This window comes from Lepidochelys kempii, chromosome 3 (genome assembly GCF_965140285.1).
Source record: "Lepidochelys kempii isolate rLepKem1 chromosome 3, rLepKem1.hap1, whole genome shotgun sequence".
NCBI lineage: Eukaryota > Metazoa > Chordata > Testudines > Cheloniidae > Lepidochelys > Lepidochelys kempii.
In genome coordinates, this window is record NC_136382.1 from 90,616,727 (window position 1) to 90,760,449 (window position 143,723).

Below are 143,723 nucleotides of genomic sequence, written 5' to 3' on the forward strand. Positions count from 1 at the left end.
TAACGAGTGGCCCTGGTCATAGAATATCAGGGTTGGAAGGGACCTCAGGAGGTCATCTAGTCCAACCCCCTGCTCAAAGCAGGACCAATCCCCAATTAAATCATCCCATCCAGGGCTTTGTCAAGCCTGACCTTAAAAACCTCTAAGGAAGGAGATTCTACCACCTCTCTAGGTAACGCATTCCAGTGTTTCACCACCCTCCTAGTGAAAAATTTTTTCCTAATATCCAACATAAACTTCCCCCACTGCAACTTGAGACCATTACTCCTTGTCCTGTCCTCTTCCACCACTGAGAATAGTCTAGAACCATCCTCTCTGGAACTACCTCTCAGGTAGTTGAAAGCAGCTATCAAATCCCCCCTCATTCTTCTCTTCTGCAGACTAAACAATCCCAGTTCCCTCAGCCTCTCCTCATAAGTCATGTGTTCCAGACCCCTAATCATTTTTGTTGCCCTTCGCTGGACTCTCTCCAATTTATCCACATCCTTCTTGTAGTGTGGGGCCCAAAACTGGACACAGTACTCCAGATGAGGCCTCACCAATGTCGAACAGAGGGGGACGATCACGTCCCTCGATCTGCTCGCTGTGCCCCTACATATACATCCCAAAATGCTATTGGCCTTCTTGGCAACAAGGGCACACTGCTGACTCATATTCAGCTTCTCGTCCACTGTCACCCCTAAGTCCTTTTCTGCAGAACTGCTGCCTAGCCATTCGGTCCCTAGTCTGTAGCGGTGCATTGGGTTCTTCCGTCCTAAGTGCAGGACCCTGCACTTATCCTTATTGAACCTCATCAGATTCCTTTTGGCCCAATCCTCCAATTTGTCTAGGTCCCTCTGTATCCTATCCCTGCCCTCCAGCATATCTACCACTCCTCCTAGTTTAGTATCATCCGCAAATTTGCTGAGGGTGCAATCCACACCATCCTCCAGATCATTTATGAAGATATTGAACAAAACCGTGGTGGTGATACTGGGAAACTGGAGTGTCTTAGGGAATTGTTTTTGTGACTTTTGGTTAGCCAGTGGGGTAAAAGCAAAGTCTTCTCTGTTTGGTTTGGTTTTCCTTGGTGTGCAAAGGAACCCCAGCTTGGGCTGTAACTGCCCTGCTTTAAGCAGTTTGTCCTAAATTGACACTCTCAGTTGGGTCCCACCAAACCCAGGGTCATTACAACTTTGTGATGGGGTGTGCACCCCACACCAGCCCTGATAGAATTGATGAGGGCTTGAGAAGTCAATTAGGTTACCTGGTGTCATCTGTGAGAGGGAGGGCCAGGATTAATTAAGAGTAAAGCCCAACTGGGGGAAAGGCTGGGACAGCCCTGGGAGTGGGGTTACTCAGGAAGACCAGGGCTTTAAAAAGCCCTCTCCTAAGTGACCAGAGGAGCTAGCAACCAGGGGAGTTTTGCAAGGGAGTTGTGAAGGGGAGCTGTTGGGGGGAGGGGGGGCTACATACATGTACCATTTCTTAAACTTCTTTAAAGGTAAGGCAAAACACACACACACACCCCAGTTAAAAGCAAAACAACGACAAAGGAACAAGCTGCAGGAGTAAAAAGACAGAGAAGTACATAGATGAGACTTTCCGGGACACAGAAGAATGGCTCCACCCCTGGTCCGACAGCCTCTGTGCTATTGAGGAGGATGAAACTCTCAGGGAAGGAGACCCCTCCCTCAGACCTCAACGCCCACCCCTCTGCCCCCTCCTGCACCCAAACTCCCTCCCTCTTCGTGAACCAGAATGTTTGACTTTCCGGCACCCCCCACTCCCCCAACACTCCAGATCACAAAGCTGTTACTGTATCTCTTTAAACTCAGCCCAAAGCTGTCAAGCTGAGAAAGCAAAAGTTGAGCAGCAAGAAGATCTGGGGAGCGACCAGCTTCATCTACTTATGCAAGAACCAGTCTTGGGGAGTTTATCGTTTTGCTTCCCAAGTGCACACTAGGGGCAGAGCCATACCAATGCGTAGTGTCCAGAGAATCCTCTCTCGGGGACCCCATAAAATGTTGAATTTGATACTTTGGTTTGGTTTTCCCAATAAATCTGCTAATCTCCATGTTCAGTAATGGAGCTTTTAAATCATATTGAGGAATAATATTTTTTTTTACAGGTAGATGTGTCTATGGAAGAGCACCATGTGATAAAATAGTTGAGTCCTAAGATAAACCTCATTCTGCGACATAAATTAGAAATGTTCTTAAATAATGATATGCTCTCACCCAGCAGGGCTGCAGTCACCTTGAAAATTCTCCCCCTTCCTGCTTTCTGAATGCAATCAGCCCCCCTGCTAATTTTATTACTTGCATTCTTTTTTTCAATTTTTAAAAAAATTCAACTTCCTTTTACCCTTCAGGCTGCACTACAGAAGTTTTCAGCCTGATGGACCCTGCAAAAGGGCTGGTCTAGGGTGGTCACTCGTATGCAGGAGTACAGGAGTTATAACTTTTCTACAAATCTCATATTCCAGCACTGATGTGTAGAATGGCATCAGGCCAGCCAGGTGCAACAGTTGTACGCCTACACAAACCTGTTTCTCCCTTAACTTTTCCACCCACCTCTGCTGACACAGCAGGAACTATCTATTGCCAGTTGAAAGCTCCATCTTCATGCACATACTGTAAAACAAACGATGGCTTAGATTACATTTACTTTCGCCAGTCAACTCTTTAACACACACTGGTGTTGTGACTTCGTTGTTGGATAACCACACCAAAAAAAGCATTTGAGGATCAGATGCCCATGCCACTCAGCTTATTGCCAAAGAACAGCGTTGGAAAAGTTCACCGCTGAAGCTCATAAGATATTTAATTCATTCACAGATTTACTGATGGAGATGTTTTAGTAATATATAATAAAATAATATTTACCTTCTCTGCTCTGTTTCTGCTACTCCAAGACACAAGCCCACACTCCTGCCTTCCACTTGAATAAACAAGAGTGACACTCACTCCTAGAAACAGGAGAATACTTTCTTTACAGCTGGTGTGCAACCTGATTGTAGTTCTATGGGGGTGGGTTTTTTTCCCCTCGATGTAAGCAGCGTCAGAATGAGCTCTACCCTGACAAATGATGGTGAGCTGTGGAAAAGGACTTCAGGGGCTGATCTTATTTGCATGGGCACGCCCACCCTGCCTAGCATGATGGGACTGCTTGCCCAAATGGTCACTTTGACTGCTGTTGGATCCCCAGCCTCTTTGTTATTGGAGCAGGAGTAATAAAGTGTTGTTATCCTGGTTCTGTGAATCAAGGACAGTAGAACTGTACTTGGCATTTTATGACAGAGGGACTTGCCCTCAGACGCAAGGGTAAGCCTAATACAGTAGGAAACTAAATGCAGGTAAATCTCACCCTCAGAGATGTTCCAATAAGCTTCTTTCACAGACTAGACTCCTGTCTACTCTGGGTCCAGCAATCGCTCACACCCCCATAGTTACTGTCCTTTTTTCCAGTTTCTTTCAGGCATCTCTTCAGGGTGGAGCCAGCTGAAGACAAAATGGAGGAATTTCCAGGGCCTTTTCTATTTTCTCTCTTGTGGGTGGAAACCCCTTTGTTCTCCTTGCTACAAAATCACAGCAACACGATGGGTCTGCAACCACCTGGGCAATTCACATGTCTATGAACGATTCAGCTTTTTGCAGTCCGACGCTATTGTTTACATGTTAGTTTGAAGGGGTCCAGGAAAGCTCAGGTGTGGACTGGCATCTCCCAAAGTCCATTGTCAGTGAAGTGTTTCTTGATTGGGCACTTACTGAGAATAGTCCTTTCTCAAGAAGCTGACCAAATGCTTCATTGAGGCTACTTAGAATCAAACAAATACATAGCCAATATTCATAACTTCAAATACAAAAATGATACAGACAGACAGCATAATCGTAACCAGCAAACTACAACCTTTCCATCGACACGCCACTTGGCCTCCTCTGTACAAGAACTGGTGCAACCATAGGACCCTGGTTGCAACAGTTATCTCTACGGTCACAGTTTATGTCACGTCACACCTCTTATTCAGGATTTGTACAACAATAGCTTACGTGGCACCCATTGTTGTGAGATCTTAAAAGAATGAATATGAGACCTTCAAAATCCCAATAATAGACACTAAACAACATGCTGCTCTGTTGTCAGCCTGCCTATGACTATCATGGCCACATCTGGGCTGTTGCAGGCAATTTTCATTTAAAAATTTCAGTACGGCATCAGTGACTACGTCTTCTACAGCATCAAAATCAACATTATAGTGCTTCGAAGCTTTCACTTTCTCACTCATTTCTCAAACTATCTCCTGTCAGAAATTTTAAGCCAAAAGGAATTTGCAAATGCTGGGAAAGGGGTAACAAATAGAATGGAATATTTCATGCAACCTTCTCTGTGGTATTGCTACTGTGATTCCATGGATTTCCTTTTATTTTTTCTGAATTTATTGGCCATTAATGTTACCAACTGACCTCTTCTTACCACGTCATGGGACAGGGCATATAGGAAGTTCTGAGCAGTTCTCTGTCTACTCTTCTCGAGTTTGGATACCTTAGTTAAGTTCCTTAACTTATTTCACACAGAATAATCCTTATTTCTTTCTTTATATATAAATATTTTATTGCCAAGAAAACAAGGGACTTAATTTCCAGCAGTCACCAGGGGCCTGATTTTCAGACTCTGGGTAATGACAAGGACAAGCAGTTATTGTTCAAATTGTTGTATCCGTGTCAACAGTGCTAACATGTTTTTTCCTCAGTTCTGGAATTCCATTCCCATGGACTCTTTCCCAGTCTTGGATTGAGCTTGAGATGGTGAGATGCTTTCAAATGATTCCTACACGGCATATGACTCGTGGGTGTGTGGGTTCTGGCAGGGAGCTGATCTTACCACATAATGGAAAGGAGAGAATAAATCAAAGGTGCAACACTAGCAGGCTGCTGGTGGACTAAAGGCGTCTACAAGGATGTGGGTGCAGCAGAGTCAGCCTAGTTATTCACTTCATTTCCACAGCTTGCAGGTCAAAAAAGGGGGTGCATAGTAAAGGGGAGTGAGGAGCAAAGCCAGACTAATAACTGATGTTTGCTTCTGCAGTCTGTGTTTGCTTTGGACAATGTTAGAGTCGTGTGTGTGCACAAAAGGTGCAAAAGTCTCAGAGCCTGGGTAAACAGAATTGGGCTCATGGGTTTGGGCTGTGAGGCTAAAAATAGCAGTGTAGACATTCCTGCTCAGGCTGGAGCCTGGTTTCTGAGACTGTCTCCACAGGGTTTCAGAGCCCAAACAGGAACGTCTACACTGCTATTGACCTGGGCTCTGAGATTTGGTGTCATGGGTTTTTCTTTGCAGTGTAGATATATGCTAGACGTTTCTGTGTGCTGTACAGAGTTCTAGATAGGGTGTAGTCCCTGATAAACAACAGGGAAAACTGGAACTAAACCTTTGTGGAAACCTGTTGTTTGTCTGTAGTTGTAGAAGTTTCCTTTAATATCTCTTGTTTAAGAAGAACTGTGATTGTTCCTATCACGCCTTAGTGTCAGACATAAACCTGAGAGAGAACAAGGCTTTATCTACACTTGCTAGCGTAGCTATACCTGAGTTTGTTGCCCCAGCGTTTTTCAACTTTAAGAGGCCACAGAATGGCAAAATGGATACAACAGTCTGCCATCAAATTCAAAGAGGTGGAAGGTGCCACCCTGGTGAGCCCTCATTTATGCCACAGAAGATGAACACATTTTCAAAGCTTGTGTGTTTGAGAAGTGAGCACAAAATGAATGACTTTGAGATAGTCCTTAAGAAGTTTAATGATTACTTTGTGCCTGAACAAAGTATTATCCATGGTGGAGCTTGTTTTCACCCACACAGTCAAAAGCTTAGAGAATAAGCCAAAGCATTTGTTAGAAATGTGCTCCTTCTAATGGAACAGAGACTTTGCATCCAGTAAAAACAAGCACATTTGGAACAGAAAATTAACCGACATTTTTTAAAAGGATTTTAGAGAAGAAGCAGCCATCAAAATTTGATCTGGCCTTCCAGAATGCATTTGAGATGGCATGCTCTTAAAAAAGATTAAAAGCCCAGTAGCTAGTCAAGAGTCTACTAAAAAGGCTTATTGATATTCTTAACTTAGGAAGGAGAACAGACAAAATAAACTTACACAACCCCTTTGTGCAGACGGCACTCAGAAGCAGCACCATGAACATGGAACTATTGTGACTCACACATACAGGAATGACTATCCAGCATTGAATGCACAGGGCAGAAAATGCCACAATGTCAGTCATTTTTCAGAAGAGTGCAGAACAAAATGGGTAACAGAGGTAAAACCTGTGTATGCTCATTAGGAACTGCCAGAAAGCAACAATTCCATCTTACAAAAAGTGTCAAGGTTTTGAAAGGTTGTTTCCATTCCAATGAGGAAAGGAAATGAATATTCAATATTTTTCATTAAAAGTGTCTGAGAGAGAGAGAGAGAGACCCCAGCATAACCAATAGCCCACCTGGTACTTTGGGCATACACATGGGATGTGGAAAACACAGGCCTGCAAACCTGAGTTTCCCATTTGCTAAGTGATTGCCCTAACCACCAGAGCAAAAAAAATTTCAACTGGCTCTAATGACAATACAGAGCCTTTCTTCCTAGGGTAAGTCAGTTGTTAGGACACTGAAGTATGGTTATCAAATTTGTTAATTATGACACACTAGTTGGGTGGGAAGGAATTAATGGGTGGAGGGCATCCAGGTTCACAAGCTAATAAAATTTGGCCAAATTCACTGGCTTAATTTAGAGTTTTGCTTGGACTTTTCAGACTGTATCTGAGAATTGTGTGAAGAAAAGGAGGGACACAGGTCAACCCAAGCTGGCCCAAATCTTCCGAAAGGTTCACTTTCATAGTGAAACCTAAGAGCAGGTGTGTCCTGTTTACAGGTTTAATTATGAAAGCTTTGCCTAGCTTTAATTAATTTATTTTATATCACATGAGACTTGTTAATATTGTGAAAGACCAGGCTCCTTTCCATTGATGCCAGCACTTCACATCTCAATGTAATTCTATGGTGTGACTAGATATGATCTGCTTGGACACGTTTATGGTTCCATACATTAGCTGTAGGGATATTGACAAGTCTCACCTTAATCATTTCTTCATAGGAAAGGAAGAGAATATTGAAGTCATCCCAGTGTGTGTACTGCCCTCTGACTTAGTCAAACCATAGGCTTCCCATAACTCTTTGCCCTGGTCTACACTAGGACTTTAGGTCGAATTTAGCAACGTTAAATCGATTTAAACCTGCACCCGTCCACACAGTGAAGCCCTTTATTTCGACTTAAAGGGCTCTTAAAATCGATTTCCTTACTCCACCCCTGACAAGTGGATTAGCGCTTAAATCGACGTTCCCAGCTCGAATTTGAGGTACTGTGGACACAATTCGATGGTATTGGCCTCCGGGAGCTATCCCAGAGTGCTCCATTCTGACCGCTCTGGACAGCACTCTCAACTCAGATGCACTGGCCAGGTAGACAGGAAAAGAACCGCAAACTTTTGAATCTCATTTCCTGTTTGGCCAGCGTGGCAAGCTGCAGGTGACCATGCAGAGCTCATCAGCACAGGTGACCATGATGGAGTCCCAGAATCGCAAAAGAGCTCCAGCATGGACCGAACGGGAGGTACGGGATCTGATCGCTGTTTGGGGAGAGGAATCCGTGCTATCAGAACTCCGTTCCAGTTTTCGAAATGCCAAAACCTTTGTGAAAATCTCCCAGGGCATGAAGGACAGAGGCCATAACAGGGACCCGAAGCAGTGCCGCGTGAAACTGAAGGAGCTGAGGCAAGCCTACCAGAAAACCAGAGAGGCGAACAGCCGCTCTGGGTCAGAGCCCCAAACATGCCGCTTCTATGATGAGCTGCATGCCATTTTAGGGGGTTCAGCCACCACTACCCCAGCCGTGTTGTTTGACTCCTTCAATGGAGATGGAGGCAATACGGAAGCAGGTTTTGGGGACGAAGAAGATGATGAGGAGGAGGAGGTTGTAGATAGCTCACAGCAAGCAAGCGGAGAAACCGGTTTTCCCGACAGCCAGGAACTGTTTCTCACCCTAGACCTGGAGCCAGTACCCCCCGAACCCACCCAAGGCTGCCTCCTGGACCCAGCAGGCGGAGAAGGGACCTCTGGTGAGTGTACCTTTTAAAATGCTATACATGGTTTAAAAGCAAGCATGTGAAAGGATTACTTTGCCCTGGCATTTGCGGTTCTCCTAGATGTAGTCCTAAAGCCTTTGCAAAAGGTTTCTGGGGAGGGCAGCCTTATTTCGTCCTTCATGGTAGGACACTTTACCACTCCAGGCCAGTAACACGTACTCGGGAATCACTGTAGAACAAAGCATTGCAGTGTATGTTTGCTGGCATTCAACCAAAATCCGTTCTTTATCTCTCTGTGTTATCCTCAGGAGAGTGAGATATAATTCATGGTCACCTGGTTGAAATAGGGTGCTTTTCTTCAGGGACACTCAGAGGAGCCCATTCCTGCTGTGCTGTTTGCCTGTGGCTGAACAGAAATGTTCGCCGCTGTTAGCCACAGGGAGGGGGGAAGGTTGAGGGGGTAGTCACGCGGTGGGAGGAGGCAAAATGCGACCTTGTAACGAAAGCACATGTGCTATGTATGTAATGTTAACAGCAAGGTTTACCCTGAAAGAGTGTAGCGACTGTTTTATAAAATGTGTCTTTTTAAATACCGCTGTCCCTTTTTTTTTCTCCACCAGCTGCATGTGTTTCAATGATCACAGGATCTTCTCCTTCCCAGAGGCTAGTGAAGCTTAGAAAGAAAAAAAAACGCACTCGCGATGAAATGTTCTCCGAGCTCATGCTGTCCTCCCACACTGACAGAGCACAGACGAATGCGTGGAGGCAAATAATGTCAGAGTGCAGGAAAGCACAAAATGACCGGGAGGAGAGGTGGAGGGCTGAAGAGAGTAAGTGGCGGGCTGAAGAGAGTAAGTGGCGGGCTGAAGACAGGGCTGAAGCTCAAATGTGGCGGCAGCGTGATGAGAGGAGGCAGGATTCAATGCTGAGGCTGCTGCAGGACCAAACCAGAATGCTCCAGTGTATGGTTGAGCTGCAGCAAAGGCAGCTGGAGCACAGACTGCCACTGCTGCCCCTCTGTAACCAACCGCCCTCCTCCCCAAGTTCCATAGCCTCCACACCCAGACGCCCAAGAACGCGGTGGGGGGGCCTCCGGCCAACCAGCCACTCCACCACAGAGGATTGCCCAAAAAAAAGAAGGCTGTCATTCAATAAATTTTAAAGTTGTAAACTTTTAAAGTGCTGTGCTTAAAGTGCTGTGTGGCATTTTCCTTCCCTCCTCCACCACCCCTCCTGGGATACCTTGGTAGTCATCTCCCTATTTGTGTGATGAATGAATAACGAATGCATGACTGTGAAGCAGCAATGACTTTATTGCCTCTGCAAGCGGTGATTAAAGGGAGGAGGGGAGGGTGGTTAGCTTACAGGGAAGTAGAGTGAACCAAGGGGCGGGGGGTTTCATCAAGGAGAAACAAACAGAACTTTCACAGCGTAGCCTGGCCAGTCATGAAACTGGTTTTCAAAGCTTCTCTGATGCGTACCGCGCCCTCCTGTGCTCTTCTAACCGCCCTGGTGTCTGGCTGCGCGTAACCAGCAGCTAGGCGATTTGCCTCAGCCTCCCACCCCGCCATAAACGTCTCCCCCTTACTCTCACAGATATTGTGGAGCACACAGCAAGCAGTAATAACAGTGGGAATATTGGTTTCGCTGAGGTCTAAGCGAGTCAGTAAACTGCGCCAGCGCGCCTTTAAACGTCCAAATGCACATTCTACCACCATTCTGCACTTGCTCAGCCTGTAGTTGAACAGCTCCTGACTACTGTCCAGGCTGCCTGTGTACGGCTTCATGAGCCATGGCATTAAGGGGTAGGCTGGGTCCCCAAGGATACATATAGGCATTTCAACACCCCCAACAGTTATTTTCTGGTCTGGGAATAAAGTCCCTTCCTGCAGCTTTTGAAACAGACCAGAGTTCCTGAAGATGCGAGCGTCATGCACCTTTCCCGGCCATCCCACGTTGATGTTGGTGAAACGTCCCTTGTGATCCACCAGAGCTTGCAGCACTATCGAAAAGTACCCCTTGCGGTTTATGTACTCGCCGGCTTGGTGCTCTGGTGCCAAGATAGGGATATGGGTTCCGTCTATAGCCCCACCACAGTTAGGGAATCCCATTGCAGCAAAGCCATCCACTATAACCTGCACATTTCCCAGGGTCACTACCCTTGATATCAGCAGATCTTTGATTGCGTGAGCTACTTGCATAACAGCAGCCCCCACAGTAGATTTGCCCACTCCAAATTGATTCCCAACTGACCGGTAGCTGTCTGGCGTTGCAAGCTTCCACAGGGCTATCGCCACTCGCTTCTCAACTGTGAGGGCTGCTCTCATCCTGGTATTCATGCGCTTCAGGGCAGGGGAAAGCAAGTCACAAAGTTCCATGAAAGTGCCCTTACGCATGCGAAAGTTTCGCAGCCACTGGGAATCGTCCCAGACCTGCAACACTATGCGGTCCCACCAGTCTGTGCTTGTTTCCCGAGCCCAGAATTGGTGTTCCACAGCATGAACCTGCCCCATTAGCACCATGATGCATGCATTGGCAGGGCCCATGCTTTCAGAGAAATCTGTGTCCATGTCCTGATCACTCACGGGACCGCGCTGACGTCGCCTCCTCGCCCGGTATCGCGTTGCCATGTTCTGGTGCTGCATATACTGCTGGATAATGCGTGTGGTGGTTGATGTGCTCCTAATTGCCAAAATGAGCTCAGCGGCCTCCATGCTTGCCTTGGTATGGCGTCCGCACAGAAAAAAGGCGCGGAACGATTGTCTGCCGTTGCTCTGACGGAGGGAGGGGCGACTGACGACACGGCTTACAGGGTTGGCTTCAGGGAGCTAAAATCAACAAAGGGTGTGCCTGTACATCAAGGAGTATTTCAGGCAGGACTGCACGGAGGGTTCCAATAAGAAACGGTGCACCAAAGTTATCGTTGTTATTGGAACAAGGAGGTTAGCCTGGCCTCTGATTGATACATGGCTAGATTAACCTCGCTGCGCCTTCTCTGTGACTGACTGCAGTGTGATCTAGACAGGGGAGGAGGAAAATGAATACAAAACAAATCTGGTCTATTTCTTGTTCTGACCCACTCCATCTATCCTTTACATCTTTGGCTGGCAGCAGACGGTGCAGAAGGACTGCATGCCATCCACATCTCATGGCTGCTGGGCAGAAGATGGTACAATACGACTGCTAGCAATCCTCATCTCTTGCCTGCCTGGCAGAAGATGGTACAGTACGACTGCTAGCAGTCCGTATCGCCTGCCCGCTCACCATAAGACGGTTCAATAGGACTGCAGGACTAAAGAGAATGACCTGGTCAAGTCACTCCAAATTTAGTCCCTGCGCCCATGTCTGCCCAGGCGCTCCCAGCCGACGTGGCCAGGAGCACCTCGGACACGACGAGGACGACTACCAATCGTATTGCACCGTCTGCTGCCAGAAGGCAATGGGTTGCTGCTACTGTGCAGCAAAGCCGTACCGCGTCTGCCAGCACCCAGGAGACATAGGGTGACGGTTACCTGAGCTGGCTCCATGCTTGCCGTGGTATGGTGTCTGCACAGGTAACTCATGAAAAAAGGCGCGAAACGATTGTCTGCCCTTGCTTTCACGGAGGGAGGGAGGGAACGGGGGCCTGACGACACGTACCCAGAACCACCCGCGACAATGTTTTAGCCCCATCAGGCATTGGGATATCAACCCAGAATTCCAATGGGCAGCAGAGACTGCGGGAACTGTGGGATAGCTACCCACAGTGCAACGCTCCGGAAGTCGACGCTTGCCTCGGTACTGTGGAAGCGCTCCGCCGAGTTAATGCACTTAATGCACTTAGAGCATTTTCTGTGGGGACACACACACTCGAATATATAAAACCGATTTCAAAAAAAACCGACTTCTATAAATTCGACCTAATTTCGTAGTGTAGACATACCCTTAGAGAAACAAACCCAGAAACAGATGTTAATAAATAATCTGACCACTGCCTATTCCATGCGCTATTAGTGAGATGTTTGGGTTTATAAACTGGATTGGCTGGAAGTTGTGAACTAATTGGCTGATTTCAGCTAATGTAATTACCTTTCCAAATTTAATTGCACTCATGCTGGGATTATAAAACCTTTCCCCCAATCAAATCACAAAATGCTACATCCATGCCTGCTGTAAATATTCATGGAAAAATGAAAATATAAAATATGTTGTATGTATTCAAAAATGCTTTGCCATTCATCTTTCACACCCTCCTTCTCTCCTACCTTGTCTCTTCCCCCATTCTGTTTTTCCATCCTCACTTTCTTTTCCCTCTTTTCCCCTTTCTGAAGCAGGATTTCAAACAATATCTCCACTTCACCCCACTTCACTCCACTTCAGCCATGGCCACCAAGGAAAATTAACCAGGTCCATAAAAGGGAAGCTAGTGCTACTGCTTCTGACTATGCTCCTCTCAGGGCTACAAAGAATAACTGACTCACTCAAACATTGCTTGTTCCTTGAAGATGCGTCCTGACCAACACCGGAGGGAAGCAGGGCTGGTGGCAGAGGCTATCATTTCACAGCCCTGATCACAGGCACCAGTGATGATCTGTTCAGAGGTTGGAGATAGGCAGCATGGTGATTGTTTGAAGATGAGGGTGGGGGAAAGAAGTCGAGGGGAGAGGAGGGTATTCTAAAGATGGGCAAGGAGAGAAAAAGGAGGAGGAATTGGAAAATTTAAGATTACAAAAGGATTTCAAATGTATTCTGATATTTTGTTGGTTTTTATATATCTTTTTCGAATTTCTCTGAGATATATGCCAAGTATATTTTCGATGGGTTGTTTTTTAACCATTTAATAAATGAAATAACACACTCCAGTCTACACCCAATGTGCACCAGTTGGCTACACTGGGCCACACAAGGCACATCAAAAGTGTAAGTATGTAAACTGCTGAATGTGCACCCTGGAAAACTTTAAGGCTTCTTTAAACAAGCATTTAATTCCATTTTCTGTGTTATTGGTTTATAAAATTACATGAGCTTTTTTTAAAAAGGTTCCTCATCCCCAGTCTAAAAATCCCTCATCCCCAGTGTAATTCTCTCTCTGCTTGGTTAAGCAGAAATGAAACCTTACTCTTCCCAGATAAAAACCTCTCCATGAAATGCTCCCGGTCTGATGATTTCTCAAGTCTGATTATCATTTTGGAGAAATGGAAAATGCAGCTATAAGGTGGGTGTATAACTGGTTGGAAAATAGTTCCCAGAGAGTATTTACCAGTGGTTTGCAGTCATGCAGGAAGGGCACAATGAGTGGGGTGCCGCAGGGATTGTTTCTGGGTCTATTTCTGTTCAATATCTTCATCAATGATTTAGGTAATGGCATAGAAAGTACACTTTTAAAGTTTGCAGATGATACCAAGCTGGGAGGGGTTGCGAGTGCTTTGGAGGATAGGATTAAAATTCAAAATGATCTGGACAAACTGGAGAAATGGTCTGAAGTAAATAGGATGAAATTCAATAAGAACAAATGCAAAAGTACTCCAATTAAGAAGAAACAATCAGTTGCACACATACAAAATGGGAAATGACTTTCCAAGGAAGGAGTGACTGTGGAAAGGGATCTGGGGGTCATAGTGGACCACAAGCTAAATATGAGTCAACAGTGTAACGCTGTTGCAGGAAAAGTAAACATCATTCTGGGATGTATTAGCAGGAGTATTGTAAGCAAGACACGAGAAATAATTCTTCTGCTCTACTCTGTGCTGATTAGGCCTCAGCTGGAGTGTCGTGTCCAGTTCTGGGCACCACATTTCAGGAAAGATGTGGACAAGTTGGAGAAAGTCCAGAGAAGAGCAACAAAAATTATTAAAGGGCCAGAAACCATGACCTATGAGGGAAGATTGAAAAAATGGGGTTTGTTTAGTCTGGAGAAGAAAAGACTGAGGGGGGACATGATAACAGATTCCAAGTACATAAAAGGCTGTTACAAGGAGGAGGGAGAAAAATTGTTCTTCTTAACCTCTGAGGATAGGACAAGAAGCAATGGGCTTAAATTGCAGCAAGGGCGATTTAGGTTGGACATTAGGAAAAACTTCCTAACTTTCAGAGTGGTTAAGCACTGGAATAAGTTGCCTAAGGAGGTGGTGGAATCTCCATCACTGGGGGTTTTAAGAGCAGGTTGGACAAACACCTGTCAGGGATGGTCTAGATCAGTGGTTCTCAAAGCTGGTCCGCCGCTTGTTCAGGGAAAGCCCCTGGCGGGCTGGAGTGGTTTGTTTACCTGCCACGTCTGCAGGTTCGGCTGATCGCAGCTCCCACTGCCACGGTTCACCGCTCCAGGCCAATGGGGGCTGCGGAAAGTGGCACGGGCCAAGGGACGTGAGCTGGACCAACAACAAGAGCTTGACCAGCCGCAGCTCCAGCTCCCGAAGCGCCAACCCCAACAACCTCTGGTGGAGGAGGCGGAGGAAGGGCTCAATCACCAGAGCAAACAGCTGGCCCGAGAGGGGGCACCCCTGCCGTACTCCCCGCCCGAAGCTGACCGGCTCGTTCCGGTGCTGTACGCCAATGCGAAGTGACTGGTCAGGCTCAACTGGACCCTGGAGAAAGCCCACAAACTGGGGCCTGAAGCCGAACGCCCGCAGAGTGCCCAGGAGATACCCGTGGTCCACCCTGTCGAACACCTTCTCCTGGTCCAGGGACAGAAGGGCGAACGACAGACCGTCCCTACGCCCCAGCTTCAAGAGGTCTTGGACCAAATACAAGTTGTCAAAAATGGTCCGGCCCAGGACGGTGTAGGTCTGGTTGGGATGGACCACGTCTGCAAGCACGGACCCCAGCCGCAGTGAGATGGCCTTTGCTACGACCTTGTAGTCCGTGCTGAGGAGCGAGATGGGACACCAATTCCGTAAGTCGCAGAGGTCCCCCTTCTTCGGCAATGAGGCGAGCACAGCTCACCTGCATGAGAGAGGGAGGACCCCGCTTTGCAAGGACTCAGCCCAGACGATGACAAGGTCCGGGCCAAGGACGTCCCAGAACACGCTGTAGAACTCCACGGTCAGCCCGTCCATGCCTGGAGATTTATTAGTGGGCATGCGACGGAGGGCTTCCGAGCGCTCGGCCAGAGAGAGAGGTAGCTCCAGTCGGTCTCGGTCGCCCATGCTGACCGTCGGGAGTTTGGTCCAGAGCACCCTGCTGGCATTGGCATCGGTCAGATCCGGGGAGAAAAGGTTAGAGTAATGGTGATCACCAAGTGGTGATCCGAGAACAGGGCTGGACGGATGCCGGAGGCATAGGCTCGTGCCAGATGGAAACCTGAGATATAAATACAGTCCAACCAGGAGTGGCGCGACCGATCCCCCTCCACCCGGACATATGTAAAGGTAACATCATCATCCGGGTGGTGGTCACACCAGATGTCCACCAGGGAGTGATGATCCACGATCTCCCTGAGGACACCCGCAGCTGCCTGGGATGTCTCGACTCCTGAGCAGTCCCGCTCCTCGAGGGTGGTGTTGAAGTCCCCGCCCAGGACCCGGCACTCGTGAGGATCCAGGGTGCCAAGGAAGACTGATGCCTGCCGATAGAAATGCACTTGTTCTGGGCCCGCATTTGGGGCATAGACGTTGACCAGGTTTAATCTCAGCCCCTCTATGCAGGCCCGGACGTGCAACAGGCGACCCAGCACGACCTCGGCTACCCCCAGCACCTCGGGCCGTAGCTTGGGGGAGAACAGGGTGGCCACCCCAGCCGAACGGGCAGCGAGGTGGCTAAAGTAAACCTCGTCCCCCCCACTCCAGCCACCAGCTCTCCCCTCCCCTAAAAGGGCCCTTCATGGCCCGGAGGACGCGATGGAAGTCCCCCCAGCGCTGGAGGGCGAGCTGCACCTTGCCCTTTGAACCATGAGTGTCCAGCAGGAAATGGTGCAGCTCTTCCCTCAGCGCAGAGGGGGACACGGCAGCCAACCCACCGCCGCCCTCCGGTAAGGCCCCTAAAAGATCTTTGCGGCCTGCAGAGACGGGCAAACATGGAGCGGAACCCCGGCGCAATTGCGCCTGACAGCCCATCCCCATTCTCGGCACAGGAGGGGGCGGCGGAGGGAATAGTGCAGCCCCCATGATGTTAGGGAGAGGGAACATGAAAACCGCCCCCTGAGAATCATCCGTAGACAGAGGAAACGAGACAACCTTGGGGTCGGCAATAACATGGGCGATGGCGGGGAAGGGGGCGAGCGACTCATTGGGGACGGAAATAGGATCAGGAGGCGGGGCGGGGACTGGGCCAGGGGCGAGGACAGAAGAAGGGGCAGGAGCAGAGATAAGGGCCAACATCGGGACCGGGGCAGAAAGGGGGCTGGGAGCAGGGGTAGGAACAGGAGCAGGGACACTGATGGATTCATGGTCCCCGGCAACCGGGCTATCAGGGTGTGGCTCTTCTTGGCCAGGAGCAGGGGACAATGGGATTGGGGTCAGAGAGGGGCCTGCGCTGACGTCGGGCACGGGAGCTGTGAGAAACACGTCACCCGCAACCACGGCGTCAGGCACTACGGAAACTTCCATGAGGCCCCCCTCCGGAGGGCCGGCCAACCACTCCATCTGGGCGCTGGAGGGCACGCCCACAGGCTCAGGGCCCGACCACTTGGCATCGGCCGTCACCTCTAGGGGCTCAGTGGCCTCAGATGAGGTGCCATCTGTGGCTGGACAAATAGGGAGAGCCAGGGCGCCCCCAGGACCAGAGCGGGGGCTACAGTTGGGAGTGAGGGGTGGGGAGAAGGAGGAGGGGGTGGTGGAACTGAGCCACCACCCAGATCGAGGCCTGCTGACCGGGGGTTGTCCTCCCCCTGGGTGACTGGAGTCAGACCCAGGGCCTCAATCTTGAATATGGAGGTAAAGCTAGTCCCCACAGCCCCAGAGTCCTCCCCATCAGGAACCAGGGCAGTAATCGCTCCAGTATCAACAATAGCAGGGGACGCAGATGGCAAAGGGGCTGGGGGAACTCCTACAGAGGCCTCCTCGAGAGGGGACTCAACAAGAGGGGCGGTGACACCTCTGTCTGCGGCCATGGCTGCCATAGCCGGCATCCCCTGCTGAGCTCCATTCAGAGGCGTGGCAGAAGATGTAACAACATCAGCCCCCCGCAGTATTTTTCGGGGGGCCTCTTCTCCCTCCTCTTTGGAGGGGAGGGATCGAGCCCGCGATTTACGGGTGCCGCACTTCCCCCGGACGAGCACCCAGCCCTCTGAAGTGGAAGTGGAGGGCCGGTCAGCGGGGTGGGGCCAGGGGTCAAGGGCGATTGTTTTGGGGCTCGGGGCGGCAAGGGCGGGACAACAGAAGGAAGGGAAACCTCCCCCTGGGGCGAGCCCTCTCCCTCCCAACAGAGGTCTTGCCCCCACGGGAGGAGGGGCAGCGGCAGCCGGGCTGCCAGGGTCGCCGGTGGTGACAGGGCCGATGCCCTCCCGGGTCTCAGGGGTCCTGGATGCTCCTCCAGGCCGGGCCGGGGGCAGTCCCTCCAGACGTGCCCCGTCGCCCGGCAGAGGAAGCACTGGGCCTCCCCTGTCAAATAGTGGACCTGGTAATGGGCCCCCTGATAGGACACCAAGAAGGACCCCTCAAGCACCACCCCGCCACTCGTTGCTGGCGGCACTTGAATCCGCACCTGCTGGCTGAAGGACAGAACGTGGTGGAGGGCGGGGTCCTTGCAGCCCAGTGGGAGAGGGTTGATGATGGAGATGGGCTCCCCAGGGTGGAGAGGGCAGGCAACAGGGCAACATTGGGCAGGAAGGGAGGGACGGAGGTCAATACCACCCGTACACCCAAGTCCTCCAGGGCTTCTAGGGCAATGAACACGCCCCCCCACCGCCATGCCCTTCTCTACCACCTCCTGAGCGGCAGCCTCCGACGCAAGGAAGGACACAACCTTACCATACATCTTGGAGGCCACCACGATGACCGTGGGCCCTACCACCCTCACCAACGCCCGCACGTACGTTTCAACCAGGAGGCAGCGGACGCAATGCCTCCTGGTCAGCGAGGGGAAGGGGCCCCGGCCACCAGAAATGGTAACGGTGGCAGCAGTCAGAGCAGATGGCGTGGCGGCATGCGGGGGGGCAGCGGCCACCTGGGCGTACTCTCTGGGGGCAAGAGATGGAGCGCCCCCAGAGCTGGTGGAGGGAACAGCTGGGGAGGAAGGGGCCGCAGCAGATGTCGGGGCTGCGGCAGGGAGGGCAGCCCCGCCAACGGGAGGTTTTGTTTTCCAGGCGGGGCTTTTGTCCTTTTTATTCCCCTGGCCCTTTTTGCCAATGGAAGGGGCAGCCATGGCAGCAGCGGAGTCTAGGCTAGTAGTGTCTGAGAGGGTAGCTGCTGGGGTGGGCAAGGGTGGTGGCAGGGGATGAACAATGGGAGCAGTGGGGGCAGGAGCAGGGGCGGGGTGGGGCCAGGGACAGAGGCAGGGTCCTCCTCCATGGTGGAAAAAAGCAGGAGGAGGCCCTCAATTAAGGGTGGGACAATGGACAACTACTCCTCCCCACTAGATAGCAGGCAGGGGAGGAGGGTCCAACAGACAGGGTATTGGGAGTAGGAAAGGTGGGACAGGGCCAACCACTCCCCCCTGCTAGACTGTATGCAGGAGGGAGAGTACCAGTGTGGGCAGGGGGGGAACTGTAGCGGGAGGAGGCACCGGGGGAAGGGAGGAAGCAACCACTCCTCCCCGCTAGACTGCAGGCAGGGGAGGAGGGCACTAACCACAGGAGGACACGGGGACAACAAAGGAGAGGGGGACAATCACGGTTCCTCCGCCTGCACTCGGAAGGGGAAGGTAAGACACCAGCTTGCAGAGGGTGCTCTGAAAGCTGGAAAGAGCTAATTCCCGAGATGACCAGCAGAAGGCGCTGCGCCAGTGAGTCGTCACTTCACCACAGGTCCTTTAGAATATGTGCTAACTATTTACACTAAACAATCTACTCCACTGTGTATTTATTTAGCTGTGACCTTCTGAGTACCTTTCCCAGACCTGAAGAGCTCCAAATAGTTTGAAAGCTTTTTTGTCTCTTTCACCAACACAAGTTGGTCCAATAACAGATATTACCTCACCTGACTCAGCTGTATTACATGAAATTCAAACATCTTTAAACCTATAAGAGAAATTTGTTTCTGGTACATTTTTGTAATACTTATTTTCTTTTAATTTAAAAATTCTTCAGTCAAAAATTCATTTCCAGATTTACCTCTTAAGATGCAAGAAGAATTATCTGAGAGAAACACTGATCATATGCTATCAATACTGTTGAACTGCTGTTAAATTCTGGCTGCTTGTAGAGAAGAACATTTGGATGACAGATAGTGACATCTGAAACCTATGTCCCTATTTGTTGCTGTTTTGGAGTTATGGACTTGAGTAACATTAGCTCTTTGCTTGTGATTAGGGCTCAAATTGAATGGTATGCTGCTGTACAACGCACTAGTTTCTCTCTCATGCTATCTTGTTCTTCAGAGACTCCGCTTTCATTTTTAAGAGTAAATCTCTAGTTACAATTGCAAAAATATGAACAGAGTGTAACCAATGCAGGGATGTCTGTGTGAATCTGCTGAGAGCCCTGAACATTAGTTCCAAGATGTATGAGCTGCCCCATTCATCTCAGTGAGGTGTTAATTCAGATTCCCAAGTAGTGATCATTTAAATGTCAGTATTCACTATTTCATTATTCATATAAGAAAGAAAAGGGAGGCTCACAGATCTTCACAATATACTATGACAACTCATTTGGTGTCACACATTATGTACATGGCATTTATGAGATACCACCACTTATTTTACCTTCCAATGAAAAAGCCCAAAGCAGGGGGACTTGCAGAGCCTATGGAGCTATTCAACCTTCACCAAGGGGGCGCAAAGTGCAAGGATCCTAGTGTAGCTCAGAGTATGATTGTTTCAAATCAGGCTGACCTGGTATGCCAAGGAGACTCCTATTTCCAACCAAAATTCTCCAGTCTCCCAATTTAATGTTATCTCCCATATAAAAACTGCATTACCCAGAATCATATGCACCAGGCATGCCTGCACATCAGTCTCGCCCGCTCTCTCTCCCTCTGAGTCAGAGAGACTGATGCACACATGTGGCTGATGTACAAGATTCTTATTTTGGCTAATGTAGTTGACCTCTGCTCTGCTTCTGCTTCACTCAGTAGGACTACAGGAGGGGAAGGGTTGGCCAGGCTGAGCGGCCTATGGCAGGGGACTAGGGGCGTTAGATTTGAAGTGCAGGGCTGCCATGGGCAGGGGAGGTGGGGAGGGTAGCGCAGATCTCAGCAGTGTGAATGGGAGCCGACACTGGGGGTGGGTCAGTATGTCAAGGAGGGGGTTATGCCTCATTGTCCCTCAAGCCTTGGCTGCAGAAGGAGCCAGAACCCCAGAACTTGGTGCAGAAGGAGCAGTTTGGGGATTGGGCTGGGGAGCTTATGCCCCATTCTCCCTGGGTGTAGCTGGAGAGGGATTGGGGAGGGGATAACATCCTGTCCTTTCCCAGGATTCGGCACAGGAGGAAGCGGGCAGGCCCACCAGGTTCTGTTTTGCTGCAAATGCCCTGCTGAGCCCGTACATCTCATCTCTGCTTTCCTGGGTGTAACTGTGGCTCTGCCTCCCTGAACACTGCCTACACAGAGCTTATTATAGCCCTACGGGTGGGCACCCACACTGGGGGGGGGGAGGGAGCAGGGGCTGCAACTCTGCTTGCCTCAGTATATATTCTATGAAATAAAAGCACCGGTGGGGGGGGAGGGAAGGGGGCAAGGCTGAATGGAAGTATTAGTGGGCTAGTAATGAGGCAGTGTGATTAGCAGTGAGGGTGTTGGGGGTGGGGCGCAGGATGGCTCTGAGGTTAATTTGAAATTGTTGGTCAGTATGTTTTGAACATCTGCACAAAGTTCTGAGCGTAGCATCTGATTTTGATGAGTCATATGGGTGGAGCTTGGAAGAGCGCCACTAATTTTTTCTCCAAATTCAACCTCTGCTTATGACACTACTAAAAAAACAATGGGAGAGAAGGGGTGAAAAGGGACATTGAGAGGTGTTTGTCAACCACTGAAACTGACCAAGGAGATCTGTTCCACCAGATAGGTTCCAGTCGCCCAGTGATGTTAAGCATAGCTTCTTAAGTCCCTGCCCACATGGAGAACCTTGCAGAATTGAGGTCTGCCTTTGTAAAAGTCTTAAACCTTGCAAGTGTTTTTGGAGTATGCATATCCTGTGGCATGTGTAAGAGCCAAACAAATCAATAATAATTTGAGAATCAATTGTACATATTTGAAAAGGGAATCCACCTCCAGGACATTCTTCTAATTAGAAACCAGTCTAAACAAATTGGAAATAGATAGGACAAACACGATCTGAGACAGTATCCAGCATTTCCTCAGAGAAACCGACTCAATGGAGAGGCCTATGGTCTGGAAAGAAATAAGCATGACACTCTATGTTAGGAAGTTCTGAATTTTGATCTTGGCACTTCCACAGACTTGCACTGATGCCTTGGGCAAGACATTTCACCTCACTGCATGTCGGTTGGAGATGAGAAAAACTAGTCCTCCAAATGGGTGAAAGCTTGTTTGAGAAACCACATGACCAGTAACCAGTTAAGGGACTTGGCTGTCATGCCTATTGGAAAAAAAACTTGTCCAAGTCTCTTGATCTGAAGAGAGTTGTGGACAGACTTGCTGCAACCACAGGCATGTCCAGCTTCAATTAGGTAAATAAATTGCTACAGTCATTATTTATCCCCATTCTATAAAATATGGTAGGAAAATCCTTGCTCCCCCAGTAATGGTCTTCACCACCCCTTTGCTCCCCCGAAACAAATTGTTCTAGCATCGCCCCTGAGATGCACATTCACTGCTTCTCTCCAGCGAGTACCCCTTGCAAACAGGCAAGAGTGATAATAGTGTGCACCACAAACAGGTAAACATCGGGTTTTTGCTCCTGATTATAAACTATGCTGTACAATAGGAGTTTACTACCAGCAGCACGTTGACCTTTGAGCTGGATGCTGTACAGGCAGAGAGAGGTTCAAGTCATTCTTGGAAATCTGTTTTGAAACAGTTATCAGTTTGATCTAGATTATCTGTGTATATACAATTGAAACAGCTCCTAGTACTCCCTCCCTCTGAACTACCATCCAGCTCAAACCTTGCAGTTTCTTTTCCAAGTATAAAGGTGCAATTTTTTTGACCTTGCCTGAAAAAAAATAGAACGTACAGCACTTTGTAAAAAAATTAAAGTGAGAAATATTGAGTTTGCCCTACAGGAGATAGTGGTTCCGCAGTGTCGGGCATGTGGGAGAGGAGTGGATTTATCCTTTCCAAAACAAACTTAAAGCTGTACAGAACCATCTCTCAAACTGCACAGCAGAACATTCTGAAGCCCTGTGGGAGAAAAGAGAGAGAGTCAGCAAAGATAAAATTGGAAATAAGGCACAACATTTTACCAATAAAGATAATCAACCACTAGAACAGATTAGTAAAGTATATGGTAAATTCTTCATCTCTTGCAGTCTTTAAATCCAGCTTGGATGCATTTCTAAAAGATATGCTTCTAGTTCAACCAAGAAATTACTAGTCAAGGTGCAAGAAACCCAGAATGAAATTTCTGGCCCATTTTGTGCAGGTGATCACACTAGAATATTATATTGGTCCCTTCTGCCCTGAAAATCTGTGAAAACAATTAAAAGGATGTTGGTTCTCATTTTCAATCCTACCAGTTATCTGTTGTATTAATTTGGACTGCATGAGCTCAAAGAGTCAAAGGTGTCAGCGTGACCCAGTCACTGTCCAATTGCTTGAAGAAAGTTTGGGGTTTGGTATACAGAGACCTCAGCCTGCTTAGTACCATGGCAAATACATAAGAAAAAATCTTTTTAACCTTTTATTAAAGATATAGAAAAAGAAGGAAAAGCAGTTAAAGCCTTTGAAATTAGAAGTATTAATAAGGCTTTCATTCTAACAACATGTTTTGTTCCATTTCCCTTTAGATAGTCTTTAGAAGGGGGAAAAATGCCTTGTTTGACAGTCTTTTAGATGGTAATAACTGTCCAGCTGGGAGGAAAAGAGAAAAACTTAGTTGAGCTGGGCTGGAGCTGTAATTGTTGCTGTTAAAGTCTGATCCTGTTTCCCAGAAAAAAACACAAAGACAAGCCCACACAAAAGGGGAGAGAAAAGAACAGCAAAGATAGAAAAAAGACAGATTGAGACAGAGGAAGAGTGGGATGGGGGACTGACACAGTTTCACATCCCAGGGAGCGTTTGCGACTTAGACAGAGCAGGTAGAGGTGGAGATAGCGATGTCATCTGGATTCCGCTCTCTCTCTGGCCCCGTCTGGTCAGGACGTCTCTCAGGGTTAGGGTGATGAAGTCCCAATAGTGATGCTGTGGATCCTGGGTTTGAGGAGATGGTGGGGGTGGTATCTAGCATGATTAGGCTCACTTTTTTTCCTGTTCACCCATCTCCCAGACAGCAGTTTTTATCAGACAGCTTCTTCTGCTAATTTTCCCCTCAAAGTCTTTTCTTTGTAAGAAAGGGAGTGGTGAGTAGAATAGCCCATCTCATTATTTTGTTCACCAGTTCGGCCTAATTTCCAATACTGTAATTTTGGTCCACTGATTTCCAGTCCCACACTCTTCTGTACCAGGCATGATCTTAATGCAGTCCTTGAGTTATTATCAGTAGGCCTTTTGGTTTGGACTAATTCAGTCTGTCTCCCTTTTGCATCTTTTCCCATCAACATTTGTTGTTATAACTTATTGTGACCTTTGATAAACTTTCACTCACTGTTTACAGTTGAGCTCATAATTTGGGTAAATAGTAGGTCCAATTATCTCAACATATCCAAAGAGAGCAATAAAAGAAATAAACAGAGGTGTTTTTGTCCTTGTTAACCCGATCCTTGGTAATTAAAGACTCAATCCTGAACAATGAACCAGAAGAAGGTTAGAGGGAGAGTCAAATGAATTTGGAAAGAGGGAATATTGGGCTCTAAGGCAAAACCAGAAAAAGCAGAGAGAGAAAATAAGGTTAAATCACAGGGGGGGGAAAGTCATAGAATGTTAAAGTTACAAATGAGATCCATTGGTTGAAAGCTTAAGCTACACAAATTCAGACTAGAAATAATATGCATATTTTTAATAGTAAGGTTGATTAATCACAGGAACAATTCACTTAGGGATGTGGGCGTTCTCCATCACTTGCAGTCTCTAAATCAGTACTGGATCTCTTTCTAGAACAACAGTACCACAAAACAAAGCAATTCCCCTAAGCAAAGCAGGCTGTTGGCCCCCAAAGCCTTTCCCCTTTTCTCTGTAAGCCCTGGCAAGAGAACACCCCTTTCTTCAAACCTCTGCTGTAATAGATAGGCAGCCCTTAACCCTTTCCTGGCTATTTCACCATAAGATACACCCTCCTATCAAAAGTGGGGCCCAGAACATTATCTCTGTCCATCCAATAAGCCTTCCCCTTTCCAAGAGAAGAAATCTGCATGCACACAAGTCACCGTGGGTGTGTAGCATACCATGAAATCATAGGGCTACAGAGCCAGATACCTGCACATCACCTTGGGGTTCATCTCTTCCAAAGAGCCCAAATAAAAGAGCTTGAAACTAGTTCAATCCAAAGGAAGTAGGAAATGTATTTTATTACCCAGCAATCTGGGGACAAGATATCAGTAAACACCCCTTGGTGATATCTAGGGTGGTTATATATGTAGCCTTTCCTCGTCTGTCCAATAATTTGTCTATCTAACCCCATTAGCAGTAAAACACTCCTTTTATCCTTTTATCTTGATTAGTAATAGACAATAATAGAATCATACAAATGCAGGGATGGAAGGGACTGTGAGAGGTCACCTAGTCCAGTTCCCTGCACTGAGGCAGGACCAAGTATACCTAGACCATCCCTGACAGGTGTTTGTCTAAAAACCTCCAGTGATGGGAATTCCACAACCTCTAGTGCTTAACTATCCTTATAGTGAGAAAGTTTTTCCTAATATCTAACCTAAATCCCCCTAATTGTAACAGGGTCCCCGGGGTACAACAGGGACTGTGGGATTGCTGAGCCATCTGCCCCACCAATCTAAACTTCCTCTCACACGGTAAGCTGTTGGCAAGCTACAAATCTCTCCAGGCACTGCGCTTACACAGACATCCATTGGCAGGGGCACATCCAATGAATGCTTCTCCCAGCCACTCATGAACCAGCAAAAGAGAGGCTCCAGGCAGTTCACCCCAGCTCCCCAGCCTTGCACCCCAGAATTGTACCATCTTGCCCTGGTCAGAAGTGTAAGTTCATTACCCAGTCTGCCCCTCCCTCAATGTGGAGAGGAAACACACTAGCTTTTGTAAACTGAGATGAGATTTCCCAAGCACTCAAGCAAAACCCTTTGTTTAGGTAAATATAAAACAAAATCTATCTTTTTGTAGTTAATAAATCTAAGTGATTATAAGTAGTAAGCATAGAGATCAAATTCGGTTACCTAAGAAATTAAATAAATTCGCAATCTGAGTTCTATAAACTAAATCTGAATCAAGCAGTGTCTCAGCCTGGTAGATGATAGAAACAAGTCACAGATCTTCAATACACAGGCTGGAATTCTCTGCCAGCCCAGGGCTACCCTCCCCAGTTCAATGTTTTTGTCCTCTAGATCAGGGATTGGCAACCTTTGGCACGTGGCCAGCCAGGTTAAGCCCCCTGGCGGGCCAGACTGGTTTGTTTACCTGCCGCATCTGCAGATTTGGCTGATCGCGGCTCCCACTGGCCGCAGTTTGCTGCTCCAGGCCAATTGGATCTGCGGGAAGTGGCAGCCAGCACATCCCTCGCCCCGTGCCGCTTCCTGCAGCCCCCATTGGCCAATGGGAGCCGTGATCGGCCAAACCTATGGACACAATAGGTAAACAAACTGGCCCAGCCCACCAGGGGGCTTAACTTGGCATGCAACGTGCCAAAAGTTGCCAATCCCTGCTCTAGATGTTTCTTCCAGGTGTTGAGTTGTGGAGGGAGTGAAGCCAAGTGATGATGTCACTTCCCCTCTTTATAGTTTCAGCTTTCTGTAAAGATCTTTTGTTATGATGTGGGTCAAGCAGTCTCCATTGTCTACATGCCCTCTCTGAGAAGCATCCATTGTATACAGTTCCTGGGACAGTGGATTCTCTTTAATTGGCCATCAGCATGTCCGGCTAATCCATTGTTGTACCTGAAAGGCTGGTTGTGGGTGTTCCCAACCACACAACATATTTCAGTAATGCACACATAGCAAAACATCATAACTCCCCACACATTGATAACACACACAATCCAACAGGATATTAATGTTAAATAGATCAAGGCTTTTAAAATGTTATCTCCCAAGGCATACTTTGTACAAAACATATCATAATTATATGACACTGGTGAATATGGGAGTTCCAGGATACTGCTTTGAGGTACAGAGTGCCATCCCCTAGTTGCAGATTGTTCCTCTTACTTCTTGTCCTACCTTCAGTGGACATGAAGAACAACTGGCCACTGTCCTCTTTATAACAGCCATTAACATAGTTGAAGACGTATCAGTTCCCCCATAGTTTTCTTTTCTCAAGACTAAATATGCCTGGGTCTTTTTTAAACTTTTCCTCATTTGTCTGGTTTTCTACACCTTTTATCATTTTTGTAGCTTTCCGTTGGATCCTTTCCAATTTGTTCACATCTTTCTTAAAATGTGGCACCCAGAACTGGACACAGTACTTTATACAAGTCCTCATCAGTGATGTGTAGAGCAGGACAATTACCTCCCATGTCTTACATACATCCCAGAATGTTAGCCTTTTTCACAACTGCATCACATTGTTATTCAATTTGTGATCCACTATAATCACCAGATCCTTTTTAGCAGTATTACCACCTCACCAGTTGTTTCCCATTTTATAGTTGTGCATTTGATTTTTTCTTCCTAAGTGAAGTACTTTGCACTTACCTTTATTGAGTATCATCTTGTTCATTTCAGACCAACTCTCTAATTTGTCAAGGTCATTTTGAATTCTAACCCTGTACTCTAAAGTGCTTGCAAACCTTCCCAGCTTGGTGTCATCTTCAAATTTTATAAGCATACTCTCCACCCCATTATTCAAGTCATTAATGAAAATATTGACTAATATTGGATACAGGATAGACCCTTGCAGGACTCCATTAGATTCTTCCCTTCCAGACTGACAGCAAACCCTTTATAACTACTATTTGGGTATGGTCTTCAACCAGTTGTGCACCCACCTTATAGTAATTTCATCTAGATCACATTTCTGTAGTTTGCTTAAGAGAATGTCATGTGGGATTGTGTCAAAAGCCTTACTAAAATCAAGATATATCACAACTACTGCTTCCCCCTATTCACTAGGCCAGTAATCCTGTCAAAGAAGAAAATTAGTTTGGTTTGGCATTATTTGTTCTTGGCAAATCCATGTTGGCTCTTACTTATTACCCTATTTTCCTCTAGGTGCTTACAAGTTGGTTAATAATTTGCTCCAGTATCTTCCCAGGTATCAAAGTTAGGCTGACTGCTCTATAATTCGCTGGGTCCAGTTCGTTCCCCTTTTTAAACACAGGTACTATGTTTGCCATTCTCCAGCCTTCTGGGCAGGGCTGGATTTCCAATTAGGCACAGTAGGCACATGCCTATGGGTGCCAGCATTCTAGGGGTGCCTAAAAGTTAAAAGTGGGTTAAAAGTTTAATTTTTTACGAAAAACATGAAGGTCAGCTGTAGGTGGGGAAGGGGTGTGTGCTGAAGATGCTGAGCCTAAGAGCACATAAGGTGTAAATCTGGCCCCACTTCTGGGACCTCGCCCATCCTCCAAGAGTTCTTGAAGATAATTGCTAACAGTTCCAAGATTCCTTTAGCTAGTTCCTAAAGTACCCTAAGTGAATTTCATCAGGCCCTGATTACTTGAATACATCTAACTGTTCTTTAACCTGTTCTTTCCCTATTTTGGCTTGTGTTCTTCAGAATCCAAACCGCCCCAGCTCGTCTCTGAACAATGCAAACACACATGCCAAGTCTGGGACTCCGGTGTATTTGGCACCCACTGCCACGGTTCCAGTGCTGACCCAGACTTCTCTGCTGTGTCTTGGCTGTCCCTAGCATCTGGTCCTCTGATCAACCCCTCAGCTGTGGGATCACAGACTCCAAGGCCAGAAAGGACCATTGTGGTCATCAAGTCTGACCTCCGGTATAACCCAGTCCATAGAACTTTCCCCAAAATATTTCTGTTTGAACTACAGTATAGCTCTTTAAAAAAAATATAATATTGATTTTAAAATTGTCAGGGATAGAGAATCCACCATAATCCTTGGTAAATCATTCCAATGGTTAATTACCATCACTGTTAAAAAAAATCTGAATGCGTCTAGCTTCACTTCCAGACACTAGATCTTGTTATACTTTTGTCTGCTAGACTGAAGGGCCCATTATCAAATTTGTTCCCATGTAGGTACTTACAGACTGTGATCAAGTCACCCCTTAACCTTCTTTTTGTTAAACTAAAAATAGATTGAGTCCCTTGAGTCTGTCCCTATAGAGCAGTGGTGGGCATGGTCCCTATGGAGCTGTGGTTTTCTAGTTCTTTAATCATTCTCGTCTCTGAACCCTCTCAACATCCTTATTGAACTGTTGACACCCGAACTAGACAGCATTCCAGCAGCGGTTGCACCAGGTCCACATACAGCGGTAAAATAACCTCTCTACTCCTACTCAAGGTTTTCCTGTTACATCCAATGATTACAAGTTTGTGACAATTCTGCTTTTTGCTCTCCCTCTACAGCTGCAATTACGGAGCTGTGCCACCCAACCACACAGGACACATCTACCCCACCCCTCTCAGTCATCAATCTGGGTTCTTCTTCCTTTTGTGGCTCCTGATTCTCAAGTACAGGATGGTGCAGGCTCAACGCAGCCACATGCTCAGGCCCAGCCCAGAGCTGACTCTTGTCCCGCTGTATCCCTGCAGCAGCAGCAGTGGCAACCAACTGGTGTTCACACCCCTGCATCCTTCTCCCTCTTCTGCTCTGGAGACCTTGCCACAGGAAGTTGGGTAAGAATTTTCTGATATCTCTTTGCCCAATTCCTGTTTGCTTGTCCCCCTACCAATCAGAGCTTCAGAGGATGAACTAGTTTTGGTGAAGGGGAATTCACAGCCCCTTAATTTAATTTCACACTTCTATGACTGGTAAGAAGACACTCCTTCCTTCAAACTCCTGCTTAATTATGTGACAGATAGATAGCCCTTAATCTTTTCTTGGCTGTTTCAGCCTGGCAGTGTCTACAAAAACTAAATACAAATTAGTGAAGGAAAAAAAACCTGAGTGGTCAGCCAGCTGACCGGCAGGAGGGAGGCCTGGAGGAGCGGGTGAAGAGGCACGAGCGGCAGGCACAGGGGGCCAAGTGGGACTGGGGTGGAGCATGGGCAGGGCTTCTGGGGGAAGAGAATGAACAGCGGTGGGCCTCGAGGCAGAGTCATGGTCAGGGCATGCACAGCCTCCCCAAATGGAGGAGTCACGCGCTGACCATGGAGGCTAGTGTGGACACTGACAGCTGATTTAATTGCTCTGGTGGCTGTAGGTCAACCTAACTAAAGTTGACCTAATTTTATAGTGTAGATAAATCCTCAGTGCTTGGAAGTAGTGAAGTAATGTTTCTTAGACACGCCCAGGGCTGGTGGTAAATTTCCCCAGATTACTGGATGGCAGCTGAAGTCCGTTCTCCTTTTATTGTTAAGAGGAACTCCTAGATAATGAACCCACCCCTTCTTGTTGCCAACTCTACCTGACAGAAGGATTACATGTGCATCATCAACAGAATTGTTATCAAAGTTCCAGTCAGTCACATTTGTGCAATCCCACTGATAACAGGAGATTACACAGGGGTGTGGGAGATCATAATTTGTTTTGAAGAAACTTCATTCCAGCTGAAAGCTAATAAATACAGTTTTGTGCTTAATTCTCAGGCTGAGTTTATAGTGGTAGCAGTTATTAAAACATAAAGCAGAACTTTATTTGTAAACTGAGTATATGAATAAAAATAATTGAGACAAATAAACTCCCACAATGCTATTTTTTAGTCACTTTTCTGAGTAAAACTGCAATCTCAAACTCAGACATCAGCTCGTAGCATCATCAGAATAAATTTACAGTAAAGAGCTTCTCCCAGAAATTCTCTTGACTGATTTTACAATTTTTGTAAATGATATTTCCTTTCATCATAACAGCCTATACCTGGAAGATGCATCAGGACCTAAAGTAGGGGCTCTGGGGCAGTAAGAAAGTAAATCAGCCAATTATACTGAAACCAGGACATTATCCCAGTTTTATTATATACAGAAAGAACTCCTCTTCTAAACCAAGATGTCATGGAACCACATGGGTTACAGCTGATAAATTTGTTCCAAAATCTATGGGTATCCAAAGCATTCTAATGAGAAACTCTTATACAGCAAAGGATTAAATCTGAATTTAAAAATCTTCCAGGAAATGGATGAGCAGTTGTACACTTAATAAAAGTTCTAAAGTCTTCACATTATGGGGAACTAGGATGAATAGCTGCTCTTTGGCTATGAGGAACAAACAAAGGCAGCAATTATTGCAAAACTTTGAAGATGACTTCAAAGGCTCACTGAAACACTCAGCCAAACCCTTCTTCCCCAAGGGAAAAATTAATATGTAAATCAGGGAGCATCCCTCACCAAAAAGGAATAAGTTCTAGGGAAAGGCAGCTTTGAAGATTTCTGAAGACTTGCTGGGCATCAAAGGGGAAGTTTCAACCCCCAAGACACATTTTCAGAAAGGAATGAAGAAACAGAAAATTCAAAAACATCACGGGCACATTTTTTATTATTAATTCATCAAACATTTTTTCCAGGTTTGGGGGCTGGTTGCAGGGGCGGGTAGACACTGAATTTGCTGGAGTAAAGTGCGAGAGCCCATTTGGGTATGCTGACGCACTCTGGGATGAGGCGGAAGAGGCAGGCCAGCCTTGGCATCAGCATCACGAGCACATTGCGCACCGATATGTAGTTGTAGATGGGTCTCCCGTCCACATCACGGATGCGGTAGCGGCGGGCGAGGTCTGGGGTGAGCAGCACCTTGCCGCTGTGGCACATGACGGCGGGATCGGATGCCAGGCCCACCACGCACTTGCCGCTCACTTCGGGGCTCTCTGAATTACCAATCACCTTCTGCAGCAGCACACCCCACGGTCCCGAGCCCACGGCCTCCTTAAGCACAGCCTCGGTGCGGACGACGCCGGGCCACAGCGTCACGCAGGCCACTCCGTAGGGGCGCAGCTCGACAGCGCAGTCGGCGGCCAGACGGTCGCAGGCGGCCTTGCCCACGCCATAGGGCACATTGAAGATGTAGCGCAGGCCGCCAGGCGAGGAGATGATGACGATGAGGCCGCGCCCGGCCGGCACCATGAGACGGGCGGCGTAGCGGGCGCAGAGGTAGTGGCCGCGCAGGCCCGTGTCGTTGATCTGGTCCCAGAGGGCGGCTGGGCTCTCCCAGAAGGGCAGCCCCTGCTGGGCAGCGATGGCGCCCACCCCGGAGAAGGCGTTGTTCACCAGCACGTCCAGCCGCCCGCCCTCCGCCTGCTGCAGCCGCTCGAACAGCGCCGCCACCTCCTCCTCCCGCGACGAGTCGCACACCACCGGCACGCAGCGCCCGCCCCGGGCCGACACCTCCGCCGCCGCCCGGGCCAGCGGCTCCCGCTGCCGGCCCGTGATGTACACGGTGGCGCCCGCCTCCGACAGCTGCAGCGCGATACCCTTCCCTATGCCCCGCGAGGCGCCGGTCACCAGGCACACGCGGCCCGCCAGCCGCCCGTCGCCGGACATGCCGCTGCCGGCGTGGGAGGGCACTGCCCAGCGTCGGCCGAGAGGCGGTGCGGCTGCCCTACGAGCCGGGGAGAGCCGCGGGGCTGCAGCCCGGCAAAATCCCGGCCCCGCCTCTTCCTCTCCCGCGATGCAGCCAGGGGGACACGCTGGAAGTTTCCTGCCGGGACGAACCTCCCCCACCTCCTGCAGCTAGACGCCGCCCAGCTCCGCTTGCACAAGGGGAGCGGCCCCTGCGCTGGAGACAACTGCTTGGCTCAGGCTAGGCCCGTTCCCCCAGGCGCCCGAGCGGCGGGGGATGCTGGGATCACGCCTCTCCACCAGCACGGTCCGCCCTCTGCGACCTCCCCTTGTCTCTGCACGGGGACGTGACAATATGGACCCAAGTCAGAGTCCAGCCACCCAGAGCACTTTGCAGGAGCACTGCCCCTCCCGTCGGCACGCCGCCAGCTGCGCCCTCACACCAAGAATGACTACACTAGACCCTGAAATACTTGCATTTTCGCTCGATAGCCAGGACTGGAACCCCTCCAACACGTGTTGTGAAGGGAGTGACAGTTTTGAGTTACAGCTGTACTACAATTTTACTACAGCTTCTTTGAAAAGTTTTTCTGCAACATTGATTCATGTGATCACGCTGTAGAGGAAACAGAAGCAGCAGTTCCACCAAGGTCAACTGTCTGAAATGGGTCATTTTGATTATCACTTTAAAAGTTTTTCCCCCTGCTGATAATAGCTCCTCTTAATTAATTAGCCTCTTACAGTTAGTATGGCAACTTCCACCTTTTCATGTTATCTGTAATATATAAAATCTTCTTACTATATGTTCCATTCTGTGCATCCGATGAAGTGGGCTGTAGCCCACGAACGCTTATGCTCAAATAAATTTGTTAGTCTCTAAGGTGCCACAAGTACTCCTGTTCTTTTTGCGGATACAGACTAACATAGCTGCTACTGTGAAACCTGTCATTATACATTTAGTGCATGACCATCACCACTTGGCACAACTCCTCACCTCTAAGACAACATTATGGATATAGGAGAACAAGAACTTTGCAACTGTTAAGGCAGTTATCAATAAAACAGCTACACTAGCCTAGGCGTCAGCAACCTTTCAGAAGTGGTGTGCCGAGTCTTCATTCATTCACTCTAATTTAAGGTTTTGCGTGCCAGGAATACATTTTAACGTTTTTAGAAGGTCTCTTTCTATAAGTCTATAAGATATAACTAAACTATTGTTGTATGTAAAGTAAATAAGGTTTTTAAAATATTTAAGAAGCTTCATTTAAAATTAAATTAAAATGCAGAGCCCCCCAGCCTAGTGGCCACGACCCAGGCAGTGTGAGGGCCACTGAAAATCAGGTCACCTGCCGCCTTTGGCACACGTGCCATAGGTTGTCTACCCCTGCACTAACCCCATAGGGTTTCTCCTATACAGAAAAGGTGGTATACTAGAATAGATACTAATAAAAACTGGTGGAAGAGTAAATAAGAGCCTTGGTGATCTATACAGCAGTGGCACATTACAGTTACAACCTTGTGGTACTGTTGCCACTCAGAAGCAAGTAAACATAATCTTCCATACGCCAGTAAACTGACCGATTCCCCCCTTTATTATGCTACATGGCTAACATAATGCCTAACCTTATATTCCTACAGAGTATAGAGTACACAACCATGAAGCCCATAAATATTTATTAAAAAATTAGCATGACAAACATTTTTTGGCAAGGTATAATTAAAAATTCTGAAAATATTAACGCATTATAAATACAGTGATTGAAAAGCTGCCTAAATGCATTTAAAGTTTCACATCCACTGAGTTCCAGAGAAAAGTAGCAAATAGGCAATCTGTTAAGGAATCCGTTCTGCTGTGAACACTTGAGAAGCCTGACAGCGAGCCTTAAAAAGAAAATTAGATGCGTTCAGAGAACAAAAATATCACTCAGAATATACCTTATGTAATTGTGAGCATTAAGTAATTTCAAAATAGTATTATAAATTAGTTATAATTTTTTTTAAAAAGTATTAAATAACTTTAACCTAGAGTTATAGTTACCTATTTCCTTCCATTATAAACCTTGTTTGCAGTTGCTTATAACGTTACCAAACTTTAGACATTCATGCTGAAGTTTTTCCATGCTGGGTGTCTACCTTAAACTAAGGTTTAAATTTCAGCTGAAAAAATGAGATTAGTGAAGTAGTTATTTTGCCCATATTACAAAATTCATATAACCATTTTGTTGAGAAGCTCTAGCACCTCCATGTGGAGGGGGGTACCTGGTACACCAACAATGTGTCTTTTGTTAGGGATCAAAAAGTTCACTCCAAATTTAGCCAAATTATAAACCTCTGAAAAATTTGTTTGCAAGTGCTCAGCAGAGACCTATTAGAGTTCTAAATATATGGAGCACTGCATCATTAATGGTCTGGATGATGGGATGGATTGCACCCTCAGCAAGTTTGCGGATGACACTAAGCTGGGAGGAGAGGTGGATATGTTGGAGGGTATAGATAGGGTCCAGAGGGACCTACACAAATTGGAGGATTGGCCCAAAAGAAACCTGATGAGGTTCAACAAGGACAGGTGCAGAGTCCTTCATTTAGGATGGAAGAATCCCAGACACTGCTGCAGGCTGGGGACTGACTGCTAAGCAGCAGTTCTGCAGAAAAGGACCTGGGGATTACAGTGGATGAGAAGCTGGATATGAGTCAACAGTGTGCTCTCGTTGCCAAGAAGGATAACGGCATATTGGACTGCATTAGTAAGAGCCTTGTCAGCAGATCTAGGGAAGTGATAATTCCCCTCTATTTGGCACTGGTGAGGCCACATATGGAGTACTGCATCCAGTTTTGGGCCCCCCACTAGAGAAAGGATGTGGACAAATTGGAGAGAGTCCAGCAGAGGGCAACAAAAATGATTAGGGGGCTGGGGCACATGATTTATGAGGAGAGGCTGAGGGAACTGGGCTTATTTAGTTTGCAGAAGAGAAGCGTGAGGGGGAATTTGATAGCAACCTTCAACTACCTGAAAGGGGGTTCCAAACAGGATGGAGTTAGGCTGTTTTCAGTGGTGGCAGATGACAGAAGAAGGAGCAATGGTCTCAAGTTGCAGTGGGAGAGGTCTAGGTTGGATATTAGGAAAAACTATTTCACTAGGAGAATGGTGAAGCATTGGAATGGGTTACCTAGGGAGGTGGTGGAATCTCCAACCTTAGAGATTTTTAAGGCCTGGCTTGACAAAGCCCTCGCTGGGATGATTTAGTTGGTGTTGGTCCTGCTTTGAGCAGGGAGTTGGACTAGATGATCTCCTGAGGTCTCTTCCAACCCTGATATTCTATGATTCTATGATCTGTACTGATCATGCTTCAGCCCACGTCTGCATGGATCGAACAGAACTTTCCCTGTAATTGCTCCTTCAACACTTCTGAGAACTGCTGTGGCTGGCAACAGAACTGAGCAGAGAGACAGTCTCTCCTAAGCTATCAATATTGCCACTGTTGGGCAGGATGGATGAGAAAGCAATCTGACTGGAATACAGAGGGGCAGGGGAATGGTAGGACCTAAAGAGTGAAGAACAGCAGAGGGGGAGGGGGAAAGGGACAGACAGAGATACAGGGGAAAAACAGTCTACTCCAGGGATCGGCAACCTTTAGCATGCGGCCCATCAGGGAAATTTGCTGGTGGGCTGAGCTGGTTATCTGCAGTGTCTGCAGGTTCGGCCGATCGCAGCTCCCACTGGCCGCCATTCACCACTCCAGGCCAATGGGGGTTGCAGGAAATGGCGACCAGCACATCCCTCAACCCACGCCGCTTCCCGCAGCCCCCATTGGCCTGGAACGGCGAACAGCAGCCAGTGGGAGCTGCGATCAGCCAAACCTGCGGATGCTGCAGGTAAGCAAACCGGCCAGGCCCGCCAATGGATTTCCCTGATGGGCCGCATGTCGAAGACTGCCGATCCCTGGTCTATTCTAACCACTGAGTACACTCCCCTCAAGAACCAGGAAGTGAACCTAGGAGTCATGAGACTTTCTCTGCTGTCAGCCAATACCAGTGTGAATCATGCTGGTGAGGTGTGTGTCATCCCCCACTGGTTTACACATAAAACAATAACCTATTGCTACAGCCTTAATCTTAGTGCAGATAAAATCTAATTAAATTCTCTTAACAGTTTAAATTGGGTATGCTAGTCTTTGTTTCTGAGAAGCACTCAGTATTCTTTTGGAGAAAATGCTGTACACATGTAAAGTATTATGTATATAAACATAAAGCTGCAAGCTTCACAAAACTGAGTTAGGAAACTGTTTTTAAGAATGGTAGAATTAGTATATATATTTTGGTCTTGAATATTCCTTTAATTAGAATTACAAGAACTTGAACCACATGAGTACAAGAATGTGTACTAAAGTGTTTTAAAGATCTTACTTTTATTAGTGAAGAATAAACAGAGGAGAGTTTTGTTTTGTGGTGTTTTTGCTGGAGTGTGGGGCGTGGAAACGAAAAAAGATCACAACACACCCAGATATCCAGAGTGCTTATGCACAATTGATAAAGACAAACGGGTAATTCTATTACGTTTCTGTGTACAGAGTTAAGAGTTGGTATGGCAACCCCCATTTTTTCATATTCTCTGTATATATTCTCTGTGTAGTGTGTGTGTATACATATATACATGCGCGCATGCGATATAGATAGATATCTTGTATCTTATATCTATCTGTCTCTCTCTTCCTACTGTATTTTCCACTGCATGCATCTGATGAAGTGGGCTTTAGCCTATGAAATCTTATGCTCAAATAAATTTGTTAGTCTCTAAGGTGCCACAAGTACTCCTCGTTCTTTCTGCTGATACAGACTAACAGGGCTACCACTCAGAAACTTTTCTGGAATACTTACAACTTTCTCCTCTGGTGAGAGCTCGCCATCTATAGCCACTATTTGGTACTGCTTATCTTTTAAGCTACCCACAAATTTCCGAAGTAGTTTGAGACTGGTATCATCACTGCTTTGTTTTAGCAGTTTCTGCATTTCATGCGATGGACATCCTGGGTCAAATATTAGTAAACATAATGTTCTATTCTTCCTCTCTTCTATTCCAACAATAGTACGGCTATGCCCTAATTTCAAAACAAAATAATGACAGTAAAATCTCGCATCAGGGACTAGGACTTACTTTATCACTTTATTGCTACAAGTCCTTTGGCCAAGTAAAGAATGAGAATATTTTATTTAACAAGCTATTTGCCAATGAAAAGTAGATATCAACCAGTTCAAACCCCAAATCTGGCCTTCAGTGGACTGTAACAATTTTAATCTGATGGGAATCTTATTTTATATATTTCTCTTTTCTTATAACAAATAAGATTAACAGGAAATAAATTGGAAAACTTCCTGCATATAGGGATGAAGGAGGCAGAGAATATGAAATGTCATTTGAAATAATACCATGTTATACAAATGTAATAAAATTCAGTACAAGAGATCAAGAAACTAGTACAGATTATGCTGACCTTGGTGCTGCATGTAGATAGGTGGTTTGGGGGTACACACAACCTTTGTACTACCTTCTCTGTTTGAAGAATAATAGCTCAAAACCCATTCAAATAAACGAGGGTGGGTACCCAAGGGGCCAGTTGACTTGTGAAAGTCAATGATTTGACACCTACAGGAGATGGAAGATGAAAAGTCAGAGTATTATAGTAAGTCCAGGTTTTTTGTCCGTTTGAAAATAATGGTTTGTAGTGCCTTGTCTTTATTTTGTAATGTCAGATACACTTATCACTGCCTTTACAAAAATAGCACTAGCAGTAGTTTCATAATTGTGTGGAACCAGAAAGAGACAGACCCTGCTCGTCTGGAATGGCCTGATGACAGTACAGCCAGATACCATCATATTATGGTTAAAAAAAAAAATTAAAACTAGAGCAAAAGCTATACTTAAGAAGCAATGTGATTTATATTGCCCAAAACCAGAAAAAAAAAATTATCCCTTTGGTTACAAGTGTTCCATTCTTGGTCTCAGCTGAAAGATAATTTGGGGAGTTTATGAAAATCCTTTCACCTTCACCCTGAGTTATACAAAGTGGCAGGACTACATCACACTTTAAGTTTGAGCAGTGAGAGACATGCAAATCAATAGCTGCACTTCGAACTTTTTTCGTAAGACTAGACCTCAATTAGGAAGTATGGCTGTGAAATTTTTATTGAATGTGAAGCTTTAATTAAAGTGACTTTTATGCATAGGCAGTACGGAATTTTACTAAGGCCTTGTCTACCCTGCCACTTAAATCAACATAAGTTATGCTGCTCAGGGGTATAAAAAACATACACCCCTGAGCGACGTAACTCACACAGACTTAATGCAGCGTCTACACTGTGCTATGTCGGCAGAAGAAGCTCTCATGTCAACATAGCTTCCATCTCTCATTGAGGTGGATTAACTGCATTGATGGGAGAGTGCTCTCCCATCGACTTATTGTATCTTCACCAGACCGCTAAATCGACACAGCTGCATTGACAGTGGTGCCGATTTAGTGCCGTAGTGAAGACATGCCCTAAGTTTTAAACTGAATAACTGCCTGCAGATCTATGCAGATTCACAAATTGTGTGGTGCTTTAACTAAGAGCTTGTTTACACTACAAAATTAGGTCAACTTAACTAAGGTCACCCTACAGGCACCTCAGTAATTCAATCATCCGTTGGTGTCCATACTACCCTCCTTCTGCTGGTGAAGCACATCCTCATCAGGAGCACTTGCACCAACTGAATTGGGGCACTGATAGCCAAGTGAGGGGCACTGACAGCCTCAAGGGGCTCACACCTTGAGCGCCCATACACCTCAGGCTGACAGCCCCAGCTATGAGCTTAGTACTGGGCTCAATTTCACAGCCATAAAATTGACACTCTCACCAATTTCACGCTGTTATTGTCTCTGCTCTACAGGGCTCTCAGCTTGGACAGCCTGGTTTCCAGCTGGGAGCTGTGCAAGGAGCTTGGGCTCTCAGTGCAGGTAAGCTGGGCTCACAGCTGTAGCTGTGAAACTGACAAATGTAAGCCCTCCACTGGGCTCAATTTCACAGCATGGAGCCTACCAACCATGAAATTGACATTCTTGGCAATTTCACAGCTACAGCTGTGAACCCCAACAGCCACTGTAAGTAACACAGTGTCTACAGGGACACTGTGTAGTCCTAACTACACCAACAGAAGGGCTACGCCTCTCGTGGAGGTGGGGTTATTATGTCGGTGTAGTAGGGCACTTACATCGGCAGGAGCAAGGCTGTAGTGTGTACGCTGACATAATTAGGTCAACTTAAGCTGCTTTATGTCACCCTTACTCTGTAGTGTAGACCAAGCTTCAGTCTTATGTGTGTTTAAAGATCAGTCAAGTTTAAAGCCATGAAGTTGCATAAGTTATACAGTTCCAAAAGCAGAGTGCCTGGTTCTCATTCTCACGAAAAGGAATTTAAAATAAGAAACCAACAGTCTAAATTGGTTTGGGTGTGCTGATATACAAAACATAGCATATTAAGAATTTTGGCGCCTCGAACACCTTCAAAGTTGATGTGAAGAGAAGAGACATAACTATGGTCAATTATTAGCGCTATAATTATAAAATTAGACAAACAGTATAGTGTACTATCATGTGTTACTGCTCAATATGTTTAGTTTGGAACCTAAAACATCCCTTATTCTTAAGAGATTATTGAAAATCTTCACGTACTTTAATCTGAGACTGGTTAACAGAGAATAAATTTCACATGCTCCTATCCATGCCTTGGTACCATGTAATCTATTGCAGAAGTGAGATGCTCCCTGAGGATCAAAACCTTCTTTCCAAGCATCTTCAATCATGGACTGAATTTTTGGAATACAAGGAATTAAAGTAATATCTGAAATAAAAAAGCAACTTTTATGTTGCTGATACCATCAACTGAAGCAGTCTCTTACTGCTGAAAGTGTAACTAAGTCTTAATCAGTGTTTCATTTATAAAAACAGGAATGTCAGACAAAAGCTTTAATGTATTACAAAAATATAGTTCTATTTCTAGCTCTCAACTCTAAAATATTAATTTCAGTTGTGTCTCCTTCAGTATCCAGTCATCTCGTCTCAAATTTGTTCCTGAAAATTTGTAGAATACCTGCTAACAATAAAGTATTTCATAGATATCACTAACCCATTAAGTATCACAAAGTTTACACTCCCTGATTTCTAATTAATCAGAATGTTGTATACAGAAGTTAACATTCAAAATGGTAACTCACTGTACATACCTCTCAAACAGTCATTATACATGCCATTCTGCAATAACGAAGAAAGCAGCATTTGAAAGTTCCTGTAGCCACAACCCCAACCTCTGTCTCCCAAAGATGAGTGGAAGTGATCCACTCCTGTAGAAAGCCATACACGCCTTACATCTTTGATTTCATTTTGATAGTACCTGCACAGTGCTTCAATGACTCCTAAAAGATAAAATATAAATTTTAAGACTACACAATGCATAAGTTAATATTCTGAAGGGGCAGATTCTCTCTATCTAGGAGCAGGTTGAGAAATAAAAGAGACAACACAGGTCAGAACTGATGAATGAGCGTATAGCAGTAAGTTAAACCATGAACTTAGGTCATGTACAGACATTAGACAATCTGGCCATTTCATTTCTCTCCCACATACATCGTAACTTGATGACTCAATATATTTCTGATATAGTCTAAAAATCCACCTGAGCTTTTCTGTTGGAGCCACATCAAGTGTCTTTTCTAAGATCAATATAGCATCACTGCCTGAAAATATATACATATGCTGTTAATTGGTCTATTGTGAACTACAGAAGTGATACAAGGGATGTGACTAATTACCACTAATTGTGTGACAAGTAATTCCACAGATAATGCTACCACTATATCCCCATTATGTTCCAATGCTACCACTATATCCCTTTCAACCACGAACACCCTTATGGATACTATCAGTAATCCTCTCACACTTCTTTCAGACCCTCACTTTTTAAGGCAGTCCTTGAACAATTACTCACGAAGCAACATTCCCCAAAGTAATGGCCAAGAAAACAGTGGCATAGAACTCAAACTTTCAAAAACTAGAAAAGCCACTCATTGTGGTGTGTCAAGTCTTTTCTTTCTGCATGACAATAATATTCTTGGAAGTAGCTTTGCATTCATCGGTGCATTTAAGTGCCCAAAGGCCATACACAGACTAATTTGTTGTTCTGCCATAAACATTACCCTTAAAGTTTAAAAAGCATTGCAGTTCACCTTTAAGATCTCAAATCTTTTTAAGTACCAATTTGTTAATTCCAATTAATACAGGTGGAATTAAAAGCTAAATTTTAACTATCAAGGCCTGAATTGAAGTTTCTGTAAGCAGTAGTTGCTAACTATAGCTAAGGTAACAAAACCTTGAACTCTGGTTTTGGCCGGCAAATAAAATGAATGGATTTTTAATTCCTTTTTTTTAAAAAGGCATTGGTAATTTTTAGTACACTTAACACATTGGAAGTAGCTTGGTATCTAAACTTTAGCATACTAAATGCTATCTGAATTATGTACTAAGTAAATGTCTACCACTGAAGAATCTTTTCCTGGGCTCTCCAAGTAGGAAGAGGGCTGTATTTAACTAGGAACAGTTTGTATTGAAGTTGTCACCAAAAGAATCATTGCTAGAAAACAAAAGTGGACAGTATGATAAACTTTCAGTGGCATAAAATGCAGGGAAGGGTTAACGAAAAAAATATAGCTGAGTATATAATAAGACATTCTGGTACCATACTGCTGTCTTATTGCTATCATTGGTACATACTATATCCGTGCTCCTGAGCAAGCAGTACACTGTCTTCAGGAGAAAGTGAATGTTACTGGTGACGGACGGTTAAATAAAGAACCTTATGGAATTAGCTGAACACAAACAGAAATGTAAGTGACTCAACTGCAAAAAAAGACCTGAAAATGTAGGGGAAACTCTATTAGATCATGTGTAATACAGACAAGCAGGCAGAGGGTCAAATGGACAGATCAGACAGTTAGATTCCTAATTTTTAGGGCCATCGATAGCAGAAAGGTGGGAATAAACAAGTAGTCAGGCGTATGCTGGGCTCTACTACATTAATAGATAATACAAGTATTTAGGGATATCTCACAGCCCTGAATTAAGACTAAACCCCTCTCTAAACTATCTAGCTCAGGTTCTCAACCTGCAGCTCAACCAGCACAGAGTGCGACCCACGTGACATCCTCAGGGTCATACAGGTACTATCAGATGCGGTCCACAATGGTAAATAGGTTGAGAGCCACCGATCTAACTAAATACATGGTACAGAAACTGAGGTGAGCTACACAGTAATAACTAGACAGAGCGAGAAGACCAACTACATGAGTAATAACAAGAACATATTTGACACAACAGCATTCATAGCAATGCCATCATGATGACTTTTGGTCTCTATCAATCTGAGCTGAACAGATGAAAGGATCCATGCTCCTCCAGCAACACAGGTTAAATACTGACCTGAGGTCTTTGTTTTCCCATCATCTACACCAAAAGCCAAAGATTCCATCATGTCAGCTTTTCTCTTATGATATTCAGAAGGCGGCATCCTTCCCCTAGCTACTTCCCTTTCCATGTTCTTTAGTGACTGCTGCTTGTAGCCTCCAGAACTATCCAAGCCATATTGTCTCTGTTGAGCACAAAATAAGAATAATTTTAATGTGTTTCTTCCTGCTGATTATCATTGTGAATGAAAAACAATGCAATTAACAGGTATTGTTGTGAACAAATTAACAATGATTTGGAAATGCTCTAAACGTGGAACTGATTCTGCCATGTGGCATTTTGTGCTCTACTGCAGCTATGTCAAGCTAGAACTGCCAACAGACTGCCACAAAGCGCCCTTCTGAGGAAAGTGTTTGGTGACTATTGGTTTCTAGCATACAAAAATAAATTGCAACATATGAACATAATTACTGAAATTTTTATGATGATTTAAATTAATAAAGCCTACCATTTTAATGAGTTTTCACTGTATGTGGACCTCTCAAACTCCCATTCTCAAAGGAATTAATTTTACATTCATACTTTATTATGTGACAGCTACTACACCCAGACATGACAGCTACTTAATGCAAATAAATAAAATTAAACAATAATACTTAACATGTATCTAGTGCTTTGCATAATCAAAGCACTGTATAGACATTTGACTAATTAATTTTCAAAACATCCTTGGGAGATGATTCACATTTCACAGTTGAGTAAAATGAGACAAAAGTGAAATGACCTGCCCAAAGGCCACACACCAAGTCAGTAGCAAAGCCAAATTTAGAACCCAGTACCTACTGACTCCCAAACTGTGCCCTTTTCTCCAAGACCACACTACCTTCCCACAAAAGCAGCCCTGAGTCTCATCATGACACGCAAATTAGAGACTTCCTAACAAAGCATTTTCACCAGCTTATTGTTTTGTAGTGAGATTCTGACAAAGGTCACTCAGCCAATCAAAACAGTTGAGTTTTTTCTTTTTATATACTCAAATTTCATTGGTCAAAAATTTGTTAACAGTGATGCAGTAATGATTGAAGCAATGAAGTATGACCTGCTGATAGAGCTGCTTGACTAGAGTTTCTTGAGTTAGATACACAGTAGCTATGTTCAGCCTACTCCAAGCCAGAGCTTGACTGCTTTTTATTATATCACTAGCCACGTATTAGAATTTATTCTTACACTATAGATAAGAAAAGCATGACTTTCTCTTCATATGGTACAAAATACATTGCACCTATAGTACATCACATCTGGGACACTACCAAATTTAATCATTTCAGGTTCAGCTCTGCCTGCATAATATTTAATTACAGAGCTATATAACTATGAAAAGACAGACAATTTTATCACTCATGGAGAAGGGCTCCAAGTCCCACCTTACTCAAATTAATCTGAGTTATAATATGAAGTTATTAAAACAATATAAGTTTCTATTATAGTTGTTCAGTTTGTTATTACTAAATTGCTAGCAAATTGTGTCAGGAAATTACTAGACAAAAAATGTGAAAAATAGCAAGATACAAATAAAGAGTTATGTGAGAAACTAAACTGAGAATGCACAAACACAGCTCCAAGATACTCAGTTTGTGGTTGCAAAAATTTTCAGTGGTACCATTTGGATGCCATGGCAAAATTTACAGTACCTGCAGTTTTTGGAATTCTTCTCTCTCTTGTCTTGCTTCTTCTAATCCTTGCTGTCTGTCTTCTTCATTCTGGAGCTGCTGAGCCAGTTCCAGATCACTTAAATTTCCACCTACATTTATATCTACTAGTATCATTTTAAAAGAAAAGAAGATGTATGCACGTTTCAATAGGTTGACATAAAATATACATCTACCTATAGCAATGTGTTTGCATACACACAGCTGGGTAGAGGATGAAATGGTGAATGCTAAGGTTAAAATGTTTGCTTTCTGTATACTGACAACAAAAGAATTAAAGCAGATGTTAGGCTGTGTGTACAGTTCAATTTTGAGGACCTGGATGGGTATGCCCTGGACAGCTGTATATTGAACTGTAAGGGACTCTTGTGAAGCTAAGGCATCTGTGGATTTGGGTTATGTCTGGACGACAAAGCATGTGAACTGAATTTATCTGGAAGTTAACTAGTGTTTCCGTGTTTTTAGTGATTGCATTGACAGGAAATACATTTGAGTGAACTTAACTGTAGGATAAGTCTTTTTGGGAAGGAATTCCCCTATTTTACTAAGTTGTTAACAAAAAAAAATTGAACAGAATTGGTGTAGGTGTAATCTAATACTACGGAGCATAATGGGCACTGTTACCTGACAAGCAGCACTGGTAAATGCTACCAAGGAGGCATCTTCTGTGTCTGAAAAGAATCTCCTTTAGTTTGCTTGAGAGGAGCCCCAGTCTGTTGGACCTTACTAGTTCCAAAAGAGCAGGACTCCCACAGACAAACTTTATCAGATCCATGACAGGTTGGGTGGCATGGACTGAAAGTGAGACACAAGAAACCTGAGGTCAGGGACTGAATGGGAATATGTTAGAAGGGTACAGAGCTAGGGAACCAGAGAGGCCCATATAAAAGGACACAAATAACTGGTCAACCAGCACCAGCACGTACTCTTGGCAGAAAAGAACTGTGACTTTACCATAGGAAACCTACGTATGTGAAATTTAGAGAGTGTGTGCATTTGGACTGATATGTTTTAGGAAGCTGGAAAAAACATGAGGTGAGCAGGGCTAGGTTTTTTAAAGTGTCTCATTATAAATGCTTTAATTTTGCCTAATATGTACACTACATCTGCTTAGTGGTTTCATAAAAAGATAAATTGTGATGGTTTGCAGTAATTGTAATTTGTGAAAGTGACCTGTAAAAGGGAATTACAGGGTTTTACCTCTCACTTACTGACTCAAGTTTAATGTAAGCTTAAGTACAGAGTTAATAGTGACATCTGCCTAATAAAGTTAAGTACTAATTTTTCTTTCACAAACCTAGACAAATGCTTGAAAAATTCATAGTATCTTTTTCTTGATTTGTTTTGGTACCGATACATAAATATAAAAGAAACACACTAATTTAAAATACTTTTGATCAATACCAAGTTTTGATCTTTTCATGTACCTTCTGAAAAACGGTGCTCTTCTAAGTGCAAGTCAACATGTTCCTGGAGAATCTGACAGTTTGCACAGACAAGATCACACATTGGACATTCATATAGCTGTTGACCATTTCCTGTATTTAAAGAAGAACTGATTTAAATGTGATGAACAATGCTATTATTCGGTATTTCATATGAGGAAAAAAAGCAGTTGACAGTATATATTCTGAGAGTGGTGTTCAAGCTGACAACAGTGGTTAATTTTGTATTGACAACAAAAGAATTTCCTACTGGATAACCCAATGAACTGTACAGAGTAATTATACTCTTAAAACGGATTTATATATAGCTTGTATGTTAAGAAAATTAAACTCTTCCCACTTAAGCTATGACAAGTCTGTTGGTGGAGGGATTCTCTTTTTTTCTATCAAATAACTGTTCATCAAGTATAATATCCTGCCCCATTTAACTTAATGATCAGAACTTGTTACCAATTCTTCACTTCAGAGAGCAGATGTTTAGCTTGAAACATACACTCAAAAGCAAAAGAAAGAAATGTCTACTGTCAAGAGAGGAACCCATGTTTCCGAAAGAACAGGTGTCCAGCCCTCACAGTTGTGAAACCAACATGCAAAGGAAAAACAATCAGTTGGTAATTTTTCTGCTTTATTATATATAAAAGAGGTGGGAAGTTTGTCCTACCGCCACCCAAAAGAGATTTTTCCTGCTTAATTTTTTTTAAGCTTAGAAATATAAAATATATTAAGTCTGTCTACTGTTTTTGCTAAAGGTTTCCTTGGAGGACCAGAAGACTGGAATGGGGAATTGCTTATTCCATTTTCATCACAGTATCCTGTCTATGTATCTTTAACAAAGACCTTTTCTTATCACTTTTTTTTATTTTAATGTGTTGTTAAAACCAAAAATAGTTTTACAGAGTGACAAAAATTCACTTTCCTTTCTCAATTACTCAATTTCGTTTCTTGGGACATACACAATGTATATGAGGATTAACAAATGGAGCGTTGCTGTTGCAGGAAAATGGCGATGAGTGATGCTCACCATGAGTAAAAATTAATAATGATTAGAGTCAAGGCCTCTTATGGTCCATGGACCTACATTCAGCAACAAAATTCTGCACGGGCTGTGTGTGTGTGTGTGTGTGTAAAATTAATTGAATATGTAATTATTTTATGCACAATCAGCATAGCAGCACCTCCACATTCTATTTTTATTACATTCTAGTATTTAATGCTGTCATTATGTTTTCATTTTTTTTTCTATGCCACAAATTTTTGTAGTAATGGTACAAAATGGTACTGTAGAATTTGTCAGGAGTGAAGCTGCAGGTTTTGACAGTTTAGAAGGGGCTGTTAACACTTGTGGAAGCATAGAATACAGTTCGGGACTGTGAGATATGCACATTAGAGGAATGTTTCTGCTAGAATGATCTGCAATGTAATAGTTAATGTTGAAATTTGAATAGTCATCTTCAGGTGTGAGAAAGACACTAAGATAGATGGGACAGTTCATGTCTTTCAGAAGTAGCATTTTGGCTACCTGAACATTCAGGCAGTCAAGAGAGCATTGATTTACACTCAGTTCATTTTTCAAGGCAATCTGTGCTTCTATAAAGGCTAAAAATAACTTAGAAAAAAAGACAAAAATGAAAGCTGGATTCTAAAGCTCATATCTACATCAAGGGATGGATTATATGACAAATCCTGCAGCCATGATCAACAGCAATGCTCCAGGCTACATAAGATCTTGAAATGCTTACAGCTCCCACTGCTCACTATACTCTCAAACATCAGTTTGAAATATACACAGTTGGAGCTATTGACTGGACATTGGAACATATGTAAAATGTGACTTTATAACACAAACATCTCACTGTTCCATTAGGACAGAATTCTAACACTGAAGACAATAATGTATTGTAGTCACTCTAGACACTCTTAAAAGAATCATTTCCTGGCTGAGATGTGGGGACTAAACATATTTGAAGCTACAAGAACCTGAATATTGGTGTTCAGAATAGAACTCCATATCAACTTTTAACTACAGCATAACACTTTGACTACACTGAAATTAAGACTTGGGTTCCTAGATGCTCATTGTCTTCTCCACCTTTGTCCCTCTTCTTTCCCAGGCTCATGCTGGGCACTGCATCCACTTCAGCTTCTATGGCTTTCTGAGCTCTCTTCCTCAAGCTGAATGCCTTTTTCCTTCTCACACATTAAGTGTGCACAAATAGCTTGATAGTTTCCAGTCAAATATGTCACTTGACCCTGTCAACCTCTCGATTTTTTTTTTTTGGTCATTAGTTTATACATCAAATAGAGAGGTAATTGAATCTGTCACACACACAAAAATCCTTAGTTACCACTATTATGTATATCATATTTTTGTATGGCTAAACAGTACCGTAACCCCAGTAAGTGTTGTACTTAGTATTCGGATCCATACACACCACCCAGGGCCCTCGAACAGTCACGCCCAGGCGAAGCTTTAGGCACCACGGTGCCTTCAGCCATAGTTAAGCAGATGCAAGAGCACTGGGCAGGGGAGCCCGTCTTGCCTGAACTGACTAATTGCTAAACGCTGGTCTACGCTTGGGGCGGCGTGTAGGTGCAGGTAGCTGCACCCGGCACGGAAAGGCAGGCTACGTCCACACTTGCCCGAGCCGCAGGGAAAAGGCTTAAGACAGGGGGGCCCGACGCGGCGAAACACCAGGAGGGCTCAGGTGTTTGGGGCTCTCCGCCCCCGCTGGCTGCTCACAGGCGTGCTGGGGCGTGCGGAGCCGGGCTCGGTGCAGATCTACCCGAGAGGAGACACGGCGGAGCCGCGGGAGCCGCACTCACCCGGGGCCGGCGGGTCCAGGAGGCGGCCGTGCCGGGACCTCAAGTGCGCCTCCACCTGGCGGCCCGAGGCGCCGGTCTCCCCGCAGAAGGGGCACTGGGGCCGGCCGCCCGCGGGGGCAGGGCCCGGCTCGGGGTGCGCGCTGCCCACGTGACCGCGGAGCTCGTCGTAGCCGGGCGCGGAGAACGGGCAGAGCGGGCAACGGGGCTCGCGCTCCTGGTGCGCGCGCAGCAGGTGGCGCCGCATCTCCGGCTCCGTGCGCAGCGCCTGGCGCGGGCAGGCCAGGGACCGGATCAGCAACTGCCCCCCGGGCCGGCTGCCGTTGGTATCCGCTTCCCCTCTTCACCCGGGGGTTTCGTTTCCGCTTCAGCGTCAAGGTAAGCGCTGTCGTCATGACATCACTAGAACCATCGCCCAACCCCAGAACTTCCGGTTTGGAAGGGTCAATTTGTTTTTTCCCCTCCCGCCTGCTACCAAGGCCCGCCCCTCTCAACGGGCGCCTGCCTGCCCGCTCCCCTCGAGGAGCATGATGGGATTTGTAGTGTTTTTGAGGCGCCGCCGTCTCGTCATTGACTCAACCTCGCTTAAGCTCGGCGCGCAAGGCTTGCTGGGGAGGAGGGACTCGGCAGCGGGGCTGAGGCCGCCATTTTGAATTGCGAACCTCTGCGGGCGCTGCTCCGCGCTCCGGCGAAGCGGAGCGGGCCTTTCTGAGGCAGCGGGAACCACCGCCGCCGCCTCGATGGGTGAGAGGACGATGGGGGAGCGGGGTGTTTCGCCCGCCCCGGCCCGGGGCCAGTCACGGAGCTCGGTGGCGTCTGTCACCTTCCCCCAGGCGGCGGATCGGGCCCTTCCCATCGTTTCCCGGGCAGCGCCCCGGCGCTGGGACCGGCAGCGTCACGCCCCCGCGGGGCTCTCGCCCTTCTTTGGCCGTCGAGGGCGCTCAGCGGAGCAAGAGCTGGCGTCCCCGGCAGGCCCTAGCAGCTGGGTCTCGGGCAGGTGACACGAGGGCGACCCGGGCCGGGGAAGTGGCTGGGCAGCCGGTGCGGCCCCGCATTGGTCGTAGCTGCTTGTTTCTTGGGGCCGTGCTTGGGCCGGCCGGCACCTGAGACCCGGCCCTGAGCCGGAGCGTGGTCTCTTCCACCTCCCCCCCAGCCCCCGCGTTTGGATGGTCCCTCATCCCAGGTCAGATATGGCGCTTCAGTTCCGGAATGATAAACCCTTTCTAGGCCTGTTTGCAATATTGTCTGTTCCTCAATCAAGGGGCTTTGCAAGCCTAAGGAATGTAACATCACTGCCCCGTCTTATTTCAGTTATATGGCCTCTTTGCTGCCTTCTTTCTCGAGTCACTTTCCCTCACCAGAGGGTTTGGGTGGACTTCATATGGTTTGGGTTAGAAGCTATATTTCTGAAACGTCTCCAGTCAAACCCATATAATGCCACAAACGTGCAGGACTGAGATGGGGAAATCATGGGATAACTGTATACCTAGAAACCCCATTCTGTGTGTCATTTTGCCAGGAGCTGTACAGCCAAATAGCAAAGATGATAGTGTCTGTCTCAAAGATCTATGCAGTGTTGTTAGAGCTGTGTTGTCTCCAGGATATTGGCGAGTCAAGGTGTGTGAGGTAATATCTTTTATTGGACCAACTTCTGTTGAACATATTGAATCTATTTCCACGTTAAGTATCCTCAGACCTTATTGTCAACTGTCTAAATGGGCCATCTTGATTATCGCTACAAAAGTTTTTTTTTTCTCCTGCTGATAATCGCTCATCTTAATTAATTAGCCTGTTACAGTTTGTATGGCAACTTCCACCTTCTCTGTATATATGCTCGAATAAATTTGTTAGTCTCTAAGGTACCACAAGTACTCCTGTTCTTTTTGAGCTGAAGAAGAGCTTTGTGTAGCTAGAAAGCTTGTCTCTTTCATCAGCAGACGTTTGTCTAATAAAAGATGTTGCCTCACCCAGTTTGTGTGTCTGTCTCAAAGAGTTTATTATCTAGGTGTCAGGATGCAACAGACAGACAAAACAGCCAGGTTGGTGGAGGGATGAAGTTACAAAATGAACAGAGTTCAGCAGAAAAATGGAAACTTGATAGTGGCCTGAATACATTAATTAGCAAAAGCCTGGGCAAAGAGGTTTTTACACCTCTTCTTGAGAAACTTGGGCTTTATTGTTGGTGGGAAGACACAGCCTGTGCCCCAAAGGTTCACAACCCATACAGGTTTTTGGAAGGTAAAAATCCCATTGTTTGTTTGTTTTGTTTTATAGACACGATGGCGAGCCCAGGAAAAGATAATTATAGAATGAAAAGTTACAAGAACAATGCACTCAATCCTCAAGAAATGCGCAGACGGAGAGAAGAGGATGGAATCCAGCTTCGGAAACAAAAAAGAGAAGAACAAGTAGGTTTCTAACAATTAAATGTAATAAGCATGGTTGTCAATTGAGAGCTTTCCATTCATAAAGATTTATTTCTATATAATAATCATATAAACAGGCTGATTTTTTCAGTAACAGTAGTTTGGTTTCTAGAAGAAAATCAAGGCAGTAGCAGACATTTTGTTTACGTGTAAAAAATTAGGAGCAGTCTGCTAAAGCATAAATATTACAGTTGAGGGTGGTGTATCTCCAACATATAAATAGATACAGGAAGCTAATAGTAAAGTAGGTGGCTAGGTATATTCAGGTGGCGATGGTTAATATTTATATTATGGTAGTGACCTGTTGTGATGTCAGTTTGGAAATGAATTTTTTTCTTAAAGTTTCTCAGTGAACTGTATTAAAATAATGTATATGAATTTTTGTCAGTTAATTTGTAATTAAAAAGTAATGGCCAAAAAGAGTACATCCATAGCTACCTGAAATGTGTGAACTCTAAATAGTGCAGGAAAACTAGCACAGCTAATCAAAGAAATGGGTAGATATAAAATTGACATCCTAGGACTTTGTGAAGTTAGATGGAAAGATCAAGGTATGATAACATCTGGAGAAAAAACAATGTTATATTCCAGTGGAACCAAACATGAAAGAGGTGTAGAAATCATCATGAATAGTGCTGCAAAGAAATCACTTATGAATTGGCAGCTAATATCAAATAAGCTACTGGCAGCTAGATTCCACTTTCAGTACATTAAGGGCACCATAGTTCAGGCATATGCTCCAACAAACGATGTAGATGAAGAGGACAAAGAGAGATTCTATACAAAATTGAACGATGTAATGAAAGAAATACCAAACCACAATCTTGTCCTGGTTATGGGAGATTTTAATTCCCAGATCTTTGAAATGAAAGAAGAGGTTGGGAAACAGTCATCAGCCCACATACATCTGGAACAACGACAGACAATGGCACAAGACTTCTTGAATTTTGTGCTGAAAACAATCTTCGCATCTGCAATTTTTTCTTCCAACATAAAAACATACACAAAAAGACATGGATTTCACCAGATAGCCATATACAAAATGAGATTTACGATATCTGTGTTAGTCAGAGGTGGAAGACATCAGTGTTAGACACAAGTATTCGGAGGAGCCGATATAGGGAGCGATCAGTATTCACTGAAAGCAAACATCAAATTGAAGTTTAAAGTGCTTAAAAAGAAAGAACACAGACTGAGATTATTCAATACACAGAAACTACAAGATTGCAGAATACGAAAAGAGTACCAGATAGAGGTCAAGAATAGGTTTGAGGCCCTTAAAGATCTTGAAGAAAACAAAGTGGAAAAATACTGGGATCTTTTCAAAACAGCTATGCTAGAAGAAGCTGAAAAGATAAGAAAGAGAGGCAGCAATAAAGAAGAGTGGATCTCAGAAGAAACATGGAAAATTATAGACAAAAGAAGAAAACAAGACTCTAGTACTACAACATGCGACTGAAGAAACCAAACAAACCTACAGGAACCTTGACAAAGCAGTAAAGAAACAATGCAAAAAATATAAGTAAAATTGGATAGAAAGTAAGGCTAGTGAAGCTGAAGAAGCATGGGAAAGAAACAATACAAGAACAGTCTACGTGATCTGAATTTTGATCCATATCCTGTTAACGGTTTCAAGAAGTGTCCCAGTGAAAGGGAAACAAGGAGAAATTTTGAAAACACAGGAGGAACAAGAAAATAGATGGGTGGAACACTTCAAAGAAGTGCTAAACCAACCAGAACCAATTATAAGACTGGAATTTAACAATGATAAACCGTTAGACCTAGATATAGATGTATCTGAGGTAAAAATCGAAGAAGTAAAAAAAGCATTGCGGAAGCTGAAAAACAGCAAGGCACCTGGTTGACAGCATTCTTCCTGAATTGCTTAAGTATGGAAGCGAAGACGTGGAATCAGTCATCTGTTCTTATCCCCATACATATTTTTAAATGTTTTTTTCTAATTTAATAAACAAGAAACTTCCAAGGTGAAGCCTCAAAGGCACATTAGCTCTTTCTGGATTACAAATACTGCAGGGGTGTTTGGATTTTTCCTTTTAAATTCCTAAAACTTTATTTTAAGATCCCCAGTTTCATGGGTGATTGGGGAGAAGAAGGGAGTCAGTATATAGTCCATTGTTAAAATTCAGGTTTTTTTGAAAATTGAGACATTACTATCACTCATCCTAATGTATATGCCTTACTGTTTCATATGATCCACGTTTTCTGTGAAGTTTTCTGAGAATTGTTGAGAGGTTCTGATGACTGCTTTTGGAAACGTCTTCTTTTCTTCAAACTTACAAAAAAAAAATCTGTAGCAGCTCATACCTCTATATGCTTTGTATATCTATCCCATATATTAAAAAAAAAAACCACAAAACAATGTAAAATTTGACACATTTTTCTTTGTTTAGTTATTTAAGCGCAGAAATGTTTCTCTCCTGGGAAATGAAGAGTCTATGGTAGAAAGCCCCATCCAGGATCCTGATGTCAGCTCTACTGTACCTATTCCAGAAGTAAGTACTACATAAATACAATTAAAGTATTTTTAAAAATGTGCTTAAAACTGCAAACAAGATGCCATTTGTACATTTTTAGGAAGAAGTTATTACAGCAGATATGGTGCAGATGATTTTCTCAGATGATCCTGATCAACAGCTCACAGCAACACAAAAATTTAGAAAACTGCTTTCTAAAGGTAAATCAGCATTTTACTTTTTTTTATGGTACTTGCTTTGTGTTCATATAACAAGTATTAGTCACATTGAATTTATATGTCTTAAATTTGCAACTTTAAAAAAAAAAAAAACCGATCTTGCTGGAGCTTCTAACTATGTTTAAATCAGATGAGTAGTCACATTCATTTGGACATAATGGCTAAACACAAAAAGATTCATTACAGTAATGTTAAGTCTTTCAGATAAAGCAACAAAAGCAAGGACTTTGATTAAAGGGGGCTAGGGCAGTGATTGCACACTTACCAGTGCTCATTGCAGTGCTTGAATTCCTTGAACAATTTTGATTCAGCTGCTAATGTAAAATACACTTCCAGTTTATTGTAGTTGGGATTGTGGCAGATACCATAATGGCCTCTGTCTCTAATCATGATTTGTTCCCTGAATGAGGAAACTAATTTTATTTGAAGTTACAATTATGGTAGGAATTTCTTGAGAACTGTGCTCAGTAGTATATTTTATATTTATGGTGTAATTTAAGCTGTTGGCTTTCATTTTCATTAGTGCAAATAACCTTCTTTTTTCCCCTAGAACCTAATCCACCTATAGATGAAGTGATACAGAAACAAGGAGTTGTGCAGAGGTTTGTGAAATTTCTAGAGAGGAATGAGAATGGCACTCTCCAAGTGAGTGAATATTACTGATATTGACTTAGGTTTGGGAATGGGAAAAAAACTCAGAAAACAAAACTGGGGAGAATATGGTTTTAGAATTGCATTTAGTAATATGTGGCCATCAGAGATTTGTATTCCAGTTGCATGAGATGTCAGCTTGTTGCCACTTGGTCCTCAAGAGACTTCCATGCTAGTCTCCCTATATTCATTTTATCAAATCCTGCTTCTGTGTGAATGGCATTCAGTTCAAGAGAGCCCTCAAACTGGAATATCCAAGGCATTGAGATAGATGTGTAAGCAAGCTGTCACAGCATCTGCCCACACTGTCTAATTTGAAAATGTTTTTGTGAACATCAACTTCATTCACAAATCTTGTAAAAGAAAATTAGGAAAACATTGTAAATCAAAAAATGTCTTTGACCCGTCCAGAAAATCTTTCAACAAACAATAAGAATACACCTAGTTCTACCCAACACTTCTTGCCACATGGAAAGCCAGACTAAGGGCATGTCTACGCTACAAAATTAAGTCAACTTAAGATAGGTCAACCTACAGCCACCGCAGTAATCGGCTCTTCGTGTCTGCGCTATGCTTGTCTATCGGCAGTGCGTGTCCTCACCTGGAGCACTTACGCTGACTTAAGTGGGGCATTGTGGGGGGCTTAGGCTGTCAAAGACAGCAACAGGCGATGTAAGCAATGCAGTGTGTATGAGGATGCTGTGTTGACCTAACTATATTGACCTAAGCACTACGCCTCTCACGGATGTGGAGTTATTTGGTTGGTGTAGCGGGCAAGTTAAATCAGTGGGAGGAACATTGTAGCATAGACGCATACACAGGTCAACATAAGCTTCCGTATGTCAACCTAACTCTGTAGCATAGACCAGGCCTAAGGCTTTATCTAACCAAGAAAATAGCACCAGAATTAATTTTAAGCTAAACTTGGTTTAAACTGAAATTAGTGTCCATTCAGGGGTTTGCATCAGTAGAACTAAATAGGTTTAAAATAACACCTTCAGTTAAATCAGTGCAACTTTCTTGTGTAGTCAAAACCGAAGAGCTTCTCTACACATGGAGTTGTTACTAATTAACTCCATGTATGGACAGTCTTATTCCAGAATAGGATTGTCCACGCATGAATTAAATTAGGAACAGTGAATCAGGCATAACTCCGTGTATAGAAAAGCCCTAATAATGTAATCAAGCCAACAACTTCCTTTACTAAGATGCTTAATAGGTACTAGATTTAGTTAATGCCAGTGACTTTCTTCTTCGTAAAAGCATAGTAATGGAGAGATTTATTTTAGTATCAAAGAAGAAACATCTAAGTGGATAATCTGATAAAAATTCCAAATACGTAAAATCTGTTCTGTTTAATGTGTTTGATTTCCCATGAATGACTTCTGTTTGTCTTTCTCCTTCAACAGTTTGAAGCAGCTTGGGCTTTGACAAATATAGCATCTGGAACTTTCCTACACACCAAAGTAGTAATTGAGACTGGAGCTGTTCCAGTTTTTATTAAATTGCTTAATTCAGAACATGAAGATGTACAGGAGCAGGTACATATTTGTGTTTTTGTAATTTCTAAATAACTGTCCTTTTCCTGTTTACTCTGTGTATGGTTTAAAAAGTTTCGAGTGGTAGAATTTGTGTACTAGTTTATTATGACTACAAAAATAAGGCTCCACACAGTGTGCTCCTTTTTTCCGTCTCTCAAATATCTGCCTTTTTTCTGTGCTGCCCCTTATGCTTCCTCTTTGCCAGCCTACCTCTTTTATCTCTTTCTGTTTCCTCCTAAAAACTCATTTTCTGTTGTGATGTTCGCAAGAAGCGAGGGGATCTAAGGCATAGCAATAGAGAAAATTAAAATAGCTTTACCACTAAGATATCCATATACTTTCTTGAGTTACCACATGATCTTGTTGTTTCCCTTATCTTTCCTCTTAATTTCTTCCCTCTGCCCCACGGTGTATCTTACTGAACTTAGGGTGTGGCATTTCAGAGCAGGGACTGTCATTTACTTGTTTGTAAAGTGCCTAGCTCATTTTGGAGTGACTGAAAAATAAGCAATAATAGTTCCTGATCTAATACATCCTTTGTAATGACTCTATTTTAAATAGCTGTTTGCAATTGAGTTGCTTAGCCAAAGGGAACTTTATCCTTAATTGCATATATATATATAGAGAGAGAGAGAGAGAGAGAGAGCCCTGCAAATTCGCTGATATCCATTTTATGTGCACGGATGCAGATATCTGCGGACCATTTTTGTAGATCGCGGATCTGATGTGGATACAAAATTTTTATTGTTGCAGAGAAAATGCAGATATCTTTTTTTGGTGGAAGCATATTCACATTCTAAAGTACCATTCATTACGGATATAATTATTCAAGTATTTGACTTCTTTGTACAAAGATATGGCCTTTATAAAGCTTGGCTAAAAGGCTGGCAAGCCCTTTCTTGGGTAGGATGTAACTTAATCAAATATGCAAGTTTGATTTGTGAAAGCTGCACAATGAGAGGATTTTCTTTTCTGGAATGTTCACGTAATTATAATCATGAGCTGTTTTGACTCCATCATAGGAATTTGTCATGGGAGGAATACATGATGTGTAGTCTACGCTATAATATTATTTTAGATAAACTTTTATTGTGTTTATATTAGCTTACTTTAGCTCTTTGCTTTCTAAAGGCAGTGTGGGCTCTTGGTAATATTGCTGGTGACAACGCAGAATGCAGAGACTTTGTCTTAAACTGTGGAATACTCCCACCACTCTTGGAGTAAGTATTTAGGTTAATATTGTAAGTAAAACATACTGTTCTAGAGAATGGGAACCATACACTACAAGTTATTGTGTGTATGTGTATACATTTAAAAAAAATGTACATAGGCTTTTATATTTTTTATAGGAAATATTTTAATGTAGATTGTCATTTTTGCTTTACTAGCTCTTAGACCGGGGTAAGCAACCTATGGCACGCGTGCCAAAGGCGGCACACGAGCTGATTTTCAGTGGCACTCTCACTGCCTGGGTCCTGGTCACCAGTCCGGGGGGCTCTGCGTTTTAATTTAATTTTAAATGAAGCTTCTTAAACGTTTTTAAAACCTTATTTACTTTACATACAACAATAGTTTAGTTATATATTATAGGCTTATAGAAAGAGACCTTCTAAAAACGTTAAAATGCATTCCTGGCACGCAAAACCTTAAATTAGAGTGAATAAATGAAGACTCGGCACACCACTTCTGAGAGGTTGCTGACCCCTGTCTTAGACCAATAACACCAAAAATAAAAAAAACTATATCAGTTCTAACACTTGGAATATCTAGGCTTAATTTGGTTGGATTTTGTAATTGATTTACGGGTGGCATGGTATGGTATTGCCACTCTTACTTCCGCGCTGCTGCTGTAAGGGCGCTGCTTTCAGAGCTGGGTGCCTCGCCAACAGCCGCCGCTCTCTGGCTGCCCATCGCTGAAGGCACTGCAGAAATAAGGGTGGCAATATTGTGACCCTTCTTCTCCCTCCCCCCCCCCCCAAAATCTTACAACCCCCGTGCAACTCCCTTTTGGGTCAGGACCCCCAATTTGAGAAATGCTGGTCTCCTCTGTGAAATCTGAATTGTATGGAGTAAAAGCACACAAGACCAGATTTCACAGTCCATGACACGTTTTTCATGGTCGTGAATTTGGTAGGACCCTACATGTAACTCCTCAAATATATCCATACATAAATCTTGTGATTATGATAACTGGTGAGCTACTGCTTCTCAGTAGAGACATCATATGCCACCCTTAAGTTCTTACTATGAATATATGCAACATAGGAGGTCCCTGTAAAACTGTGCCCCCTGCACCAAGAGGTTCCTGGATGACAGAGTTATTCAGGAATAGCTGTTTGTGCTTTAAATTTGTACACTACTTTGGTCCAAATAAACTTTCAAGTGTAGAGGAGCTCTAAAGATTTTTTTAAAATAAATAACCTCAGCGCTTTACAAACAACTTGAAAATTTCAAACACTGAACAATGTGTATCGATTCCTTCGCAGTTTTTGCAGCCCAAATATTGCAGCATTGTTTACCATTTTCAAACTTAAATGCTTAAAAAGTAAATTTAGATTTAAAAAATTCTTCTAGTAACATAGCCAGCAATCTTTTTAAAAATAGCTTAGTCTGAATGTGTTCCTTTAAATGAAAATACCTATGTTAATAAGAAGAAAAGGAGTACTTGTGGCACCTTAGAGTCTCTAAGGTGCCACAAGTACTCCTTTTCTTTTTGCAAATACAGACTAACACGGCTGTTACTCTGAAACCTATGTTAATAAGGAAGGTTCCCACTTGCTGTTCCTGGCTCCTCCTTTTACCGACTGCTATATTGCATTACAAGAAACTCAATTAATTACTTTCCTAATATTTTTCGTGTAAGCAGTTGCTGTACTTGACACCGCAATGTTATGTGATTGTGAATGAGGGGTAGCTATACAATAGTGTAAGGGAAAGTGTCTCTTGTGAACCACATACTCTATTAAACCGGTCTGTGCCATGAGAATATTTCAGAACAGGCAAAAAATCAGTATTTGCAAGAGGAAAGGAATTAGGAATTATTTCTAGACTTCTGACAATAATAAGAATCCTAGGAAAACAAGGGAATACCACTCCTTGGTAATGAATGTAATGTGATATTTGTTCTCTTGCTTGGCAGATTGTTGTCAAATTCAAATAGACTTACAACAACTAGAAATGCAGTCTGGGCTCTCTCAAACCTCTGTAGAGGCAAGAATCCACCTCCAGACTTTAGTAAGGTATGTAAGGAATCAAAATATTTCGCTTTTAAGGAACTTACAAAATGTGAAGGGGCACTATCCTTGTAATGGGGTGTTCTCATACAGAGAAGAATCTTCTTGTAGTCAACCCAGTCAGTCTCCGGGATAAAGAATTTTTTTTGTTTGAGAAGACATGTTTGCTGTAGATCCATATGATCTATTCTCATTCTGAGGTAAATTAAGTCTTCACTAATAAATAGTCACCATTTTGTGTGACACAATAGAAAATGTAGATGTTACCATATTATATGCAGAGCTTTGTGTGTTTCTGCTGACCTTAATGCTAGTGCGAAGGATATTGATTCATTCACTATCTGAAAACCAAACCAAATCCAGTGTGTCTAAATAAATTTTAGTCTCTAAGGTGCCATAAGTACTCCTTTTCTTTTTGCGAATACAGACTAACACGGCTGCTACTCTGAAACCTAAATAAACTATGTTAATCTTTTTTGATGCTTTCTATAAACAAGAGAATAAACTATTAAAGTAGTTAAAAAGTGTCACTTTTCATCAGCTTGGTCTGCAGTATCTTGCTAGGAAACAAGGTTCTTGTATTTTGCTATAGCTCTTCAGCAGAATAGTATTAATGTGGTGATGTTTTAACTTCGAAAAAGCAATCCATCTTTGTAATGTAAATATTTGTTTGTAAATCTGGAACATTTTTGTATCATTATCCTAAAGCTTTTAAATAGTTTATTTAATTGAAGTAAATTGGGTATTCTGGAAGAGGGCAGGGGAGTGAGGTCAGGACTCCTGAATTTTAGTCTCATTTCTGCTATTGGCTGTTGTGACCTTGGGTAAGTGAATTGCTCAGCCTCGCTCAATTTTCCCTTCAGCAAAACTTTTCTCATAGAGTATGAGATTAATTATTTATTAATATGCTACTTTAATTTTATTCTTGTGGGGGGATGTTAACAAAATGGTGAGTAGTTTCCCCATCTTGCTGTTCTAGTTTATAAACTGCTGCCTTCAGTAATAGCCCTTTCTGGTAGTGTGGAACAAGGAAGCTCTTTGCTACTTACATATTCCCTTCTCTGGGCAACTGCTACTCGGAGTAGTTCCTTTGCCTTTCACAGTAGCAGCACTAAAAGGAGGTAGGGGAAGCAGAATTGTGTAGCAACTGTCAGCTGAAGAGAAAAGGACTCTTAATCCCTGCAAAGAACCCAGTATTCCCAACATTGACGTTTGAGGGGAAAACTGAGGGGTGAGGTGGGGCTAAAACTGGCAGCTTCATCAGACAAACTACTGTCCACGTAGAGGTGATAGGAAGAGGTTGGGTTCCAAGCTCTGCCCAGAGAGACTGCAAGTGAATGGGAACTGAGATTAGAAGGAATTTCATAGAATTATAGAATCATAGAATATCAGGGTTGGAAGGGACCTCAGGAGGTCATCTAGTCCAACCCCCTGCTCAAAGCAGGACCAATCCCCAATTAAATCATCCCATCCAGGGCTTTGTCAAGCCTGACCTTAAAAACCTCTAAGGAAGGAGATTCTACCACCTCTCTAGGTAACGCATTCCAGTGTTTCACCACCCTCCTAGTGAAAAATTTTTTCCTAATATCCAACCTAAATCTCCCCCACTGCAACTTGAGACCATTACTCCTTGTCCTGTCCTCTTCTACCACTGAGAATAGTTTAGTACCATCCTCTCTGGAACCACCTCTCAGGTAGTTGAAAGCCGCTATCAAATCCCCCCTCATTCTTCTCTTCTGCAGACTAAACAATCCCAGTTCCCTCAGCCTCTCCTCATAAGTCATGTGTTCCAGACCCCTAATCATTTTTGTTGCCCTTTGCTGGACTCTCTCCAATTTATCCACATCCTTCTTGTAGTGTGGGGCCCAAAACTGGACACAGTACTCCAGATGAGGCCTCACCAATGTCGAATAGAGGGGGACGATCGTGTCCCTCGATCTGCTCACTGTGCCCCTACTTATACATCCCAAAATGCCATTGGCCTTCTTGGCAACAAGGGCACACTGCTGACTCATATCCAGCTTCTCGTCCACTGTGACCCCTAGGTCCTTTTCTGCAGAACTGCTGCCTAGCCATTCGGTCCCTAGTCTGTAGCGGTGCATTGGGTTCTTCCGTCCTAAGTGCAGGACCCTGCACTTATCCTTATTGAACCTCATCAGATTTCTTTTGGCCCAATCCTCCAATTTGTCTAGGTCCCTCTGTATCCTATCCCTGCCCTCCAGCGTATCTACCACTCCTCCTAGTTTAGTATCATCCGCAAATTTGCTGAGAGTGCAATCCACACCATCCTCCAGATCATTTATGAAGATATTGAACAAAACCAGCCCCAGGACCGACCCCTGGGCACTCCACTTGACACCGGCTGCCAACTAGACATGGAGCCATTGATCACTACCCGTTGAGCCCAACAATCTAGCCAACTTTCTACCCACCTTATAGTGCATTCATCCAGCCCATACTGCTTTAACTTGCTGACAAGAATACTGTGGGAGACCGTGTCAAAAGCTTTGCTAAAGTCAAGAAACAATACATCTACTGCTTTCCCTTCATCCACAGAACCAGTAATCTCATCATAGAAGGCGATTAGATTAGTCAGGCATGACCTTCCCTTGGTGAATCCATGCTGACTGTTCCTGATCACTTTCCTCTCCTGTAAGTGCTTCAGGATTGATTCTTTGAGGACCTGCTCCATGATTTTTCCGGGGACTGAGGTGAGGCTGACTGGCCTGTAGTTCCCAGGATCCTCCTCCTTCCCTTTTTTAAAGATTGGCAGTACATTGGCCTTTTTGCAGTCATCCGGGACTTCCCCCATTCGCCACGAGTTTTCAAAAATAATGGCCAATGGCTCTGCAATCAGAGCCGCCAATTCCTTTAGCACTCTCGGATACAACTCGTCCAGCCCCATGGACTTCTGCACATCCAGCTTTTCTAAATAGTCCCTAACCACCTCTTTCTCCACAGAGGGCTGGCCATCTATTCCCCATGTTGTGATGCCCAGCACAGCAGTCTGGGAGCTGACCTTGTTAATGAAGACAGAGGCAAAAAAAGCATTGAGTACATTAGCTTTTTCCACATCCTCTGTCACTAGGTTGCCTCCCTCATTCATTAAGGGGCCCACACTTTCCTTGGCTTTCTTCTTGTTGCCAACATACCTGAAGAAACCCTTCTTGTTACTCTTGACATCTCTCGCTAGCTGCAGCTCTAGGTGCGATTTGGCCCTCCTGATTTCATTCCTACATGCCCGAGCAATATTTTTATACTCTTCCTTGGTCATATGTCCAACCTTCCACTTCTTGTGAGCTTCTTTTTTATGTTTAAGATCCGCTAGGATTTCACCATTAAGCCAAGCTGGTCGCCTGCCATATTTACTATTCTTTCGACACATCGGGATGGTTTGTCCCTGTAACCTCAACAGGGATTCCTTGAAATACAGCCAGCTCTCCTGGACTCCTTTCCCCTTCATGTTAGTCCCCCAGGGGATCCTACCCATCCATTCCCTGAGGGAGTCGAATTTTCCTAGTTTGGCTCTGTAAAACTCAGTAGTATATGGGCAGCTGAGAAACGTATGATCCCTTTTTGTAAAGTGATTATAATAATGTAATTCCTTCAAGTGGGTAGGCTGAAAAGCAAACCTTACTTGATAAATTCTGAAACACACAATAAATCCTTTACATGAAAAGGAAAGACTAGCATTACTACATGGTTGCAATGTCTTCGTAGCAGACTGTGTGATAAAGTAAAGGTAATTCTTACAGGGTTCTGATTTGGGCTATCAATCATCCTTAGCCTCGACCATGAAACAATCCATTCTGAGATTGTAAGCCAACACTACTCACCATACGGTGCATGTAACTTAATTCACATTTTTCTATTAGCACATGAAGAAACAAATTTAAAACAAAAAATAGAGGAAACATCTAATCATGTATAATTTTTTTTTAACCTAGGTTGCTCCTTGCTTAAATGTTTTATCAAGACTGTTGTTTAACAGTGACCCAGATGTATTAGCAGATGCTTGTTGGGCCCTCTCTTACCTTTCAGATGGACCCAATGATAAAATCCAAGCAGTTATTGATTCTGGAGTCTGTCGAAGATTGGTGGAACTTCTTATGTAAGTGCCTTTAGTCAGATCTCTATTTTAGGGTGTTGCCAACATGAACATGGGCTCAAACTGTGGGCCTACAGTACTGATGGGCTGTCCTCCAGGGCAGGGGTTCTCAACCAGGGGAATGCAGAGATCTTCCAGGGGGTACATCAACTCATCTAGATATTGTATTTGCCTAGTTTTACAACAGACTACATAAAAAGCACTGGCAAAGTCAGTACAAACTAAAATTTCATACGGACGGTGACTTGTTTATACTACTCTATATACTGTACATTGAAATATAAGTACAATATTTATATTCCAATTGATTTATTTTATAATTATATGATAAACATGAGAAAATAAGCTATTTTTTCAGTAATAGTGTGCTGTGACACTTTTGTCCAAGTAGTTTAGGAGGTGAAACTTCAGGTATACAAGACAAATCAGACTCTTGAAAGGGGTACACTAGTCTGGAAAAGTTGAGAGCCACTATTTTAGGGTTACTCCGTTTTTTTTCAGTCGTCTCTTATGGCCCATGTAAAGTGCCTGTCCCTTTGGCGGAGGAGGACTGTAAAGCGCTTCAGTCTGAAGCCTTTCAGTGCTGCTTCTGGCTTGGTCAGCTCCTTGAATTTTTCCTAGGTTGCTAGCGAAAGATGCTTCATCCACAGCACTTCTAACCTGGAAAGCAAGGGATTGTGCTTGAGACACAAACTGGCCTGAAAACTTCAGGTTTTTGAGTTTTGTTGTATTTGTTTTCTTGCTGGTAATATTAAACTTAAGGGGTCCCCTAGCAGAAACATGGACAGTTAATGGGAGCATAAGTCCCAGAAACAGTTTTGTGCTATTTTTTCACATTTTCCCAGTTTACTAGGTGGACATTTCATAAACTGCCAAGAGGAAGAGGAAAAACAAAAAAACACTCTGCACTATGAGTCTGCAGAATAGCAGAGTATGGATCCCTGAGCTGCTCAGTCAGCACTACTCCCTATGAATAGATGGCTAGGATACGTTTAGGGAGAGAGTGTTAGACATGTTTTTTTTTTTCTTTCATGGTTGATGAAGGACAGTTCAGTAGACTCTTGTCCTAATTGATAATTGTGGGGGTGTCTCCATGTTACTGATTTGTGAGAAAGGAATGGAGTCTGCCTCCCAAAAAACTAGTTGGAGGAAGGGAAATATCTTCAGTTTCACTGCCTCTCTTTTTAGGCTGGATGGCTACTTCAGGAATTTTGCTCACTGGATTACGTCATTCCCAAAGGCCCAGTTATTCTGTGAAATTCAGGCAGGGTGAAGTCATTCACGTCCTTGATTTGTAGACATAGCTTTCTCTGTGACAGACAATCACTGTTGCAACTTCGAAAGGGAAATCCTTCCTTTAAAATAGTCAACTGGACTTAAGAGCTATTGGGGAGAATTTGGCCAAACAGTGGAAGATTTCAAGAGATGGCTTTCTGTTGCCATGGCCATAAGTTTAAATCCTATCAGAAGCCTAAAACCCTCCAACTGTAGTTATTGTATAAAGTTTGGCAGCCTCAAGCAGTTTAACATTTGTACTGTCTCTAGGCATAATGATTACAAGGTGGTGTCTCCTGCATTAAGAGCAGTTGGAAATATTGTGACCGGTGATGATATTCAAACACAGGTAAGACCAACTTTTAACTTGAGAAATATAGCTAATTTGGAAAAGCATATAGAAATTTTTGGTGTAGGAATGAATTGTGCTATTTAGGGAACTGATTAAGGCTGTTAGTTGTATTCACATATTTGTCTAGCAACAGGTGTTCAGATACCGTAGTGAAAGGGGCCAAGTAAGAATTTAGACAGATTCTGTATTACTAGTCTGACAAGATATTAATAATTTTGGCCAGTGACTTCTACATGTAATTGCTGTGAGGATAAGGTTAATTTAGTCATTCCAGTTCTATGGGAAAAATACTGTATTACATTTTTGAATTTTACTCTTTTTTGTTCTTCCCAGATATTAACATAATACATTTTCAGTAATTATTAACAGGAGTCAACTATATAATAACCCACTTGGACAAAGTGTCTTTAGTAGCCATTCTAGTTGGTTTTTTTAGACACATGCGAACTGATTCAAAACTTCCTCTCTTTCTCCATAAAAACTTCAGTCATACAGAAGTATCAAAGTGGACTGTAATTATGGTTTCTACTTCAGTATGAACCTTATAAATCACAAGCAATAGATTAATGTTTTATATTAACCAATACGTATAGAATGGCTTTAGTTTCCTGTATGGGAACTGTACTCCATTCTTGTATTTATCGGTTGCAGTTAGGTGGTACGTTTAATTATTTGTCCATGAACCTGTGGTTCCACTTGTCCTCACTTGACTAATCTTTAGGAAACCTTGTACATTGAATTTGAGGCTGTGCAGATAAAGACTGCTTTAAATAGCTAGTAAATAGCTTACTATCTAAAAGACTTAGAGAAGAGGGGGTTGATTTAAATAGTTATGTGATTTTTTATTGGGCCTCACAGAAGTAAATTTTTAAAAGGGATTCAAATAGAATGGCAAGGTCCTCTAATGCACTATGGATTAAGAGAGCATTGCATGTGTAAAGGTAGCGTGGAAGAAGGCATGAAAAAGGGAGAGGTAATATAAAATGAAGTTTGGGATGTAGACTGCAGCAGAATTGTGCAGGCATTCGGTGGTTGTACAAAGTGCTTAAATTTGATACTGAGGACAAGAAAGAGCTGGTGGAGAGGATGTTGTGAAGGCCAGTACTATAACGGCATTCAAAAGGGAGCTAGATAGATTCATGGAAGATAGGTCTATCAATAGCTGTTAGCCAGGATGGGCAGGAATGGTGTCCCTAACCTCTCTTTGCCAGAAGCTGGGATTGGGTGACAGGACATGTATCACTTGATGATAACCTGTCTGTTCATTCGGCACCTACCATTGGCCACTGTCAGAGGACAGAATACTGGGCTTGATGGACCTTTGGTCTGACCCAGTGTGGCCATTCGTAACGTTCTTATGATTTTGAGTCGCCATCATATAGATATTGAATCTGTGGAGTACATTCCTTCACCAAAGGATGAGGGAAATGCACACACAAGGCTGGAGGGAAAGATAAATTGCTAAGAGACTGAAGCAGCAGTGTGCCACAGAAGGAGAATCAGGACGGGATAAGGCCACAAAAGTTGAGGAGAGTGGTTCTGTAGGAGTTTCATTTGCATAACTGAGTGCAGAGTATGGCCCATAATAGTTAGCTAATTGTGCGTTGACCATTATTATGGGGGGGGGAATGATCCCGCCATTATTTCTCCCCCCCCCCTTTTTTTTTTGTCATTGGCATGTGCATTTATTTGGTTTTTGGATCTAGCTTCAGTAACTTTAGTGTAAAGTAGGCATACAGTTGCCCGCCTTAGTATACAAATTGTTAAATAACTTGTGGTCCAACTGCTCCTTTTTCCCCCCCTCCATAACAACTTTCCTGTTTTGGCCTAATCAACTGCACCTCTCCCCAAATCACCAAATTGTCTGTTTCTCTTTCTGTGTCACTATGCTGCCATTTAAATACCTTCATTTTGGAATGCAGTATCTGATAGATGTAAAGTATATTCTTATAAAGCCTGTCTGTCTTGAATTCTGCTGTCAACTGTGAACTGTACCTTTTTTATGTTGTACAGGCAGAAATTTTCAACTTTCAAATTATTTTAGGTAATTCTAAATTGCTCTGCATTACCCTGTCTCCTTCATTTGCTGAGTAGTCCTAAGGAATCCATTCGAAAAGAAGCATGCTGGACTGTTTCTAATATTACTGCAGGAAACCGAGCTCAGATTCAGGTAATGAAATGTTAGTAATATAACCATCTTCTTCTGAACTAGAACTTAGTGCTTTTCTCTTGGAAGGAAAAATATGTATAACATATTTTACCCTTCCATTTTGGTTTTCGTTCTAGTTGGAGTTTTATTTGTTTTTTCCAGCTTTTGGGGTGCTTATTAGAAATTCTAATCCAAGTTTACAACTAATTATATAAAAATAAAACTACGTGAATATCCGGGTTTTTTTTGTGCTAAAGAGGCAGATTCCTGTTTTGACTTTTTAAAGGGACTGACAACTAGTTAATGATTATAAAATGAATTGAAGACTTAAAAGATGTAAAGTTCTAAGTATTATTGTTTGTAAAGAATATTTACGTGCAAGTTCTTGCTTACAAAGTTTTAAATGACCAGTGCTTAAAAATGTTTATGGAGCTTTGCAAAAAAATATACAAAGTGTATATTACAGAATGGATTTGGAGTAGGGAAATCTTCTGGGGATGTACAGGATCTTTATATGCAACATTCAGAATTATATACTGGGTGTGTTGTTCCTAGTTATTGAAAAGCAAATTGAATTGAAATGCTATTTTTGTATTAAAAGGAAATGATTAAATTCGACAAACATGAAAGATACAAAGGATGCATAAAATATTTTTTCAACAGTATTAATACAACAATTTTTCCCAAGTTACTGTGTTACTCTCCATTAACATAATACATGAATTCTGTCAACTGAATACATGTTAAAATAGCTTGATGTGGCAGACAGTGCATTATAAGATGTAGATAATTCACTTCAGTGAGAGACTTAAATTTAACTTCATTTAAATCAAAATTTTCTGTGGGAAGATGTCTCTTTTGATACTTTATTTTTTCTTTTTGGCACAATCAAAAACAGTTTTGTTGTTTCAAGTAGATTGTGATTCAAAACAACATTTTTAACATAAACCTTATTGATTTGAAATTTCTGGGGTTTTGTTGTTTTGTGAAGTGTTTCAGTATTTTTACTTCCTGTTTTGCTTTGATATGGAAATTTAATTTCAAAAACTCAAAATTCCCCACTGGGAAATGGAATTTTTTTCCTAGCAGCTCTAGTTCTCGCCATGAAAAAGCCTGGTAATTACAGATTAAGATATTGGAATTTTAGTATAACTTCAAAAAACAGATTGGTGAACAGTATGCAGTGCAATCTTTACTAACTAGCAAACCTGCGAAAGACTTGTTTTTCTTATTTTGCACTATGGTAATCAGCCTGGTATATATTTGCATGTTTTTAATCCCCCAGACATCTAGCCTGAGTGTTCAGATAGTATTATGACAATACACCATTTTAAATTGTCAAATTTTCACTTACAACTTACAGTCAACGTTCCTTCAGTGGCTTTCTGTAATTATTTGAGTGGCCCTAATGTGGGGACTGAGTGTAGTTGTGCATATTCTAAGGTTTTTTGTTTTTTAAATAGTGGTATTCCATTTGTAGAAATGGCTTTTGAAGAGAACACAAGCCCTTTTTGTCACAAAAGTTCTCCCAGTCTGGGTGAGGCTAACTGATTTTATTCAAAGTTTTAATTTCAAATCGCAATCCTAGATTTTCAGCAACTTTGTCAGGACTGTATCAGGATCTTAAATATGTTGACCCAATCTAAATATCCTTATTCAAAAGGTAATATTCTTTGTACTATAACTTTTGAGATTCTCATCATGAGGCAAATCTATAAGTAAAATATTATTTAGAAAGATACTTTGTGACCTTCCTGAATATAAACTAGTGTGGACTGGAATCTTCACAAGTTAATAGACAATTGCTGATTGGTACACTCTTAAAGAATGAATAGCTTTAACAAATAATTTCAAAATAAACAAGAATTGGCTGACACATTCTACCGAATCATGGTATTCTCTATTCTGGAAACATCTTTAATGTTTTTTCTCGATTTATATTAACTTGGTTGTTTTTGTTACCATTTAAAGCCTATTGTATAATGTCACTGTTTCTTGTTTTAGGCTGTTATAGATGCAAATATTTTTCCAATATTGATTGACATTCTTCAGAAAGCTGAATTTCGCACCAGAAAAGAAGCAGCATGGGCCATCACTAATGCAACATCAGGAGGTACTCCTGAACAGATAAGGTAATGAATTAGAAGTTTGATTCAGAGGAGAATTAGTATGTGAATTCACTTACTATTCATCTGAAAATAACCTAACGAATTGAGACACAGGTATTTTGCCACTTACGTTTCTCTTTGACCTTAAAGAGAAAATTCTTAGTCCCATAATTGGATTCTGGCAAAATTCACAACAAATTCCTAAAAACAAAGCTGTTTTCTTGGAACTAGTTGTCTTTATATAGTGATTTTTTTGTATTGCAACTTAGAAAATGGGTTGTATAAAGTATGTGTGAAGTTTTGGGGATCACCCAGACCAGTACAGGGCTCTGTCACCTCCTGACCTGTAACCTGGAGTGCTTTTATGTTGAGCAGCTTTGGTTCAGACTCCTGACACCAGTAGCCTGCCCACAAGCACAAGATCTCACCCTGGCTTCCACCACCTAGTTATTCCTTGCAGGGTGACACTAACATCCCTTCCAGTCTCAAATCTCCCCAGGTCTGTCTCAGAGTTCTTTGGTACCAGCCATTTGAACTCTTCCTCACTGTTTCATCAGTGACGCCAATCCCCCAGACATATCTTACTTTAGTTCACACACTCAACATAGTTTACGCACACTTTTTTACTTGGGGTAAAAGTAAAAGAAATACCTAATAGAGAGAGAGAAAAAATTACAATTTCAAGGATAAAATAGTTAGGAATAGGAAACATGTACAAGTTACACAGAAAGTAAACATAAAGATACAACCTCAGGCTTTAGACTTGCAAATTAGATTCCCTTTTCTAATACAAATTACCTGTTGCCTCTGAACAGTTTCCCAGTTTACCATCTACTCTTAATCCCGTGTTTCACGGACAGCACCTACCAAACGACTGTCCCTCAGTTTCTGGATTCTCCTCAAACCCCTTCTTTTTTAAAAAGTGGTTTTTGTGGGGGGAGGGTTGTTATGAGTTTGGGGATTATGCAGATTGGGGAAGTTCTAGCTGGGATGTCTCATTGTCTTCTCATTAAATCTAATGGCCCATCATTTGTCTTTTCTTGAGTTGTATAATGCTAGGTGCTTGGACCTAGTCTCCTCTAGTTGTGGAGGTAGCATATCCTTGCTTGACCGCCCACTGTGAAGTGAAGCTGAATGCTGCAGCATAAATTATTAACATAGTTTTATTTATACACAAATACAAAAAACCAGTCTGTATATGTAATTCATAATGACTATAAAGTTCAGAACATTACAAGCTTTCATAAAATACCTCACTCAATGTACTTTTATAGCACAATAACATTGTATATAATCAGTTGATTCAACTGCTTATTCTTTGGGGTTCAACCCTCCACCCCCATTCTTCCCTTAATGTGTCTGGACCCTGATTGTCGGAATATACAACTGAATTAGCAGCACAACTGAAACACTGTCATTTCACTCAGTGAAATTCACCCTTGTGAAAGCTCTGAACACTGAAGTCAGTCTCCCCCCACAAAGAGTTTTGCTAATGTCATATTGTCAAAGAAAATTTGAGCTGTTTATGAACAGCAAGTGTGTTTAGGGTGAATTACAGCCGCATGAAACTGGGTCATGCCTATTTGTTGGGAAAAATTTTTAAAAATATATTCTTGACTTCAAGTTCAGGCAGTCATGTTACATAAAACTTAACAAGAATATTATTTTTAAATATCCTATTACAGCTGCAAAATGTAGCTTAATCATTTTGAATCTGTTCTGACTACTTTACTTTAATTTTCCTTTACATTACTGTTGGGATTCTTTCTGAGACTTCTCTCCACTCAGCTTTCCAAGGACTCAGTTCAACTCCAGATTTTTGTCACTTGGGTATCTTTACTTGGCATACAGGAAATGCTCAGCTATGCTGAGTTGATGAGACTTAAATGTAGGGGGTGGGTGAGGCGTGTACCACGCATCCAAATTTGCATGGAAAATATCTTCCTTTATATACAGTTACACATGACATTGCATTTACTATATATTGCATACCTTTTGGGATTGGTTTGGTTCTTACAAAATAACCAGTCTCTATGCATCATTCTCTGTCCACGCTGTCCATATCCATCTTACCTTCCAGGCTTACCTTGTCCATTGTAAATAGATCCCTGGGTGTTCTCCCCCTCCCTCCCCCTTATATTAGCAAGTTACAGACATTCTGTGTTTTAGCTTACAGATCTGTCTACCTGTTTCCAGCCTGCTGATTCATTTACTCCCCAATCTTGTCTCCCAACAAATGAGTCCTCACCCATTTCTAATTACTCATGTCAAGCCGGACCTGTAATTACTAGGATATTCCCATAGATAACCATCTATATTATTATGATGGTCTGACTTGGAAAAATAGCTTTGATCTCTTTAGTGATCGAACAAAACCAAACATTTTTCTGGTTTATCTGAATACCTATACTTGGATTATTTTTATTAGTTTAAATGACTTATTGGTAATATGCAACTACCCTGGTAACTGATTCTATAGTTGTGCTGTAAACAGTCCTTTTTAAGCAAAAATGGCAAGTGCCACAAAAATAGTCTTTGTGAAACCAAAAGTGTGCTAAGTACTTGTATATTTCCTGGAAACAGTTAAACCATTTTGCACCACTACAGCCATTAAATAGTCTAATCAGAATGCCAGAAAAATAACTTAACATTTAAAAATATAATATCCTTTATTTCAAATAAAACTTTTCAGATTTGATACAATATGTGATGTGGATCTCCTCCTGAAACTTTGGTTGTAAGATAAATATTTGTTTGGTACCATAAATACTCGGCACATTACAAAACACAGAAGAAGATATGATCTCTGTCACACAGAGCTTACCTCTTAAGTACTCTGCACTTAAATAATGGCACCTTGAGGATTTCAGTGTGCTTTATGAACATAATTAACTAAACTTCAAGCAACCCTGTGATGTAGATAAGCATTACTGTCTTAGTTTTACTGATACAGGAGGAACTGAAACTGAAAGGTGGTGACTTCCCAAGGTCACACAGGAAGTTTGTGGCAGAATTGGGAATAGAAATCAGATCCTCTGAATCCCAGTCCTTTGCTGTGGTCACAACATTCTTCCCTTTCTGGTAGCTAATGTTCAGAATTATTTAAATGCATTCTGTTTGTATTTTAATGGATTGCTATTGAATTGAAAAAAACATTCTTGTCTCCTTCTAGAGACTTGCTTAGAGCTTTGTCCATTACATATTATTCTTGATTTGAGAAAAGAGGCTGTTACTGTTACATACAGGAGAAACATTCTGATATAATTAGAAGCATCTAAAATGCATGTTTTTAGAACAAGGTAAAATCATTTATAAAAGGGATTGAAAATGTTTACATAATCCAAACATCAGTTATAAGATTAACTGCTGTATTCCTGTCTCATTAGGAAAGACCAGGGTTTGACTGTATTTCAGAGTAAGGTTACCTTCATAGGTTATAGAAATGTTTTTATTTTAGCAGGTTACTTACACCATTCTTCTACGGTATAGAATTCTGCTAAAAACAGTATCAAAGTTTATACTTGATTATCAATCCTTCTTTTTTCCCCTCTATTTCCTCCATCATTACAAAGGTATTTGGTAGCATTAGGTTGTACCAAGCCTCTTTGTGATCTCCTGACCGTGATGGATTCCAAAATAGTGCAGGTGGCTTTGAATGGACTTGAAAATATTCTGCGTCTTGGAGAGCAAGAATCCAAACAAAATGGAATGGGCATTAATCCTTACTGTGCCCTTATAGAGGAAGCATATGGTAAGCACTTATTTCTTGTGAAGCTGTGCACTTAAAGTTGTCTTATTCGTAACTGAAAAGGGAAAATAATGTAAAACATTTCACTAAGATAGTTACAAGTTACTTAGACCTACTATTTGCCATACCAATTTCTAGCCATATTTCAGACAAAACTAAATCAATATGCTGGAGTTAAAATTCAGCAAATATCTAATTTAAGGCAGAACATACAAGTTCTTATGGTACAAAATGTTAGTAAGCCAGAAACTCAAAAGTAAAATTAGATCATATCTATGAAATTTAGGCAGATTACTTTTGGTTTTACAAAGTTAGTGGTAAAAATAAATTTAACATTATTATGAAAACTAATCTCTTCCATAAGGACCTGGCTAGCCAAAATAGTTCTTTGCAGCTGCTCTACTACAAAATCTATGCAGGCTTCTCTGTGCTTCGGAGGAGGCTAATAATTCTTAGGGGGGATCTCCTGTCTTCAGTGACTGGGGAATACCTGATTAGATATTCCATTATGCATTTTTCTGTAGAGCAAAGTTTCTGATTTCAGTGAACCTGGGTGTTGGGTTGGGAATTGGGCTGTTAAGATGAAACGGGTAATTCTCTGGTTTACAGAATCCTCTCGCCAATCTAATGTGGAAGCAGAATAATTTCTGGGTCTCATAATGTTAATCAGATGGGGAGAATTAAAGGGATCTAAGATGAATTTGTTCTGCCCTGGCTGTCAAGCTTGCGCCTAAAAGCTTCAGCCCTTACTATTGAGAGGTAAATAACTGGATTAAATAGCACTTTTGGGCTGACTTCCAGAACATACCTGTCAACCATGGGAGAGCAATAAATAAGCTATTCACAACCCATAAGATGTAATAACTACACCCTCACACCACACAAAGATTGAAATTTGTCTAAGAACATTACAAGTTTTCTACCTGTTCCATGTCCATGACTTCAGCCTTTCTTTATTTACCCCTTTAAAAAAGGGCAAGAATAAACCTCTGGTAGGGAAATATAAAGTTAGTCAGAAGCCAGAGTTGTTGAGTATTGGAGGAGGGAAGTTAAGTTCTTTGGAACTGCAACATGGAAATAGGGATATGGGGGGTCTTTGCTGGCAGATTTTTTTATAAATCACCCTGCGTTTGGAATCAATATTGCATACTAATATTTTTTAATTATGTGTAAGTAGATATTTGAGCCTCCTTCTGTTTTGCTTTGTTCACATTCATTTCATATTGTTTATAAACTGTCAAATTGAACTGAAAGGGCAAAATTAAAACTAAGTCTGTAAGTACCTGACTGATGCATTCTCTTATCAGGCTGTTGGGAGTATTTGGCATAGAAGAAATGCACCTTGTTTTTAAAATAATAATCCTGGAATATTCAGGGCTAATGTATGTCAGTGATTTTACAGATTGATGCATTCTGGGTTGTTCTCGAAAGTTCCAGTATATTTCATATTAAAAGCTAATTCTTTGATTTATTCATCACACAATTTAAAGTGGTAGTATTCAAAACACATTTATGTGTTTAACTCTATTTTCATCCTGGCTTTGTATTTCACCTTTAAATCTTTTGGATCTGTTGGATTTAGAGCATGTCTTTTTGTTTTTGTTTTTTCCTTTTAAATTTAGGACTGGATAAAATTGAATTTCTTCAAAGGCATGAAAACCAAGAGATCTACCAGAAGGCTTTTGAACTTATAGAACATTACTTTGGTGTGGAAGAGGAGGATACCAGTATTGCACCTCAGGTGGATGAGAGTCAGCAGCAATTTGTGTTTCAGCAGCAGGAAGCTCCAATGGAAGGATTTCAGCTATAACTATTAAAGTGAAGACAAGGCAAAAATATAAACATTTGCAGCTTTTCAGGGGTCTCCTCTTCATGGCCAAAGTTAGAGGAGAGGTTTGAATGTGTTTTGCAGAACACAGGTAAAGAAGCAGCCCGTGCACTTTTATACTTTTCTGTTAAATACAACTTTTCATTCATTGTTTTTGGTTTGGGGTTTTTTTGTATTTCTGTGCACTTCATATGTTCAGAAACTGTGAGTAATCAAGTCTAATATAAAGGATTATGTGATTTAACAAGAATGGTTAAGTTTGAATAATAACTTCAGTAGGATTTTAGGTAGTTCTGAATTTTTCATGCAATTTCTGCTACTGCAGTAGAGCTGTTGGCAATTGCATTTTGGCAGTAAACTTGACATGCCCAATCTATATCAAATCTACCTCTGAACTGAAGCAAAAAAGTTGCTTCAGAACTAAAGCATGAAATAAAGATGAGCCTGTCAAAAGCTAAATTTAGAATGTGAAAAATATTTATTGTGAAATGTAGTTTTATGCATTATATTTTGCATAGAGCATAAACCAGTGAAATATATTTGTAAGACATTTAAAAGCATAATGCAGATTTTTGTTTAATATATAATGTTTAAATACCAGATGTTGCTTTGAATATGTGACAAAAAGCTGTTCTGCATTTTGTGGTTTTCAAGTTGTAATCAGCAGAGAGTTGGCTCATCAGGTGATGCTGGCTCCTTATTTCAAGCTGCTAAACAGCATTAAAGATAAGCTACAAATAAAATACTTTGCTGTGTAAGCAATTGCTGAAGTTGCCATAGGGATGTTGTGATTGTAAATGAGAGGGGAGGTAATTTGCGCGGTTGTAAATGATAGGGGAGATGGTTTATGTGACTATCTCCATATTAAAATGTGGTAACAATATAAAAGTTTGACAAATCTTGCAATACTTGCCTTTCTTGAAACACTACTTATTTAAACAAAGTTTAGACTACATGTATGTATTGTATTTTTAACCAAATATGCTACTGCTTTTTGGATTTTTTTTTTAAGTCAGATGTCTCCATTTTCTTTATTTTAGACAAGGCTGTAGAAATGTGCCCTGTTATAATCCATCTTGCTGCAATTGGGGGAAAAACAATCTCTTCTCCATTTGATTGAAGGAAAAAGGTTTGCTTTGTTGTAAATATTAAGTATATGAACACCAAAATGAATCTGAAGATGTCTGCTAAATGTTTAATTTCTAAAACACTTAATGTCTGTTTGCTACTACTCAGTAAAAGAAATATATCTAAGAATTTGAAACAGTTCTTCTGTATGCTTTGAAAATCTACATTAGATTTTTTTTTTTAAATATTCAAAATGTCTATACCACACTGCTTGATCTCACTTACCAGTAGCCAGTCTGAATTTGGATTAATGAAAATGTATAATTGTGGTTAAATATATTAGTCAAATATTGTGTTGAAATAATAGTGAAAGCTTTGAGCTATGAAACTATTTAAACCATGTACAATAGTTGAAATTCCAACAGTTAAAATCACTCTTTCCAGGGTAGTGTGCTTGTCACTAAACAAAATGTTGATACCCTGAGAAATCCAAATTAGAGCATGGTATCATTTATATTCCGTGTTCTGGGTTTAAACTGTTTATAAAATGTGCAAATACTGTTTTCAGTTAAAATTCATAAATTTGTTTTACTTTGAGACTATTAAAGCACGATATATTGTGTAGTAGTTTCAAGGTGAGAATTGAAGCAGATTTTATAAGACTAATAGTCAGTGTGACTATTGTATGTATAAGTAGCAAGATGCAATTCAAAAAATGCCTCCTCATTTGAAATTTTTCTCCTGGAAATAAAAGGTCTGATATGAAGAATATAGGAGTGCGGTTACTATAATTCTGTATAAATGAAAGATTTAGCAAATACTTTTTAAACCTAGATTTGTATAGAATACAGCAGGTTTGAATACTATGCACAATGCTGAGCCAAATTTTTCTTATGTTTGAGACTTGTATTTGTGCCCTTTTTTATGATAGTTCGAGACTTTAGTATACTGGCATTTTTGGCATCATCTCTTCAAAGTTCAGGGTAATTATATTGGAAATTTACAGGATTACCAATTAAATGATGATGATGATTTTCAGTGTTCTTTTAGTGCAAGCATAATCCTATAAGTATTCAGGTTACAGGGTATTCCACTGTTTCTTGCAAACATTGTTTTGATATTACATAAGCCAGCTGTGCCTGCTTTTATTTTGAGGACCCCATAGATGCTGCATTTATAAGCCTCCCAGTTAAGCTGAATCTAAATTTAAAAAAAAAAAAACAACCCCAACAACCTACTTAAGACTTGTAAATGGAGGAAACCGGGGCAGGTTCCAAGTATTATACTTATTTGAGAGGATTACTTCATTTTTTTTTGGACATATTATTGTGCATGTCTGAGTGGTTAAAGTGACTGCACTTTATGTATATAAATACAAATTCATGCCTCTGGTATATTCAAAGTAGTGCTTTTAGTTTAAATAGGAACTAAAATTGATGGACTTTGGTTACTAAAAGGGACACTAGTTATTAAATCTCAACATTTGGTTAATCCTAAAATTGTTAAATCTGGCATTTCCTATTATGTTGCTATGTGTGTGTACATCTAAAATCCACCAATCTCACTGGGAACACTATTTTTTTTAAATAGCTATTGTTAATGAATGATCATGGAATAAGAATGTTCTCACAAATTAACAATACCTGTTGTCACAACTGACACTGATTGATTGTTTTCCTAAGCATCACTGATACAATGACGCTGACAGAAAGAAATCAGTTCTGCGCTGTGGAAAGCATTTAGGAGTAGGGGATTGAGCAGGGGCTGTGTTTGCTAAATAGATTTTTTCCATACTGGTTTTATCCAAAAGGCTATTACAAGTTTTGGGGGGTTTGTTTAAATAATAGACACAGTACTAAAGTGTCCCTTTAGTTATGCAGCTTGTTCCAAAAAACGAGTGTTTTTCAAAATAGCATACCATTTGCTCTGTTTGAATTTGAATTCTGACAAGTTAATCTATGCAAATATGCCACGTTTGTTTTAGTTTCTTAAGCTGTTTGACACTAAATCATAACTAATTTTCTACTGAATTTTATCATAGCACTTTTTGTCTTTGAGAACTTTGTTCATACTGCTGTTTAATTTTGTAGTATTTTCTTTAAACACTATTGCTAGCAGCAATCAGAAGAGGAAAACAAAAAATAGTAATAATGTTGGTGCAGAAATAACTTGACTGTAGAACAAGTTTGGAAAATGATCTCTATTGGGTCTATGTGTAAAAGATGCACTATCCTTTTTCCTCCATGTAAATTACCTCCGTTGGGTTTTTGTCTTACAAAAATTAAATCATAAGATTGAAGTGAGACTTTTTTTAAAGTGCAAATTGATATGCAGGGTAAAATGCCTGCTGCTTAGCATGAAACTAGTGCAAAAGTTAATTGAAATCTTAAATGAGACATTTTTCATTCTCACTCATGGCATTATGGTTTGATGTAATGTATGAATCTAAAATGCCTATATTGACTTTAAGTAGAGTGATGGTGCATCTTTTAATCCAGACTGGAGGCCCATTATTGTGTATCTATACAAACCAACACACGAAAAGTATGCAATATTATGGAATGTTTCAATTCAGAAAACTATACAAAAACTAATAAAAGCTATTTTACAGTGGTGAGTGTATTCATTAGTATTCTAAAATTAGTCCTGATTCTTAGAAAATAGCAAAATACAATCTCTATACTAACGTAAGAGCTGAATTCAGTAAAAACTGTGGCTGACTTCCATACTATAGAATACTGTGCCATGCTAGAAAAATCAGCTTTTGGAGAGGGGTTAAACAAAATATTGCATGAAGTGACTTTTAAAACTAGCCTTGAAAATATCTCCTCCTTAAGCATCACATGCCTCTGACCATCACCATCCTTTCTTCATTTGTAAAATTAATTTAATGGGAGTTCCCAAGAGTTTTCAGAGGAGAAGTCTGTAGAGACTAAAATGCTGCCTATTGTTTGAGTTTGCAAAATAACTAAGTAAACTTTAGTGAGACAAGGTGGGTTAGGTAATATATTTTATTGGACCAACTTCTGTTGGTGAGAGAGACAAGCTTTTGAGGTTGGTCCAATGAAAGAGATTACCTCTCCGACCCTGTCTCTCTAATATCTGGTACTAACACAGGTACAACGTTGAGTGAGTAAACTGTGTCAGTTCAGCCTGGTCTAATAAACGAGATTCAACAGAGATACTGTAGTGATGCTATTCATTTTTCCAACTACGTAGTCACTGGCTTCCCTAGTATTTAAATGACTTGTGGCTTGCATAATTTTTTGAGTATGCTTTAATTTTGTGTCTATAGAAAAATGTCCAGAATCAAGATCTAGCAGGAAGAGATTTCAGGTCAGGGTTGGTGATGTATGTTGTCTTTGTGGACAGTTACATATTTTTATCAAATTGAGGCAAAAAAAATAAAGCCTCTTGAAACTGGAATTATTAGAACTTTCTAAAGATTTGAACTGACCTTGGTCATCTGCTGCAAGGACTGAAAATATCTCTGTGTAACATAGAAAAAGACACCCTATTCCCTTCCCTCCCAACATTTTTTTGAGTGCAACATTGTTGGGCTCCAATGTGTTGATGTTTTAACATAGCAGTCTGCTAACTAGTTAGACCGTCACTAATTATGCCAAGTAATGTTTTTTGTAGTGTTTGCTCCTACTAGCAAATCCACAGTTTTTAGTAGAAATATTATTTAGTCTTAGATTCTGCTGATATTGCAGCCTCTTCACGCCACTTGGCTTTCTTTGCTAGGTTCCAGCTTGTTAGGGACTCATGGTGTTCAGCCTGCAAAAATAAAACATAGGCTTAAGATTGTGAATCACTAAATTACACTTAAGAAAAACCTTGCATCATGGTAGCAGCTAACGTTTTTCTTATGCTTTATGAATACAGGTTTGTGGAAGGAGTGTTACCTAAAATACATAAATTTGATTTAAATTTTAGTCACTAGCAACAATTTTTATATATATATAAATAAATATATATAAAAAAATAAGTTCCATCAATATTTACAAGATTTTTATATTATATTTAATTATCTCCTTGTTGTTAAAAATACATGGCAATATACCCACCCTTCTAGCTGATGCAATCACAGCAAAGCAAGCGATAATTGTGAGTCCAATCATTAGATAACAGGCTTTTACTCGAGCTTTGTTTCTTGCAATGTCCAGCATTTCTGGCCTACAAGTAAAATTGCATTGAACAAAATTAGCATGAAACCTCAAGAAGTTCATTTAGCACACCACAGATATAACTTTGGTTGATTTTTTTTAACAGAAATGAAATTTCCAGCGGCTAATACGTGACCATTGTGGGCTTGGCATGTATTACTGGGCGTTGTCTGTCTATTGACTCTTTTTTGCACTGTAGGACCTAATCCATCTCTAGTTGTAAACAATGCAAGATGGATTTGAGATTCTTGATCTTTCCTAGAACTATTTGCAATGTTTGAGATAAGCAGGGTGTAAACAACATTTAAAGTTATTGGTCGATAGTGATGTGGTGAATTTCAAATACTTCCACAGATATGAAAGAACTCTGTTAGAAGGGAACTGACATTGCTTGATGTGAGGAGTTCTCTTGACTATTCCGAAATAGGTATATTAGTTGTAATACCTAAACAGCACTTCAAAAACTGCTTAAAGTTTTGACTGTATCCAATCTACTATAGATCTGGGATTTCACAATATTTCTTACGTTAATAAAACTGATCAGTTTCACACTATCATGGGTTTTAGTCTTGTGCATCACCTGTTTATTTTTAAAAGGATAATTTTGGTATTAAATTAGCACAGGCAACATTTACATGCTTTCACAGTTTTGCATGCCTAAAAAAGAGCAGACCATGCTGGCCATGTCAGAGGTAGTGTGATTTGTTGTCTAGAGCATAGTCAGGTCTTTCCTTGAAAGCTGTTTGCCACACTTACATTCAAATACAGCTCTTTACCTGCCAAAAAAACCCAGCACCCTCTTTCATCCTTATCCTGGCTTTCAACAATCCCACCCCCTGCTTCAGATCTCCCCTATCACTTGCTGGTTCTCTCCTTGTTCTCAATGTGTGCATTCCTGATTTTAGCTTTCTCTGATTTCTAGTTCCTGAAGTAATTGGGAACCACTAGTGGACCATGAACTAAACACATGCTGGGAAGCAGAAAAACAGAGAATCTCTCCAAACCACACACGAATGATCTCCCAAGCTTGGTTTCACCCTTTTGCCTGCTGGATACGAGGCCTGGAAACAGTATTCTAAAGATTACCCTTGCATCTGCAGGATCGGAAATCATAGGGTTAGAAAGGACTATAAATGTCATCTAGCCTAGTGGTTCTCAAACTTATTTGATAGCACCCTCCTCTTTGTCTGTAGTAATTTATGCCACTGCCCTCCCACCTCTTACCACACCCAGCTTTGAAGGCAGAGCAGAGATCAGCTACTGGCCGGGCACCCAGCTCTCAAGGCAACGCCATTGCCAGTTGCACAGAATTAAGGGTGGCAATACCATACCATGCCACACTTACTACTTTGCAGCTGCTTTCCGCGGTGCTGCCTTCAGAACTGGGTGCCCATCCAGCAGCTGCCACTTTTCTAAAGCTTCTCATGCCCCCTCATCCACCAGAATACATTCCTGCCCCCCGCCCCATTTTGAGAACCTGTGATTTAGTCTAACCCCTTGCCACAATACAGGATTTGCTGTGTCTAAACCATCCAGTTCCGTCTGTTCACTTTTTGCATTAAATGGTCTTAAAATTCAGTTTAGTTTTAATTGGCTCATTTAAAAAAAAAAAGTTCTAAAAGACATCCCATATGAAAAGACACTTTTTTTAAAACTACATCTAATGAGCTTAGACTACAATATTAGACGTTCCCTGCAAAAAATAACAACCCTGTGAAGTGCACAAACACGAGAACCTGACAGCATTACTAGCAGACAAAGCATTTGGTAACAAGCTCTGCCAAAATCTACCTTAATATAGAACATTTTTAAAAGGGAAAGGGTATAGTGAAATTGTGGGGCCTGCGGTGCTTCCCTTCAGCCCATAAAACCTACACCACACACAATGGCAAATCTTACAAACAACTGAGCTAACCCTCATTTACAGTAATGAGTTGAGGGTGTAATGCACTTCTAAGGGAGCTGTCAGGGCTTGAGGTTTGATCATCAGTGTGAGGATACTGTAGCTGTATTTCATAATGCTAAACACATTAGGTATGAGAGATCAAAACCAGACTAGCGCATAAAACTATTAATCTAGGATCCATTTGAAGCAGCAGAAGCTGAAATATAAATGCATTATTTGTCTGCCTTAATTCCTTAATCATATTTCACAATGCACTAATTGAAGCTGTTCTGAAGCAGAATCCCAGTTCCTACCTGCTTTCTGCCACTGTTTCAAGGAAACAGACCTAATTATGGTTTTCTGTAGTCTTTCATTAAGGACTGTATCCCTCAATCCTTACTCAAGTCAAACTCCTACTGAAATCAGTGGAGATTTGTTTAAACAAATCTTGAATAAGGACTGCAGGATTTGGTCCTTAATGCCAAATATCTTACAGGAGCAGATTTTACTCACATGTAACATTTGCTTTGCCATTGCAAAGGGCCATTTGGATAGCTAATCATTTTCATTTTTCATTGCTTTACATTTGAATCTTCCGAAAACACTTATTACATTGCTCTCCTATTTCTCTCTAAAGGATAACTCTCTTGTACTGAAGACTGAGTGTGAATCTTTGGCCCTGCTGAAGTCATGGAAATTTTGCCATGGACTTCAAGAGGTCAGGATTTCTCAGTAAGGGAGGAAATTCTGACAAGAGTAAGATGAGTAGGGAACAGCCATGGGATTAGTATTAGACAAAAGTTGGGGCTATAGTTGCTTGCAGAGATGCTATTGCTTATTTTCTCAGTTGCAATAGGAATGAAACTAGGGAACAAAGGAAACCTCCTGGAGTCATCCTTGAAACTATATCTTGATAAAGTTCAATATGTTATATATGGCCAAGCAAGGATGAAGGCTGATGATGAAAAGTACAGTTCTGTGGATGAGTTACATTTTGTGTCTATGAGGCTGAGGAATAAACATTAATGTTACATGAACTTCACATTTCTATTTACTTGGGGAGGGAAAAGGGAGAAGAATTGTCAGTGACGTGAACTGAGCTGGTGGTGGTTAGAGGGGGAGCAATATTGTGGCATCAAGACTTACTCTCAGGGTATTCAGTATTGTCCTAGAAGTAACCTCTTCCAAAGTTGGTCTTTTTGTTTTGTTTTTTTTTAAGCAGGCAGTAAGTATATATTTCTCTCTCTCCTCCCACCCTCTTTCTCAAATACTTCTTTGCCTTGTCATAAAGTGTATTGAATGGATGATCACTAAATGATAACATCAAACAAGTTAGAAGATATATTTTGTTTATATAGTCTGTAAACAGAAAATACTGTTTACTGACTGATACAGTCTTCCTCTGATTACACATTAGATAAACCAAGCAAATAAACAAGCTGGTCTGTAAATATAACCAAAGCTCAAACCACTACCGCACTTAGGGCCAAATCCTGTCCATCTTGCTCGGGGACGTAGTTCTATTTACTTCTGATGATGATGATGATGAGCACCAGGTCTTGACTCTTAAACTGTAAAATCATCTAAAAATGCCTGAAATCCTCAAGGGAAACTTATGGGGGAGGGAGAGATCTGGAAAACTTTTAGCCATTGGTTTTATATTTTAGCATTTTGAGTTTTCCAAATTCCAGAGATCATATATTGTTGAAGGTTTAATGCCCTTCTCTCATGCTCTGATGATTACACCTAGCCTTGTTTGGATGTACAGTATTAACTCTTTTGATAGTATGTGCTTGTCTTCTCTTGGAAATTCTGTCATGATGGTCATGCTAACAAGCATCTGGCCACAAATAAGGGGCTGCTCAGTGAAGGAGCCAGTTCTGTCTCAAGAATCCACCACAATAGGATACAAGACTCAATCCCTCAGCAGCCACCTTACTCCCAGCAAGTGAGAATACAATGGCAACCTGAGGTGAAAATGGAGCTGGGACCTAATAGTGAGACTAGAAGCCACTGGGTCGGTGGGAGAGAGGAGGCGATATGGAAGCAGAGGAAGAGGGGGCACAGCATCTCATCGTCCCTTATGTCTGTCTTGTAATTTTTCATTGACCTTTCAAATGTAAAACGTTGACAGGTTCAAACTTTTGGGTCAGTTTGAAAAGGAGGAACCCTCTTTTCATCCCAGTAAGCCTCAGTAGGAACCAATGATGCACTTACGGGATCCTTGAGGGAATCTCTTCTTCAGTCTTGAAGCGTCCTGTCCACATGAGGATTTTTTTGTCAAAGTTGGAAGGTTTGTAACTACCTGGTACTTTGTACATCTTCTCGGCTGAAAGATGAACCAGAGAAAAGCACCTCATCACTTTGTGCACTGGAGAGGTAATGGGATTGGGAAAGAGTGTCCCTAGCCATGGTCCATCTCTATTACTGGATTCTGGTAAAGACCTTAACCTTTACTCTTGAGTAACCTTCTTTCCTGTGCCTCAAATCACCTATGTTCTCTATGTTTGCAGTGGTGATGTGGCCAAGAAGGTCCCAGGATACTAGAGAGACAAAATGGGTGAGGTAATGTCTTTTACTATACCAACTGCTGTTGCTGAAAGAGCTTGGAAGAGTTCAGTGTAACTCAAAAGCTTGTCTCTCATATTTTGGGTCACACTTGTGGATCTGGGTAGAAACTGGATCTACCTGGAATCTGCTGATTTTTGTACCCATGTCCCTGAATTGTACCATCAACCTAAAGATCAAGTCTGCCTGCTCCTATTGTACCTCAGAAATCTAAACCCTGCTGCACCATGGCACATGAGTATTGTAAAACTTCACTTCCGCACCTGACTCCAGCCTCAGCCCAGAAAAAGTTTAGGTGCTCCCATTCCAACAAAACCATCCAGATGTTAATTCAGCCTGGGTGTATGACACAGCTGCTTGAACCTGGATCTGGTAACTGGATCCTGCAAGACTTTGGCCTCAGTCACCTAAATTCCACAGTTTAACATGAGAACATGTTCAGCTGTTTCTGCTCCATCTTAAAAATCCAGCCCCAGTAGCATCCCACTGTATCAGCACCTTAAACTAGATATTCAGATTGAGGCTTGGGAGCCACAATTGGCTCTTTAATGTGTTTCTTGTCTTTGCAGGACATATTAAAAAAAAATATGATTTAATTATTAACCCAACAGGCTGCTTTTAATATGTTGTTAACCAACTGTAAAATACTTGCTTAGGCATTTTGCTGTGAGAATAAAGTGTGTGTGTATGTGCGTGCGAGGGGGTAAATGACCCAATGAATTCACACTACAGTGGCTCTTGGATAATGTTGCTATTGCTAATTTGGCTCCTGAACCACTGGGGTCCCACTACCACTGCCTTAAAAGTTCAGATCAAGCTGCTGTATCTTGGCAAATTTTGGTCACAACTCCATAAATGACAGGTTTCAGAGTAGCAGCCGTGATAGTCTGTATTCGCAAAAAGAAAAGGAGTACTTGTGGCACCTTAGAGACTAACCCATTTATTTGAGCATAAGCTTTCGTGAGCTACAGCTCACTGAATGCATCCGATGAAGTGAGCTGTAGCTCAGGAAAGCTCATGCTCAAATAAATGGGTTAGTCTCTAAGGTGCTACACGTCCTCCTTTTCTTTTTGCAAACTCCATAAATGTTACCCTCAAACTCGAGAACAAATGCTTCTACTGCTCCACCAGGAAAAGGTAGCCCTATGCCATTTCCTCCTGGGGCAGGTCGGAGGTGGTTTTATGGGGGACCCGGGGGGCGGGGGAGTAGCCTTGTTCTCTGTGTTAATGGTACAATTTGGGGGCTTGGGTCCAAACCTTGGCTGGATCGAGGCGCCTCCAGCGTTTATTCACCCCCCCCCCCCCCCCCCGCCTTACTGGCCTGAAGGAGAAGGGAGAGCCGGAGTGCTGCAAACGCCCCGCCAGGACACGTCCCAGCGGGGAGCCCCTGGTGCTTGCCAGGGCCCTGGGGTGGGGTGCAGCGGAGCGGGTGCAAGCAGCCTGCCAGCCGGAGGGAGGGAGGGAGGGTCTCTGTGAGTCACAGCACAGGGGAGCCCCGGGCTCCCCGTTTACTCACCCGAGCTGATGGCCCCCGGGCTGCGGTTGTGGGCGCTGCTGGAGGAAGCTGCAGTGGCCGCGATCCCACGGGCTGCCGGCCGGAGCAGGGGGGCGTGCAGCTGCCCTTCGGCCAGGAGCCGGCCCAGGCAGACCCGGCTCCTAGCTGCCGCCAGCATAGCGAGGACCCCGCTGCTTGGCTGAGGCGGCTGAGGCAGGGCAGGCAAAGCGAAGAGGGGACCCCGCACCCCTGCCGTCCCCAGAGCAACCGGTACCAGCTCCAGCCCCTCGCAGCCTCCCTGCGCCCGCCCCCTCCTCTGGGCCGGGGAGCGCCAGCAGCTCTTCCCAGCCTCTGCCCCCACACCGCTCGCTAGCCCAGCTCAGGGCTGCAGCCCCCTCGCGATCTGCCTCCTCCCTCCAGCCCAGCGAACTTCACCAGGCTCCCAGGCACTTGCCTCCCCCTCCGCCCCCCCGTCCCATAATCCCCCCCTTGGGAAACTGCGAGTCCCAGCTGCTGCAGCTCTGGTCCAGCATCAAGTGGCTGGTGCTTCCCTCTCCCCCCTTGGGAAATGCCGCTACGACTTCTCTCATCTCCTATGCAGGAAGGAGGGAGGGAGCTGCTTCTCTTCGCTCAGTATGGTGACCCATCTCCATCTGCCTGCCCCCTGGGCCGGGAAGGCTGACTTCTTACCTGCTACCCCCTCAAACTGCTGCCCCCAGCGAGTCTCTCATTTCTGCTCCGATGAGCTGGATCTGATGGGTGCGAGAAGCCAGGGAAGATTTTGCTTCTGGCTGGGCCAGGGCTGAGAGGCCTGATCCAGGCTGGCAAAGTGTGAAGGAGAGAGAAACATCCATCACACTGGTAAAAGTGTGTGGTCAGAAAATACTTCACACCAATGTGGTGGGATAGATCCATTGTAAATTAGCAAACGGGGGTGGGGTGGGGGGAGGGGAGGAAGGGAGACATAAAGTCAGTGCCTGCATATCAGACTTCCCTCTTGTCAGTCATGAAGTATCATGTAGCTGCCCCAGTGTGCACAGTGCCTGAAAAAATGGAGGCCTGATTCTTGAATGGCGCTGTTAGATGCAACCACAGTTCAAATAATAACAGTGGATCCTGTCCCTGCACATAGTCTCACTGCTGCCATTCTAGGAAAATGCCAACACCAGCACAAATAAAGGGTTTGCCAACATGAGAACTCATCATGTTCCGATACGCAGAAATGACCAACAAGAAAATGTAGATGTTCTGTTTAAAAGGGACTCATAAATCACCTTCTTGTGCCAGTGCAGTGTGCAAAGCCAACAGCTAATTTTCAGAAGCTTCAAAAAGTATCAGGGCTAAGCTCAATGTTGCTAAATTATGTTTCTAGTCCTTTGCCATGTAAAAATGACCTTGTGACTGAAAGTTAACAGACTGCAGGGACGGAAAACTCGTCATGGATTTTTCCTAAAGATCCTGGATTATTCATTGTACCCCTTCTACCACCCACATCTGGCCTTTGTCGCTCTATGAATCCCGTGGTCACAGGTCCCTCAGTCATTGGAAGGAACCCCACCAGTTTGTGGCTGAGGGAGGTAGTACCATGCATGCTGTAACTAATAGCAACATTGCTGCTTCATGCAGCCTCCCAGCAGAATTGATGCAATTCCTTGTGTAGGGGCATTCCTGGGAGAAAGCGGGGAGCTCTCTATATCCTGGTAGTCCTATTGCCAGGACAGTCCCTTTGGGGCAACAGGCAGCTTGGCATAGTTTAGAGCAGCCCTGAGGCTGTAGGGACCAAAGTGCCTCTTGCCTGCCCCAGGATTGGGGGAACTCAAAGATGGCACAAAGCCACTTTCCTTTTCACCCCTACTCCTCAGTGAGTGCAGCTCTCTAGACTAGAGAATCTAGCCCCTGGTACACCAGGGTGTTATAATTCTGGCTGCTTTATGATAGCAACCTTAGGGAACTCTTGAACACTTCAGGGTGCGGTAAATAGCCTTTTTCTTCACTTCGCTGTTTATAGGGGAATGTAAGGCTTCACATGTCTTTCCTGTGGTATCTTCACCTAATAAAAAAACAGAGAATAGTTTCCACATAGAAAGCAGTATGTTTAGTACTTCCTGCACAGAAAACCATCTGCTCTATATCATGGATGGGAGGAGGAGTTTTTTGTTTTATTCCCTGGGCATGCACAGACTACATTATTTGTGTCCAAACTCACGTACATCCTAAAAGCAGCCCAGTATGTCCAAGTGCCCTTTGCAAAAATGGGAGATGGGTTGAAAATGCAGCTGAGGAAGTGACATGGATTTTGCATTATTTTGTTCCTTGCAGAATTTCCTCATGTAGTTTTCCTCACAATTTGCTGCAGAAGTAAACTATTTCTCTCCATTTTATGGCACACTAACTTTTTCTTCAGATGTGCTGCAAATGGAACAGCATTGCAAGATCCAAGGACCTCCTGGTCAGCCATGATGGTGCATCGCTTCCACTAGGAATTTTGACAGCAAAAGTTTTTGTTTGTTTGTTTTTAAAAAAGCTGCCAGTGGAAGATGCCCAGGGATCTTTTGTACCAGGAATTTCTGTTGCTTGAATCAAATTAATCATATGTTCCACTGCTGTGCATATTTTTCATTCATTTGGCTCCATTTGGGAAGTCCTCTGGCAGCCAGAGCGGAGCGGGAAAGTTGTGCCTGAATGAAACCACCCCCCTGATTCCATCTGCCCCCTTGCTCTAGCAAACTTGCATGCTACATCTCTTTCCTCACATTTTTTACATTAGAATCCAGTGCTGGTAGCAGAAAGAGATGTGGAACAAACCATTTTCATTTTTCAATACAAAGCTGAATCAATATGTCCCATATGCTACTATCGCATATATCACTATTTCTAGGATATCACCACTTTTCTCAAGGCTCAAAAATGCAAATTCGAATGAAATACTTCACAATTTATTCCAGATAAGTACTTTTTCCGCTTTTACGATGCTTGACAGAGCAAAGAGGTGTGCTATAATTGCAGGGACCTCAGGCAGTGGTAGTAGGGTTGCCAACTTTCTATTTGCACAAAACCAAACACCCTTGCCTCACCCCATGCCCCGCCCCTCATCCAAGTCCCTGTCCTGCCCCTTCTCTGAAGCCCCGCCCCCACTCACTCCATTTTCTGCCACCCATCACTCGCTTTCCCCACCCTCACTTGCTCATTTTCTCTAGGCTTGCTCAGGGGGTTGGAGTGTCGGGGGGGTGAGGGCTCTGGCTTGGGGTGCGGGCTCTGGTGTGGGGCCAAGGTGAGGGATTTGGGATACAAGAGGGGGCTCGGGGCTGAGGGGTTCAGAGTGAGGGAGGAGGCTCCAGGCTGGGATGGGGGGTTGGAGTGGGGGTGTGTGTGAGGGCTCCAGCTGAGGGTGCAGACTTGGGGTGGGGCTGGGGATGAGGGGTTTGGGCTGCAGGTCGGTACTCTGGGCTGGGACCAAGGGGTTCAGCGGGTGAGAGGGGGATCAGGACTAGGGCAGGGGTTTGGGGCCGGGGAGGGGGGCAGGGGAGCAGGGGGTCTGTGGAGCCAGTGCTTGGGGTGGAAGGCAGCCTGCAGAGCCCCCTGGCTGCTCCACGCATAGGAGCTGGAAGCGAGACATGCTACTGCTTCCATGAGCCGCACGGAGCCACGGTAGGCTGGGAGCCTGCCTTATCCCTGCTGCACCGCCGACCGGCCAGATGCCTGGCAACCCTATGTGGTAGCCCAAGTGGTAGCACCTCGCTTTCTTATATTCTTTGCCTGTGGGACGCACCAATTTGGTCTAGCTCAAGCTATTAGGCTCATTTGAGGGGTATCTGGGTGAAATTTAATGGCCTGTGATATACAGGAAGTCAGACTACGTGGTCTAATGGGACCTTTAGTCCTTAAACTCTGTGAAATTATGGAATATCTGTTGTATTTTTAAAAGTTACAATTTACACATGTAGTACTAATTAATATCCCTAATCAACTGAAACAAATATATGTGGATTTTAGAAGAAATGGGAAAGAAATCACTGCAAACAGCAGCACAACACTAATAATAATGCAACTTAATTTTGCATAAAAAATATTTCTAATACACCAGCAAAGAGGCAGGTCACTTTAACAGTTATTAGGCAGCACTAGAACTTCCTTGGCCAGCACACACACAAAAAATGAAATATTAATGCACCACTAGATGGCAGCAGCACAAAAATTACATAGAACACTAGTTCAGCAAGTAGGATCAATACTGGTGAAATGCATCTGGAATGCTATTATGGGTTAGTGCCTTTAAAACAAATATTGAAGTGCTACCAAACAGTTCACACTAATTTTCTCCACTGGTGGAGGGTGAGGTAGGCAACTCTCTCTGAGTCTTATAAATCTAAATATAGGCATAATCTTAACCGTTTCTGAAATCAAATGTTTAAGAGTCACACACTGTGGCCCTGACAATTGCTGGAAAACATGGGCACTAAAGAAAAGTAAAGAACTATCAGCAACCCCATAAAGTATAACCATAATTAAATAGACTCTACGATGCAGATTGCAGTATGTCACCCCACTTCCCAGAGTATCTGCCTCCCTCAAAAGCTCCCTTCAAAATATGTACTTTGTAGCATACCCGGAAGGTCAACAGGTTTGGCCTGTTTCAGACTAAGATGCGGGAGGTTGGCTCCCCCTGACTAAGAAAGCTCTAGATGGTTCAGATAGGCCCAGGCTGGACAAAATTGAATTCCTCATGCTGAAACACTCATCTGTTGGAAGGATGTTGCAGTGGTTAGGGCACTAGCCTAGGAAATCCAAGTCTGTTCCCTGTTTTGCCACAGACTTCCTGGGTGATTTATGACAAGTCACTTAAGTCAAGATCCTCAAAGGTATTCAGAGCCTAAATGCCTTTGAGGATGTAGACCTTTGTGTCTGATTTTCTTATCTGTCAAATGGGGATACTAGTACTTTCCTACCTCACAGAGGTATTGTCAGGATAAAAATATCAAAGATTATGAAGTTCTCATATCCTGCAGTAATGGGGGCCACAGAAACAACAAAAATCCACTCTAAATGGAGCTTTTCTATGAGTTTTCCAGGTTAATAACTTTATTTGAACCTTGTGTCTGAAATGCTGACTGGAGTAGGTATTAGGATCTTCAGCAAAATGGACAGCTCCCAAGGTACAATTTTTCTTGTATTGTCCTGTTGACATAACAGTGCAGTGTTTTGAATGATCATGTCATAGTTCTTGAGTACTTGCCCTCCCCTATCCTACATGTCAACATGAACAGCTGTTTTTGCATCCATCTATAGTTAAGGGAAAGAGACATGAAATGCCTTAGTATCTGAGTCAATTTTATTTCCCAATTAGAGTTTAGTCAGGTAGCATGTAGCTTATACAATATACATTATGTATATTTGAAGGGGTTTTTGTTTGTTTTTTATTTTCCCACCCCGAGATCTTGTGTGATTATATATGATTCCAAATGACAATTATTTCATGGTTTGTGCTTATCATAATAAGCTAAAAGAGTTTTTGTCATTTAATTACTTGCTTTAAATTAGCTGTTATTTCATTCCCCTAACAGAACAACGTCCCGCTAACTTCAAGCAATGAAAATTCCATGCTGGAGCTTTCTGTGGTCATTATAATGTTTAAGGGGTGGGGGCAGGGGTGTATGTGCGTGTAACTCCTGCTGCTGTTACAAGTTCATGTTTTTCAAAGCATCCCAAAACATCAGCTCTCATTGTGACAATGAATGGCAGGGTCCTTCCACACTAAGAGAGTAGAGGTTGTTTCAAAATAAACAGCACAATCTGTTCAGTACCACACAGCCGGACACACAGATAACAACTCCATAGTTAAGGTTGTGCTGAGGACCTGGACTTGATTTAGGAATAAAATCCCTGTTTTTCACACTTTCGTGGTGGAAATGCACCTCCAGAACTGACACACTAAGTCTTCCTAGGACAACTGAATGTTCTGTAGGTTTTTTGTTTGTTTGTTTCTGGGATCCAGGTGGTGCCTCCCTTCCCTCCCCAACCACATGGCCTTGGCAGAGAACTGTGAAGAGGTGCCAGCCACAGAATCTAGCCAGTAGCCATAGAAGGAGGGACCTTTTTCACCTTCAGACTTTCCAGTCAAAACTGTGGAGTATTCTCTTTCTCTGCCCTGTGCTGACTGGCTATTTGCTCCAACCTTCCCTCTCTTCTCCCTCCAGTCTCTTCATCTCAGCTTCACTCCACACATGCCCTTCTTACTGTCTTCTCCCCTGCCCTGTCCTCCTCACCCCCTTCTTTTCCCTTCCCTTCTCTTTCCATTTAGCTGATCCCCCCTTAACTAATCCCACCCCCAATATTGACTCAGTGTTTCCTTGTACTCACCCATCCATCTGTATCCATCGGTTGTCTTTTGTCTTATACTTACATTGCAATCTCCTTGGGGCAGAGACTGTTCTGAGTTTGTTCAGCTCCTAGCACAACGGGGCTCTTAGCCCATGACTGGGGTTCCTAGGTGCTATGGGAATACACATTATTATTAATTATTATTATACATTGCTCTTGGCAGAGGAAACATTTAAAAATACTCCATTTTTGAAATTGGACCCTCAGTATCTCCCCCTTTTTCAGCTCCCCCTAGCTAAGGGACCACAGTCTCCATAAACTCTGCACGGCACACACAAGTAGGGTCTGATGACTTTTCCCAGACAGACTGCTTCGGGACATTTCTACATATCACTTAACATAATTTGGCATATCCTCTACTAGTTCTGCTAAGAATAGCCAGCAGAATTGTCAAGCCTTATCAGCTACATTGTTGGACTTACATGTGGTGCCTTGCACAGGACTGGGGAGCCAGGGAGGCAGTCATGGGGCTGAGGAGCAGAAGGCCACGATGTGGGATTCAGTGCCTGAGTGGAACAGAGATGTGTGTGGTGGGAGAATGGTCCTGGAGTGAGGAGCAGTAGATGGGCTCGAGGCCTGGAGGTTCATCAGGGTACAACTCCTCTCCATTCCTCTTTGGCCACCCAGGCCCCACATCTCCCTTATGCTCTCCCCATAAAAATCTGCCACATCCCTATCCACCCCTTTGCCTCCCAGAATGGATGCTTGCCACACCTACAGCCCCATGCTCCAAACATATTACCACTATGACCTGCCCCTCAGAACATATTGCTCCCAAATTCTCCCACAGCCCCCAGGGAAAGGAACACATTAAAGAATACTGAGATAAATTAGATGTGTTCAAATCAGCAGGGCCTGATCAAATTCATCCGAGGGTACTTACGGAACTAGGTGAAGCAGTCCTGGAACCATTAGAAATTATCTTTGAGAACTCCTGGAGAACAGGTGAGGTCCCAGAAGACCGTAGAAGGGAAACATAGCACTTATCTTTAAAAAGGTGAACAAAGAGGACCTGGGGAATTATAGACCAGTCAGCCTAATTTTGATATGTGGAAAGACACTGGAACAAATTATTAAACAAACAATTTGTAAGCACCTAGAGGATTATAGGGTTATAAAGAACAGCCAACATGGATTTGTCAAGATGAAATCATGCCAAAACAATCTAATTTCTTTCTTTGATAGTCCTAGTGGGTGGGAGGCAGCGGTGGATGTGATATAGTAAGGCTTTTGACACAGTCCCACATGACCTTCTTATAAGCAAATTAGGGAAATGTGGTATAAATAGAATTACTATAAAGTGCAAAACTGGTTGAAAGATAGTAATCAAAGAGTAGTTAGCAATGGTTTGCTGTCTAACTGGGAGGGCATATTTAGTGGGATCACACAGGAGTCAGTCCTGGGTCTGGTACTATTGAATAGTTTCATTAATGACTTGCATAATGGAGTGGACAATATGCTTATAAAAATTGCAGATGACACCAAGCTGGGGGGAGGGAGGGGTTGCGTGCACTTTGGAAGATAGGATTAGAATTCAAAATGACCTTGACATATTGGAGAAAGTGGTCTGAATTCAACAAGATGAAATTTAATAAAGGTAAGTGCAAAGTACTTCACTTAGGAAGAAAAATTAAATGCACAGCTACAAAATAAGGGAGGTGGTGGAATCTCCTTCCTTAGAAAATTTTAAGGTCAGGCTTGACAAAGCCCTGGCTGGGATGATTTAGTTGGGGATTGGTCCTGCTTTGAGCTAGATGGGGTTGGACTAGATGACCTCCTGAGGTCCCTTCCAACCCTGATATTCTGTGATTTTATGAAAATGGGGATAACCGGCCAGGTGGTGCTGCTGAAAAGGACCTGAGTTATAGTGGATCACAAATTGAATATGAGTCAATAATTTGATGGAGTTGCAAAAAAAGCCTGATATCATTCTGAAATGTATTAACAGTAGTGCTATATGTAAGACCTGGGAGGTAATTGTCCCACTCTACTCAGCACTGGTGAGGCCTCAGAGATAGTACTGTGTCCAATTCTGGGTCCCACACTTTAGGGAAGATATGGATAAATTGGAGAGAGTCCAGAGGAAAGCAACAGAAATGAGAAAAGGCTTAGAAAACTTGACCTATAAGACCAGGGTATAAAAACTGGGCATGTTTAGTCTTGAGAAAAGAAGACTGTGGGGGGGACCTGATAACAGTCTTCAAATAAGTTAAGGATTGTTCTAAAGAGGACTGTAATCAATTGTTCTCTATGTCCTCTGAAGGTCAAACAAGAAGTAATGGGCTTAATCTGCAGCAAGGGAGATTTAAGTTAGGTAATAGGAAAAACTTTCAAACTCTAAGGTAGTTAAACTCTGAAATAGATTTCCAAGAGAGGTTGAAGAATCCCCATCGTTGGAGGTTTTTAAGACTAGGTTGGAAAAACTCCCATCAGGGATGATCTAGTTTTACTTGGTCCTGCTTCAGAGCAGTGCACTCGATCAGTGGTTTTCAAACTTTTTTTTCTGGGGACCCAATTGAAGAAAATTGTTGATGCCCGGGACCCAACGGAGCTGGGGATGAGGGGTTTGGGAGGGGCTCAGGGCTGGGGCAGAGGGTTGGGATGCAGGGGTGAGGGCTGTGAGGTCGGGCCGGGAATGAGTGGTGCAGGGTGTGGGAGGGAGCTCTGGGCTGGGACAGGGGGGTTGAGGTGCAGGAGAGACTCCTGGTTTTAGGAGGGCTCAGGGCTTGGACAGGGGTTTGGGGTGCAGGAAGGGGTTCCCAGTTTGGAGGGGCTCAGGGCTGGGGCAGAGGATTAGGAAGCGGGCACGGACTCACCTCCGGCAGCTCCCACTCAGCGACACAGCCGGGGTGCACCGTGGACCACGCTGTGCCATGGAAGCAGCCAGCAGCAGGTCTGGCTCCTAGGCAGAGGCACGCAAGCAGCTCTGCCTGACTCTCACACGCAGGCACTGTCCCCTGCCGAGTTCCCATGGGCCAGCCAATGGGAGTGCAGAACCAGTGCCTGGGGTGGGGGCAGCGTATGGAGCCCCTTGGCCTCCCTGCTTAAAAGCCGGACCGCTGCTGGCTGCTTCCAGGGTACAGCGCAGTGTTGAGAAAGGTAGGCACTAGCCTGCCTTAGCCAGGCAGTACCGTCGATGGGACTTTTAATAGCCCGGTTGGCGGTGCTGACCAGAGCAAGGCGACCCAGCGCCTGACATGCCGCAACCCAGTACTGGGTCATGACCCACAGATTGAAAAACACTGGACTAGATGACCTCTCAAGATCCCTTCTAGCCCTACATTTCTCTGTTTTCTATGGTTCAGTGTGTTTTTCCCTCATGGCCTGTTCCTACCCCCACACCTGGCCTCGTCCTCAACCACATTCAGGTTTTAGACAATACGATATTTTGCCTATCTTCATAAAATACATTGAGATGTATATGTGGAAAGCATTGGGGCTTTCTATGTTTGTTTTGTGTTTGTACAGTACTTTGCATAATAGGGTCCTGGTCCATGACTAGGGCCCCATGGCACTATGGAAATACAACTAATAATAATTAATAATAAATTGGAGCTAAATATTATTTTTATTCAAAGCTGAGCAAAAGTTCCACGGGAGAGATAAGGAAATAAAGCAAACAAACACCGTTTTAAATAATACATTTTATTACATTAATCATATCATTTTCTTATATGTTCAAGATATTCTAATCTTAACATTTCTGAAAGCAACATACATATATGCCTACAGTGGTCTATCCAATTGCTTCCTTTGACTGGCCAGATGCTAAAAAATGACCAGCATAGTATGAGCTTTGTTTTTCTCTTTTTCATGAGTTTTGCTGTTGCAGAAGCAGCTAAACTCCAGCAATTTCAGATTTACAATACAAAATGTTTTACATTCAGAACAGAACTCTTAACACATTGCTGCTCATACATGACAATCATATATACATATATACTTTTAATCAGGCTCAAATTGTACTCACAATTGCTCATTCCTGTACATAAATTGCACCCATATAATTCACACTCATAAATGAGTGTACATTTTCATGTCAAAATCACTGTATAGCATATGCTTATTGTTGAAAGGGATCTATAATAAGAAAAATAACATACCGCATTACCTATTTTAGCACAAAAATCAAAGGTTTGTTTTAATATACACTGTTAAAACACTACAAAAGTACAATATAAAAGTATTCATTTTCATGTTTAGTAGATTGTGAATAAAGATGTAAGTAAAATGACACTGGAATCAGTGGGCTTGATTTTGATCTTCTTTGTCTTCAAGTTACTTAGATTTATGGCAGTAAAAGTGAGAATCAGGCCCACTATCCAAAAGTTATATTTACAAAATCTGTGTAATTTTGGACTACCATTGTGTAGAAGTTAAAATATAAAGTGATATTTTCCAATTTTGCAGGTTAATGGTATAACTAAGTATTCTTTACAATCTTATTTAATTTCAGTCAAACTTTGTGCTATTGCTTGGTGTCAGAAAGAGTTCATTGTTGTTTTTCTTTCAAGATCTGACTTCTTTACTAGTATTATAAAAGCTAAAATTTTCATGACATTTTTCATTGATCCCAGCCATCGAATGATTTATCCAAATGAGATAGGGGAATTCTTTAGTGTTGAAGTAAGTGCTATTATCATGTTTTAACACAGTGTTTTCCCTTATTTGGAAAAGGTCAACACCTCTGGACAAGCAATCTGGGACAGGTTCTCCTGACACGGTCTTCCCTCCTCATGCATAGGAGTTACAGCCTTGTGTGGGAGGATTTGTGGGAGAGAAGGGGACTGACAATAAATGCAGATAGAGAACTGTGGGGAAGGCTTTCATTTTTGCTACAGGCCTGTCTCTTTGACTTTGGTTACTTATCACGCTGGTGTCTGAGCATTTTCCACTCTCCTCTTTCTGCCTGAGGATAGGATGTGATGGTTGGTGGTGTTTTGTTTTTGTGTTGGGTTATTATTGTTGTTTGGGGCAGGGGGAAGCTTCTCCTGAACTGTCATACCAATATGCAGCTGTTTATGCATCCTAGAAGGCCACATCCCCTGTGGGCTGGACAAGGCCTTGGGGAGAGCCAAGGGGCAGGAGACCTTGAGAAGATCTGGCTTACTGAAGTTACTCTTTCCTTATCTAGCTACTCCAGTGCTACACAGTCATATGCTAGACAATCTCTTCCTTGATATTGGTCCAGCAGCATTTTTCGGAGGAACTTTCTCTCTTATCAGACTATGTTTGGAGACTTCAAAGTGGCAGTTGCCATTCACAGAGTTTTTTTCAGATTTACAACAAGAGTTTGTGATGGGATATTGGGGGTTTGTACAGTTAGACTCCAAAGAAATTTGGTTAACAGTAAGGCTGCCTACACTTTTGGAAGAATAATTGTAAATTATTTCAAGAAATGCAGATTTTGTGTTTGTTTCTTGCTTATAAAGAATGATGTAGCACTTAGGAAGGAAGTTGCAGCATAGAATTCCATAATTTGATATTAAAATAACAGTGATCTCAACTGCTGGCCGGTATTTACCGAACGTAGTTGTATAGACAGGGATGAATGTAATCCAAGCTATGAAGTAAATGAGCATGCCAAAGGTTATGAATTTAGCTTCATTGTAATTCTCAGGTAATTTCCTGCCTTTAAAGGCAAATATGAAGCAAATGAAGGCCAGAGCAGCTATGTAGCTTAATATGACCCCAAAAGCCACAATAGAACCTTCATTACATTCCAGTATAATAACTCTTCGAATAAAGAATTTTTGCTCAACAAATGGGCTTCTAAATATTACCCAAAAAGTGCAAATGACAACTTGAATTCCAGTGCAGGTGACCACAATAGGAATAGGTTTGTAGAGACACTTCAGAAAATTCTGTAATTTGGGATCAAAGCTGAAGGCCAGTAAAATTTTCAGTGACTTCATTAAAATACACGAGATGCAGAGTGCAAAGCTGATGCCAAAGAAAGCTTGCCGGCTTTTGCATTTGAATTCCCTTGGCTCACCAATGAAAAAGCCGGTGCTAGCAAAAATGAAGAAGTGGCAGAGGAGAATAACATAACAAACAGTTAAACCACCTGATGCTTTTACGACAGGGGTATCCAGGTTTCTAGTAAATATTGTGCTGATTGCAAAAATCAACACAACTCCAAGGCCAGAGAGGATTATTAGCAAAATAGCAAACCAGTCATTCCAGCTGAGGTATTCAACTATCTTTTTGTAGCATGTAGTACTGTTCACAGGTGCCCAGTGAGTTTTGTTGTTGCACAGAAAGCAGTAATCCATATCTAAAAGGAGAGAAGTGGAGATTACTGAGCAAGACCAAAGTAGCCTGGTTATCAGAGATAGGTGGTTTGTTCTGAGCTCTAGAACAGGACAAATGTTTTATCTGGGACCCAAAATAATACCCTTTAAATTAAACCTGTTACCTCCTGTATACTTGGAACTATCATTCCTTTCAAAATTCTATTTCTTCTGTGTAGGAAACTTCTGAATACCCTGCTGTCATGGTGTGAGACTCACCCCTGCAGTGCCTCCTGCTGGTCTCTCAGGGAATTAGCTCTTCCAGCCTCCAGAGCATCCTCTGCAAGCACCGGTGTCTTGCTTGCTGCTGGGCCCAAGTCCCTCCTGGACCCCAGTGCCCCTTTCAGGTCAGGGTGCTGCCCCCTGGTAGTACTCCCACAGGTCTGGGTCTCCCCTCCCCAGGGAACCCAGAACCCCCTATCCCCACCTTGCCTCAGTATATGGCTACTGCCCAGTTACCATCTAGCCCCCTTTCACTGGGTCAGACTGCAGTTTATAAGCCACTCATCACAGGCAAGGGGGGGGGGGTTGAACCTGCTGCCTCTGCCTACCCGTGGGCTGCCCCCTGCAACCCTAGTACTCTTTGTGGTCTTACCCTAAGCCTGCAGGGTTTCCAGGCCAGAGCTCCCCAGCTCCTCTAGCTTTCCCCAATCCCTGCTCTACCTCAGGTACACTCCCCAGCAGCCAGGCTCTTCTCCCTCTAAAGGCAGAGAGAGAGTGCCCTCCTCCTTCTGGCTCACTGCCCTCTTATAAGGGGCAGCTGAGCCCTGAATGCACTGGCTACAGCTGTGGCTGCTTGGCCAATCAGCTTTTCCCCAGCAGCAGCCCTCTCCCTGGCTGCTTTTAACCCCTTTGACCACCCCACTACACCTACAGTAACTTTCATTTTACAGACACCTTTTCAAAATACAATAGTGAGGACAGATGCTACTGTAGTTTGCCCTTTAAAAGTCTAACTTTATTGTAACTGGGCTACCTTTTGGCACAGCTCTGTTGAACATACCTGTAAAATTCTTTGCAGAGAAATTTTGCAAATGCTTTGGTTTCTATGAACAGCATAAAAAGAGGGTGGATTGTAGTTTACTGCTGGTTGCTATCAGAATGTTCAAAACGTATGGTATTGAACACTTTCTTAAGCCCACTTCTTTCCTTTTCCTCTTCTACTCTTCACTCCCCATGTTTAAAAGCTTTATTAACACTAGGTACTGGTACTGACAGCAGGTACTGAAGTCCTCATCCTTCGTGCATCTAGGAGATATTATTTTATACCCTAACCTGACAGTACTCCCATTACAGACAAAACATGTGTTTGGTAACCAAAACTAATACCCACAGTACTTATATTCGCAAAAAGAAAAGGAGGACTTGTGGCACCTTAGAGACTAACCAATTTATTAGAGCATAAGCTTTCGTGAGCTACAGCTCACTTCTTCAGATGCATATCGTGGAAACTGCAGCAGGCTTTATATATACACAGAGAATATGAAACAATACCTATTCCCACCCCACTGTCCTGCTGGTAATAGCTTATCTAAAGTGATTTCCAGCACAAATCCAGAAAGGAAGATGATGTCTGTCTGTATCTGTACAAGTTTTTTCATGCAGTTGATAGATTTCCACTCCATACGGCTAAATGCAGTGCCTTGCATAATGCATACTCCGTGTATATATAAAGCCTGCTGCAGTTTCCACGATATGCATCTGAAGAAGTGAGCTGTAGCTCACGAAAGCTTATGCATTATGCAAGGCACTGCATTTAGCCGTATGGAGTGGAAATCTATCAACTGCATGAAAAAACTTGTACAGATACAGACAGACATCATCTTCCTTTCTGGATTTGTGCTGGAAATCACTTTAGATAAGCTATTACCAGCAGGACAGTGGGGTGGGAATAGGTATTGTTTCATATTCTCTGTGTATATATAAAGCCTGCTGCAGTTTCCACGATATGCATCTGAAGAAGTGAGCTGTAGCTCACGAAAGCTTATGCATTATGCAAGGCACTGCATTTAGCCGTATGGAGTGGAAATCTATCAACTGCATGAAAAAACTTGTACAGATACAGACAGACATCATCTTCCTTTCTGGATTTGTGCTGGAAATCACTTTAGATAAGCTATTACCAGCAGGACAGTGGGGTGGGAATAGGTATTGTTTCATATTCTCTGTGTATATATAAAGCCTGCTGCAGTTTCCACGATATGCATCTGAAGAAGTGAGCTGTAGCTCACGAAAGCTTATGCTCTAATAAATTGGTTAGTCTCTAAGGTGCCACAAGTCCTCCTTTTCTTTTTGCGAATACAGACTAACACGGCTGTTACTCTGAAACCAGTACTTATATTGACATGGATGTACTGCAGAACGACCAGGAGGACCCTGTTCTAGTTTTAAGGAGAAGTGATCCAGAGATGCAAACTTAGGCCCTGATCCTATCATTGGATCCACGTGATTAATCCCCTGTTCCCAAGTGGTGCCTTAATGAAGTCAAAAGACATCCACTTACATGGATCCAGTTGTAGAATCAGATCCTAAATTTGGGGCTATTTGGATTGGAGATTTGATTCAGTCCAGAGAGGTCAGGGTTAGATAAAGGGTAAGTTTAGATCTGGGTCTGAATTTTCTTGAAGTTCAAGGGTGTTTGGATCCAGATTTTGGATTCAAGCCATTTCTACCTTAAATAGAACCATCTATGATAGCAGGACTGTCTCACAAACCCAGTGAATTGGGGCATCTAATCACCTTAGCTTTGGAAGAACTGATTTAAAAGAAATAATTTAAACTGAGTTGTGTGCCGAATACTCCTGCCCTGTGTATTTATGGCACTGAATGTAGACAAATATATTTATCTCATTACAATTCTTTTCCAGGTTGCCAAAACATATATTGTACATGAATAAAACAAATGTTTTATCTGGATCCTAATTAATTACCCGTCTGATTAGTGTAATGGTCTTCTGGGCAGTTCACACACTCATAGCAGCATGTGTGTGGACTGGCTGAAACCTTCTTCATTTGCCCTGGTCTACATTTCCTGGAGCATGTTGATTTAACTTTCTGCAATGTTATGGAGAAAACAAACAAAACACAAATGAGGCACATCTAGAACACATCTAGAACATTCTACAGTTTGATCAAACTCTTTGCTATTAAACAACATTTTAATGCAACCTATGAATGACTCTGTAAAAATTGCATTGTAGGGCTCCATGTTTATTGTCTCCATACTTTCTATATGTACTCATTTTAGAAGTAAAAAGATGGGGGAGTTTCTAACTGATAATCTTGCAAATCCCATAAGTCATTTTTTTAATGGGACTTGGGCTTCTAAGTCATTTTGATGCTTTTGAAAATTTGACCCGGATTCTGACCTTTGGGTACTTTCTTTATCATCATCATCAGTAATAAAGGTTTATATCAGATTAGGTGTTCAGTCTCAGCTGGGCAATCAAATTTTGCCCTCCGTGTCATCTGGCAACTCCACTGAAGATAATAATGTTGTCCAGATGTAACTGATTGGGATTGTTTCCCGCACAATCCCCAAAAACAGCAATGGGGTTGGACAACAGTTCTATCGATAAGGCACCAGAGGGAACACAATTTTAGCACACGCTCTTTTAGCTGTGTTGACTCTGGGGCTAGTAGAAGCAAAGAGCAACAAAGGATTATTTTGTCACTAGAGTGATCATAAACAAAAGGAATAGATGTGTTGCATAAGACGTTGACATTTCTACATAATTACTTTTTAAATTAGAACCACACTATCAACAGAAGTTTTAGGACAGATGTAACTTGTAAACTGTGAAATATGAAAGCATCGATAGGAGGAGCTGGATCTCAGTAGTGTTTCAATTGAAATAATTGAGACCATTCTCAGATCAAGGTATTAGAGTAAACAAGGGTGACAGAATTTGTCCCTAAAGTAATGGAGCATTTGAACTCTGACATCCGGGAGGAGTCTTCACTAATAATACTAAGTACATGAGAGGTGAATATTAAATACATACCCCAAGTGCTAGATCCTGCAGGAGAAGGGCAAGGGCATGGAACAAACTTCCCAAACCATATTTTGTTCACTAACAGTTTCACATTTTACAATACAAACACAGTGTGTCCTCCAGATACCTTAAAATTCAAAAACTCTATTTCTTTCTCCTCATCCTTGAAGATGAAGTCATCTTTCTGCAGGTCATATTCTGCTATCTCAGTGATCACCATATGGCCACTGATTTCCTTCCAGAGGAGCACATCATATCCCATGTTAAGATCTCCTTTGGCATCAAAATGAACTTCTTTTTCATTGTCAGTGAATGTTACTTTTTTAAGTTCTTCAAGCAGCTGAAGCAGTAAAAATAAGAAAACACAACAATATCATTTCAGTTTGGTAAAATTGATATAGTTTATCATTTATATGGTTGCATAAAGATAAGAAATACTGCTTTTAGGAACATAAAAATCTTAAAATCAGGAGCAGCCATTATGATAATCTCATATGACATACATAACACAGGCCACAGAATTACATTAGGCAGGAGGCCAAACAAGACAATCGTACAGGTCCCTTTTGACCTATATACATAAAAAGCAGTTTTCTTATCATTACTTTATATAGTCACACAAATGCTCATGTTATTGCGTGTCCAGCTTGTGACAATTTGGTACAATGCGGAAAGGAGAAGATCCTGCTGACAAGCAATGGAGAAGGCCTTCAAGAATGATCCTCTTGTACAGAGCTTGTCCTGGCTGATGCCAGCCATTATTGTTCAGCTGTATCTGAGGTAGAGATGGACAGAGTTTAGACTCAGATATGGATCCAGATCCAAACTCTCCCAAAGCTCTGGGATTGTTCAGATCCATATCCAATTCTAATATGTTTCAACTGCGACTCTGATTAAGACAGTCATCTAATGCCATGGTTACAGTATGGGGCCGAGAGGGAATTTTGAAGTTAACAACTTTTCAAGTCATTACATTTTCTTATACAAACATCTTCTACTTGAATAAAATCAAAGAACCATTCTTTCAAATGCAAACGTGTTAGGCCAGTTTCTGCTCTCAGTTACACTAATGTAACTGTAACTTCATTGATGCTACACTGGTGTAAGTGCAAAGTTTATCTTTAATGGAGTTATGCCTAATTTTCACTGGTGTGTGTGAGAGGAGCATCAGGCCCTAAGTTACTAAGAAGCTGAGGGCAAAGTTTCAAAAGCAGCCTTTAACTTTGGGTGCCTCGGGTTTTTTGACGTCCAACTTGAGTGCCTAGAAATCCAGATGAAATCAGAACTCAATTCCTCTGAAAATCAGGCCTTTGATGTCTTATGCAAGGTACCCAGAAACAGAGAAATCCCAAATTAGAGACCACTTTTGAATAATTATCTCTTTCTGATTTGTCTAGGATCATATGTCAACTGGAACCAGTTACTTGCAAAGACTGAATCTCCACTGACCTTGTGGTTTCTCAGTACAGGGAGATGTGCTAAAGATTCCGTTTCAGCCTAAACTTTGAATATGCCTGCTTGTGGGGCTTAAGCATGAACCCTGAAGGATACATTTTCAAAGCAGTGCATATTTAGTCAACTCTCGCAACTCCCTCTATGTCTTGGACTCTAAACAGGTTTATTCAGATGCCATATAGGTTTTGGACTATAAATTCAGCTCTGATATGAATGCAATTCCACTGCAGTTAATAAAGTTGTAGCCACTTATACCAGGTCCTTTGTGTTTACAAGTGTATGTAAAAAGTTGATGTTTTCTTCAATCTCTATCTTGGTTTGACCTGCCCTGACCTGGGATAACAGGTCACAACAGGTCAGGGTGCTTCAGAGTTTGTTTGCCTTTTAAATGAGCTTTGTTTAACTATCTCAGTAAAAGTGTGTAGAAGTGAATAGGCCTGACCAGGCACTTCAGGTAAAAGGTCAGGTCAGGTTTATTTGTCTGATTTCTCCTGCTCTTTCCCTACTCTACCCACACCCCAAAACAGATGGGTATTAGGCAGAATACTTCACCCATCCCAAATACACCAGGGCCTGCTTTCCCTGCCATTCACTCCAGTGTAAAATCAGGATTAACACATACACACACACAAAAGAATGGTTCGCTTCAGTTTGACTTTCAGGTGACGGTTCATGTCAGATGAAAGACAACTGAACCCAGGGAAGATGGAAGTAATGTTGGGAGAAAGTGGTAAATGCTTTGAAGAACTTCCTTCTTCTCTAATAATCGTCAAGAGCATCCACTGCATATTGTTAAATTGGTATGCAGCCTCTGGGTTTTTAGTACCTGGGAGATGTTCAGATACTAAAGTAGTGGCTGTTTACCTTCTTAAAAATTTAATTGATTAGATCGTTCTGGTTGTATCTAAGATGTCTGACCAATCTCTAGTATACAAACTTTGGTTTAAATTGGCACAGCAGTGGTGAAGGAAGGACTAAACGTACCTCAATTCAGGGAACAGATTTCTGGTGGGAGAGAGTAGGTTACATAGTAACAAGAGGACAGAAGTGCACAGCTAGTGAATATGGGCAACAAAGAAGAACTAGGGAATGAATGGTGTTCATAGAGGAGGAAATGCAGAAGTATCATAAACGTACTTCCCAGGGGGCAAAAGCAACCGGATTCTTGCAGTCTCTGTCTTTGCACTGCTCCCGTACAGCATATGCAATAGCATGGACTGCGAGCATAGTACTCTGGATAAATCCTGGCTCAATGTTGGCCATCAGAAAATCATCTCTCCAGATCTGACTGCGTATCCCAGCCTGGTAGATCAGATTCTCCTGAGAATAATTTGAAATGCACTTGTTCAAATCCTGGTCCTCCACATGTGCGCAGGTTGACAAAAGTACGCTATATTCTTTTAAGAACATGTTGTTTTCAGTGGCTTGCAAATGCAGGGTTTTCAAGAAATCATGAAAAGTAGACATGTTTTCACTTTTATATGCAAATCCCACAACTGTTCCAAGGTGCTTGATGTTGGGAATGCTAGTAATCTTGACGGCAGCTGACCAGTTATCACTTGCAATCCAGATTTTATGTATGTTCCTCTCAATTGCTTTTTTAAATAGTTTTGTCACATGGAATTGTCTGAGAAAGACAACAATTACATTTACTCTGGTTTCCTTGACAATCTTCTCGAGTGCTTGATTAACTTTGGCATTAATGGTGCCATCAGAGAGATAGGCTGGCAACATTTCTTTAAAAGCGATACAGACCTTGTTCGCCATGGCCTGTATCCCAAAGCTCTCCAGAGCAGAACGCCCATAGTCATCATCGGTGGCTATTAATCCAATCCAGTTCCATCCAGACCTGTGGATCAAGCGGACCATTCCTCGCGTCTGATAAAAATCACTAGGCACAGTGCGTAAAAAGGAAGGAAAGCGGATTTTGTCACTGAGGATTTCAGCGCTTGATGCGTGACTAACCTAGGAAGGGACAGAACATTTCGGTTACAGAAACTGTGAATTCTGAGTCGATGCCAAGGGATCCAAAGCTATAAAAATTGCTCTTTGAACATGTGCTTTGTACTAAAGGTTTAATCCTCAGGTGTGCCAAGTTTGAGCCTGATGCAGCTGAGGATGGGAGAGGCAAAGGTGGCTCTAAGCCATCTTTGTGCCTCCCCCAATCCTGGGGCTGGCTGGGGGCTTCAGAGACATTTCCAGCAGCCCAGGATCACCCAGTTCATCACACTCCACCTCCACCCTGTCATAACCTGGACCTCCCTCCTCCCTACCCCTTTCCTGTCCCCAACATTCCCAGTCTGCTAGACAATTGGAGTGGGTGATACAAAGCCTGCTGAGGATTCCTCCATGTCAGGGGAAAGATGAGCTGACTATTTAGGGCTGGTGTGAGGACTCTGGGCCAGATTCATAAAGGTATTTAAAGAACTAAAGACGCAGACAAGTGCCTAGTGGGATTTTCAACAGTGCCTAGGCACCTATCTGCATCTTTAGGCATCTAAATACCTTTGCAGTTCTGATCCTTTGTCCTATTCTGGTAGCACAAAGGGATCTTAATGATGGCTGAGGATCTGGTTTTAAAAGAAGAAATGACAACTACACTAGTACTGTCATTTTATTTTACAGATAAACTTTGTTCAGATGACATCAACCTCCTATTAAAAGACGTTAATCAAAATTTTTGGAAGTATTCAAATAGTTACTTTTCAGACTCTTGGTATCCTTAGTCTTTGTAGGGCAACACTATCATCAAGCCTGGCAGAACAATTTGCACAGATACATATTCATTTATCAGAACTTTAATTAATTTAAAAAATATATACAATCTCAATATCTACTGGAGGAACATCCCTGAGAAAATAGTAGCAAATAGTTGGAAAGTGTAGTCCCAGAAAGAGTGAGACAAATTCTTTTATAAAACTGGTTGATGCACTGATGCCATGGAATATAACTCGGATATCTATGAGTGGAAAAGTTTAACTTAAACCAAAGTAGCTTTTAATCCGTTTGTCTTTTGGGATTTTCCTTTGCACATATTCCTTTGCACATAATATTGGCATCTTAACTGTCACAATAAATCCAAACTTGCCAACAAGGGAAGGATGACCAGGCTGCTTGATACCAACTATTACAATTGTTAGCTGATTATAGAAATTAGTGATGGGAAAAGCCTCTATTAGGTCATCTTTCCCATTCCCCTGTGCCAATGTATGATTTGTTCCTATAACCTGCCTATTGATTAAGATGAAGTTTAGGATCAATTTAATATATGCTACGTGCCCAATAGGGGAATTGGAGAACATGATCCCTTCCTATCATTGCAGAAGGAGGGATTTAGTGATCTTATATATCTTATTCCTAGCTCTCTAATTACTATGTCCTATCCTATAGTCAAAGTGATGTGTTCCGTACTGTTAGCAGTGCATTCAGGACTAGATCCTGGCCCCAACTCCACCCCTTTTGCACCACTGGAGCATCCCAAAGGCAGGTACTGAAGCATGCGCCTAAATTTAAACATGTGAGCAGTCTCTGTGATTCCATTCCAGTCTCATGGATTCCATGTCAGGGACGTAGAAGGATATTTGGCTGCAGGGAGGATGTGGCTGGAGCACCACGTGCTCCACCAATCCTTGGATGCTCTACGGAACGGGAGAGGAGAATTTCCAGATTTATCCCCAAACTAGGTCTTCGTCTTTTTCCAGCACAGGACAAGACACTAACATAGTCACCCAAGACCAAGTGAGACACCCATTGATTCAGTGAGCTTTGGATCAGGCCCTCAGTTTCCCCAGCCCCTCTAGTTAGACAGATTGGGCCAAATCATCATGTGCCACTGCTCTGTGGTTTAGAGGGCAAATGAACAACTCCCTTCAGAGCTCTGGCTTTATGCCCTTCCATTGAACGACTGAAAGAGAGTGACTGCAGTGTCAGCGCTGGCAGGTTGCCACCCAAGTTCCCTCTAAGCTGCGCAGCCATGCCGCCACGTAGCAGCCTATTAAATGCCACGCAGGCACTCAGGGCTGCAGTGGGGAGAGGCGCCCCTCCCTGCCGGCCGCAGCCCAGCCCCGCCCCGGACCTGCGCTGGGGGAGAGGCTCCTATCCTGCGGCCCCAACCTGAAGCTGCTGCGGTGGGGAGAGGTGGGGAGAGACGCTCTCCCCCAGCCCCCGGACCTGCTGCGGCTGGGGGGGAGAGGCGCCCCTCCCCCAACCTCAGCTCGCGGTGCCCCAAACCTGCCATAGCTGCGGGAGAGGTGCCCCAACCCAGCCCAGCCCAGCCTGGACCTGCTACAGACGGGGAAGAGGTGCCCCTCCCCCCGGCCCCAGCCCAGCCCCGTACCTGCCATGGTGGGGAAAGGGGCCTCTCCCCCTCAGCCCAGGTGCTGTGGTGGGGAGAGAGAGCGGGGGGAGTCCTCTCTCCCCGCCATAGCCCTGGGGCAGCCTGCACCCCAAACCTCTCATCCCTGTCCCCACCCCATAGTCCACACCCCCAGCCTGAGCCCTCACGCCCCAGCCCTGATCCCCCTCCCACACTGCAAACCCCTCGGTCCCACCCCCACTACGTGAACTTTGTTACGTGCACCAATATGGAGGTGATAGTGCACATCACAAAATTCATTTTGAACATGCATGGGAAAAATTAGAGGGAACCCTGAAGCACTTTCCCTCTTTGATTCCTGAAGACAACAGATAGTCTTTGGGCCAAATCCCACTCTGGCATAAGCATGTGCAACTATCATTCATTTCAATTGGCGCAGCACCTACTTATACCACTCCTACATTTGGTCCTCTATTCAAAATAAAAAATACTGCCCCAAACTTACCAGTGGGATTAGTTGCAAATTCAATATCCTTGAAACTGCCATTGCTATTTCAGAGTAGCTGGATCCTATGACAGCCTTAATTCTTGGTATGTAGTCTGAATAGTTACACTTGTATTCTACTGTGTCCTTGGAAGCATTGAATTTAGCCAGGAACCTCAAAGCTGCTCCCATGGCTTTTGTAACTTCTGCACAAGTGTCATAGATTTCATAGCCCAGTATAATTCCAGATAACAGAGTTGAATTGTTGATCATTTCAATGGCATGTATCATCGCAAGAGTCTGAAGAAACACTTGAATTTCGAAACTGTCATGAAACAGAATTGTTACTTTAAGTAAAGATTTGCAGAATCAAGGCTGGAACAAAGGCAGTTCCCAACCCTCGTCTTTAGCCCCTGACATTTACTAAAATGAAATGTCAAAATTGTTATTATGTGTGATTTGTTTGGTTTGGGAGGAAAATATTAAATTTAGATTGTTTTGTCTCACATTCAAATGTGAGATTTAGGAAGCCAACACAAAACCTTTAATACAATGTAAATAAGAATTAGCATGTCATGGAGAAGCAGAATATACCTTGCTACTCAATTGTCAAACTATATACATTAATCAGCCAGATTCCCAGCTGGTGTAAATCAGCAGAGCTCTGTTGAATTCAGAGCTCTCTGCTAATGTACATCACCTGAGGATTTGGGCATAATTTTCTATTTGAAGCATTATCCTTAAACATACGCCTGAAGAGAAAGTATTTTTTCATACGATGCACAATTAACCAGTGGAACTCATTGCTGTGGGATGTTGTGATGGCCAAAAATATAACTGTTTAAAAAAGAGCTAGATAAGTTCATGGAGAATAGGTTCATCAATGGCTATTAGCCAAGATGGTCAGAGATGTTTGGGTGACCCTAAACCTCTGACAGCTAGAAGCCGGGAGGGGAAGATGGATGGATCTCTCCAAAATTGCCTTGTTCTGTGCATGTCCCCTGAATCTCTGGTACTGGCCACTGTCTGAGACAGGATACTGGGCTAGGTGGACCATTGGTTTAACCTAGTGTGTCAGCTGTTATGTTCTTATGGTCTTAAACAGAAAAGAGAAAAGACTCTAGGGAAATAAACATTTCTGAGACCCAATCTGAAACCCATATAGCATTTGGGTGGATGATCTTAAGGCCTGATCCAAAGCCCACTGAAGTCAGTGGAAAGATTCCCATTGGATCAGACACTTAATCATAAGTAGCGATGTACAAAATATTCACAATAACACTACCTCATCTCCACACTTGGCCAAGCTTTGAGTGAAGCTGGAATCAATTTCAAGTGGACCTGGGACAATTTATGATTTTACATCAAAATTGATCAAAATTTGAAATGTTGTATAACTGTGAAGCAAAACCAGGTGACACCTGAATATTTCAACTGCTTTGCACTTTTAGATTTTGTGTTCTTTTGAACCTAGAACTCAAAGTGAAAATTGAGGGTTTGTACCAGGATTTAAAAAAAAAAAAGCATGAAGGAAAACTACTCGGTCTGACAAAGTCGTAGTCATAAACAGCCACTAGGAGTATTATGAATAGAACATTAACAAACAGCAAAATAAATGCATAAATTAAGTAGGTGTTTGAAGTGTGTAAAATTATAATCCATTTTCATGTAAAAAATATGTATTTGAAACCCAAATAATGTGTGTTTGAAACATAAAGTACTGGTTTTTCTTTATCATTTATATATTCAAAATGAGATCCTTGAAATAGTATTTTATTGAATTTCATAAAAGACCCAGAGTGGGATTTTGAAGAGTACCTAATGAATTAGGAGCAAATAGCTTTCAATGGGACAAGTGCTCCTAACTCCCTCAGGTGCTTTTCAAAATTCTGCCCCAAATCTATAGCCAGATACTGAAGCTCTTCACTAATCAAAGTTCTCAGTGGGTACTTTTGCTGAATAAGGACTGAGCAAGGATATTAAGATTCAGGCTGCAAAAGTGAAAATCATAGAATCATAGAACTGGAAGGGACCTCAATAGGTCATTTAGTCTGGTCTGAAGCAGGACTAAGTATTACCTAGACTAGGGATCGGCAACCTTTGGCACTTGGTCCACCAGGGTAAGCCCCCTGGCAAGCCGGGCCGGTTTGTTTACCTGCCGCGTCCATAGGTTTGGCCAATCGCAGCTCCCACTGGCCACTTCACCACTCCAGGCCAACGGGGGCTGCAGGAAGCGGCACGGGCCCAGGGATGTGCTGGCTGCCACTTCCCGCAGCCCCCATTGGCCTGGAGTGGCAAACCGCAGCCTGTGCGAGCTGCGATCAGCTGAACCTGCAGATGCGGCAGGTAAACAAACCAACCCGGCCCACCAGGGGGCCTACCCTGGTGGGCTGCATGCCAAAAGTTGTTGATTCCTGACCTAGACCATCCTTGTCATGTATTTGTCTACCTATTCTTAAAATCCTTCAATGGTGATTCCACAACCTCCCAAGGTAATTTGTTCCAGTGCTTGATTATCCTTGCAGTTAGGAATTTTTTCCTAATATCTATCCTAAATCTCCCTGGCTTCAATTTAAGCCCATTACTTCTTGTCTGCCCTCAGTGGATAAGGAAAACAATTTATCACCCTCCGCTTTATAACAAACTTTTACGTACTTGAAACGTCTTATCATGTCTCCCCCGCAGTCTTCTCTTCTCTAGCCTAAACAAACCCTTCCCCCCCACCCAATCTTTCCTCATAAGTAATGTTTTCTAACACTTTAATAATTTTTGTTGCTCTCCTCTGGACTCTTCTCCAACTTGTCCACATCTTTCCCAAAGTGTGGTGCCCAGAAATGGACACAATACAGCAGCTGAGGTCTTATCAGTGCTGAGTAGAGTGGAAGAATTACTCCTTGTGTCTTACTACACTCCTGCTAATACATCCCAGAATGATGTTTGCTTTTATTGCAACACTATTACATTGTTGCAACATATTCAGTTTGTGGCCCACAATAACCCCAGATCTTTTTCTGCAGTACTACTTCCTAGGCAATCATTTCCCATTTTGTATTTGTGTAATTGATTATTCCTTCTGATATGTAGTACTTTGCATTTGTCTTTATTGAATTTCATCCTATTTATTTCAGACCATTTCTCTAGTTTGTCAAGATCATTTTAAATTCTAATCCTGTCCTCCAAAGCACTTGCAACCCCTCCCAGCTTGGTATCATCTGCAAACTTTATTTGTGTACTCTGTGTGCCATTATCCAAATGAAGATATTGAATAGAACTGGATCCACACTCCCTGCACACACCCCTTGATATGCCCTTCCAGCTTGACTGTGAACCATTGATAACTACTCTCTGAGTATGGTTTTCCAACCAGTTGTGCACCCATCTTATAGTAGGTTTGTCTAGGCTGTATTTCCCTACGTTGCTTATGAACAGGTTAGGTAAGACAGTATCAAAAGCCTTACCAAAGTTGAGAAATATCATATTATCTACTGCTTTCCCCCACTCCTGTCCACAAGATTTGTTACCCTGTCAAAGAAGATTATTAGGTTGGTTTGATATGATTTGTTCTTGATCAATCCATGTTCACTGTTACTTATTACCTTATCTTCTAGATGCTTACAAATTGATTGTTTGACAATTGATTATTTGTTCCATTATCTTTCTGCATACCGAAGTTAAGATGGCTGATTTATAATTCCCTGTGTTGTCCTTATTCCCCTTTTTATCGATAGATAATTTTCCAGTCCTCTGGGATCTTTCCCAGTCTCTGCGAGATCTCAAAGATAATTGCTAATGGCTCACAGATCTCTTCAGCCAGTTCCTTAATCAGTCTAGAATGTATTTTGTCAGGCTCTGCCGAGTTGAAGACATCTAACTTGTCTACTTGTTCTTTCCCTATTTGAGCCTCAGATCCTGTCCCATTTACACTGATATTCACTTTGTTAGTCGTCCAATCACTGATAACCCGTTTGGTGAAAACTGAAAAGAAAAAGGCATTTAACATTTTGGCCATTGCTGTGTTTTCTGTTATTGTCTTTCCCTTGTCATTGAGTAATGGTCTACCTTGTCCTTGGTCTTCTGCTTGCTTCTAATGTATTCGTAAAATGTTTTTTTATTACCCTTTATGTCTCTAGCTAGTTTAAGCTCATTTTGTGCCTTGGCCTTTCTCATTTTGTCCCTACATGTTTGTGTTGTTTTTTTAATATTCATCCTTTGTAATTTGACTTAGTTTCCACTTTTTGTGTGACTCTTTTTTGAGTTTCAGGTCATTGAAGATCTCCTGGATAAGCTGGATAAGCCAGCGCGGTCTCTTCCTATCTTGCCTACTCATTTGGATAGTTTACTCTTCTGCCTTTAATAATGTCTCTTTTAAAAACTGCCATCTCTTCTAAAGTTTTTTTCCCCATTAGACTTGATTCCCATAGTATCTTACCTATCAATTCTTTGAGTTTGCTAAAATTGTCCTTCTTAAAGTCCATTTTCTTTACTCTGTTTTTCTCCTCCATCATTCTTTACAATCATGAACACTATCCTTTCGTGATCACTTTCACCCAAGCTGCCTTCCACCTTCAAATTCTCAACCAGTTCCTCCCTATTAGAATCAAATCTAGCACAGCCTCTCCCCTAGTCAATTTCTCCACCTTCATTAAAAAGAATATACTATAATTTAGAACATATACAATCTAGAGTGCTGGCCAGTACAACATGTTCAAATGATATATTATTATATGGCCAGTACTTAAGATGTAAGGTACTACTATAGGTTGTCAGCAAGGTACTACGATGGATTGTAAGCTCTTTGGAACAAGGACTGTCTATTTGTTCTGTGTTTGTACAGGACCCCAAAACAGTGGGTCCTGGTCCAGGACTAGAGTTCTTAGGCACTACTGATAATAAATAATAATACATTAGAGTACTGTTTAAGCAAATAAAAACAAATCAGAGCTAAAATTATAATTGAAATGAAAAAGATTGCTCATCCCCAACCTCCAATGCCATTTGCTTCCAGGGGTAAATAGATCCAGGTGATCAGAGGAAGAGTCATCCCCAAGTTCAACTGGTCACAGTATCTTCTGGGGAGCATATTATTACACTACACTGTGCTATGCACCCCCCCCCCCCTTACTGGGAGGATTCAGAAGACTAACCTGTTTTTAAGAAATAATTATTCAGAAATGCAATTTATCAAGCATTTTTGGTGTCTGCTCATGAGTAGTTTCAGTTATATCGTCTCGGTATTTCATTTGTATTATTTGCAGTGTTACTCACCCAGCACAATTCTGAATCACTGGTCTCATGGGGTGTTCTTCTGGATGTAGCATTTTGCCATGAACTGCAAACAAACCTCCAATGACAATGTCCCCAGGAGAACTGGCACCCACAAAATTGTCAGCATTCTGGCAAGAGTGGGTGACATCAAAGCTGATCACAAAGCAGGGGATCAACAAAGCAACTAATGCCATGTTTCTGTTTCACTTGCTTACTAGCTGCCTTGAGTCAATTAAGCTAGCTACAGTGCCAACAACACTGTTCCTATTTCACCTGTAAACAGTAGCAAAAGAAAAGGGCTGCACTGAAAGCTCGTCACACCTCACCAGATGCCTGTGTTTAGTTCAAATGGCTCATGGTATTTCCCTGATGCCACTAATGCAATACTCTTACAAACAGCTGAGAGAGAGCCCTGAAATAGATTTAATAAAATAGATGGGATGTTGGGCACAAAAATTCTGTGTACTTACAGTAATATATTATTGGGCTGTATATGAAACATATGTCAAATATTTTGATGTAAATTTGGAATACTCTGTAAAAGCATATCCTGAATATCTTCTAACCCAAGGCATATGAATCTCAAACCATGTAAAATACTAGTAGAAATACCATGTCCAAAATTTTGTCACAAAAAGCTTTAAAGGCCTGATTCAAAACCCATTGAAGATATTGGAAAGAGTCCCATTGACTTCAGTGGGCTTTGGAGCAGTCCCTGAAAGAAGAAGTTGTTTCCAGACTGCATTTCCTCACAGCCATTTTCTGAGAACTGTTTAACATCTTGGTATAAAATACGTGTTTGGATGGGCTTGATCCAAAGCCCGGCTTCCATTGACTTCAATGGGCTTTGGATCACGTGCTGAGTAAGTAAAGGGCCAGATCATGCCCTCTGCTTTTTGAGCCTGAAAGGCAATAAATCCGTGAAAAACAAGCTGGTCTGAGCTATATTTTGTTAGATGGAATGGGCGTATCATCTCTTCTCTGTTTGACTCTGCAGAAATAACCTCCATGAACATGATGGCTCTGATTGTGAATGGCAGGGAATAGCCACTCTCACCAACAACACTTTCTGCCAAATCCACAGAACTATATCACATGAAATACTTCATGTCAATGGGTAGCCAAATGTACAGCAGAGAGACACTGAACCTCCATGTAAATGTCGCTACCATCAATAATTGCCCATGACTGTGAAAAAAAACCCACGCAAATTAGAAGGTTCATTTTGAAACTCTGTTCTGAATTTTCTGGGCCTTCCTTCCATGGACTTTGTGTGAGGAGGGCATTATTGGACCAATATTTGGAGTGGCAGCCTGGATTTTGTTTTTCCCACCATGATTCTCAGAGTAGTTACACTGCCAATGGTTTTAGTCTGTTGTTGTGCCCTAATCCTTGCTCTGTGGTAAAAGTCACAGAGAAATGTATGCTGTAAACAGTAGCATTCATTTTGGAGAGGTTTTCTGTCAGAAAATCCTCAGGTTGCCAAGGAGGTCATATACCACAGGGATGAATTAAGGAGACCTAAAAAGGCTGTTTCTTGGCTCTACCCAGCTTCAGGTAGATCCCCTCAAGATCCTGCCCACCCCCAAATGTAGTGTGGGTCCTACGCACCCGATGAAGGGGTGTCAGGAGGAGGAGGAAGTTACATACACTCCACTTCTAGAATTTTTGGCCATTTGTATATGATTAGTAGAGATGGGCAATAAATAAATAAATCAATCATGAAATTTTTGAAAATTTTGAAAACATGCTCATTTCAAAGTTGTGGAAACAGAACTGATTTTTTTTTTCGGTTTAGTTCACAAAACGTTTTTATTTAAAATTTTTGTTTTCCAGTTTTCCCTCTCTTTCCCCACCTTTTTTCACCACCCCCTTTCCATTCTGAAAAGGGAAAAAAATGGGCTAAGATGGGAAAAAAACAAAATTTGGATTGTCAGTTTTCATAAACCTCATAAAATTTAGAAAATCATTTTTGATGAAAGTTTATTTTAAAAAGCTATTTTTGATAAAGAAGTATTAATGATTAGCATACTGTTGCTCTCTGTGTGTTCTACAATGGTTGCTCTCTGTTAATGTATCACAACTACTCATTATCCTACTTACTGTGGATCAGTATCCAAGTGATGCTACTGCATCTGATTTGTGTCCATTTATTCTTTTACGTAGAGACTGTCCGGTTTGACCAATGTACATGGCAGAGGGGCATTGCTGGCACATGATGGCATATATCACATTTGTAGATGTGCAGGTGAACGAGCCTCTGATAGTGTGGCTGGTGTGATTAGGCCCTATGATGGTGTCCCCTGAATAGATATGTGGACATAGTTGGCAACGGGCTTTGTTGCAAGGATAGGTTCCTGGGTTAGTGGTTCTGTTGTGTGGTGTGTGGTTGCTGGTGAGTATTTGCTTCAGGTTGGGGGGCTGTCTGTAAGCTAGGACTGGCCTGTCTCCCCAGATTTGTGAGAGTGATGGGTCGTCCTTCAGGATAGGTTGTAGATCCTTGATGATGTGTTGGAGAGGTTTTAGTTGGGAGCTGAAGGTGATGGCTAGGGCGTTCTGTTATTATCTTTGTTGGGCCTGTCCTGTAGTAGGTGATTTCTGGGTACTCTTCTGGCTCTGTCAATTTGTTTCTTCACTTCAGCAGGTGGGTATTGTAGTTGTAAGAATGCTTGATAGAGATCTTGTAGGTGTTTGTCTCTGTCTGAGGGATTGGAGCAAATGCTGTTGTATCATAGAGTTTGGCTGTGGACGATGGATCATGTGGTGTGGTCTGGGTAAAAGCTGGAGGCATGTAGGTAGGAATAGCAGTCATTAGGTTTCCGGTATAGGGTGGTGTTTATGTGACCATCGCTTATTAGCACTGTAGCGTCCAGGAAGTGGATCTCGTGTGGACTGGTCCAGGCTGAGGCTGACGTTGGGATGGAAATTGTTGAAATCGTGGTGGAATTCCTCAAGGGCTGCTTTTCCATGGGTCCAGATGTCATCAGTGTAGCGCAAGTAGAGTAGGGGCATTAGGGGACGAGAGCTGAGGAAGCGATGTTCTAAGTCAGCCATAAAAATGTTGGCATATTGTGGGGCCATGCAGGTACCCATAGCAGTGCCGCTGATTTGAAGGTATATATTGTCCCCAAATGTGAAATAGTTATGGGTGAGGACAAAGTCACAAAGTTCCGCCACCAGGTTTGCCGTGACATTATCGGGGACTCCTTTTGGACTCCTCAGTGTGATGGGATACAGTAGTAGGCTATACCTTTCTAGTGCCCCCTCTGGGAGAGGGTGGGCACAGCTCCTGTCTTGGAGGCTGGAATAAATGCCAGGTGGACTAGGAACTGAATAAAGGGGAAGAGGCAACAGGTTGTGTTGAAAAGTGTATAATCAGGCTAGAGGGAGGTTACCAGTGGAGTTCCTCAAGGATCGTTCTTGCAACCAATCTTAGTCAATATTTTTATTAATGACCTTGGCACAAAAAGGAGTGTGTGGTAATGAAATGTGCTACTGATACAAAGTTGGGAGGCATTGTCGACACAGAGGAGGATCGGAATATTACTCAGGGAGATCTGGATGACCTTGAAGACCAGATTGACAGAAATGGGATGAAATTATCATGCACTTAGGGTCTAATAAGAAAGAATTTCTGCTCCAAGAAGGAGGCTCATCAATTTTAAGCAACAGAGAAGGAGAGAGACCTAGGTGTGTGGGTCAATCAGTGACTATGAGCCAACAGTGTGATGCAACTGTAAAAACAGCAAATGCAATCCCAGGATGTATCAGGTGAGGCATTTCCAGAGAGAGCAAGAAGTAATAATACCATTGTACAAGGCACTGGTAAGGGCTCATTAAAAATAGTGTGTAAAATTCTGATCATTCATGTTCAAGAAGCATTAATTTAAACTGGAACAGTTTAACTGAACAAATTCAGGCTGTAAATGAGAAGAAGGTTTCTACCCATCCGAGGGGTAAGGTTCTGGAACAGCCTCCCAAAAGGCATTGTGGAGGCAAACAACTTAGTTTGAAGAATGATGGACAAGTTTATGAGTGCAATTCTATGACAGGATTGCTTGTGATGGTAGGGGCTAGCACTCAACAGCCTTGGGGCTCACTTTCTGTTTATATCTTATGTTTCTAAAAGCTCAGACTTCAAGGTTTCAGCTGCCCACCTGCAGGGATCAGGAAGGGATTCCTCCCCTACTCCCATTGTATTCTGTTTTGTGTTTGTTTGTTTTTATCTCCTTCCTCTGAAACATCAGGGATGGCCATGTTTGGAGATGGGTCACTAGATGGGGAAGGCCACAGCTCTGAGGTGGCCCTGAGCATTCTTTCTCTCAGGTGCTTGGCTGGCTGGTTCTTGCTCACATGCTCAAGTCTAACTGATCGCGTTATGTGAAGTCAGGAAGGAATTTTCACCCAGGTCAGATTGGCAGTGATCTTGACTATTCTTTGCCTTCCTGTGAAGCATGTGGGTGCAGGTCACTTGCCAGGATTTCTGGGTGCCTTTCTGGGTGTCTCTCACTCAATCATTTCCTTGCCATTGCAGGGGCCTGAGTTCTGGTGCACCTCGGTCTCACCTATTATCTGCCTGTGGACACAATAGTCTAGTCTCCTGAGAACTGCAATATTTGGGTTTAATTTTGGGTGTTAGGTTTAGCATGTGGGTGCTGGGTGGTGTTGGGGGGCCTGTGATATACAGGAGGTAAGACAAGGTGATCTGGTGGGACCTTCTGGCCTTGAATTCTATGATTCTATGACTCTAAGTGATATCTGAATCTAGCCCTGAGTTAGGAGCTGTGTTGGCCTGGTATTTTGCATAGGTATTCTTATATATCTGTTGCAGCCTTTAATTGTGTTTAATCATAAATAATGATATTATGATCCACCTCCATTTGCTTGGTGTAATGCAGTACCATTGCTCTGTTTATAAGGACTGTAATCTAAACATCACAGGTGAAAACATCTCTGTGGCTGGTGCTTTCCAGCTTGCAGTACAGACTACCACATCACTGAGGACGGTTGTGGCAAATGGAAACACTCAATCTTGAATCTGTATTGACAAACCGCAACTTGATCACAAGTCCCTGTTGCACGTTTCCCTCTATATTTGCTGACATCTGGTGAATCTTTCTTTGACCTATGGTCATTCTTTCCTCTTCAGCTAGCGAGTTCTATAGCCTAGGTCCCACTGTCTCCCAGGCCCATGAAGTTCTGTCTTCCAGGCCCAGGAATCCCCCTGTGTTACTCTCACGATTTCAGAGCAATGTAGCTATCATGGGAGGACATGGTTGTGGAGCAACACAATTTAGGACTATTTTCGTGGAGGGCTTTGAATATCAGGACCAAGACCCTGAACTAGACTCTGTATTGAATATGGAGCTACTGCAGAGAGAGAAGTGACCCATGTTTCTAAACAGATGGACTTCTACATTTTGTACCATATATAGAGGGAAACGTATATATACCTCCATATATAGAGGGAAACGTGCAACACGGACTTGTGATCAAGTTGCGGTTTGTCAATACAGATTCAAGATTGAGTGTTTCCATTTGCCACAACCGTCCTCAGTGATGTGGTAGTCTGTACTGCAAGCTGGAAAGCACCAGCCACAGAGATGTTTTCACCTGTGATGTTTAGATTACAATCCTTATGGAGCTTTATGCGGGTGTGTAGATTCATTATTAGTTCTGAGTTGCAGCAATCAAGCTTGGAGGTCACAGATACATGGATTACTACTCTTCATCCCATTGCTGATTTCAGCTAGGCACTGAGAAAGCCAGGAGATGGACAGAAAGAAAAGGTATAACTCGGTGATGTCTCCATATTCATCAGTTGCTGAAACCTTTGTGTCCCTGGTAATATTGTGTCTGGTTATCCTCTACCTTCTAGCAGCTTTTGTACACTGCATTCTCCAATTAAAATCTCTTTGTTAAAGGTGAATCTTAACTTAATTTTTTTCTCTTTGGGACAAGCATTTATTCAATACATTTTGTAGGTCAAATTGCATATGGATGTATCTTATATTTGTCTGGGTTGTATGTGGGTGTCTAACATAAATTGGCTGAATATTTTTTTTTATTATTTGCCAAATTCTGGCAACCTATTGTAACAATTTAGGTATTCACCCACCAAGAGTGACGTAAGTATAGCCACTTAGCACAATATTGCGTTGTGACCAGAATCTGATCAGAATCAAGCCAAATATCAGCATGCAAATAAGTGGAGGCGTGGATCCACTTAGCACTAGTAATCTCAGTATTCCATCTCAGAAATGGAATAACTTACTCAGATGCTGTGCACAGCAGGATTTGTCAATCAGGTTTGACGGTAGTGTACTTATGCTGGTTTACATGTGGACCACCCCCACTTTGGGACTAACCAACCCCATGCAATATTCCGTGTTCCTACATGCATGCTTATTAAATATTGATGGCATAGCACATACTGATAGAGATTTCTATCAGGTTTTTTCCCCAAGCAAACTCATAGAGCAATCACTGTTCATTACATAGCCTTTTGCACCAGCAAATGCCATCCACCATCTCGTTTTATATACATGTTCTTGTAAATCTCTTACCAAAATGATATCCTCTGAGATATAAACAGCTTGGAATTTAAGCTAGACATTCCCTTGAGAAGCTAGTGAGAAAGATTCAAGTGTCTCTAGTGTAACACATGGACACTTTACACATTTAACTTTCAAGGGCCTAACATTGACTATTGCATCAAGGATACAATGAGATTACAGTTTTGATCATTCAAGACTTGTTAGCGATTATGACTTGTGGTTTAGAAGCAGGTGAGAGCTGGAATTTCTGTCCTGCCCTGACTGCAACAAGCTAGTCATTTTTACACAGGAGGATTAGATTTAGAAAACAAAATCCTTGTTGCCTCATTTTGGAAAATGGAAGTTGACAGAATAAACATTACACATAATTTGTGCATAATTTGATGTTATTTATAAAAATATCCTGAAATGATGTGAGCAATAACCTAAGTTGCTTGGAGTTCCTCCCTTGGACCAATACTGTGTAAAACATTTTTGTGGATAGTTGGGTTAAGCTTTTATATCTAGCATTGTATCCTACTACTGGTTATCTGTTGCTGCTTGGATACCAAGGTGCTAGGTGCTTAAAAATACCTTAGCCAGTGTGACGGGGCAAGACCAGATGGCTATAGAAAAGTAGTGGGAGATAGATATATTAGCTCCAGGCTAAACAAATCCCTGGTACCAAGATAAGTGAAATGGCAGCTGCTCCAGGTCAATTAAGACACCTGGAGCCAATTCAGAACTTTCCAGAAGGCAGGGAGAATGCTAGGTTGATTGGGACATCTGCAGCCAATCAGGGGCTGGCTGAAACTAGTTAAAAGCCTCCCAGTCAGTCAGGTGGGTGTGCATGTCAGGAGCTGTGGGAGGAAGTTGCGCTGTTGGAGAGACTGAGTAGTACACACCATATCAGGCACAAGGAAGGAGGCCCTGAGGTAAGGGTGAAGTGAAGCTTGAGGAAGTGAGGGCTGCTGTGGGGGAAGTAGCCCAGGGAATTGTACATGTCATGTTTATAAAAGGTCAGCTACCATAGCTGATACTATTAGGGTCCCTGGGCTGGAGCCCGGAGTAGAGGGTGGGCCTGGGCTCCCCCCACCCTCCCTTTGCCCCCTGATTAATCACTGAGACTGGGAGACAACAGAGACTGTGCAAGGAAGGATAACTTCTCCTCACCTCCCTCGCTGGCTTATAATGAAAATGGCTCAATAGACTGTGACCCTTGTCTCTAGAGAGAGAAGGGTTACATGGAGGGTCACAGTGAATCTCTGAGGCTAGCAAAATCTGCCAGGAAACGCAGGACCCACAGAGGCAAGGACAGAGCTTTGTCAGACCAGGTAAATATACATAATCTACTAGTGTAGAATCAGTTAAATAGTTGAAAAATCCCTGTTTCATTGATGCATTGTAATATTTATAAACTGGAAATTTACAAGGTGAAAATCAGATCATGAAGCCCCTCTGTATCATAGCATTAAGAGATTCCTTGTTTGCAGAGAAACAGGAAAGGTTTCTTTAAGAAATATCAAGCCCATTTCTGGTGTAGAAAGGTGTAAGTTACAAGCTAGAAGATTTGTAAAGGTGTTCTCATTGCATCTCCTCGACAAAAGTGATGCTCATTCAAAGAACCTTTTTTTGTGATCTGACTCTGGAAGCCAATTGAATTGTGAACCGTGGACTCAAGCAAGGTGCTTGGGGAAAAGATGGGCCCTTCCTCACTGATGGGCAGAAGAAGAGTTAAGGGAAAGCTGGAATGACCTGACAGACCCTAAGAAAATGCTGGAAACTTAAGATAAACATCTGCTCCTTGGAGTTATTTGAAAGAAGAAAGGGATGATCACAGGGGATTCTCCATGTTATGTGAAGAGACACCCAGATGTCTCCTAGGTGATCCAAAAGTCTGTTGGTAATTCTGACAGAAATAGCTTTAGATACAGGCTAGTAATTAATGGAATGCTTTTGAAATGCTTTTCTGGTCTATGAAGGAGTGGCTTTCCTTCAGTTTGATTATCTCCTCTTATTCTTGCTTGTGTAGAATTAGAGGATTTGGGCATTTCCAGTAATGGTGCAATCACCTGGAGCAGTTGTGAGACACTCCATGTTCACACACACAAGTGGTCCTATACCATTTCATAAGTGTGGCCAATTGCACCACCTCTTAGCAAGTTTTATAAACTCCTCTATCCATATTGGTTCATTCTGAACCCAGTCAGTGTTCATGTGGATGGGAAATGCGGGTACTGTGGCTGACCTGAACATTTGATCCCCTCTCAGCATATTCCTACAATGATCCAGCCCATTCCTCTGATAGCTCAGACTGTGTCACCTCTCAACTGTCACTGCACAGATTCTATGTTTGTACATGGCTGTGATTAGCTCTGCTCTTTTATGCCAGCCCCAACAATCTGTCAGTGTTAAATGTTTCCACTTTGGATGAGTGCAGTCTGGACATGCAATCATAAATAAACCAGGGAGGTCAAGATGACAAGTACGCTTTGTCTCACTGTGGCCTTGTACATGAGCTCTGCTAGATTTTATCTGTCCTGTGAACATGATCTTCTGAAGTAGCAGTGACTGGAGAACAACAGAAACCAAAATCTGAGAGAGCAAGTTCTTCCCTGCTCTGCTGTTGTGACTGGTTGCAGCTGACTCAGCTGGTCAAGGCAGTTCTAAGAGTAGGTGATTCTTTGCTCTTTAAATAAAAATGAAATATATATTGCAAAATATTTGTTGTTCTGATACATTCCAGTCATATCACTGGGCTTGCTACATTATTTGCATAATATGGATTCCTTGGTAATTGTTTTGTCTTAGAAAAAATACATGGTCATATGATGCTCTTGTACTTAAAAAGCTATGCAAGAGCCAAAGTCATTGTTTTTACCACGTGACTCTCCATGGCAGGCTGGGTTTAATAGCCTGTGGAGGAGCAGAAGACATGACTTACCAATTCTGAAGACATGGTGAGGCCACAAAAAAATTCTGAGGTTTGGAACATTTGTGGAAGGCCAGCCTCTCTCTGACCCTCAAGGTTCTCCATCACCATAGCAATATGGTTCCTCACTTGTATTCCCATCTGTGCCTGAGCCCCAACTTCCTTTCCAAGGGGATTTGAAGGGCAGATGTTTCCCATGGGAGATAGTGCAGGCAAGATCAGCATTAATTCCTGCAAAATATTTTCTTGTAGATTTACATAGCATCCATTTCATTGTCATTGCCATTAAATGCCATTAAACCCTCTTTGTCCAGATGCACTCCACTCCCAAAAACTGTGGCAGTGACTATGTGGAGTTCACTCTAAAGAGTATCTGTGTAGTCAGAAGGAGCTGGATATGGTGCCAGTTAGATGCAGCCTCAGCTTACTCTGAAAAATGTTGATCCCACATGTTGATCTTCTGCTCCTTCCGTCTTGTCCATGGCCACAACTGCAGGGTTGAGCTGGTGCTTATACAGAAGGTAATTTTATCTAGCGATAACTTTGGAGGTACATTGTGTCAGCAAAAAGAGAGAGACTATGTTGCAGGGGCTCAAACAACAATAAGTTTGCAGTATCTGTCTGCCCTTGCAATTGCTTTTAACAGTGGAGAGTCCTACAGAGCATGTTGGATTCTTTTCTGTAATGTCCACCCTATGAGATACTGTAGGACTTGTGGGAAGACATGTTTTAATACCGTTTTCTTTCAAACATAATCACTGTTTAATTTCATTCTTTACAAAACAATGTGCAATAAAGCTCCAGATCCTCAGCTAAGCCAAGCTTATGCTCAGTGCATATGGGAGAATGGGAAAGGAGGCAGGCCCTTGATCATTTTCCTTACTCGCCATCCAAAGGAGCTGGTTAGACATCTCTCATTCAGGGCTGTGCTGCCCAGGCCCAGGTGAGCCCTTAACATATTTTGGAACACAGCAGTCACTGAAAAAGAAAATCTCGTCATGTATTTGTACTCTAATGTTCTTCTGAGTTGAGAGGGATCAAAATCCACTGACATCTCTCCTGTGTCTGTTCCTATACGAAAATTACCACCCCAAGAAAGGAAGGAGGGTCTTGTGATTAAGGCACTGGACTGGGCCTCAGGAGAGCTGGGTTCAGTTCCTAGTTCTGCCATAGACTTCTTTTGTGACCTTGGGTAAGTTACTTAGACCCAGACCTCAATGGGGGTTAGGTGACTAAAAACCTAGTGTCTCTGTGCCTCAGTTCTCAGCTGCAAAATGGTATAATAATACTTCCCTTCATCTGTCTTGTCCGTTTTGATTGCAAGCTTTTGAGGACAGCGATTGTCCCTCACTATGTGAAAGTACAATGAAGCCCCAACTCAAATGGGGCCTCTAGCATCTATTTTAATAAGATAATAAATAAGAATAATAATAACAACAACAGTGTGGTAAGAGAAACTATACACATTGATCCAGGCCCTGGTGTAAATCAATGCCGCAAAGGGGGAGGGGGGGGAGATTAAATGGTTCTTTTATGCATGTTTGCATTTGAGCAGGGTTAAAGATAGGCTATTTTCCCACCACCCTACATGTTTTGCCTTTCAAAGGGTCTGTTTAAAAAAAGTGTTAGCTTCTTACATCACTCCCTTGATCTTGAGAGTACTGTAAATATTGTGGTTTCATAATCCCTAATCCATTAAAGGTTCATTCAATACAAATGCCAACTTGTGAGTGCTGTTGTCTACATCTCACTCCACTGGTGTCCCTATCATTTCTCTGGCCAGCAAACTATCAATGCGTAGGTTTCAGAGGAACAGCCGTGTTAGTCTGTATTCGCAAAAAGAAAAGGAGTACTTGTGGCACCTTAGAGACTAACCAATTTATTTGAGCATGAGCTTTCGTGAGCTACAGCTCACTTCATCAGATGTTTACCGTGGAAACTGCAGCAGACTTTATATACACACAGAAATCATGAAACAATACCTCCTCCCACCCCACTGTCCTGCTGGTAATAGCTTATCTAAAGTGATCAACAGGTGGGCCATTTCCAGCACAAATCCAGGTTTTCTCACCCTCCACCCCCCCACACAAATTCACTCTCCTGCTGGTGCTAGCCCATCCAAAGTGACAACTCTTTACATAATCAAGTCGGGCTATTTCCTGCATAGATCAAGGTTTTCTCACATCCCCCCCACCCCCATACACACACAAACTCACTCTCCTGCTGGTAATAGCTCATCTAAACTGACCAATGCGTAGATGTCTTCCTTACAGGGGCCTTCTGAAATCACTGAGGAGTGAACAGCTCACCTGAAAGGCTCCTAAGCAGTGAAAGTTAAAGGACCTGCTCTTGCAAGGTCTTTCTGAAATCACTATGAGCTGAGGGTACTCCGGGTCTCCCAGAAGGTGTTCAGTACCTCACAGATACAGGTCCGAAGGTCATAGCCTTGAGTCTAGTGAAGAGAAAATAAGGGAGAAAAGGTCAGGGTGAAACATGAACGTTCATATGTGTCTAAGGCTGTATCTACTGCACTACGAGCTCACATGTGAGCCTGATGAGGGTTAGCTTGAGTGGACACAGTGGTGTAGCCGTAGTAACATAGGGAGTGGCAGTGGTGGCACGGCTTAGCTATGCTGAGTACAAATCCACTTGGGTAAGTAAGTACTCAGCATGTACCTCTTGTCCGCTGTCTGAAATGGGCCAACTTGAGTATCACTACTGCTGATAATCGCTCCCCTTAACTAATTTGCCTCTTAGAGTTGGTCTGGCAACTCCCATCTTTTCATATTTTCTGTATGTATAAATATCCTCTTACGATATGTTCCATTCTATGCATCTGATGAAGTGGGCTGGAGCCATTAGAGCTTATGCTCTAATAAACTGGTTAGTCTCTAAGGTGCCACGAGTCCTCCTGTTCTCTTTACTCAGCATGGGTGACCCATGCAGTTGCTGCCCATATTACCACAGCTACACCACTATTTATATCCACGTTAGCTCTCATCAAGCTAGCATGAGCAGAGGAGAGGTGTGTGAGTCACCTCTCCTCTTTTGCTTTTTAGACTGTGCCAACAGAAAAAGCTTAGGGTCATCACAGTCATAGAAAGTAAAAAATCATCCACAGTCAAATGGAGCTTGGCTGAAAACCAAACACATTAACTCCTAAAGAAACAAACTCAGTTTTCAAGGTAATTAGTTTTGTCCTCTTGGCCCCTGTCACATGAGTTACGTAATGGGAAAATGTATATTTTTTGTCCTTGAAGACTTAGTAGTGTAATATCTATGCTAACACAATGCAGTCTGTGGGCTGGAATCACCCATGATCCATGATGCTTTTGCTACAGTAGACTCTGTGGAAGGCTGGGTTGGTGGAACGTCTGCCCAATGGAGGGTTCTAATAATGCTATGAGCTGTCAATCTTCTTTTTTGTGGGTGAGGCTGGGCCTGTAGTTGTCCTGTGCAGCCTCAAAAGTGGTCTGCTCTGGCTGGGGAGGGATGCAGTCAGGACATGTGCTGATACAGTGCTGATTAGGCTTCTATGAAGCTGTGAGAGATTAAAACTTTCCCTTTACAGAACCACTGGGGGGAAAGACAGTGATAAAAATAAACCCCACCTCTACCAATTGCAGTGTCCCTCGCTAACGAAGGGAGGCACAATTTGAACTTCCATTAATGGGAACGATTCTGGCCCTTTAAAAGGGAAAGGTTATACCAAGGATATGACGGAAGGTCAAACAATGTTTTAAATAAGTTCACATGCCATTTGTAATTTTTCTTCTCTATGTATTACGTACAAAAAGCAAGTTAATATAATGTTATCTGAGTGGCAAAGTCAAGTACTCAAAAACTAGGATGCTCCAAAACTAAGGTTGCTTTCATGCTGTGCAAAATATAGGTGTGTTGTGATACAGCCTTTAAGCATGGGTACACATTCTATTTTTTTCTGCACATTCTATTTTTTTCTGCATGAGTCCTGACACATTAAGAGGACACCAGTCACCTTCAGATAGGAATGGGTGGAGAAATGGAAGCCAGTTTTTACAAATATGGCCCACAAAATCTAGGCGTGGCAGATGTGACTCAAACACAAGATATTTGACTGTTTTCTTTTTAGAATAAATCACCCAATTTTATTTACTTTACCTTATCTCCTCTCTTCTCAGAACAAAAACAAATTAATACCAAGTGTGCTTGTTCCTTGAAACATCCACAGAGGGCCCAACCCTGCAAATTAATCCATATTGATCTTCAGTGAGACTTAGGATCCTAAGGCCCAGATCCGCAAAGTTATTTAGGTGCCAACTCCCATTGACATCAATGTGAGTTAGGAGCCTAAATATCTTTAAAAATCTGGGGCTGTGTAAGTCACTTTGAAGAATGGGATTTAGACCCCTAAATCACTTCGGCACTTCTCAAAATTTGACCCAAGTTCTTCATTATTATTACCTTTATGCTATTTTTTTTAAAAGAACTGAAAAGACACAGGTGAGGTAATAAGGCTTGTGTTATAAGGATAAACACACTTCTGCAAACAGCATACACCGAGAGCAGGTGACCCCAGTAAAAATTCCTTTGAGATAATGTACGTAGACATTTCCTGGAAAAAAACAAACAAAGAATCTGCAGGAAACCATTCTGCTAAGAGACTACAAAGAGAGGGAGGTATGGGGAAAAATCAGTAGATAGTCTTCTGTTCAAATGCTCTGACTTAACACAGATTATTTTAAGCCATTAATTAACACATTAACTTTCTACATCTGTTTGGAGTGCAGGTACTGGCGAGCTCTAATTGCTCACACAAAGGAAATATTTCAGTATTACCTCTGGCTAGCCATAGTATAAGTTACAGGTTGTTGAGTTAGTTAATTTCTACTAAATAGCAACTAATAAGAGATTCCCTTCAAAGCCACAGTTACAGGAATAAATAAAACCACTAATGAAAATGTATCCTCCTTTATTCAGGATATACTGGTTATGGTAAAACACATACTAGTTAGAGATTCAGTCACAGACCTGTAGGTGTGGAACCTTTGGATTACTCTGGAGCTTGGTATTGCATCTGTTTGGAGCCATGCTCCTGTGTTTATTATATGTGGAAGAGCCATCAGCATTACATTCATAACCTGTAAGGTGAAATTCAAAGCCAGGGAAGAAGATGCAATTCCTTGTATTGACAGGTTAACCAAAAGATAACAAGAACTAGTTAGAACCAGTGATGGACAGAGTTGCAGTGATAAAGAAAACACATTGGAGGGAATAGCTGTGCAGCATTCACAATTTTCATTCCACAAAAATTTGGCTGAAAATTTTCACCATTTCAGTTAATGCATCTTCACACCCCTGACATTTAGATATAGTCACTATTCTGATGTCAAGAAGTTGGATGTTTTTAACGCAAAAGTCGTTTCCCCATAAAAATAGCCCCATTTTCTTAATCCCTGATTTTTCTCAGAAGATTCACTTAGTTTAACGATATCTTCTGCAAAATGGGCCCATTTTTCAATTTGTAGCTATGTGCAAAAAGCTTTCATCCTCCAGTTGTTTTGCAATTTGCTATAAAGAGTTTGCATGCTCTTGCAGCAAATGGAGTTCACAGGCAGATTCATAAACCAGAGAAGCATTGAGAAAAAAAATATCTGGAAGTTAGAGGCCTGGGCATAAGTAACTTGACCCAACAACAGAGGTGATTGCTGGACTCGGGTGCTTGGCCATCTGTTCTCCTAAGCTCATCATGGTTTCCATCTTCTCACACTCATGGCTGTTTACATTGATTTCTAACACTTACTTGGGAACTTCATATTTTTGTTTTGTTCCCAGTGGTGGGAGAAAGTATCATCATATGGCAGTATGTAGACTCTGTAAATATATTCTAACTTGAAACAAAACCCTTTGATTTAAATGAAACTGCAATTATGATTTCACAACCAAGGGCAGCCAAGTTGGCCTTTACACTAATCATGAGTGGCTTTACTGGTTCTAAGTTTTCCCTCTACTTCAGATATATTGTAATGAGAATATTTTTTGATTCCTAAATATTATCGGCCAAAGTTGGTTCTCATTTACATGGGTGCAACGATCTTTTACCTGAATTCATATAAATTGATGGTAGAATTGAGTTGCCTGCATGTGGACACATTATAAATTGAAAAGATTTATGGATTGACTGCGATAACGTTTGTGTTTTTAAAAGTGTTAACTTTAGTATTGCCAGCACAAATCACGAGTGATAAAGAAATCACATTGGAGGGAATAGCTGTGGCATTCACAATTTTTGGTGAGATGAATCCTGAGATGCATAATAATAATAATACATTGAGATTCTTTTATTTGCTTTTTGGTGTTTGAACCTTCAGAGTTCATGTTTTCAAGCTTTTCTCTGCAAGTACGAGGTCTAGAAACTTACTTTTTTAAAAAAATGAAAGCTGAAATTCTCACATAACAACATGACTCCAGGAGCTGGATCTTTAAGAAAACACCAGCACTTATGCTTCAGCTAGTCTGCTACTGCTCATAATTTCATTAATTAGTGGGAAGTTAGGAAACAGCCATCCAAATTCTGCTCTTAGTCACAGCAGAGTGACTGAGGGTTTGATCCTGCAAGGTATTGCACATCCTCAATGCTCATTGATATCACTGGGGGTTGTGAGTGCCTATCACCTTGCACCATTGGACCTGAGAGATTTATACTGGGATCATGAAGGTAAAACAGTTCAGTGAATTGCAGAACAGATCAAACATTCCCTCACCAGGCTTCAAAACACAACTAGGATTGCCAACCCTCCAGGATTGTGAATCTCCAGCAACTGAAGATTAATCTTTAATTAAAGATAATGTCATGTGATGAAACCTCCAGGAATTCATCCAGCCAGAGTTGGCAACCCAAAACACAATATGATCTAATTATTTAAGATGGACTTTGAAGATAGCTTTTTATTATATGGTGACATAACACTGATATTATTTCAAGATATAAATGCTATGGAAGAATAAAAAGCAAGAGAGCAACATGGATGTATTATATTACATTTTTTTCAAGTGGCTAGTTCAGCAGCAGCAAAGAAAACAATTACAAAATTCTTTTGTCATGCTTGTTGTGTCATGTACTCTATAACCCTATAGCATGGCTCAGTATATTTACAACAAGCAGTTTCTCTACCGCACTCTGTCCCTGACCCCCAAATCACACACATACACTAACCACAAACTACTATCAAAGCCCTGTTCTACACTAGGAGTTGAGGTCAAATTTAGCAGCGTTAAATCGATTTAACCCTGCACCCGTCCACACGACAAAGTTTTTAAGTTTTTTCAACTTAAAGGGCTCTTAAAATCGATTTCCTTACTCCACCCCTGACAAGGGGATTAGCGCTGAAATCGGCCTTGACGGGTTGAATTTGGGGTACTGTGGACGCAATTAGATGGTATTGGCCTCCGGGAGCTATCCCAGAGTGCTCCATTGTGACCGCTCTGGACAGCACTCTCAACTCAGATGCACTGGCCAGGTAGACAGGAAAAGGCCCGTGAACTTTTGAATTTCATTTCCTGTTTGGCCAGCGTGGCAAGCTGCAGGTGACCATGCAGAGCTCATCAGCAGAGGTGACCATGATGGAGTCCCAGAATCGCAAAAGAGCTCCAGCATGGACTGAACGGGAGGTACGGGATCTGATCGCTGTATGGGGAGAGGAATCCGTGCTATCAGAACTCCGTTCCAGTTTTCGAAATGCCAAAACATTTGTCAAAATTTCCCAGGGCATGAAGGACAGAGGCCATAACAGGGCCCCGAAGCAGTGCCGCATAAAATTAAGGAGCTGAGGCAAGCCTACCAGAAAACCAGAGGGGAAAATGGCCGCTCGGGTCATAGCCCCAAACATGCCACTTCTATGATGAGCTGCAAGCCATTTTAGGGGGTTCAGCCACCACTACCCCAACCGTGTTGTTTGACTCCTTCAATGGAGATGGAGGCAACACGGAAGCAGGTTTTGGGGACAAGGAAGATGATGATGATGAGGAGTAGGAGGTTGTAGACAGCTCACAGCAAGCAAGCAGAGAAACCAGTTTTCCCGACAGCCAGGAACTGTTTCTCACCCTGGACCTGGGCCAGTACCCCCCGAACCCACCCAAGGCTGCCTCCCGGACCCGCCAGGTGGAGAAGTGACCTCTGGTGAGTGTACCTTTTTAAATAGTATACATAGTTCAAAAGCAAGTGTGTTTAATGATTAATTTGCCCTGGCATTCGTGGCTCTCCTAGATGTACACCCAAAGCATTTGCAAAAGGTTTCTGGGAAGGGCAGCCTTCCACCATGGTAGGACACTTTACAATTCCAGGCAAGTAGCACATAGTTGGGAATCATAGTAGAACAAAGCATTGCCATGTATGTTTGCTGGCGTTCAAACAACATCCGTTCTTTGTCTTTCTGTGTTATCCTCAGGAGAGTGATATCATTCATGGTCATCTGGTTGAAATAGGGTGCTGTTCTTAAGGGGACGTTCAGAGGTGCCCATTCCTGCTGGGCTGTTTGCCCGTGGCTGAACAGAAATGTTCCCCGCTGTTAGCGTCGGGGAGGGAGGAGGGGCTAGCCACATGGTGGGGGGAGGCAAAATACGACCTTGTAATGAAAGCACATGTGCTATATATGTAATGTTAATAGCAAGATTTACCGTGAAAGAGTGCACATTGTTCTATAAAATGTGTCTTTTTAAATACCACTGTCCCTTTTTTTTTCTCCACCAGCTGCATGTGTTTCAAGGATCACAGGATCTTCTCCTTCCCAGAGGCTAGTGAAGATTAGAAGGCATAAAACCCGCACTCGCAATGAAATGTTCTCTGAGCTCATGCTGTCCTCCCACACTGACAGAACACAGGCCAATGGCATTTTGGGATGTATAAGTAGGGGCATAGCAAGCAGATCGAGGGATGTGATCGTTCCCCTCTATTCGACATTGGTGAGGCCTCATCTGGAGTACTGTGTCCAGTTTTGGGCCCCACACTTCAAGAAGGATGTGGATAAATTGGAGAGAGTCCAGCGAAGGGCAACAAAAATGATTAGGGGACTGGAACACATGAGTTATGAGGAGAGGCTGAGGGAGCTGGGATTGTTTAGCCTGCAGAAGAGAAGAATGAGGGGGGATTTGATAGCTGCTTTCAACTACCTGAAAGGGGGTTCCAAAGAGGATGGCTCTAGACTGTTCTCAATGGTAGCAGATGACAGAACGAGGAGTAATGGTCTCAAGTTGCAGTGGGGGAGGTTTAGATTGGATATTAGGAAAAACTTTTTCACTAAGAGGGTGGTGAAACACTGGAATGCGTTACCTAGGGAGGTGGTAGAATCTCCTTCCTTAGAGGTTTTTAAGGTCAGGCTTGACAAAGCCCTGGCTGGGATGATTTAACTGGGAATTGGTCCTGCTTTGAGCAGGGGGTTGTACTAGATGACCTTCTGGGGTCCCTTCCAACCCTGATATTCTATGATTCTATGATTCTATGAATGCATGGAGGCAGACAATGTCAGAGTGCAGAAAAGCACAAAATGACCGGGAGGTGAGGTGGCGGGCTGAAGAGAGTAAGTGGTGGGCTGAAGATGATAGGTGGCAGCAGTGTGATGAGAGGAGGCAGGATTCAATGCTGAGGCTGCTGGAGGATCAAACTAATATGCTCCAGCATATGGTTGAGCTGCAGGAAAGGCAGCAGGAGCACAGACCACCACTACAGCCCCTGTGTAACCAACCGCCCTCCTCCCCAAGTTCCATAGCCTCCTCACCCAGACGCCCAAGAACGCGGTGGGGGGGCCTCCGGCCACCCAGCCACTCCACCCTAGAGGATTGCCCAAGCAACAGAATGCTGGCATTCAATAAGTTTTAAAGTTTTAAACTTTTAAAGTGCTGTGTGGCCTTGTTCTTCCCTCCTCCACCACCCCAACTGGTAGTTTCCTCCTTCACCGGGGTACCTTGGCAGTTATCCCCCTATTTGTGTGATGAATTAATAAAGAATGCATGAATGTGAAGCAACAATGACTTTATTGCTTCTGCAATCGGTGATCGAAGGAAGGAGGGGAGGATGGTTAGCTTACAGGAAAGTAGAGTGAACCAAGGGGCGGGGAGTTTCATCAAGGAGAAACAAACAGAACTTTCACACCATAGCCTGGCCTGTCATGAAACTGGTTTTCAAAGCTTCTCTGATGCGCACCACACCCTCCTGTGCTCTTCTAACCCCCCTAGTGTCTGGCTGCACGTAACCAGGGGCCAGGCGATTTGCCTCAATCTCCCACCCCACTATAAACGTCTCCCCCTAACTCTCACAGATATTGTGGAGCGCACAGCAAGCAGTAATAACAGTGCGAATATTGGTTTCGCTGAGGTCTAAGCGAGCCAGTAAACTGCACCAGCGTGTTTTTCAACGTCCAAATGCACATTCCACCACCATTCTGCACTTCCTCAGCCTGTAATTGAACAGCTCCTGACTACTGTCCAGGCTGCCTGTGTATGGCTTCATGAGCCATGGCATTAAGGGGTAGGCTGGGTCCCCAAGGCATTTCAGCATCCCCAATGGTTATTTTCTGGTCTGGGAGTAAAGTCCCTTCCTGCAGCTTTTGAAACAGACCAGAGTTCCTGAAGATGTGAGCTTTCCCGGCCATCCCACGTTGATGTTGGTGAAACGTCCCTTGTGATCCACCAGAGCTTGCAGCACTATCGAAAAGTACCCCTTGCAGTTTATGTACTCGCCGGCTTGGTGCTCTGGTGCCAAGATAGGGATATGGGTTCCATCTATGGCCCCACCACAGTTAGGGAATCCCATTGCAGCAAAGCCACCCACTATGACCTGCACATTTCCCACACTCACTACCCTTGATATCAGCAGATCTTTGATTGCATTGACTGCTTGCATCAAAGCAGCCCTCACAGTAGATATTCCCACTCCAAATTGATTCCCGACTGACTGGTAGCTGTCTGGCATTGCAAGCTTCCACAGGGCTACTGCCACTTGCTTTTCAACTGTGAGGGCTGCTCTCATCTTGGTATTCTTGCACCTCAGGGCAGGGGAAAGCAAGTCACAAAGTTCCATGAAAGTGCCCTTACGCATACGTAAGTTTCGCAGCCACTGGGAATCGTCCCAGACCTGCAACACTATGTGGTCCCACCAGTCTGTGCTTGTTTCCTGGGCCCAGAATCTGTGTTCCACCACATAAACCTACCCCATTAGCACCATGATGCCCACATTGCCAGGGCCCGTGCTTTGAGAGAAGTCTGTATCCATGTCCTCATCACTCTCGTGACTGTGCTGACGTCGCCAACTCGCCCGGTTTTGCTTTGCCAGGTTCTGGTGCTGCATATACTGCTGGATAATGCGTGTGGTGTTTAATGTGCTCCTAATTGCCAAAGTGATCTGAGTGGGCTCCATGCTCGCCGTGATATGGTGTCTGCACAGAAAAAAGGCGCGGAACGATTGTCTGCCATTGCTCTGATGGAGGGAGGGGCGACTGACGACATGGCTTACAGGGTTGGCTTACAGGGAATTAAAATCAACAAAGGGGGTGGCTTTACATAGAATCATAGAATACCAGGGTTGGAAGGGACCTCAGGAGGTCATCTAGTCCAACCCCTTTCTCAAAGCAGGACCAATCCCCAATTAAATCATCCCAGCCAGGGCTTTGTCAAGCCTGACCTTAAAAACTTCTAAGGAAGGAGATTCTACCACCTCCCTAGGTAACGCATTCCAGTGTTTCACCACCCTCCTAGTGAAAAAGTTTTTCCTAATATCCAACCTAAACCTCCCCCACTGCAACTTGAGACCATTACTCCTTGTCCTGTCCTCTTCTATCAAGGAGAAACAAAAACAACTGTCACACAGAATGGCCCCCTCAAGAATTGAACTCAAAACCCTGGATTTAGCAGGCCAACGCTCAACCCAATGCTCAACCCACCGAGCTATCCCTCCCCCTGGTATTTCAGGCAGAACTGAATCTCCATTAAACTTTTCAAGGTGCCCCTGACAGACCTCACCAAAATGATTGTCGGCTGTTGATTTCACGGAGGGAGGGAGGGGGGAGCAAATGAATACAAAACAAATATGATCTATTTCTTGTTTTGATCCACTCCATCTATCTTTTACATCTTTGGCTGGCAGCAGGCGATGCAGTAGGACTGCTAGCCATCCACATCTCCTGGCTGTTCTGCAGAAGATGGTGCAGTAGGACTACTAGCCATCCTCATCTCCTGCCTGTTCACCAGAAGATGGTGCAGTATGACTGCCGGCAGGACTGAAGAGAATGACCTGGTTGAGTCACTCCTAATTTTGTCCCTGCGCCCATGTCTGCCCAGGCACTCCTGACTGACCTTACCGAGGTGGCCAGGAGCTACTCGGACATGATGACGATGGTTATCAGGCCTACTGCACCGTCTGCTGCCACAAGGCAATAGATTGCTGCTGCTGTGTAGCAATGCAGTACCGCTTCTGCCAGCACCCAGGAGATGTACGGTGACAGTGAGCTGAGCGGGCTCCATGCTTGCTGTGGTATGGCATCTGCACAGGTAACTCAGGAAAAAAGGCGCAAAACGATTCTCTGCCATTGCTTTCACGGAGGGAGGACCTGACAACGTGTACCCAGAACCACCCATGACAATGTTTTTTGCCCAATCAGGCATTGGGATCTCAACCCAGAATTCCAATGGGAGGTGGAGACTGCGGGAACTGTGGGATAGCTACCCACAGTGTTAGTCTCTAAGGTGCCACAAGTACTCCTTTTCTTTTTGCGAATACAGACTAACACGGCTGCTACTCTAAAACTCCGGAAGTCGACGCTAGCCTCAGTACTGTGGAAGCACTCTGCCAAGTTAATGCACTTAATGCACTTAGAGCATTTTCTGTGGGGACACACACAATCAACTATATGAAAACGATTTCTAAAAAACTGACTTCTATAAATTCGACCTAATTTCGTAGTATAGACATACCCAAAGGGTCATTGGCAGGTTGATTTAAATCTAAAATGTAGTTTTTATAAAAAGCAAGGGGTTTTACAAAACTTAACAGCAATAGAAACATTGCCATGACATTTTATGTTTAAATTCCACTGAAGCAGTTTTCTATTTGGATTGACACCTTCCAGTACAGTGTTGGCAAACCAAATAGCATGACACCGTTGTGGGAATATTTGAGCAGAAAGACAGGTTTCAGAGTAGCAGCCGTGTCAGTCTGTATTCGCAAAAAGAAAAAGAGGACTTGTGGCACCTTAGAGACTAACCAATTTATTTGAGCATAAGCTTTCGTGAGCTACAGCTCACTTCATTGGATGCAAACAGAGACCTGTTAAATCTTAATCCACCTCTGGGTTTCTATCTGCCCACCACCACCCTGTCATAACAATGAGTAACACTGCTAGAATGCACAACTGCAGTGTCTTTTTACTTGGGACTCTTTGGCACTGATCAGTGCCAAGGACACTACTACCAACACTAAGAGCCAATTAATTTTGCAATAGCATGTAGCATTGGGAACTCCCAACTCCAAACACTCTTAGGCTGGGCATTGCCTCCCGAATTCTCTGGCACTGGAACCACAGGCAACTCAGACACTAAGTTAGGGAGGGATAGCTCAGTGGTTTGAGCATTGGCCTGCTAAGTCCGGGGTTGTGAGCTCAATCCTTTAGAGATCTGGGGCAAAAATTGGGGATTGGTCCTGCTTTGAGCTGGGGGTTGGACTAGATGACCTCCTGAGGTCCCTTCCAACCCTGATATCCTATGATTCTAAAAGCCAGAGATGAAACAAGACAAAATCAAAGAGGCTCTGGATAAAGAAGTAGTTTGCAATTAATATCAATTGTTTTAAAACAATGTTCTAACATCATCCCGTGGGATGGGGGAAAAAAATCATCTCAGCTGAGGCTCCCTTGAATGGACAACTGGATTGATAGGATTCAACACAGATGCTTTGACCTTGACTGTCTCTTTTTCCCTGTCTCTCTGGTAACTGCACATGGACACACAGACACATACAGCTGGCACCATTGTTGAGAGCCTTCACATGGGCCCTGGAGAGCTGACAGCTCTCTCACTCATAGAGGTGTCTCTCCAGAACTGGGCTAAAGAGAGCTTGGTGGGGAATTATGGGGAGACTATTATTTCCATATCTATCACTGCCTGTTGTGTGGTAAATAAAACATCATGCAAAATCTTCCAAAAATGCACATGCCTGTCTTCAGTGGGAGTTTCATCTATGCATTTAGGGCTGAATTTGGCTCCCTTATGTTTAATCTCATCCATCCAGCATTTTTTTAAGCATTCGGTTCATTTCAACGTCTAAAAATAAAGGAACTAAGAGTGCTAGGCTCCCCCACTCCCATCTCTACAAAGTGCAATTAGATACTTTCTAAATGAGAGGCAGTGTGATCTAAGGATGTGGCTGAGAATCAACAACTCCACAGTGCTAACCTCAATGTTACCACTGACTTGCTGAATGACCTTGGGAAAATCACAATGGAATTGCAAAGATGTAACCCAGGCTGTGACCACACTCCAAGCTACGGGTGTGATTTCTCTGCTCATTGGCACATACTCACACTAGCTCTCCTCAAGCTAGTAGGAATAGCAGAGTAGCCACCATAACACAGGTAGCACCATGCTGAGTATATACCCACTGGTTTCAGGCAGGTTTGTACTTGGCACAGCTCAGCTTTGGCTCTACTGCTATTACCAGAGTTACTGCAACTACACGGCTATTTATACTTGTGCTAACTGGATGAGAGCTAGCATGAGTATGTGTAAACGAAGAAGGAGTCACACTCCTCGCTTGTAGTGTCAACACAGCCTAAGAGGGGATTTAGCCCATGGCATGGGTTATCTTCCTGATCTGTAAAAATGGGATAATGGTACTAGATGGTGAGGATTAACCTTTTAGAGCATCTGCATTGCTTTGAAGCTGTAAAGTGCTAATATTATTATGTATAATTCAATTCATAAAACAATCAGCTTTTTACTTTGCTACAATGATTTCCCAGTGCTCTTTTGCCACGTTTTAAATCCTCACACAGTTTTCTTGGGACCCTCTTTTTACTCAGATTTCAAAATCAAGATTCACAGACTGTCAAAATGGTAGTGTGAGTCCTTGTGCTATGAGTTTTTCAGAGAGTCTGAGGCTGAACCCATCCTCTGAGTTTCCCACCATGAGCTTCATTCCCATGACAGCTTTCATGTTCGCCAGGCCTAGTACTTGTCCAGTCTGTTTTATTTATATTCTTTTAAACTGGTAAACAATGACTTTGGAAATGCCTCCTTTTTAATGAAGTGACATTGAACTGGAACTAGAGAAATCAGGATATAAATCAGTGTTTGTTAGCAGCAAGTTTACATATAAGAAAAAAATGCTGAAAAAGTATAAGACGGAAAAGCTATCAAACGCTTTCTTTTGAATAATTGCCTCTTTAAAAAAAAGATCAATGAATTAGGTTTTGCTGATGGCTGATCTTGGTTACTATGTCTTATCCCCAGAAGGAAAGTGAAGAGTGTTCTTATGTGAACAACAAAGGAGATTATGGGGGGCTCTTCCTGATTTCAATTAGGTCAGCCTAAATCAGTGGTTTTCAAGCTTTTGTATTGGTGACCCCTTTCACTCAGCAAGTCTCTGAGTGCAACCCCCCCTTATAGATTAAAACACATTTTTATATATTTAGCACTGTTATAAGTGCTGCAGGGGTTTTGTGGGGGAGGCTGACAGCTTACGACCCCCACGTTATAAACTCATGACCACCTGGGGGATCACAACACCCAGTTTGAGAACTCCTTGCCTAAATCATTCATATAAAATTATTGTGGGTTATATTGTGCAGCCCTTACTCACATCGGTGAGTGCTCATTTTTGCAACAGAAGAGCCATAAGATACATTTCCAACATCTGAATGCTCTGTCTTCTGCAGATTCCTTGAGTTCTGGGGCCACGTGTGTGAGGACAGGCTCTTCCAATGCCTTTTCACGTACCTTGTTTTGTTATGATCAGTGTTGCTGCTAACATCCCTTTTCTCCCCATACTGCTGCCAATTAGTTTTATAATGACTGGCATGTAGGACACCCCTGTCCTTGATGCCTCCAGCCGCTATATCAATTAACCTTTGTTTGTAAAGAAAAAGGTCTTTCTCTTTCTTGGGCAAAAAAAATGTCATGGTCCCTTTTCACAGATATCAAGCAACATTGTAATTGGTTATTATTTGTATTACATTAGCACCTTGAGACCTCCACCAGGATAAGCTAGGCACTGTTCATACACATAGCAAGGGTATGTCTATGCTGCAATAGAAGACCTACAGCTGGCCCAGCTCAGCTGATTCAGGCTCACAGGGCTGGGCTGTGGGACCATAAAACAGCACTGTAGATGTTCAGGCACCAGCTGAAGCCTGGGTTCTGAGACCCTGCAATAGGGGAGGGTCCCAGAGCTGGGCTCCAGCCCGAGCTTGAATGTCTACACTCCAATTTGATAGCCCTCAGCCGAAGTCCTGTGAGTCCAAGTCAGCTGACCTGGGCCAATCACGGCTGTCCTGTAGGTCTTTTATCAAAGTGTAGACATACCCTGAGAGGCAATTCCTGCCCCAAAAGGCTTACAAGCTAGACAGACAAAAGGGAGACTAAATCGACACTTTACAAATGGGGACTAGAGAGATAAAGTGACTTTTCGGAAAGAAAGCAGGATGTGCGTGGTGGGGGCAAGAATGGAACTGAGTTCCCAGTTTAGCACCTTAACTGCAAGCTCATCCTTCTTCACTATGAATCAAAAAATGTCCCTAGCAAGCTCTGACACACAGTTTGCAGACAGATAAAAATGTTGATGAATTACTGGCCAGACTCAAGCCACCTATGATTTTGAGGTTTGAGTCAAACATTTTGCGGAGCTCTTGTGATTACCAGTGACAGACAAAACAAATCCCCACTAAATGTACTGTTTTGTTATGAGGCACAGAGTTGAACAGCAGTTCAGAAGATTGAAGCACAAAAATACCTTTAATTACAACATGATACGAATGGCCTATAACTACAGAGTACATCAGGTTCCAGCTGCAGCAGGCTGTACTGTTAAATTTGTTATCCGGCACAAATCTGCCATTCATTTAGTCTGTTGATGAGACACAGTAAAGGCCTCTCTGATGTTTTCAAAACACTTCCAGACTGAACAGGTGGTACTTAAGGAGTTCCAGTTAAAGGAATAGACTAGTTGAGGCTGGCTGTGACTAAGGGGATATTGTACCTTGTGGTCTGGTGTCATAAACAGAAAGTAAGAAAGAGGCTGTCTTGTTGCCCCATTGTCTGTTATTACATTACTTCACAGGAAGCTGTTAACCTAGACATTGCTGTGTATTTCTGAGGACTATAACAGTCATTCTCAATCTCCCACCCCCCTTATTTTTGCTCTGACCATCTCAAATCCCACAATCCTTTTCAGAGTGTGGGATTAGAGTCATAGCAAGGAATTAACCATCTCTATTTCACTTATCCTCATCTCATCACTGGGCCTGCATCCCAAGATTCCTCTACCCCGGTGCTCAGAAACTTTGAAAGTTAAGCAACTTTTATTTACTTTAAAAGAATAAAAGAAGGTATTTCTGATCAGGATTTGTTTTTACAGCTATGGTCCCATTGTCCCATTGTCATATGGATATCAGACTCAGTGGTTTTGAGGGAGAACATCTATGTTTTCATTCAGGGCACTGTGCTTCCATAACGGTTTGTACTGAGTACAGTGAACATACATTTAACTGAGAGACAAGGAAGGTGAGGTAATATCTTTTATTGGACCAACTTCTGTTGGTGAAAGAGACAAACTTTCAAGCTACACAGAGCTCTTCTTCAGGTCATATGAAAGCTCAAAAGCTTGTCTCTCTCACCAACAGAAGTTGGTCCAATAAAGGATATTACCTCACCCACATTGTCTCTCTCATATCCCTCATATGGGACTAACACAGATATACCACTACTGAAAACATACATGTAACTGTTATTTACAATTATGGCCTGATCCAAAACCCACTGAAGACAGGCACTTAATAAGCAGTTTGGCCATTCTCTGACCATCACTGAATATATGATACACAGTTATAGCCATTAAAAATCAGCTTTAGCCAAAAGTTGCCTCATAGAAGCACACCACAATTTCTTCCTACGCTTTGGAATAGAAAAATAACTGTGGCTACTATAGGCTAAATTCACTAAGAAACTTAGGCATTGTGATGCTCAGTATCACTGCATCTAACTTTTAGGTAGCTTTGTGATTCCCAAAGCCTGAGTTCAGCATCTAGGCTCCCTGTACAATGAATGGGGAGAAATAGGCACCTCAGAATGGTATTCACAAAAGCTCCTTGAGATGCCAAGCCAAGGGGTGTGCGCTAAGCCCCACCCCTCTCTCACACAGAGGCATCTAGGTCAAGTCTACAGGGAGGTGCCTCCTTTCGCTTGGGATTCTCAGCTGCAAACAACTCTCTTGGCATTAGGTGATCACACCATTTTTGCAAGAACCCTGGGGAGAAGGAACTAGGAGGCATTGCCTCCTAACTTCTAGCCAAGTGGTTAGAATACTCTCTTGGAAAATGAGAGGCCCTGGGTTTCAGTCCCCTCTCCATGTGAGGGGGTAAAAAAACCCCCAATATCTGAACAGGGATCTGCTGTTTATTAGGTGGGTCCCCTAAGCTGTGAGCAATGGGCTATTCTGATGGGAGCCTCCCTCAGTCCATCCTTCTGAAGTTGTTCCACTGCAGATACAAAATTATTTAAAAAGTTATGGAGTGAATTCTGGGTCTCTCATCTTCCTGGTGAGTGCTCTAACCACCAGGCTACAGACACCAAACAAGTTTAGATATCTACAGGGTTCAGTGGCATCTGAGCAGGGATTTTGTGAATCCCACTGGGACCTGATTCTGGGATTTAGATGCCTAAAAGTGTCAGTTAGGTGCATCGGTCCTTTTGTGAATTTAGCCCTACATGTCATCTAGTGGCAAATGCTGACCTGTTAATGACAAGCACTGTAGGTGCATAACATGAACAAAAGCAAAAGTTTGATCAAATTATTTTAAACTTTGGTCAAATTCTGAGACTGGCTGGCATATGAATGTCTTTATTTCTGTCAAGGATGACAAATATCAAAGAAAGTATGCCTCAGCCAGAATGCAGAAAGATAAGTCAGTGACAATGTGTGAGAGAGAGTTACACAAGAAAAATGGCACTTTTGCCCTGCTAACTAAGGGCCTAACCCAGAGCTGAGTGAAATCAATGAAAAGTCTGCCATTGATTTCAATTGGTTCTGGATCAGGTCCTAAGGCCCAGATCCTTAAAGGGAGCTAACACCCACTGATTTCAATGGGAGTTAGGCATCTGATTGCCTTTGAGAATCAGGCCCTAGCTAATCACATATATAAATGAAATGTGAAAAGGATTTTTCAGATGAAGTAATTGACAGGACGCACAAAATAACCAAGTATTGGGCAGTGTGATGTCATTCTTCTTACTTAGCAAATTGCCACTCTTGAACATTTCCATGTGTGCTCTGACTAGCCGTGGTGGTAACCTGTAAGTGATTGAATGTCAAATCTGAGACATAAAATTGAATGTTCCTGTATAATAGCACAGTTAGTTCAAGCCATTTGTTCAAAGAAAGGCATGTAAACCTATTAAGCACCCTTTCCAGTCCTGTAGTACTAGTTATGAAAATGAGTTATGGAAGCATCCGAGCTACCTGTCTCACACAAAAGAAGAGTCGTTTCTTGGCCTTGATGACTTGCCTCCCTTAACACCTTCTTAACAGGCATTTTCAGCTACTCCAGCTATATACAAGTGAGGTCTGCTAGTAGAACTGTGTGAAATATCTGCATAATCTCTCCATGCCACTCAGTCAAGGTTGAATGGATCCTCCAACCTCAGTCCATGTTCTTGGAAAATTCATAGAAAGGTGAAGCTGTTTGAATAGCAGCACATAGAAAATCTCACCTGGCTTCCCTACCTTCTTTCCCACGGACACCCTCCACCTAGGCAGAGTGTAAACATAAACTGTAAAACCATTTGCAGCTGGCAAGCACTTAGGAGCATACACTTGTGTTAAGCACAAAAAGATTTTCACAAAATTTGGCAAAGACAGGTATGTCTTCACTGAAAAAAAAAAAAAAGTTAATTCCGAGTGAAGCACAGGGAGTCTTTATCTTACACCATGACTACATTTACACGCTCACATCAGCATAGCTATATCGATGCAGCTTACCTAACTCATGGCAGGAGGGACAGAGGAGGGGTGCTAAGAGGCTAAAACTGATTAATTTTTGTTCATTAATATTCAGATTCTCAAATGGAAGGTACCATAGAAGAAAA

The 143,723-nt window shown here is 42.8% G+C and overlaps 6 protein-coding genes across 17 annotated transcripts; 2 read left to right on the forward strand and 4 right to left on the reverse strand.

The window, feature by feature from the left end:
• Positions 1-7,393: 7,393 nt before the first annotated feature.
• LOC140908221 (uncharacterized) lies at positions 7,394-9,300 on the forward strand. Its single transcript, XM_073335175.2, has 2 exons — positions 7,394-8,141; positions 8,729-9,300. The coding sequence occupies exons 1-2, from the start codon at positions 7,559-7,561 to the stop codon at positions 9,268-9,270; spliced, it is 1,125 nt and encodes a 374-aa protein (XP_073191276.1). The 5' UTR covers positions 7,394-7,558; the 3' UTR covers positions 9,271-9,300.
• A 21,636-nt stretch (positions 9,301-30,936) lies between these two features.
• Positions 30,937-32,421, reverse strand: DHRS1 (dehydrogenase/reductase 1). Its single transcript, XM_073337132.2, has one exon. The coding sequence runs from the start codon at positions 31,950-31,952 to the stop codon at positions 30,966-30,968; it is 987 nt and encodes a 328-aa protein (XP_073193233.2). The 5' UTR covers positions 31,953-32,421; the 3' UTR covers positions 30,937-30,965.
• Positions 32,422-33,509: 1,088 nt separating this feature from the next.
• Positions 33,510-48,925, reverse strand: ZUP1 (zinc finger containing ubiquitin peptidase 1). 7 transcript variants are annotated; one of them, XR_013635560.1, is made up of 10 exons: positions 48,435-48,903; positions 45,594-45,704; positions 44,149-44,273; positions 42,473-42,641; positions 40,225-40,413; positions 39,674-39,842; positions 37,460-37,611; positions 36,846-37,066; positions 34,009-34,127; positions 33,765-33,851 (listed from the first exon to the last, which is right to left on the reverse strand). XR_013635560.1 is itself a non-coding variant. In XM_073337129.2 (9 exons), exons 1-9 carry the CDS (start codon positions 48,676-48,678, stop codon positions 33,804-33,806), a joined length of 1,425 nt encoding a protein of 474 aa, XP_073193230.2. In that variant the 5' UTR covers positions 48,679-48,902; the 3' UTR covers positions 33,520-33,803. The 7 variants fall into 7 exon arrangements, 6 of the variants coding, with proteins under 6 accessions (XP_073193232.2, XP_073193230.2, XP_073193229.2 ...); XM_073337129.2 differs by lacking the exon at positions 34,009-34,127 and having other exon boundaries at positions 33,520-33,851; positions 44,149-44,270; positions 48,435-48,902; XM_073337128.2 differs by lacking the exon at positions 34,009-34,127 and having other exon boundaries at positions 33,521-33,851; positions 48,435-48,900.
• KPNA5 (karyopherin subunit alpha 5) lies at positions 48,621-85,141 on the forward strand. Of its 5 annotated transcripts, XR_012158031.2 has the most exons (15): positions 49,005-49,175; positions 50,706-50,839; positions 53,269-53,370; positions 53,453-53,552; positions 54,121-54,215; positions 55,631-55,762; positions 56,894-56,982; positions 58,902-59,001; positions 62,943-63,106; positions 64,649-64,727; positions 66,775-66,900; positions 68,884-69,011; positions 72,560-72,738; positions 74,358-74,654; positions 75,604-85,141. XR_012158031.2 is itself a non-coding variant. In XM_073337123.2 (14 exons), exons 2-14 carry the CDS (start codon positions 50,711-50,713, stop codon positions 74,543-74,545), a joined length of 1,611 nt encoding a protein of 536 aa, XP_073193224.1. In that variant the 5' UTR covers positions 48,621-48,809; positions 50,706-50,710; the 3' UTR covers positions 74,546-85,141. The 5 variants fall into 5 exon arrangements, 4 of the variants coding, with proteins under 4 accessions (XP_073193224.1, XP_073193222.1, XP_073193225.1 ...); XM_073337123.2 differs by lacking the exon at positions 49,005-49,175 and adding an exon at positions 48,621-48,809 and having other exon boundaries at positions 74,358-85,141; XM_073337121.2 differs by having other exon boundaries at positions 74,358-85,141.
• On the reverse strand, positions 78,248-86,060 carry FAM162B (family with sequence similarity 162 member B). The gene is made up of 4 exons (XM_073337133.2): positions 85,770-86,060; positions 83,903-84,014; positions 79,702-79,810; positions 78,248-79,411 (listed from the first exon to the last, which is right to left on the reverse strand). The coding sequence occupies exons 1-4, from the start codon at positions 85,924-85,926 to the stop codon at positions 79,316-79,318; spliced, it is 474 nt and encodes a 157-aa protein (XP_073193234.1). The 5' UTR covers positions 85,927-86,060; the 3' UTR covers positions 78,248-79,315.
• A 9,724-nt stretch (positions 86,061-95,784) lies between these two features.
• Positions 95,785-114,271, reverse strand: GPRC6A (G protein-coupled receptor class C group 6 member A). Of its 2 annotated transcripts, none has more exons than XM_073337136.1 (6): positions 113,934-114,271; positions 108,690-108,993; positions 105,625-105,834; positions 102,542-102,754; positions 101,350-101,473; positions 95,785-98,403 (listed from the first exon to the last, which is right to left on the reverse strand). In XM_073337136.1, exons 1-6 carry the CDS (start codon positions 114,125-114,127, stop codon positions 97,280-97,282), a joined length of 2,169 nt encoding a protein of 722 aa, XP_073193237.1. In that variant the 5' UTR covers positions 114,128-114,271; the 3' UTR covers positions 95,785-97,279. The 2 variants fall into 2 exon arrangements, with proteins under 2 accessions (XP_073193237.1, XP_073193235.1); XM_073337134.1 differs by having other exon boundaries at positions 105,007-105,834.
• Positions 114,272-143,723: the final 29,452 nt, after the last annotated feature.

Excerpts from the sequence above, each read along its gene's own strand:
- LOC140908221 (XM_073335175.2), top strand. The coding sequence starts at position 7,559 with ATGCAGAGCTCATCAGCACAGGTGACCATGATGGAGTCCCAGAATCGC. Across the intron at positions 8,142-8,728 it reads AGGCGGAGAAGGGACCTCTG|CTGCATGTGTTTCAATGATC; the intron begins GTGAGTGTACCT and ends TTTCTCCACCAG.
- DHRS1 (XM_073337132.2), bottom strand. The coding sequence starts at position 31,952 with ATGTCCGGCGACGGGCGGCTGGCGGGCCGCGTGTGCCTGGTGACCGGC.
- ZUP1 (XM_073337125.2), bottom strand. The coding sequence starts at position 48,678 with ATGCGGCGCCACCTGCTGCGCGCGCACCAGGAGCGCGAGCCCCGTTGC. Across the intron at positions 44,274-45,593 it reads AGAGCACCGTTTTTCAGAAG|TAGATATAAATGTAGGTGGA; the intron begins GTACATGAAAAG and ends AAATGATACTAG. Across the intron at positions 37,067-37,459 it reads TATCTACATGCAGCACCAAG|GGCATAGCCGTACTATTGTT; the intron begins GTCAGCATAATC and ends TTTTGAAATTAG.
- KPNA5 (XM_073337121.2), top strand. Across the intron at positions 63,107-64,648 it reads AGATTGGTGGAACTTCTTAT|GCATAATGATTACAAGGTGG; the intron begins GTAAGTGCCTTT and ends TACTGTCTCTAG. Across the intron at positions 69,012-72,559 it reads GGTACTCCTGAACAGATAAG|GTATTTGGTAGCATTAGGTT; the intron begins GTAATGAATTAG and ends ATCATTACAAAG.
- FAM162B (XM_073337133.2), bottom strand. The coding sequence starts at position 85,926 with ATGCTGGCGGCAGCTAGGAGCCGGGTCTGCCTGGGCCGGCTCCTGGCC. Across the intron at positions 84,015-85,769 it reads CCCGGGGGCCATCAGCTCGG|CCGAGAAGATGTACAAAGTA; the intron begins GTGAGTAAACGG and ends TTCATCTTTCAG. Across the intron at positions 79,412-79,701 it reads TGATTGCATCAGCTAGAAGG|GCTGAACACCATGAGTCCCT; the intron begins GTGGGTATATTG and ends TTATTTTTGCAG.
- GPRC6A (XM_073337134.1), bottom strand. The coding sequence starts at position 114,127 with ATGGCATTAGTTGCTTTGTTGATCCCCTGCTTTGTGATCAGCTTTGAT. Across the intron at positions 102,755-105,006 it reads TTGCTTTTGCCCCCTGGGAA|CTGCTTGAAGAACTTAAAAA; the intron begins GTACGTTTATGA and ends TTACTGCTTCAG. Across the intron at positions 98,404-101,349 it reads CCATTACACTAATCAGACGG|ATATGGATTACTGCTTTCTG; the intron begins GTAATTAATTAG and ends CTCTCCTTTTAG.